Source organism: Mytilus galloprovincialis, chromosome 13 (genome assembly GCF_965363235.1).
Source record: "Mytilus galloprovincialis chromosome 13, xbMytGall1.hap1.1, whole genome shotgun sequence".
In the NCBI taxonomy this organism is placed as follows: domain Eukaryota; kingdom Metazoa; phylum Mollusca; class Bivalvia; order Mytilida; family Mytilidae; genus Mytilus; species Mytilus galloprovincialis.
In genome coordinates, this window is record NC_134850.1 from 68,933,400 (window position 1) to 69,077,578 (window position 144,179).

At 32.3% G+C, this 144,179-nt stretch overlaps 6 protein-coding genes and 1 long non-coding RNA gene across 9 annotated transcripts; all 7 read right to left on the bottom strand.

Moving 5' to 3' along the window:
• Positions 1-7,764: 7,764 nt before the first annotated feature.
• LOC143057697 (putative defense protein 3) lies at positions 7,765-12,464 on the bottom strand. The gene is made up of 6 exons (XM_076231063.1): positions 12,389-12,464; positions 11,691-11,716; positions 11,006-11,222; positions 10,422-10,549; positions 8,542-8,636; positions 7,765-8,147 (listed from the first exon to the last, which is right to left on the bottom strand). Exons 1-6 carry the CDS (start codon positions 12,447-12,449, stop codon positions 8,000-8,002), a joined length of 675 nt encoding a protein of 224 aa, XP_076087178.1. The 5' UTR covers positions 12,450-12,464; the 3' UTR covers positions 7,765-7,999.
• A 7,944-nt stretch (positions 12,465-20,408) lies between these two features.
• On the bottom strand, positions 20,409-25,248 carry LOC143057698 (putative ferric-chelate reductase 1). Its single transcript, XM_076231065.1, has 5 exons — positions 25,110-25,248; positions 23,421-23,643; positions 22,224-22,351; positions 21,777-21,871; positions 20,409-20,851 (listed from the first exon to the last, which is right to left on the bottom strand). Exons 2-5 carry the CDS (start codon positions 23,614-23,616, stop codon positions 20,692-20,694), a joined length of 579 nt encoding a protein of 192 aa, XP_076087180.1. The 5' UTR covers positions 23,617-23,643; positions 25,110-25,248; the 3' UTR covers positions 20,409-20,691.
• Positions 25,249-28,929: 3,681 nt separating this feature from the next.
• LOC143057715 (uncharacterized) lies at positions 28,930-34,463 on the bottom strand. The gene is made up of 4 exons (XR_012972799.1): positions 34,266-34,463; positions 33,235-33,362; positions 29,944-30,038; positions 28,930-29,211 (listed from the first exon to the last, which is right to left on the bottom strand). It is a non-coding gene; the product is annotated as an uncharacterized LOC143057715 (long non-coding RNA).
• Positions 34,464-48,625: 14,162 nt separating this feature from the next.
• On the bottom strand, positions 48,626-57,497 carry LOC143056073 (putative defense protein 3). 3 transcript variants are annotated; one of them, XM_076229152.1, is made up of 6 exons: positions 55,770-55,874; positions 55,446-55,479; positions 53,753-53,972; positions 52,113-52,240; positions 50,067-50,161; positions 48,626-49,445 (listed from the first exon to the last, which is right to left on the bottom strand). In XM_076229152.1, exons 3-6 carry the CDS (start codon positions 53,943-53,945, stop codon positions 49,304-49,306), a joined length of 558 nt encoding a protein of 185 aa, XP_076085267.1. In that variant the 5' UTR covers positions 53,946-53,972; positions 55,446-55,479; positions 55,770-55,874; the 3' UTR covers positions 48,626-49,303. The 3 variants fall into 3 exon arrangements, with proteins under 3 accessions (XP_076085267.1, XP_076085264.1, XP_076085266.1); XM_076229149.1 differs by lacking the exons at positions 55,446-55,479; positions 55,770-55,874 and adding an exon at positions 57,396-57,497; XM_076229151.1 differs by lacking the exon at positions 55,446-55,479 and having other exon boundaries at positions 55,770-55,922.
• Positions 57,498-61,823: 4,326 nt separating this feature from the next.
• Positions 61,824-68,060, bottom strand: LOC143056908 (G-protein coupled receptor 157-like). Its single transcript, XM_076230092.1, has 3 exons — positions 67,709-68,060; positions 65,659-65,864; positions 61,824-62,548 (listed from the first exon to the last, which is right to left on the bottom strand). Exons 1-3 carry the CDS (start codon positions 68,055-68,057, stop codon positions 62,075-62,077), a joined length of 1,029 nt encoding a protein of 342 aa, XP_076086207.1. The 5' UTR covers positions 68,058-68,060; the 3' UTR covers positions 61,824-62,074.
• Positions 68,061-111,052: 42,992 nt separating this feature from the next.
• Positions 111,053-116,189, bottom strand: LOC143056635 (G-protein coupled receptor 157-like). Its single transcript, XM_076229790.1, has 3 exons — positions 115,667-116,189; positions 113,079-113,290; positions 111,053-112,006 (listed from the first exon to the last, which is right to left on the bottom strand). The coding sequence occupies exons 1-3, from the start codon at positions 116,124-116,126 to the stop codon at positions 111,581-111,583; spliced, it is 1,098 nt and encodes a 365-aa protein (XP_076085905.1). The 5' UTR covers positions 116,127-116,189; the 3' UTR covers positions 111,053-111,580.
• An 11,263-nt stretch (positions 116,190-127,452) lies between these two features.
• LOC143057814 (atrial natriuretic peptide receptor 2-like) lies at positions 127,453-133,465 on the bottom strand. Its single transcript, XM_076231235.1, has 3 exons — positions 133,375-133,465; positions 128,415-128,506; positions 127,453-127,958 (listed from the first exon to the last, which is right to left on the bottom strand). Exons 1-3 carry the CDS (start codon positions 133,439-133,441, stop codon positions 127,872-127,874), a joined length of 246 nt encoding a protein of 81 aa, XP_076087350.1. The 5' UTR covers positions 133,442-133,465; the 3' UTR covers positions 127,453-127,871.
• Positions 133,466-144,179: the final 10,714 nt, after the last annotated feature.

The following is a 144,179-nucleotide window of genomic DNA, read 5'->3' on the forward strand; positions in this document are numbered from 1 at the left end:
TTCAAAATACATATTTTTAATTGTGACTATCTTTAGTTCCGAATCTTTCTATCATTCTATATAATTAATTTAGTTTAAATGAAAATAAGGAACTTGGAATTAAAACACTGTTGAAGAGAAACTACATATTCGGGTTAAATTCACCTCAGTTTGTTAATTCAAGTTTGACATCTAACATCTTAATCCGTAATCCACATTTACCTGACGACCTTAAATTGTTTATTGTTTTTTATCAATCGAATATCCTCACACAGGAGACTGAGACAAATATGTTATTTGTAATGGTATTTATCAAAACTAAAATGATGGAAAATATCTTTGTAGAAAATGAATTTGCCTAATAAGCGAATAATTATAATACATAGATTTCAACATCTTCAATAGAGAGATTACTGATAAGATGTCCAAAATATCATGTACATGTATATTGCGATTAGTGCTATATAGTATGTCAATGACATTGAATGCCGCTGAGTGTAAAATATTTGTCAGCTTAAAAAAATATTTTTGACACTGCTGGTTTTAATTTTCTGACTCAAGTATAAATTGATGGACAAAAACATGGAGGGTAGAGTGTAATATTTGAAACTGGTCGTTAAGCAACCATGAATCATTTAATCTATTCTTTATATTTTCATCTCTTTATTCTGTAATTTAAAGTGCTTATCCCATTATCATCTTTATTTCTGTAAACTCTATTTATTTACTTTCATAGCCTCATATATGTACATGTACATGGTATTTGTTACAGGAACAATTTTGACATAAAAAAAATTACAACAAAGTTAGTGTCCATATTTTCAGGACACGATAAATGACTTGAATTTAGCTAGAAGGTTTTTTTTCTAAGAAAATCCAGTTTTTAACACACTTATGCTTAATACTCACACTATCAGCCCACTTGTGAACTTTTGCACTTAACCGATTTGAGCTCATGTTATTTAATCTACACCACAAACGAATAATACTTTTCCACTGTTTATCAAAATTAGGTGGTATTCCTAAGTCTATAGTAACTGTAGCATTTGGTGCATATTTTTGTACTCCGAGAAAAAAATCTACAAGCCCTATAATGTATAGAGTTAATACAGGAATATGTTTTTTGACCCCATATACCTGCTCCATATTCTATTATAGGACAAACCAATCTTTCATACAATTTTACAAATACAACGAAACAAACACCACCTAAAACAATCGTTTTACAAAAATCATCAACTTCGAATTACAATGAAGTTTGACTAAAAACCAAAAAAAGTATCATAAAGTCAAAATAATTAACCTATAAAAAAATACACTAAAAAAAGAAAGAAATACAAAGTTTTGTTTTAAATCCTACAAAAACAAACAATTATATAACACGGCAAACAAAAAGGTGGAAGCCGTGTACTTGTTATGTTTCTTTATTTCTGCATGGGTCAGTGATTTTATTACCTTGTTAATTACTGGCACGTGTCGTCGGACAAAACCTTTAATGACAGAAAAAATCAAATTACGACTTAACTACAATTTCTAATGACTAAAAAAATCAGATACATTATCTTAAAAAAAACAGCGTCCGATGGTATCTTTTTTACATTCATAGCACCATCCCATCATGGGCTTAGTGCAGCTTCTTGAGCTTAGTGCACTAAGGCGGCCTAGGTGGTGTTTAGACGCTCCCTAATATACCGTCGTATTTTACAAAAAATGAGAATGGAAATGGGGAATGTGTAAAAGAGACAAAAACCTGACTATAGAGCAGACAAAAGAGGAAGGCCTATATTACGGGTCTTCAATGTAGCGAGAAACTCATGCGTATACATGTACATACATGCATTATTGTATGCACATGCTTGGACTTATAGATGCATATATATACTTGTACAAGTCCAAGATTGTGTTATAAAGTATTTCTTATAAAAATACAGGAACATTTTAATGCTAATCCAAACGCACAGGTGTCAATATCTGCAAATCTTCCGGTTGATACAAGTTGTCATTTAAAAAAAGTGAAATTATAGTGTATTTTATGGATGAATAGATAAATTTATTTTAAAGAATTACAATCCCTTAACAACGAGGCACCATCATATATACTTATAAAACAGCTCAAATTCAAATCACTGAAGAGACATGTATTTTCGAAATGCGCATCTGGTGCAAGAAAATTGGTACCGTTAATTTTATTCTATATTAACCAGTGACCCGTGTACTAATTTTTAGGAAAAGGGATAGAAAAAGTATGAAACAAAAATAACCGGAAACTATATTTTCAAAATGCACTGCATAATTTAAACCGCTTTAAGGTGTTTCATTTTATTTTATGTTTGTGCGTATACGAAAAAATGATAGCAAGTTAAACTTCAATGTTCATGACTTACAAGTATTATATTTCTTGTAAAATTGATAGATGAGCGTTTTTCACAAATACCGAACATAAGAATATAGCGTAAACGTCAATAAATGAACAAGCAACCCAACGAGAAAAATATAATTTCAGAGGCATCTACATGTACATGTATAACTAGTTTTGAGTTAGAGAAATCATTCAACATTTTCAATGCCATGCATACGATTTATTTCAGATTTGTGCGTTTTTTCGATTTACGAATAAGTCAATAAGATACAAAAAAGTAATTGAAGCAAAAAAAAAGATACATGAAATAACGAATTAACAAAAGTTTACAAATACATACCTAGGTGCTTTTAATAAAACAACATTTATTTTTTATGTTATTATAATTTTATGTTTATGTACCCGATATGGAGTTCTTCTGAAATTAAAAATCACTTGAATGGGTATTTCTGGTGTATATACATGTATAACACGTGATACCTACATGTACAATATACGGAAATGACACGGCTGGGTATTGTAAAGTTACTGAAGGTAGATTACTGGCAGCTGTATATCCCCGGGCGAAAAAATTACTGATTTGTGAAAACGGTTAGGTGTAATTTGTCATATTGTAAACGTTTGAATAGCGCTCATCTCTTCTGTTTTATAATATTAATTGCGCCAATAAATGGAACTTGAAACATTCCCCATTTCCATTCTCAATTTTATTAATTGTGTCATATTTACCTCGAAACTATTGCCCAAACTATTAACATATTTACACGTACATGTAACATTAGAATACTTACTTCAACTGTTAAATAACTTTATAATTACAAAAATTCGAAATTATATACTTCTCCTTCCGTATGCCATGTTTTTGTGTCAATTCTATCTTTCCATCAGGTCCATTGTGCACTTTTTTGTCAGTCTAAGTGCACTAAGGAGGCCCTTTCAGTTTGCGAATTCTGAACCTACATGTAAATACCAAAAAGGACCTCCTCAGTGCTCTAAGAAGAAACATTTGAAAACAAGTGTATAATATTTCAGTGTATGTAAAGTGCGGATCCTAAAATATCATTTTTACTGTATATGCCATAAATGTCTAATGTAGAATGATAAATAAACAGACAAACTTTTTTTAATTTTTGAAGAAAATGAGGAAAATTGGTTAAAATGTATATGTTCAGAAATACATAATACTAATTAAACAAAGTAAGAGATGCGAGCGGAGTTTTATCGCGCCTAAAGCCATCCAGCTGTGAAATATATACCAAAATAGGTGAATATTTAGGACATTTCACGAACAGATCGTGCAGGTGCTTTATAACTAACAGGTAAGATGTTGTTGCAGTAAAAAATATTCATTTTAATACAATTATTAAAGTTGTATAACGTAGAATATGCTTTGTCATTCAGTTTCTTCATATTTAACTAAATTCCACCATGATGATTTCGTAATGCTAGTCATGTTTACTGTCGAATAATGATACTATTCTTTCATTTTCACTGTGGAGCGAATCATTAGTATTGTATATGCGGTGCATTTTCACTGTATAATTTTTTTTATCTATTACAGCTCATTTCTTTAAGCATGTAGAGCAAGACTTTAGTTGATTTGCTTGCTTTTTTTATTGGATAATCATTATGATAACACCCAATTTAATTCAAATATTAAAAATACAGGTTAAACTATGCCTATTCATATTGTTTAAAAATGTCAATCTTATTTACGAAGTTTGTATAAACAATTATACAAACAAAGCAAGCAAGCCAACCAAAGTTTTGCTTTACATGCATTAGGAAATAAGCTGTAAAGCCTTAATTTAGCCGACTTGCTCAAACAATAGATAAAGTAAGAGAAAGATTTGATAAAATTTAACTTACGGAGGAAAGTTTGGTTTTAAAACACTCTAATAAATTCAATAGAAATAACATTTATTTCAAATGTATTCCATTTAGTTTCTTATAAAGCGTATAGGGATCTTTATCCTTATTTTTTTTATCCATTTCCATGACACTTCACCACTAATTACGTACATCTTGATATAGATTGCACCTTTGTTTTCCCGTTTAAAAGGTTTTACACTGGAGCCCTTTATAACTTGCTATTCGGTGTGAGCCAAGACTCCATGTTGAAGACAGTATTTTGACGTATAATGGTCTACTTTTATAAATTGTGAATCGGATGGAGAGTTGTTTCATTGTCACATACGACATCTATATATGGCTTAAAAACGAAACGAGACGGGATAAAAAGGGACACAAAAATCCACGCTACTTTTTTACTATATTTATAATGGGCGTAATATGAGTCAAAATAGAGTAAAAAACTAAAATAGTGGGTCGCATTTGGGTATAAGCGTCACGCCGGATTGCCGATTTTTTGCAAGCGTGACAGGTGAAAGTCAAATGATTGTGAAGTGAAAAACGGGAAATGAAGTCTAGCGGGACACGGATAATCACAAAAAAATAGAACTGCATAGTATAAGCGGGATACGGGAATCTGACAAAACAATAAGCGGAATACGGGAATCTGCCAAAACAGTAAGCGGGATCCGGGATCAGAACCCCCCAATGAGACCCCAGAATAAGATATTTTTGTATATTCATCCTATTGTTACAGTCATGCCTTCAATAAAAATGTATTCGATGCATGCATTTTTTTATATTTTTGATCCCTTTTTCAATTTTGTGGGGTCCAAATTTATAGACAAATGTCCTTTAATATAGATATTTGGAATTCGTTGACATGCTGAATCTAACCGTGTATCTAGTTTGGGGATTGTTTGCCTAGTTGCTGAAATAGCCCACATAGAGTTCCAAAGGGTCTATAATCAACAAAAATGAATTGAAGCATGCATTTCATGTACAATAACCCATATGTGTATGGTTTTACCTCTGCGGTAGTATCCATTCGCGGATCTAGAATTTTTCATTAGTAGGGGCCCACTGACTGCCTAAGAGGGCCCGCTGCTGTCACGCTCCAGTGATTCCCTATATAAGTTGAAACGTAATCTGAAGAATACAATATGACATTTTGAGAATCGCTTTTGTTACAAGTTTGAAAAGCTATATATTTGATGAAGAATGAATGAGGAGTTTGTATTTCAATTTGAAAATACATGTATCATAAATCCTAAAGTCATCAACTAAGTTTTTTTTCATTTGTTGCAAGTGCATTTATCACATAATTCTACAATAAAAATTCCTCGCATCTTTGAAAATTCTACATTAATAATGACTGCACTAACAGTGATAATTCATCGCATCTATAGTTAAAATGGATCGCTTTCAATAATCGATATGCTATATTATGATGCTTTTATAACACTTTTTTGAATTTTAATGCTATGTTTGTATATTATAAAGACATATCACAATGAAAATATGTTAAAACGTAACTTAAAATCCTTTAACTTGATATTTTCAAAACGTAAACAAATACAGTTTTCCCATGATCCTTTATTCTACAATAGACATACCCGCATATAACAGTAAAAATGAACTAGCTGGATTCGCACTTTATATACACTGATATTTGCACAATTAAATGATTGTTTTATCGGCGCAAATGAATGTTGCAGTTTTTATGATTAAGTGATACACAAAAAAAAAAAAATCGCGTAATTAACTTGTGGCGCAAATTAATTCTTTTTTAGCCAAACTGGATATCGGCCTTCAAAACATTGTGTATACACAAACAAAGCAATATTTATCTTTTACGCAGTCTAGCCGGAGAATAAAAGTTTTTGCAATTTGTGTAGGATTTTAATTTTAGAATGCAACGAACAAGTAAGAAGATCTTTATGCACGATGAAAGGGAAAAATTTGGTGCGTCGATAAAAATTTCATGGATGCACTTGATAATTGTAAAATTTCAAGTCTTTAAATAACATCCATTTGTAGAACTGATTATTTCGATCCTTCAAATATATGTAGAATAATAATAAAGAAATATATTATTAAGTCTCTTTCATATAAATACTGTAGATTTGTATTTGATCATCGATTGCAAACATAATGTTCAGTGAGAAATATTTCATGTATTCGTACAGAGAACAAATCAACTTCTTTCAGAATACAATTGATTGGTTATTGAAGTAAATGATTTGCGACAGAATAAGTGAAACTTGGCCAGCAGCTTACCTCTAAAATAAAGAAATATAAAAAAAGATAGAGTTAATTCTGTATTTTACTCATACTGCACTTAAGCACTTTTTACAGTCAATACCGAAAATATGAAATACATCGATTTAAATTATGTACACAATGAATAATTTCTGTGTAGTTTTCCGTGTCTACATTTACATACGAGTACAATATAGTAAACTGTATAATTTGTGTATGTATTTGATCCTATGAGCTGTATATTAATTTTCTTACGGAATAAAGAATTATTATAGTTAAAAAGAAAAAAGAGAAACGGTAAATATACAGGAATACATAAAGTTTTGTAAATAGTTGCAAAGGACCACACGTAACTTACATGCCACGAGTTTTCATAGAACTTGGCGATTTTTGAAACGCATGTTTATATGCGATAAAGATCTAGTGCATTTGAGCAAATTAAAATCATGTTATATAATTATCTATCCATTTTATTTTCAACAAATTCACAAGTTTTGCATTTTTAAACCGCGTGTGCATATATATTTTAATGTTTTTATTTTAATTCCTTATATATGAACATGTCACGTGTATTATTCGGGCGCCCTATTATTCATTCGCTTGTTTAAATTGTGAAACATGTGACTTTACTAAGACTGTACGCATTTAAAGTTTGAAACAAAAAACTGCAATTGGCGCAAATTGATTCTGCCCAAACGATAGATACATCGAGGTCGTTTCGCTTAAGTGATTTACCTGTAAAAAGTCCGGGTCTCATCCATGTTTAAAACGAATTAATGCATGTTTGAAATAGCTTAACAGGGGCGTGGCCTATTAGTTTGACGCAACTAACCACTAACTTGATTTCAATTGATCGACTGCAGAGAAATCTATTTGACTGGCGTTAAAATGAATTGATATGAATTGAAATGAATTAAATATAATTTTTAATTTTTGTCAATCTTTATCAAATAACGATCAATCTCATTTAAATAGCGTTAACACGTTTTTGTCCGATCAAGTTAAATTCGGGTTACTAGTGATTTATTCCTCGAGGGTATCACCAGCAAGAAACCACACTGCTCTGTTGACATGAATTATCATAAATATGGTCATCATTATAAATTAACATTAACTTACTATTACTAAGACTTTTCTACATCAGGAAAAGATTACCTTAGCTGGTATTTGGCAAAATTTGTAGTTTTTTTTTTACCTCAATGCTCTTCAACTTCGTATTTAATTTGAACTATAGATCTTTGATTATTCCAGCGTCACCGATGAGTCTTTTGTGGACGAATCGCGAGTCTGGACTATAAACAAAATTTTAATACTAGTATATAAGCTGAGTTTATTTCAAAAGTTCATTTTCATAACAAAAGCTCAAATTAGTATGTCAATCGACATTATTATATTTAAGCATCCTAATTAAATGATAATATGTCTAAAGGTAGTATAATATAGGAACGTTTAGTGCCTTTTTCTCAATAAACTATTATTACTGCCCTAATCTATGATTTTTTAAGTCACTGCTGCGCTAACAGCATTCAACACATTGCGTGAAATTTATTAATATTTAAAAAGATAGACGACAGCAAAAGTAACTGCAACTACATTTGGCAATATTGTAGGTGAAGCACCGGTACTCGCCATGTCAACGATTGTTTCCGAAGGAATCTTCACCCAGAAAATGTCTTTAGACTCCACAGCTGTTGCGCTGAAATCAGAGAAACAAATAAATATCAATAATCACATCTCTTAATATTTCCTCTGTACATTTTCTATGATGAATTACCGAAATGTTTGTTTTGATTTCAATGCATATGGTGAAATGATAAAATGATAAGAAACTTGAAATTTAAAGTTCTTCATTATGATACAAACGGTCATCAGAAAAAGCCACAACTACAAGAATTCTATAAAGTTGAAAATATTGCATACGATAAACATCACATCAAACATCTGACTATGATTATAAGACATGTGTTTTGTTGTCAATCGTACTGTGTTGACCCCTAAGAAGTGTTTACTGTAGTTATAATATGTTGATCGGAGTGTTTCGCATTGTATTAATCCTACAACTTATTATTTATATTCATGTTTACGCTTACAAGATTGTTATATTCCCTCTAGATGTGGCCGGTGCAGTGAAGATAAACGTAACGCTGTCTTTTCCCGAAGCTTCTGTGTGTGTAACGGCATCATTCTGAAAATATATAAATTAGGTTGTTTAATATCCGTTGGACATCACTCGGAACAAAAAAGTTGGACTAGACACAATACATCACTTTAGGGAAAGAATGCAGAATTGCCTGGTAGATTATGCCCTTATAATTCCTGCCGTTTTCTGAGCTTAAAAGAAAATATTATTATATATTTTTCTTGGGTATACTTTGAGACACTCAACAATTTCAATCCTTATTTAAATTGCAGCTTCAACATTGATAAAAAATGCTCTCATAATTCCTGCCGTTTTCTGAGCTTAAAAGAAAATATTATTATATATTTTTCTTTGGTATACTTTAAGACACTCAACAATTTCAATCCTTATTTAAATTGCAGCTTCAACATTGATAAAAACTTGCCTTAACATGTGAGTGAAAATATCAAATCAAATCCTAACTTATCTAAAATTTAATCAAAAGCATTAAATCGATCTATATTCAACTGTAAAATATTGAAATATCAGTGCAAGAATAGCAGTTGGAATTCCACTATATCATCATAAACATTTAGACATTGACCTGGAAAATTGACTAAAGAAATTTACATGTTAAAATAAACATGACTGCATAATTTCATTTAAGTGAAAGGAATTGGCCCATGTAATAAAAGAATATATATCAATTTTGAAAATAATAGATTTGGTATGATTGCCAACGAGACCACTATACACTTTAGTCTTAATTACGACGACGTTATAGACCATCGTATGGCATTGAATATATAGTAAGTAGAATACTGCTGTTTAAAAGTCCTCAATCGATAGAGAAAAAACAAATCCGAGTATCAAACTTAAACCTAGAGAAAAACATCACTATAAGAGGAAAATAACGATACAACAGAAACACTGAACTGCAACAAAAACAAACGACAACATACATAGCAACGGACTATTTCATAACAACTGCCATATTCCTGAGTTGGTACAGGATATTTTAAAAACGTTTGGTGGTTTTACCCTGGTTTTGTGAAATTGAAAAATCGCCAAAAAGAAATAATCCACAAGGCCTTTCAACACAAAAATGGTAGAATACACTATACACCAACTTATTCGATATTCAAGTGCTTGCAGCTTCTACTCAGACTTTGTAAAACTTCACCAGTGACTGAGTTGATGAACCAGGGATATGTGAAAGAACGTCTCGTCCTTTTTCTAAAAAAAGTTCTTCAGAAGGTACCACTACCTTGTTGATAAATATTCTGTATCAACTTCACAAATAATACATGATGGTCTTAGTACATGTATAGATTCTGCGTACTTATGTTTATTATCTTAATAAAGTTTTATAATGGTCTTTTATTAGTCTTTGTTCTGTTATTAATATTTCTTTTATTGTTTGGTCTGATTGTGGTGATTTTGACGTGGCTCGATACTTACGGATCCCGTCAATGTGTTGTTTGTATTATTTTTCATTTTTGCTAGTGATTTGTACGTGTGACTTCTTGTGTGTCCTTGGTACATATGACGTGGCTCTGTACTTTTAAACATCCCGCCATTGTGTTATTGTTTTATGATAATGCAATTTTGTTATTTTTCTATTATAATTTTGAAAATGCTTTAAACAACAAAATTATTTTATGTCTCTACCTGTGTGACATTTACATTCTGACGTCAATTACAAGATTCTAGACCAGATTTTACTTTTTATGGCTAACCACACCTCTTGCATATATGATAATGTTAAACAATATCACTAACACGACAACACTACGTGATAGAACTACAGTACAAACACATGCAATAACAATGAGGAAACACTTCACTTACTGGATTATCACACTGTAGGAATTTAGAATTCTGTATCAGTTCGAAACCTGGAATTTTTGTTCCATCCTGATTTCTGGCTTGAATTAAATATCCTTTGAACTGGTTTGTTGCGTTTTTCACTAGAGTTACTAAGAAAGAAGATACACTTTATTGATGAAACTTAACAATAAATGACTCTCTATGATTTACCATGCGAGTTCAATAAAATTTGGAAATTTTGATCTACCGCTATTTTATAACAAAAGAATTATCGTAGTGCATTATATATACTTTGTCTGAAACATTATACATTGATGTTGATGGTGGACTATTCATGCTATGTTTACCCATCATTTCATATTTTCAAAGTCGTCTTAATGTATTAGGCGAATACTAAACCGAAAAAACTGTGATATACCATATTAGTGTCTTTTGACTTTTCTAAAATATTTGGTATATTACGGTATTTGGTGTAATTTTATACTCCTACTTTCCAAGAGTTCGACGCCAATTATTCGACACAAATAGTCAGAGATATGTTAGATTGATGTTTTAAAAAGAAAGTTTTACCTGGCTAAATTAATATTTTTTTGTAGACCAAATACCTGCAACTACATCACTTCCATTGTAGCTAGTCTTGTCTAAAGTTATTTGGAATGGGAGTGTTCCAGTCTGAGGGATAGCCTGGTGTACTGGAACCATAGAATCACAGGCGTCTTTCAAAGCACCCTGTGATGTTCCATGTACAAAGTAGCAACATGACAACAATAGAAGTAGGTGTTGGATTAATACTTTCATTCTGCTAACACTGTTAAAAATGTTCTGTAAAAGAAAATGAATGCTTTTTAACTGTTTTGATATGAGCGTCACTGATGAGTCTTAAGTAAATGAAACGCGCGTCTGGCGTATTAAATTATAATCCTGGTACCTTTGATAACTATTTTATTGCAGTTAAGAATGAGTAGCATAGAAGGAAAAAGGAAGGAATTATTAATTGAGACATGAGACAGAATCAATGACGTCTTAACCTAATTCTAAGACGATACCAAAGTTTTCTAAAAAAAAATCACAAGCAGTTTTAGGTATTTTTTTGAAAAAATAAGAATATTTCCTAGGATATGGTAAAATCTCTGATTTCTATTATAACAGGCTGTTTAGATCACAAAAATTACCAGACGATAGTTTTGTCTTTAAATCTCTACTCCTTGTTCATTTATTTATACAAAATTTCAATATTGGTATATGTGATAGTTAGATGTAGTAAATACATGTACACAAAAGAGTACGTACCTGTTGTGCAGATATGTGTAAAAAACCTACATTTAAATAGACATTCTTTAGATATTGACGGATTACATTTCAGACATAGGATCGCATATTAATTCATGCATACAGAGATAGTATTTACTTGAATTAAAGCTAAGTAGTAATTGTTGTTGTAATGATTGTTACAAAAAGTATACACATCCCCTTAAAATGGAAAGGTACAAATACGTTGATTGTCGAAATGCGCAATTGGTGCATAAACATTGTTTTTCTACTGAACCATGATAAGACAAAACTCTAGAATGAAGACTCATTAAGCATTCGGTGGCGTACCCCACCAATATATATTATTTGTTAGTGTCATACTAATATACTCAGCTTTGTCCTAAGACCAACACGGAAAACAATATCTTTGAAATTCAAGCTTACAATCTAACAGTTCGGAAAAGACATGCTGGCCATCATTGGCGATGTATCCTGCCTTCAAGCCGCTGTGCATCGCGAAGAAGAAGGTAGAAAATCTATGCAAGATCGAATTCTATAGAATTGTGCTTGAACGGCCTGCTGAAGGTACACCCACTCGAGTCTAATTTTGTAATACTTACAATTGTTTTTAAATTCAGTTGGTTATGAAATTTTCATCGAACAAAAAAATAAGTCATGTGAATTTCTATCAAAAATGTTCTCCGTCAAAATCACTAACATTTAATTAAAGATCTTACCGTTCTCTTGGTTTTCACTAGAATAACATAGAAAGAATAGAGAATATATGAGTTGATGCATGTACAATGACTAGATACTTTTTTTATTACGTAATATGGAATTCTTCCGCATATATAAAACATTGTATAAACATGCAACATTGTAATTTAATAATTCGTCGTTTATTTTAGTGTCATCCTTCACAATAGACCGACTTTACACTCCGATATAATATTTCGAAATGTTACCTACGCTATTGTTGGACATTTTGGTAATCAGTCAAGTGAGATCATAAACAAAATCAAACAATTTGTGCAATTTCGGGGGGAAATAACATTCTCGTATGTTTTTTGTCGTGTATAGAAATCATACAACTGATGATACTGTTGAATAACAACATTATTAGGAATGAGTTGATAATATGTAGGATCAATTATCTATAAAGTCACAAAAAGACCATGAGTTTAAAGTTTTATTTTTTACTAATTTGAATATAACACTTCACCTGCTTCATATATTTGCTTAAAGCGTTTAACATTAGTATATCGTTTTGCTTTTAATTCCTAACAAATTAGAAGACCACAAACACTGCAAATATGATGGATAATTTTAATTCCGGAAGTTTAAAAACAATTCCTCAAATATATCCTATTGCCAGAATTTTACTTCAAATTTTCAAGAAACTCAAATGTTTTTGCTTGATTATAGAAATATATTTAATCTTGAACCTCTCAGAATCCGGCAGCACATTTTCCTGCCGCTATCTAGATTACTCTTATTTACAGTGGTATTCAACATTTACCGTCTATCTTACCGGTTGGTCGCCATCAAAGTTTTGGTTAACTTTTGAGGTGAATGCCGACATTTTTGTGCTTATTGTGTCAAAAATTGGATATGAAATACCTGAACGCATTAGATATCTGCATGTTGAATGACAACTACGAATGATGTCCTTGTACCGATGATGAAATTTAGTAAATGTTTTGACTAGTTTATGATATCGAATACCCTGGTGTTATATTTTGTTAGTAATGCAAGCAGAGCCTACCTATTGCATGTTTTGTTTATATTTTCTTCGTCTAAATATTTATTTACCTCTGGAGTATTATACTACGATATTTAGCCAGTCAAACTACAAAAGAAATTACATTTTTGTATGTACTATATAAATGCTATTTAAATAAAGGCAACAGTAGTATACCGCTGTTCAAAACTCATAAATCCATGGACAAAAAACAAAATCGGGGTAACAAACTAAAACTGAGGGAAATGTGGTAGCAACGAAATTCTCATCAAAATATTATAATATTACAATGTAACATATTCAAGGAAATGTTGAACATATTATGTATACACCTGATATTTGTATATACGTATAAACATAATGGTTTACGCCATGAAAGATTTACAGATTTCGATGTTACTGTTTGTGTGACTTTTTCTTTTCTTTTGTTTTATCGAAGACATTTTTTTAAGGGGGGCTCGCGGGTCTAAATCATTTTTTTAATTTGATATAAGATATCGCTATATTTTCCTATTAATGAACTTTATCTTATACTTAACAGAAAAATGAAATAAAAAAATGGGATCACCGTTCATTTACGCTCACAATCTGCCTTCGAAAGAAGCATCCTTTTTTGTTAATGTTCGTTTTTGCTTGATTATAGAAATATGTTTTACACATATCCTCAGTGATTGATATAATCTTGCATCCAGTTCATGTTAAGTTGTGGGCATAGAAAACTCTAGAGGAAAGAACCGAATACAAGATAATATCTTAACGTTTCAGAAACCAAAATGTGGACTACCATGCACAATGCAATGCAGAAGAGCTCACTGGATATAGTGCACAGTTGTTTTTCAGTTATTAAACTTCTCTGGAGCTCATAAAATGAAGCATTATATTCAACATTATTGTCATCCGAGATATATAATCTTATTTTTACCATTGTAATGAAAAAGCAAACACAAACATGCCAATACACTTGCCTTAATTGACCTTTCCCTTGAAAATCGATAAAGTGAAGGTTTGTTTTTTTCAACATGATCCCATGGTAATGCTTATGTTTTTCTAATATTGTCTCGTGCTCATCAACCCAAAATGCATACATGTAATACCAATATTGAAATATAAATATAAAAACATATCCACATTTTGGTACTTATGCGTGGGAGAGGGGGGAACTTATCAAGAACCTCATCAACCCAAACAGGCAATATGTATTGCCTGACCAAACATAGCCCTTAAACCAACCACCACTTGGATATTGAAAGAATGAGGATGTATCACATGTACTTCCACCAAAGATATCAACTAATGAGGTTATACACATATCCTCAGTGATTGATATAATCTTGCATCCAGTTTATGTTAAGTTATGGGCATAGAAAACTCTATAGTCCATACAGCATATTTGCAGGCCAATCTCAAAATACACCACTAGCAAGGCTTTCCCTTAAGGAATAGTATTCCCAATACTCAAAACAAATTCAACACTTTTATTAAATATTATTCCTTTTAAAATTACTTTAAAACACTTCTTAACATTTAAAGATACATGTAAACAGTTCTTTATAAATCGTTCATAATTCAATAAATTCTCATGAATTTGACCCCATACGGACTTTTAAAAGTTGAGTTAAGGCAATAACTCATATCAAAATGAACATTGTCGTTATTCTAATAACTTCTTCAGCATTCGGAAAGCTTGTAAGCAAAGGGACTTAACCTCCAAGTGTAAACTATGCTGGCTTGTCTCTTTCGTTACTGTTGTTGAATCAAACACACTCTTTACTTCTTAATCAGGAACATTGACAATTGTATTTCCACTCGATTCTTCACATGTCTGCTGAAAATATATTAACCAATAACAAATTGTTCATTTGTACTAAAGACAGCATTAGTCACACTTTGAAGAGGAAAATCCCTTTGCCTACAATCCACGTGGAAAACCCCTAGGGAATCAGTGTCCCTTGAACTGTAGACAAAGAAATTTAAATTAAAAAATTTAACCATACATAAAATTTAAGTATACATTTGTACTAGTATACAAAATCATTCAACATTATATTTATTTATTAATTTAGATAAAACAAAACAAAACAAAAATATTGCAACCATTATTTAATCTCCCATGATAAAAAGATTTTTGTGACATATTTCAACACATCAATGAAATTAAATACACTTCCAATAGAAAACATCATGAAATTACGGAAACATTATTAGCATTACTTTTAAATAGGTTCATTTGAACATTAAAGCTGCTTCCATCACAGATTTTTTTTTTTTAGTACCGTGCCATATTGGCATTTTCTGCCTTCCTCAACACAGACATACATAATTTAGTGTAGTATCAATATTTTCCCCATTCATTATTTTCCTATTGTCAGAAATCAAAACATTACTTCAATTGCAATTTGTTCTCACCATATTCTGATTAGAAAAAAACCCTTTCCTTTTAAAAAGGTTGTTCGAACTCATTGACATGAATCATCGTACAATGTCATATTACTTCTCCTTCATTCGTCACCCTTTCAAAGCTGTAGGTAACACCATCTGAAAACAAAAATATTCTATTCAATTCTATGTACAATCAAACAGACCGCTGAACGCGGACCTCGACGAAGACACCTTATAATTCAATACACATCACTCCGATAAAAACATGAATATCAAGTGACTGTCACACTAAATTATTCCACTTTCTCAATAATTTTATTCTTTTTAACAAAGTCTTTAAATAGCATTTCTATCAGTATGTACGATGTAAAAATAAATGAAAAGTCCACAACAGTCAAAAGCAACAAAAGAAACTATTTACCCTATAAACAATTATTATATCTTTCAACTACAATTTTCCAAAATAGCCAAAGCCCCCACTTCCACATATATTTTATCTAGCGATAGCACTTTGCCCTGCGTTTAACCGGCGCACGTCATAAAAAGTATCTGACCACCTGGGTTGATAATAACTACATAAGGTATAAATCCCAAAACATTTTGCCACCAAGGTCAAACATTACCATCTAGTTCTATCAAGAAGCCGCCAAGGCGAATATAAATGACCACCAAGGTCTTGACGCCCCCAAGGCTAGTATTTTTAATTCATTGTTGCCATCAAGGCAAATGTAAAAAATCATAAAAATGACCACCTAGGTCTATTGCCACCAAGGCATATAAAAATGACCACCTAGGTCTATTGCCACCAAGGCATATATAAATGACCACCTAGGTTTTTTGCCACCAAGGCATATATAAATGACCACCAAGGTCTTAAAGCCACCAAGGCTATATTGCCACCAAGGCAAATGTAAGTAAAAGTTAAAGAATATAGTTACTTTGCCGACAACACGTGGAGCACGACCTTCCCACAGCTTGGATATTGAAAGAATGAGGATGTATCACATGTACTTCCGCCAAAGATATCAACCAATGAGGTTAAATCTTGAACCTCTCAGAATCCGGCAGCACATTTTCCTGCCGCTATCTAGATTACTCTTATTTACAGTGGTATTTAACATTTACCGTCCATCTTACCTGTTAGTCGCCATCAAAGTTTTAGTTAACTTTTGAGGTGAATGCCGACATTTTTGTGCTTATTGTGTCAAAAATTTGATATGAAATACCTGAACGCATTAGATGTCTGCATGTTGAATGACAACTACGAATGATGTCTTTGTACCGATGATAAAATTTAGTAAATGTTTTGACTAGTTTGTGATATCGAATACCCTGGTGTTATATTTTGTTAGTAATGCAAGCAGAGCCTACCTATTGCATGTTTTGTTTATATTTTCTTCGTCTAAATATTTATGAATTAATTGTCACTGGCAACAATCAATTATCTATCGCATGCAAGATTAAACAACCAATGTAAATCTTTCATGGCGTAAACCATTATGTTTATACGTATACAGAAATATCATGTGACTACATCATATGTTCAACATTTCCTTGAACATGTTACATTGTAATATTATAATATTTTGATGCGAATTTCGTTGCTACCACGTTTCCCTCAGTTTTAGTTTGTTACCCTGATTTTTTTTTGTCCATGGATTTATGAGTTTTGAATAGCGGTATACTACTGTTGCCTTTATTTAAATAACATTTATATAGTACATACAAAAATGTATCTTCTTTTGTAGTTTGACTGGCTAAATATCGTAGTATAATACTCAAGAGGTTCGATTACTCTGTTGTGACTAAATTCAAACATAGATTGATATTCGATGTGACTGTTTATGTGACTTTTTCTCTTTTTTTTTTTTATCGAAGGCATTTTTTTAGGGGCTCGCGGGTTTAAATCATTTTTTAAATTTAATATAAGATTTCGCTATATTTTTCTATAAATGAACTTTATCTTATACTTAACAGAAAAATGAAATAAAAAAATGGGGTCACCGTTCATTTACGCTCACAATCTGCTATTGAAAGAAGCATCCTTTTTTGTTAATGTTCTTTTTTTTCTGTTGAACTAATAGGAGAAATAGCGGTAATATCGAATTACAAAAAGAACTAAATTACAGAAATCGCTTACATTTTACAATTATTTAGTTTATGTACAACTTATTCGAAAACAACAATAAAAATATAGGTCACCGATATGATAAAAAAGATATTTCAATTTTAATGCCAAAAAATGGCATTTTTGCACCAAAGGGAGATAATTTAGAGCCTTTTCAATGATATCTACATTTTATTACACAAGGAAGCTATTAAACCAAGAGTTTCAAATGGTGAAGTTGAAATCATCCCTTCGTTAATTTTACGGACGCCATCACGAGTTGGTTGACCGTTATGGAATAACCGTTTCACAAATGATATCGGATATGTTCCTTACGTCGTAACTATAATCCCCTTCCCTTTCATGAATGTGACCTACCGAATTAGACTATTTACCGGATTTGTAATCACATAAGCAACACGACGGGTGCCACATGTGGAGCAGGATCTGCTTACCCTTCCGGAGCACCTGAGATCACCCCTAGTTTTTGGTGGGGTTCGTGTTGTTTATTCTTTAGTTTTCTATGTTGTGTCATGTGTACTATTGTTTTTCTGTTTGTCTTTTTCATTTTTAGCCATGGCATTGTCAGTTTGTTTTAGATTTATGAGTTTGACTGTCCCTTTGGTATCTTTCGTCCCTCTTTTATAAGTCACCTGGGGCCAACACCAATTATTTTTTTGGAATGATTTTTGTACCATATGATAGATAAAGTAACAACTACTAAAGGTAATTAATAAAATGTGTTATGAAAAGTAAATGTTTAATTTTTTTCTGAAAATCTTATACCCGCGAGCCTCCTTAAGTCATAAAAGTGAGACTTTTTTCTTTCTGTATCTGTACAATTGTTGTTTTTATATTTCTTGTAGAATTCCTAATGTTTGTTAGTTGATACATCAAATACCGGTACCTTATCCCGGCCTCGTTAACCGTTAGTAGTATATAATAAATTTTGTTAGTATTTGTTAGTTTAATTTGTGTTTGAAACATACATTTTTTGATTAATAATATAATCTGACTGATTGTTAGTCAATTACAAATAGAAAAAAAATACAATATAAGCATATATAATTGCAAATCATTCACATGTGAAAAACTATCAATAAAACATGAGAACCATCCTATAAAAAAAAAAAAAAAATTCCTAATGTATCGTCATCTGCAGCCGTAAATCTAGAAAAACGATACTCTTACATTTCCCCAGCACAAGGTTGGCCTTTTGTGAAGGAGGTAAACTTAGAGGCGCTGTGATTGGATGTATGTAAGGGTGCAATGTTTTTTTTTTAATTTTCTATGAATAACGGTAGTGTCTATATTTACAATATAAATTTTGAAACCTTTTGAAATATTTACTACAGTCTTATTCGAAAAGATTTCCAAATTACATTCATTTGGTGTGAAATGACGATGAGCATGGATAAAATAAACAAGCTCCGTTGGAAGTTGGTCATGATTGTATTTGACTTTTATGATAAAAAGTGGTAAATTCAGATAATTAGTATTGTCGCCTATGGCAGAAAAAATAGTACCATTTCCCATCTAAGTGTTATCCTAGGTATATCAAAACCTAATTATATCATAGTAATAATCGGTCACCTAAGAATCAACTTTGACATCTCTTGTTTTTGAATATTTATTAATGTTGTGAGTTTTGGTTTGACATTATTGCATGTAGCATTAGTGTAAACTGTTAGACTGTCATTTGTACTCCAATTGATAATTTGATTGACGCCATTGGTATTGACTTAAAACGTTCTGTACCAAGTCAGAAATATGGCAGTTGTTATCCTATAGTTAGTTTCTGTGTGTGTTGCATTGTTGCAAGTATTTTATCATGTCTAACCGTTAACGGAACCAATAAATTGAAGGGAAAATATTAATACTTGAGATGAATTAATTGTCTATAGTCAATTAAAAAAAACCAATATCCATTTACGAGAGAGATCATCACACCGGCTTAAATTGTACACTGAACATAGAGTATAATTATACAACACAACTCGTCCTGCATTTCAAAAGATAATTTGATATTTTGCTAACTCTTATAACTCCCAAATGATTTTATATAAATTGTTAAATCATTTCATGTTTTGAATATGAAATATTTGATATCTACAGCAGTTGTGTGTAAAATATAGAATTTCAATCCTGGTATCTATGATGAGTTTATGTTCATAGTAAAAAAATATGTATAAACAACATGAAAAATGTGTCCCCAGTACATGGATGCCCCACTCGCACTATCATTTTCTATGTTCAGTGAAATTGGAGTAACAATCAAATTTGGCATTAAAATTAGAAAGATCATATCATAGGGAACATGTGTACTAAGTTCGAAGTTGATTGAACTTCAACATCATCAAACACTACATTGACCAAAAACTTTAACCTGAAGCGGGACAGACGGACGGACGAACGGACGGTACGACGGACGGATGGACGAACGAACGGACGGATGGACGAACGCTCGGACACACAGACCAGAAAACATAAAGCTCCTCTACTATCGTAGGTGAGGCATAAAAAAAGAATGTCATTGAGATCTATTCTGGTATTTATTGTAGAAAATTTAACATTGATGACGTATGATAATGTTATTTATGGGTCGATAATGAAATAAATGTTAAGTGTGTTTAAAGTTTAGAAGCGCTATACTTATGAGATTGTATTGTGGCTGCTACCTTATATTTCTTTGTCATTTTCAAATATTTCAAACTGTAATGACATTAAGACAATGCTAAAATTTATCCTTATTAATGATAGAATTACAGGGAAAAATTTCGGCGATTACTTCCTTAAAATAGTGAATGACATTTCTATTGTTGAAAAAGATATATGTAGAGTACAGTCACAGTAACTACAACAAAGTTTGGTAGGATCGTAGAGGAAGCTCCAGTCGGTGCCGGTGCAAGGTCAACAATTGTTTCCGAGGGAATCCTCACCCAGAAAGTGTTGAAAGACTCCACGGCTGTCGCTCTGAAAATAAATATACAAAACATTTGATTTTTTTTAGTTTAAAAATTAATAATTTTTGTTTAAGGCACACATGTAAAAAAACTAAATTGTTTAGAAACTGAATTGTTAACAGAAATTTCAGAGAGAAAAGATAATGATAAAAATAAGATTTGCAATTTTTTTAGTACATAGTACCAAAATTCATTTGAATTTAAGGTTATCAAAGCGGTTCGTGACACAAATGATCTTTCACATTGTAAGATTTACGTTTATCGCTATTTAGTGCTTTTTTGTGATATTTTTCATATAATTTACTCACTTTAGATGGAAAATTATCGCTAGAAACTAAACAGGCACGTGGCGTTGCTAATGAAATGGACACGTCGTCATAGGTAAAATAGCAATAAACAGATTATCATTTGTAATCTCATTACAACTCAATTGCTTTTCTCGCTTACGCTACCGGCTCAAGCGAGAAAATCAATCTCGTTGAGATAATCAAAGATAATCTATAATTTCCCAAAAAGCTGAAGTCATTTTTAAACAGAATAAGACCCAAATACTCAAACAATTTTATAGGTTAATACAAGGAGGTGCACATGTCAAAATAAGTGGCATCTGCTCCTAGGAGTACAAGTTTATTATTTTAATTCAATTTTATAGCAGCAATATATGATTGCTACTAGACAACCTAACAACCAAATCAAGTATTAATCATATTAGATATAAGATGTTGGCGTGTATAGATTTAATATATGTTATTTAAAAGTGGTAAAAAAATCAGCAACTTTGATGTACAGTGATGTAATGTCAAATATTAATTAAGTGAACACTTTGATGAGTTGACTATATATTCTCTTATTTTGTTTTGTTATGTGTTGATTGGATGTCAAATTAATATCATTGAACCAAAACTTTCTATCAACTTTATAAAGTGTATACTTACACAATTGTTATATTCCCTCTGGATGTGGTTGGTGCGGTAAACTGAAAAGTAACACTGTCTTTTGGAGAAGGTTCTGTATGTGTAACGGCATCATTCTGCAAATATAAAAAATGGTGGTTATTTCATATCATTTATGCATATGAATATTTTTTTACTGCTTGCGGAACAATCGAGTAAAACAAGTTGTCATCAATTTTTTTATGAATTTGTAGAAAATCATGACAGTATAAGAAAATATATATGACGCTTGAATCTTATATACTTGTATCTGTAATTAATTAACGGCTTATTCATTGGCCATCATACCACATCTCCTTATTATATAAAATAACTATCTATATTAAAATTTTATTTGTACATACCCGTAAATGATTTGGTTTGCAAAATGCTATATGAAATAGCCTATTCAGGATAAAGTTAATTCGATTTTAATATCTAGTAACTTACCGGAGTATCACACTGTAGGAATTTAGAGTTTTGTATCAGTGTAAAGCCTGGAATTTTAGTTCCGTCCTGATTTCTGGCTTGAATAAAAAATCCTTTGAACTGGTTTGTCGCGGTTCTGGATAAGTTTACTAAAAAACAAAATAAATGTCAGTCCATAAAACAACCCTAAAATTGATAGTTTCAAAAAAAAAAACATATATACACCTTTCAAATAAACCCACAATGCGTTAAAACTTTCTGAATATTGGCCGACCTATCACATTTCGAAACATGTTATAAGTTATTTCCAGATGTCATATTTCTATGGAACTTGTCCATATTTAATTTGTTTATAAACTGAATTTATGATATAGAAATTATTCTTTTTAATTATCAATTTTTGTCAACAAAACGCTAACTTTTTAAGTAATCCAGCATATAAGTTAAAAAAAATTTTGTACTGTTATAAATACAGTAACTGTAAATTTGGTTGTTGGTATGTACAAATCAAGCGTTTTAAAATCTGGCGTTTTGATAAGTTTATGGTGGAAATTACGGTATTTCACATATGACTCTTAAGGTTCACAATAAAATCACAGAAACAAATGGTAGGTCAGTTAACAGTTATGCTTTACCATTGGTGAATATACATGCACACATATATATATACGTAGGCCATATTTGCTTATCTACACTGCAGCAGAGAGTGTTAAGAAAAATTCTCAAGAATATATTCTCCGAAAGGGCCATTTTCAAAATGTTCTAGCTCTTCACAGTTCTAAATGCGTAAGCAGGTGCACTTCCTAATTCAAAGAACATCAAATAATAATCTACGAAAGATAGCTAAACACTGGTAATAAGGAAGATTTGGTTAACTTTATTTGTGACTATTCATAAACCATTTACCAATGTAATGCATCATTTATGTTTCTGGTAAATTTTCTGTACATTGCATATCTCAAAAGCATATAAAATGCTATTGTTTGTACTAAACCGACAGTGAAATTAAAAAAAAAATGGCCTTTTTTGTATGTTGCTCTTTGTGTCGACCCGAGACTGTGATAGTTCAAACCACATTATTCGACACTTTTTAAATAGTCCGAAACAAGAATAGGTATTACCTTCAATTAACTATTAACAATGTTATGTGTGTCTGCTGTTAATAAAACGATAGTTTCTTAACATGAATTATGTAAATTATAAAAGTCAATTAAATACCTGTTATAACATCACCTCCTTCGTACATTGTCTTATCTACCGTTATTTGGAATGGCGGTGCACTGGACTGAGGGCTGTTACCCGAATGTTGTGGAGTCATATCATTACATGCCCCTCTTAGTGCTCCTTGTGATGTTCCATCTACATACGAACACCATGACAATAACAAAAGAATACTCAGACATGATAATTCCATTGTGGTGCAACTTTGTTGAGAAAGTATCTGTAAAATAAAACTGTTGACATAATATTTAAACAATACTCTCCAACAGATTAGGTATAACGGGCTAGTTGTCAGTGGTTGTCGTTTGTTTATGTGTTACATATTTGTTTTTCGTTCATTTTTTTTTACATAAATAAGGCCGTGAGTTTTCTCGTTTGAATTGTTTTACATTGTCTTATCGGGGCCTAGTATAGCTGACTATGCGGTATGGGCTTTGCTCATTGTTGAAGGCCGTACGGTGACCTATAGTTGTTAATGTCTGTGTCATTTTGGTCTTTTGTGGATAGTTGTCTTATTGGCAATCATACCACATCTTCTTTTTTATTTTTTATAGCATCATTTGCTGTAATTGGCAAAACTTTAGGAATGTTTTGTCCTCAATGCTCTCCAACTCCGCCCTTTATTTGACCTTTGTAACTTGTTTTGATTCGGGTGTCACTGATGAGTCTTTTGTGGACGAAATGCGCGTTTGGCGCAAATACAAGTTGTCAATCCTTGTATCTATGATAAGTTTATTTCGATGTTTTACATTGCTACTTTAGAACTTTCCAAATGAAGAACGGGTCGCTATTTCTTGCTCTCAGATAATGAAATAAGATTAAGAAATATGTTATTTACATATAATGGTTAGGAATTAACCTTTTATTTATATTCTGTTCAACAAATAAGTTCACAATGATTATCATATTACAGGGATAGTCAATTTTGTCAGCTACCTTTACACGGTTAACTTAAGAATCTACAAGTGCCATCTTGGATTGTAAAAACAGAGAAACTAAGGTCCAGATTTTCAATTAAGTTAGCAAAATTTGATTATAACTTTTAAATATTACTATTGGCAAAAGTGAAGATAATTTTTACTTGATTTTTAATTTTTTGAAATTTGCATTTTAAGGGGAGGTAACACTAAAATAGTGCATTAATTTTTCTGAATAAATCTACAGGGAATTTTGCAATTTTGTATTCTTGCCAGAAAAAAACACCGTACGGTGACCCTGTCTTTTATTTTGATATGCTCAAAGCATTTAGCTATCTCTCATATTTTATTTTACAATTCTATCATTTAGATAAGCTTTTAATCACATACTGATGTTTTTTCCTGTATAATCCGAACAAAATGTGTCATTTTGTCAAAACCTGTAGCTTGAGAAAATGCGCGGTGACCTATCATTGTTATTATATTTTTGAACATAGATCAATAAAAACTACATGTTGGCAAAGTATGAACAATGTCTATCATTTTTAATTTAGACACCCATACCACCTTAAATTGAAATAAAATTAATCTTTATTTATTACATTAAACTATATTCTAAAACACAAACACATTTCACAGTTATTTTCATGATAAATGGATAGTAAATTTTGTGCATGACTTTTGGTAAAAAAAAAAAGATTACATAAGAATCTATACCTCCATCATTAGTTAATTTACATTTAAATTAAGAAAAAATGTCTGAACAAACCTTTATGAATCTGTATGTTAGTAGAAGTACCTCAAACACTAACTAAGCTTAAAGTGTTATTGATACACTTAACAGATTGTATGATTGGACATGTTCATAAGGATACACACATGATTATAAGATGATCAAAACGGAATTCAAACTTTAAATTATATCCCTACATATAAACGATTGTTTCCTACGTCAAAGATTAGTCTTAGTCATATACTTGAACATCCTAATTAACATGACCCTTGTGTCTTTATAAATGTAGTAAACAAGTTTTTAATTATTTGAAAACGAAAATTAATCAGTCGATTGTTCGAAAAGTTTGTAATATAAAAACAAGGCGACGTGATAAGTTAAACTAAGAGTCCAGATGACATAGATGTAAACAACTAAGCTATAAACAATCCTGACACAACAAAATAGGAACTTGTGCATGTTGTGTTTGTACCTGTCCCAAGTCAGAAACCTGGTGTTCAGTAATTGTCGTTTCTCGTTTTATTTTGTACATAAATTAGACCGTAACGCTTGGTTATCCTGTTTGAATGATTTTACAAAATGTAATGTTTGTGCCCTTTATGTTTAGCTTGTTGTTCGGTGTGAGCCAAAGTTGAAGGTCGTACGTTGACCTATAATGGTTTACTTTTACCAATTGTGAATTGAATGGAGAGTTTTTTTCATTTGCACTCATACCACATCTTCTTTTATCTATAATATCAGATTATTACATGGCATTTTTCATATCGCATGTATTATCAGCCCTAGGTTCAATATCAGCCCAAGAGCCGCATGGCTCGAGGGCTGATATTGACCGAGGGCTGATAATACATGCGATATGGAAAAATGACATGTTATGATCTTTTTATCATATGCTTCAACAATGGAGTAAAATAACAGATTCATATATTGATCCTTTTACGTGGTTCCCAAATAGAAGTTCAAAGATTGAAAAGTTCACGGACGTCGGACCCAAATTTAGTACATTCGATATCAAATCTTTCTGCAATATGCCTCAACAGAGGAGAAAACATTTTTGATATGAACACTGTTTGGAAAAGTCAACCTTTTCAAAGTAACTTTCTAAATTATGTTTGAAACTTATAAAGAATGCATTTGTTTAATAATTTGTTTGTTTGTTTATTTTTTTTTTTATTTTTTTGTTTGTTTGTTATTTTTTTACACAGTATACTTTTCAGTATCTAAATAATTGTTTTGTATACTATTTCGTAATGTTTTTCACTGAAAACGTAGCATTGAGGTGTATTTTCCGGAATTTGCCGAGTATCACCGGAATGCCATGTGATAACGTTACGGAAAGGCATGTGATAACAATCGAAGCATGTGATAAACTTTTCATATCAGCCCGCTAAGCACCAATTCGAAAAATATGGAATTTACGTTAATTTAATGCTATTATCATACAGTAAAAATCATATGTTATTTAGTCTAAGTATATGATAAACAATATTTATCAGTCGAATAAAAAAAAATTGCAATATAAAAAAAGGCGATGTGGTATTTTTACATATTCGACAACTATCTTTGTATACACTTTTGACTATTTTTTTCACGAAATGACGAGGATTTAAACAACTAGAGGTCACTGCATGGCCTTCAACAATGTGCATACCGTATATAGTTAATTATAAAAAGCCCGACATAACAAATATTAACTTTTAAAGGTCATGACTGGAGTATGTGTGAAATATTAATAGTGACTGCTAGACAGTAAACATTTGCAACTTTTTAGTCATATTAAACTTCTTAATTCTGATAACAAATTCCTTTTGGAACATGTGTAAATCTATTTCGATTATGATATTTCTAGCTTAATTGATTTTTGTAGCATGCACTTCGTAAATGTATATACTAAATTGATGTCAAAGTTTTTAACATTAGTGTACAGTAACTACAAATTCAGAAATTATTGCGTGCATTTATTATAATTACGATTTTTGAAAAATAGACATACATGTACATTTGTACATGCGAGATTATAATTAATGAGATTTCAGGCTTTAATAAGCTAAGCCTGTTGTTTACAGGATTTGGACTAAAAATTAAAAAGTTTTTGTTGTAAATGAATCCCGCTCCCCTTTCCAGGTGTTCAACCTACCTAACTAGTTACAGTTATCACCGGGCTTCGACATAAGCAACAAGACGGATGCCCAAGTAGATCAGTTTCTGCTTTCACTTCCGGGAGTACCAACCGTCCCAATTTTTGGTGGTGTTCGTGTTGCTCATTCTTTAGTTTTCTATGTTGTTTTTGTGTCTTTTGTTTTCTAGCCATGGCGTCGTTAGTTTATTTTTGACTTATTGATTGATTGGGTGTTGGTTGCTTGGTGTCAAGAGACAAGTATTTCATAAAATTAGTAAAACCAAAAGTTAAAAAAAGAAGGAATGACTATCGTATATAGAACACGATAAAACGATTTGAAAGGATTGTACATTGTTACTGTAGCTATTCTGCTGATAAGGGTTGTTGTAACATTCTCGTTGCGTTTTGTTGTTAATTTTGAGAATATAGATATGAGAGACATATTTAGCACAATAATACTTACGTGTTTGAAACACCTGCTGGAATGTCGTCACTAGGAATCAATTATTGTTTCACAGTACGATATTAATGTATATCGATTGTTTTTTATTACATGGATATATAGTTTTATAATATGATGCATAATTGATTTGAATTGAATATGATACATGTATAAAAAAAGCTCTTATTGCATCAAAGTACATTTTCAATTTCTTAAACTTATTACTTACTTGTTATGCTTGAAGTGACACATCAAGAATATCAGCTATATGTGTTTCAGACGCACATGCTTCTGTGATTCCCTATATAATCAACCAAATTTTACCCGTGACGAAATGGGAGGGGGGCAGTCCCCCCTGGATCCGCCTATGCTGTCATCAAAGTTAAGACCGAAAGATTATGATTGCATTATTACTAGATTGTAAAGAGATCTCCAGAGAAATGATTTAACGGGCTCGGTTCAGAAGAATAGGCCGAATAGGGTGATTTGTCTTCTTGCGGACTTTTCCTTTTTCATATGTGTACCAGTCAAACTATAATAATTTTTTTTTAACTCTAGTGAATATTTGTCTTATTAGAAACCATACCCAATCTCCTTATTTTTTATTTTTATAAAACACTTATAAATCTGTGTAGGCCTAGTCCAAAGAACCATGTCATGTACAGAGGAGGATAAACTCATCTCTAATAACATCTTCTTTAATGTATCTATTTAATCAATATAATTTACAGAAAATATTTTCACAAAATAACAACACAGTTACACTAAATATAATAGAAATTATAGTCCGGGAACACAGTTATCGTCCTTCGATTTTCGTTGACAAATATATAGTCCATTGTGTGGACAGTGTGTTACTTGTAATTTTTTATATCCTTTTCAAATTAATTTCTCATGTTTTATGCCTCAAAAAGAAAGCAGTGGGATGAAATTAAACTAAAAAATTGGGTTATGAATTTAAGTAAAGTAGTGTTTTTTTTTCTAGCTGAAAAAGGTTGAAAACTAGTATTTTGGAAGCTGTCAAAGGAGTTCAAGACCCCTTTGACAAGAGATTTTTCCATTTTTCGAGTTAGAGCTGATGAAGTTTTCTATAATTTTGATATAATCTGTACCAAAGTAGTACACCACATTGTAAAATGTTATTGAGAAAGCGAAGGATGGATTATTTTTAGATTTCATTTATTGTCTGAAAGAAATGAACTACGAAATAACTGTGGTCTCGGAACTTCTATAGCGTCTAAATGGGGGGAAAACTGGCTCCAAAATCTAATGTTAGATTAACATTGACCAACAATTATGCTTCATATACTCATTGTAAGTTAAGAGTTTTTAATTTTGGCTAAAAGAGTGTAAACTTTATTTTCTAGATCTAAGTATGAGGTAGATAATACATTTGATAAAATAAATTGAATTTTAACGTCTGTTTTCAATATACGTATGTCCATATGAACACAGCCGTAACGACAGCTAAAGTGTTTGGTAAGAATGTTGATGACGCTCCTGAGGTGACTCTGTCGATTATCAGCTCGGACTGTATCTTTACCCAGTAAGTCTCGAAATTATGTACCACAGTCGCACTGAAACAAATAAAAAGTATTCGTTGAATCTAAGACAGTTGGATAGTAGCATCTTCTTATTCATCTTCGATACATCTTCTTATATCTATCTAGTTGTTTACCTTTAAGATGTGATTTAAAAAAAAAAAAATAAAAAAAAAAATAACAGAGATATCGAACTCCGAATAAAACTCAAAATCAAAAGTCTCTTATCGAATGGCAAACTCAGAAGCCCAGATACATCACACGAATGTATAACAACTGTCATATTCCCGACTTGATACTTATTTACTTTTCTTATGTAGATATAGTTAGCTAAACCTCTTACTTGTAACGAGTTTATTGTTGCATATGCGTGCTTGGATTGAAATAATCTTTTTAATTTTTCTTGAAAGTTAAATATTTGTAATAATCTCTAATCGATATCTCAAGCGTGCCTATATAATAAATATTTGTAAGAGGCTGAAAAAAAGAAAGAAAGACAAATATATGCTTAACATTGTTCAGATCTGGTAGGTACTATTTATAGTCTTATTATATTTGATAATGACTACAATTGTCTCGCTGTGTTAAAGACCCATTGGTGGCCTTCTGCTGTTGTATGCTATTTGATTGGGTTGTTGTCTCTTTGACACATTCCCCATTGTCATTCCCAATTCTAATGTACCATATTATACAAATTAAACAATGAGCGTATAAGAAAACTGATCAGCGTCTGCCAAGAAAGAAAATAAAAGTAAATTATAAACTCACAAAATAGCTATATTTCCTTGTGACGTATTGGGTGCAATGAACTCCGCCATGTAACTTTGTTTTGCTGAGGCCTCTGTGTGGGTAACAGTATCATTCTGCCAAAACAAAGTTAAATCTAATTATAACATTGGTTGCAATGAATTACATTGATTTCACAGATAATTTCACATGTGAAATAAACATGGTTATTTCACTCTCTGACGTCATATGCATACAACAATAGGCGTTGTCAAACAAATTGTGAATGCGTAGAAAAAAGATATAGTCCCTTACGTGTTTTACACTAATTTCTATTAAAAAAAAGCCATTTGCCAATGTAATAACAAGAATAACTAATTAAAGAATTCAAATATCGAAAAATATTCAACTCGTGACCGAAGAACACTGATATTGGTGAATTAATGTGGTGTTCGGTCACTCGTTGAATATTTTTCTCTATTTGAATTATTCTATTAGTAACTATTATATTCTAAACAACAACCATAATATTATGATAATTATTCCATTTACCAACGTTCCTTACTCATGGTTGAACATTCATTTAGTACTACCGAAAGTTGACAAGGCAAACATTTAGAAGATTGTTGTTCAATGCGAGTCATACGCTTGCTATCAGCTTATAGTTAATTCAGTCACACCGACGGGCCTATGCAGACACAATTTTATAGAATTATGGCAATGTGGTAAATGTATGATTGCAAAATGAGACACTCGTATCCACTAGAATTCAAATGATATAGATGTACAGGCTTTCCATATGGTGAAAGACATGCTTCATGTAAGCACACGTAGCTCTTCAGTCATTAGTAAACTCGTACCATCTATGTGTTTCTATTTTGATTGATCGGTTGCTGTCTCTGTTTAGATTTTTAACCATTTGTTTAATGTTTTATTATCTATATTTCATATATGCCTTATTTCTCTTGTTTTTAATAATTTTTATATAATGCAATAAGCAAACGTGTCAAAAACAAATGAAATCAGCAAATAATTAGATACACATAAACGTTTCATGTCTTTTGGAGCTAGCGTTTATATATAATCAATAAACATTTTGGTAAGCGGGTTGCTGTATTTTGTTTTTCACATATAACCCCTAACAATTTGTATTCACTAGTATGTCAACACCGAGTTTGCTCTTTGTATTCACTAGTATGTCGACACTGAGTTTGCTCTTTGTATTCACTAGTATGTCAACACTGAGTTTGCTCTTTGTATTCACTAGTATGTCGACACTGAGTTTGCTATTTGTATTCACTAGTATGTCAACTCTGAGTTTGCTCTTTGTATTCACTAGTATGTCAACACTGAGTTTGCTATTTGTATTCACTAGTATGTCGACACTGAGTTTGCTCTTTGTATTCACTAGTATGTCAACACTGAGTTTGCTCTTTGTATTCACTAGTATGTCAACACTGTGTTTGCTCTTTGTATTCACTAGTATGTCAACACTGAGTTTGCTCTTTGTTTTCACTAGTATGTCAACACTGAGTTTGCTCTTTGTATTCACTAGTATGTCAACACTGAGTTTGCTCTTTGTATTCACTAGTATGTCAACACTGAGTTTGCTCTTTGTTTTCACTAGTATGTCAACACTGAGTTTGCTCTTTGTATTCACTAGTATGTCAACACTGAGTTTGCTCTTTGTATTCACTAGTATGGCAACACTGAGTTTGCTCTTTGTATTCACTAGTATATCAACACTGAGTTTGCTCTTTGTATTCACTAGTATGTCAACACTGAGTTTGCTCTTTGTATTCACTAGTATGTCAACACTGAGTTTGCTCTTTGTAATCACTAGTATGTCAACACTGAGTTTGCTCTTTGTATTCACTAGTATGTCAACACTGTGTTTGCTCTTTGTATTCACTAGTATGGCAACACTGAGTTTGCTCTTTGTATTCACTAGTATGTCAACACTGAGTTTGCTCTTTGTATTCACTAGTATGTCAACACTGTGTTTGCTCTTTGTATTCACTAGTATGTCAACACTGAGTTGCTCTTTGTAATCACTAGTATGTCAACACTGAGTTTGCTCTTTGTTTTCACTAGTATGTCAACACTGTGTTTGCTCTTTGTATTCACTAGTATGTCAACACTGTGTTTGCTCTTTGTATTCACTAGTATGTCAACACTGAGTTTGCTCTTTGTATTCACTAGTATGTCAACACTGAGTTTGCTCTTTGTATTCACTAGTATGTCAACACTGTGTTTGCTCTTTGTATTCACCAGTATGTCAACACTGAGTTGCTCTTTGTAATCACTAGTATGTCAACACTGAGTTTGCTCTTTGTATTCACTAGTATGTCAACACTGAGTTTGCTCTTTGTATTCACTAGTATGGCAACACTGCGTTTGCTCTTTGTATTCACTAGTATGTCAACACTGAGTTTGCTCTTTGTATTCACTAGTATGTCAACATTAAGTTTGCTCTTTGTATTCACTAGTATGGCAACATTGAGTTTGCTCTTTGTATTCACTAGTATGTCAACACTGAGTTTGCTCTTTGTATTCACTAGTATGTCAACACTGAGTTTGCTCTTTGTATTCACTAGTTTGTCAACACTGTGTTTGCTCTTTGTATTCACTAGTATGTCAACATTAAGTTTGCTCTTTGCATTCACTAGTATGTCAACACTGAGTTTGCTCTTTGTATTCACTAGTATGGCAACACTGAGTTTGCTCTTTGTATTCACTAGTATGTCAACACTGAGTTTGCTCTTTGTATTCACTAGTATGTCAACACTGTGTTTGCTCTTTGTATTCACTAGTATGTCAACACTGAGTTGCTCTTTGTAATCACTAGTATGTCAACACTGAGTTTGCTCTTTGTATTCACTAGTATGGCAACACTGAGTTTGCTCTTTGTATTCACTAGTTTGTCAACACTGTGTTTGCTCTTTGTATTCACTAGTATGTCAACACTGAGTTTGCTCTTTGTATTCACTAGTATGTCAACACTGTGTTTGCTCTTTGTATTCACTAGTATGGCAACACTGATTATGAATCTCCAAAGTGGCAGATGTACTCGACTCACTGAAACCTTTATTGACTATGATTGTCACTTTTCTTATTTTAGGTTTTTGGTTCTCTCTGTCACTCCGGCTTCCTCCACCAATATAAACTGACATCCAAAAAAATGTACAATAGTTAACCACCAATTAATCAATCAATCATCTTTGTTTTCAGATGTATGAACATGAAGTATTCCTGTTTACATGTACTTACTGCATCGAACAAATAATTTAAATCATACATTGTTCATATTAACAACAAATTTGTTTTACTTACTGGACTATCACACTGAAGAAATTTGGATTGAGCCGAAAGTCTGAAGCCTTCTATCTTTTTTCCAGCCTCGTTTCTAGCCTGGATTAAAAATCCTTTGAACGTTTTGTTTGATGTTTTTGACAATTTGACTAATAAATGAAAGAAAAATAACAAAGATTACGAAAATATTTCCAGTGTTGGTTAAACATTGATAAGCAAACACACTCTTGCTCACATAAGATAATTCGTATGTTTGGCAATTTTCTTTTTACCGCTAAAAAAATCAAACATATGATCGTAAGTTTGTAAATTTTGTAAGTTCTACCTGCAGACCGTATGCTAACAGTGGCGTTTTTTTATTGTAAAAAAGAGAGAGAACGTACGTGTTTTCGTGTCGAAATGTCCTATTGTAATGTTTATTTGTGTATTTCTCCTCCGTAATGTTTTTGCATTAATTTGAACTGTAGTCCTGTCATATAATGTTATCATTTAAGTGTTATATCTAATAAATGACATAAAAGCGGGAGGTTTGGCTAGCAGCGAAACCAGGTTCAACCCACTATTTTTTTTATTAAAATGTTCTGTACCAAGTCAGGAAAATGGCAGTTATTATCGTATAGTTCGTTTCTGTGGGTGTTGCATTGTCGTTTTTTGTTTGTTTGTTGCAGTTCAGTGTTTCGGTTGTTTCATTGATTTCCTCTTATAGTTAATGTGTGTACCTCAGTATAAGTTTGTTAGCCAGATTTGTCTTCTCTCAATTGATTTCCTCTTATAGTTAATGTGTGTACCTCAGTATAAGTTTATTAGCCGGATTTGTCTTTCTCAATCGATTTCCTCTTATAGTTAATGTGTGTACCTCAGTATAAGTTTGTAAACCGGATTTGTTTTCTCTCAATCGATTTATGACTTTCAAACACAGTCACAGGTATACTACTGTTGTCTTTTTTTCACTAATTTACAGGATCATGTCATATTTCAATGTTTCGTTATAGTTTTAACCGGCAAACAATATATAATAGACCCATTGCAGCTTCAATATTTTTACGATGTACCTATAATGGTTTCGTCTCCTCTGTACTCAGTTTTATCTACTGTTAAACGAAATGGTGCTGCTCCAGTTTGAGCCTTGACTCCATAATGATGTGGCGTCATGTTGTCACATGCTTTCGGTAATGCTCCTTGTGAAGTTCCGTATACATAGGAGAAACACACCACCAAGAAAACGCACTGAAGACATACCGGCGTCATTCCTATATAATAAAAAAAAAATTGTGGACACAAAATCATAAACCTTCAATTAACAAAAATAGCCACCGTGATAAAAAGCAAATAGTGGTCAACTATATATATAACATTTCAAAACTAGAGGCTCTAAAGAGCCTGTGTCGCTCACCTTGGTCTATGTGAATATTAAACAAAGGACACAGATAGATTCATGACAAAATTGTGTTTTGGTGATGGTGATGTGTTTGTAGATCTAACTTAACTCAACATTCTTGCTGTTTACAATTATCTCAATCTATAATGAACTTGGACTAGTAGTTTCAGTGGAAATTGTTAGTGAAAATCTACAAATTTTATGAAAATTGTTAAAAATTGACTATGAAGGGCAATAACTCCTTAGGGAGTCAATTGACCATTTTTTTCATGTTGACTTATTTTTAGGTCTTACTTTGCTGTACATTATTGCTGTTTACAGTTTATCTCTATCTATAATAATATTCGAAAGAATAAAAACTTATTGTCAGAAAAAAACTAAATTATTGTCCATAGTTTGATATTTAAAGCAAACGGAGTAAATCGGAGAACAAATTAAAAGGTCACAGTTCATCTTAATCACCTTCGACCTTCTTTCAAATTTCTTAATCACCATCGACCTTCTGTCAAATTTCTTAATCAATAAGCTGAAGTACAACAAAGGTTTTCATAATTTGGTTGAATATGAAATGATAAAAATGAAATGCATAATCTGGAAAAATATATTTGTTTGTGCTTTGTACACAAAACAGGCCGTTGGTTTTCCCTGTATTATGAGTATTTTACAGTTTTTCTTGTAGGAACCTTACATTACGGTATGTGTTTACTAACGGAGGCCGTTCAATGACCTACAGTTACTTATGTCTACATCATTTGGACTATGGTGAATGGATGTCTCATTGGCATGAATATCACATCTTATTTGTATATAGTAAATGAAACATTTCATCGTTTAACGACAAAAAGTAAACGAGCCAACATTTTTAATCTAACAAACACGCACTACCTATATAAAGTCTACAATGCTAACCTATAAACATCTCTATAATTTATTCAATATCAATTTTATAAATGGGTAGTAGAAAGATAAATATGCAATACAATTTAACAATCTGGTCATAACACCGCAATAAGGTGAAATGATCCGTGATTCGGTACATGAACTCGTGATGATAAATGCAGATTATTAACATATTATTTGTATGAATTTAATTTGAGAGTATAGTTGAATTGTATATTAAAGGACGAATGATTGAACTTCTTTGACACATTGAAATGTAAATTGTAAATTCTTTATTGCTCGGCTACACGATTAACACGAAACAGTTCTTTTCTCGTATACATGTATAAAATGAGAATTTATAATTGACAAAATCGTATTGAAGATATTTTATAGACGCATTATTTTTACCTCGAGTTTCTTGAAAGTCCCTTACGTGACTGCAGATTATAATTATTATGATCATGTGGTTGTCCTTCCAAATTACTACTATACAAAACTTTAAATATTGTTCGTATATATAACTATAAAAAAAGAAGATGTGGTATGATTGCACATGATTGGTACTGCATAGTCAGCTATAAAAGGCCCCGATATGACAATGTAGAACAATTCAAACGAGAAAACTAACAGCCTTATTTATAAAAAAAAATAGGTGACATATATTTTTGTATTACTCGAATAGAAAGGTCAATAGCGGAATCAACTTTACCAGGTCCGAAAGCGTACGACATTCAACAATTAGTAAAACCCATACCTTACAGTCGGCTATGAAAGCCACAACATGGCAACAAGCGAACCAAATTAAAACGAAAAAAACCCAACGACCTGTAATTAGTTTCACAAAATGATCTTACGACTAAAGTTGATCGTACATGTAGGTATACTGAATTGTTCATGACGACCAAATTAAGACGTAATTAAGATTATTTTGTCACATATATTTGACATTTTATAAACGAAAAAAAAAATATCAGTCATTAACATACAGCCATGACTGAATAACAGATTCCCGCCTTTAGACATAAGCAGAAGACATAAGCAGAAGGCATAAGCAGAAGTAATATTGCGGTTCTGAACCCGATTTTAACCAAGTACAGCGGTGTTGTAAAACACCTTACGAACAAACGAATAAATCAATGGCTTGCATTGGCCCGTTTAATAATTACCACGAAGTACAGAAAAAAAAAACCACTGCCTCTAAGAGTAGATATAAATGACACCAAGAGTCTATTAAAGAAACCTCACATTCACTAAGACCTAGCTCAAAGCAAAACGCAACTAATGAATATATCATGATTTCATTATAAGATTTGCTTTCAATACAGAATGTGTATACATGAAAAATTAAATGGCTTACATAAGATTATACATACTTTGAACTTTTTCTGTTTGCGTAGACCTAGTCTGCAGATACAGCTATATATATATATATATATATGTTATGAATCACAGTGAAATATAAAGCAGAAGAATACAACTTTTTAAATTGTATTCTAATGGTAGACGTACATGAAATTAAACGGGCTCCCTTGACAAGAATGTGGACAGAAATATTTGGCAAAGGTTAAACATCACTACTAAGTATTAATCAAATGTGCTGCTCTTGTAGTGAAATTTGAATTTGTAAAATTAAATCAAACTTTTAATTATTACATCCCCAGATATTAACGTCATTATATTCACTATTGGTCAACACAACAGCAGTAAAAGGGTAATAATACGGTGCTAACATGAGTGCAGACTACTTTATTTACAGTTACAAAATATTTATAGTAACATGTCGCATTAAATAAACATATGATATGTAAATAGCCATGTTAAAGGTATATTTCATCACATATATCTAGTTTTAAAACTGCATAATTTTTCACAAAAAGACATACTGCTTCTTTATACGCTAGTGATTTAACGTTTTCTTTTTAAAGCTCCATAAATAAATATAATTGGCTTTTTTCAATAGATCATGGAAAATCGAAAGGATCCAATTTGATATATTGATGCAATTTTTAAAAAGAAACCCGTTTTAATTTATGCGTTGAATCACAAGACCATTGATAAGCAAACTGTCTATATGGGAACAATTATTGTTCAAAAGAAGATTATAAGATATGATCTCTAAATATTGTCCTTCTTTTCAATGTCACATGGTTTTTTTTTTTTCTATTCCAAGCACAATATAATATTCTTCCGCGGTATTTTTATAAATTGCACATTGCCTGCTAAATGTTATGTGCGTCAAATCACTAGCATATACATATAATTACATTAGATGTAGGTTTCAATATAATACGTTATTCTGATTGGCTAACTGCACATCACGTGTTATTCCTTAAGCAATTGCATTACTCGATAAAACTTTTAACTTATTATAACACGAGGTCCCACAATAAAGTGCACAGGTGGATCAAATAAAAAATTGATAAAATTCGTGTTTTCATGATCCTATAGCTATTATAAAATGTAATTATAAGCATTGATTGCTTTTTTTTGTAATTTCATAGGTTTGTAAAAACGTCAACCGTGCGCACAGTTTTAGAAGGAAACGCTTGCGCGGCCTTGAGCGGCCCCCAGACCCCTTGCCAATTTTTTTTTTTTTTTTTTTTTTTTTTTTTTAACTGTATTCACGGTCATCCCAAGATGTCGGATGAAAAATTAGGTCAGTATTTGTATTGTCTGTTTAAGTGTTTCTATATCATTTTCTTTACAAAGCATACATTGGTACGATGTAAAGTTATAAAAGATTCACAAGGAAATCACAAATTACTACCAAGAAATGTGTATTAAACAGGAAATTGGATTTGAAAAAATCGCTAAGATGACCGGAAATCATAATCGAGATGACCGTAACAGGATCAGCAATTCATAACAAGGGTGACCGTAATTGGTTAAAAGATGACCGTAATTTGTAAAGGATGACCGTAACTTTTAAAGGATAACCGTCTATTCTAAGAAATATCCATATATTCATAGCTTTTTGATGAGTTTGTCTCAATAGGGGCTCGGTTAGCGGGTATAAATATAATTACTCAATTTCTTTTAACTATTTGCCGTATTTTGAGTTTATAACAATGATAGTAGATTGCATATTTCTCGTAAATAATTAAATATTTATTGATAACGACATTAAAATTTGAATACAAATTGACAGCGATACGACGAAAATTTGAAGAAATAAAAAACATATTTTAATAAAACATACAAGTGTGGACACAGATGAGTGTGGATAGTATGTATGGATGTTTGACAGTGTCTTATGACAAAATGAGTTCTATGTTTTTTCTATATGGTGTTATTAACTATGTTGCACGATGACAACCAATCTGAGCATTATGAGTGTTATTTATTAATTTTTTTATGCCCCCACCTACAATAGTAGATAGGCATTATGTTTTCTGGTCTGTGGGTCCGTTCGTTCGTTTGTCCCGCTTTAGGTTAAAGTTTTTGGTCAAGGTAGTTTTTGATGAAGCTGAAGTCCAATCAACTCGAAACTTAGTACACATGTTCATTATGATATGATCTTTCTAATTTTAAAGCCAAATTAGACTTTTGACCCCAATTTCACGGTCCATTGAACATAGAAAATGGAAGTGGGACTTTCAGGTTAAAGTTTTTGGTCAAAGTAGTTTTTGATGAAGCTGAATTCCAATCAACTTGAAACTTACTACACTTGTTGCATATGATATGATCTTTCTAATTTCTAAACTCATAACTGCTCCAAAAGTAATCTGATAATATTTCAAGCATTTTAAGCCAATATTATCAACATCTACTAATGAGTCTTAATATGTCTACTTATCTAAAAAGTCATAGTATTCAAAAGGTAATGCAAAATTATTCCTTTTCATTTTTTTTGTTATATGGATACACATTTGAGTGATACATGTACCAATACAATATATGTTGTGGTATGGAAGTGCAGTAATTAGCATTTACTGTAACTATGTTAATTCACACAAATTGAAAAATAAACAAATGAATGGACCAGATGCTCCGCAGAGCCCAGCTTTATACGACTGCAGAGGTCGAAGCCTGAACAGTTGGGGCTAGTATTGACACAACATTCAAGCTGGGCAGCTCTGAGTTTGAATTGTGATTAAATAGATGACACAGCTTAGGTTTCTGACACAGAATGAATGTGGTCTAATGAACTTAAATATTTGTTTTGCTTTTGTGTTAGGAGCAATTCACTATGCTGCTGAATATTAATCCTTTCAAACAAAAATATCTAAAGAAATTTTCTTTTTAATTTCTGAAATGAGAAACATTTAGAGGAGACAAACTTCAGTTAAGAGATCAGAAACTAAAAAAATGTATAATTTTTCCATTTGTAAAAGGGCATACCCTAGAAAGTGCTTGCAATCACTGAATGGTTATTAATGACTGCTTTAATTTATCAGTTGGTAATAAAGTGAATATTGCATTGTATATTGTATAATTGATTTAAGTTGACTGAACAAAGAAAGATAACTCCAATTTTCAAAGAAGATTTCATAAAGCATTGGTATTAGGTAATTCAAGAACCATTCTGGACAAACTCCAATTAAGGGTCTTGAATTTACAAAAATGTTTGTTTTTGGTCCGTAATTATTAGACTGTTTGTCCCATAACCCACACAATATATCCGAACCTTCTACTTATGGTATTAAACATTGTGGTACAATTTCAGAACAATTGAAATACTTATACACAACTTTTTAAACCGACACTAGATTAAAGCTTGTTTTGGGCACCTTTGTACCCCTTATTCCTAAACCTTAGGGACCATAACCCCCAAAATCAATCCCAAGCTTCCTTTTGTGGTTATAAACGTTGTGTTATAATTTTGTTGATTTCTGTTGACTTATAATAAAGTTATTATCCAGAAACCATCTTTCGGACAGGATACCAATTTACGACCCCAAATTTTTTGTGGTTGTATAAAAATGTTGAACATGTGCAATGAAGTATAGTTTTAGAAATCGATTAGGGAGCTACCATTTGATTTTTATGGGGGGGGGGGGGGCTAGGATGAAAAATTTTGTCCTGCCTTTTTTTTTAGTTGTAATCTCTGTCCTGCCTTTTTATTTTTCAGTCTATTCGGTCCTGCCTCTTTTTTTCTTAGCTTATCCTGACTTTTTTACAACAATTGTCATCCTGCCTTTTTTTTTTTGCCAAGTTACTCATCCTGCCTTTTTTTTTTACTCAAAATCCTGTCCTGCCTTTTTTTTCAAATTTCATCCTAGCTCCCCCCATAAAAATCAAATGGTAGCTCCCTTAGACTGGATAGGCCTTATAATTTTTTTCCCTCCTAATTGAAGGACCGTTTACACTCAGGGCCGAGTCATCAGCAGGCAATACAGATGTATTAAAACAACCTAGCATCATATTGCTTATTTTGTTAATAAGGAACAAAAGGGTAAAACATACTACACAGAGGAACAAGTGATCAGTATGCTGGAGTTTCTTATCGACAACATATTTGTTGAATTTGGAGGTAGACTTTTTCAACAAATTGTCGGCATTCCTATGGGAACGAACTGTGCACCTCTCCTTGCCGACCTCTTCTTATTTTCATATGAATCGGAGTTCCTTCAGACACTTGTCAAAAACAAGAAGATCAAAGAAGCCAGGTTATTTAATTTCACTTTCAGATATATTGATGATGTTCTGTCCATTAACAATCCGAACTTTTCTGATTGGATTCCATTAATATACCCACCAGAACTAGAAATTAAAGAGACCACAGACACGGCTTCCTCTGCCTCATTTTTAGACTTATACCTCGAATTTGACATACACAGTCATCTCAGTACCAAAATCTATGACAAAAGAGACGATTTTAATTTTGAAATTATCAATTTCCCCCACCTTAGTAGTAATATACCTACTTCACCTGCATATGGAATATACATTTCCCAACTTATTAGGTATTCAAGAGCTTGCAACTCCTATTCAGACTTTGTAAAACGTCACCAGTGTCTGAGCAGAAAATTGATGAACCAGGGGTATGTCAAAGAACGTCTCGTCCTTTTTCTAAAAAAGTTCATCGGAAGATACCCAGAACTTGTTGACAAATATTCCGTATCAACTTCACAAATAATACAAGATGGTCTTGAAGTATAGATTTTGCGTACTGACGTTTGTTATCATCTTAATTACGTATTATAGTATTCTTTTATATGTCTTTTTTAGATATTCATTTGAAGTGACTCTGTGGTTACGTAAAACCACATACTTTGAACGGCAAAATTATTTCATTTATTGATATTACTTTTACTTAAGGATCTTGACATACTATGAATGACTAAATTATTTCATTCAATAAGACTACTTTTTCTGTTTAGTCTGTTTTTTATGATATACATTTGACGTGAAACTGTACTTATGTATCCCGTCATACTTTGAACCACACCATTATTTTATTTATTATTATTACTTTTACTGTTAAATCTGGTTTTTGTTATATCTACTTTACGTGAGTCTGCATTTATGTATGCCGTCATACGACAAAATTATTTTTATGTCTACCTGTGCGAATTTCAAACGCGCAAGTTTACACCAGTAATGAAAACCTTCTATCATTTATGGGTAGACTTTACATAGATAAATTCAGCCGTATTTGACGTGAAACTGTACTTATGTGTCCCGTCATACTTTGAACCACACCATTATTTTATTTATTTTTTTTACTGTAAGTCTGTTTTTTGTTATATCTACTTTACGTGAGTCTGCATTTATGTATGCCGTCATACGACAAAATTATTTTTATGTCTACCTGTGCGAATTTCAAACGCGCAATTTTACACCAGTAATGAAAACCTTCTTTCATTTATGGGTAGACTTTACATAGATAAATTCAGCCGTATAAGAAAAGCAAAATGAGAATGTTAAATTTGATGTATGCCTTTTTGTGCTACTTTGTTACATTTGTTGTTTATGTAGTGATATTAAGATGATAACACAATATTGACTGTTGTACCCCTATTTTTGACATTTTTACTCTTTGAGTATGTTTGTTTTGTTCATGCATCGTTGACAATGTAATGGAATTTGATGCGACTGTCATACAAGTGAGAGGTTTAGCTAGCTATAAAACCAGGTTCAATCCACCATTTTCTACATTAGAAAATGCCTGTACCAAGTCAGGAATATGACAGTTGTTATCCATTCGTTTGATATGTTTGGACTTTTGATTTTGCCTTTTGATTTTTGATTTTCCTTTTTGAATTTTCCTCGGAGTTCAGTATTTTTGTGTTTTTACTTTTTGCTAGTAGTGGGAGTAGCATTGTCCGGTAAATTTGTTCCCACTTTTTTTTATAAAATGTATGGTTCAAATCAAAATAGAATGCTTTTATCGCCTGAATACTTACATTGTACATAGAGATGATACTACTTTGACAAATCCTTGTCCATTAGAGTTGTCTGTCAAATCTTAATTTCACAAAGAATGAATTGCATAACAATGAACTGAGCTCAAAGCAAAGTACTTTAATAATACACTTAGACAAAGAGCTAAATCCAGTGATATACTTTGTACTACAGGTCCTTCATGACCATCCATCCACCCAAACCATATCTCAATAACATTCCATACTACATGATTGGATTCAGAAGTCCTGAAAAAGACATGACTTTTTTTATCTTGTTTTAAGTATATATGCACAGGTTAAACCTTTATTGTGGATATAATCATTCAGTATCTAGCAACTATCAATTTGCTTCATGCACATATTGATATAGGTTGATTGCTCCTCTGTTGGAAATTAGAACACACCTCCATCTAATTTTAGTCAACTGACGAAGAAAAATTCGAAACTATATAAAATGTTATCTAAGACTTGTCAGTGTCTATTTCCTTTGCCACTGAATAAGATTCCATATTTACAACCAATGAAAATCAAATATCCCTCTAATAGACTTAGCATTGAAATCGTTTTCTAAAATGGTAGTTATGTGGAACCTAGAACTAAAAAAATTGAAACAATATATCTTAAATATTTCAAATGCATGTACATTTAATAATTCTCCAAAATTCACTTTATTTTTCCTTTTTTGGTTTTCTGTTGGAGACTGTATATTGACCTCTATGTAGCCTTTTCAACTTATAAAAGGGGGGATACATTTCCATAGAATTAAACTTTTCTGAAAGAATTGATTCCATTTATTTTCAATAAACAATAAATATTGAAGTCTATAACAGGCATCTAGGAACAGGCTCAACATTATTTCTAAACATGTATTAATATATACCAAAATGTGGACAAACCTACATTAAATATTCTACTTCAACGACTTTAATTAGTGGAGTAGATCAAATTAAAAAGTCACAATGGTTAAAAACTCCAATGGCAGTCTTTCCTGCTAAAATCTTGATGTGTAGAATGTGATATACCATTTTTGGGTCTATATACTGTCCTTTAAATTTAGGTCATTTTGACACGGCAAAATATGAAAAAAAATGTAAACTATGGTCTGGAAAGCACACAGTTTGTGATATTTTAAGGTATCTTTACTAAGAAAACCTGCAAATCTCAGTGGCAGATCCAGAACTTTTCAAAAAGGTGTTGGGGCTCTGATGGACCAGAGGGTTGCCCACTCCCATCAAGCTTCAATGATTTCTTACATATATGTCATAAGCTAAATTTCCCCCACCCCCTTGGTCTGTCTATGCATCTGTTTATCGTTCTGCGAAATAGTACTAATACTAATTTTTCCCCTCCCTTACCTGGCCCTAGACAGTTGCTTACCTTTGTAAACATTTTATAATTATAGTCAGGTATATATTGATTGAGAGTAACTTACATAGTAGTTAATGGGACTCTTTTTCACACGGTTCTGTGAAATATAATATGGCAAATATATACCCGTACATACTATCCGCATAACACAGAAATCTGATAGATTTTCACTCCTCTGGGAAAAATCAACCTGTGAAATGAAATACCATGCCTGGAAAAAAATTACCGGGACAAATTATCCTCAGGATAAAATATCACAGAGGACGAAATAAACCGTTACATTACATGAGAAGCCGGTTTGGTTACAAATAATTATGTCACGTGAAGGCGCACTGACATCACAATTTGCATTAATTTTGCAATACACTACAGTTCACTCATACAGAACCCATTATCATGCAAACATGCAACGTGAATGTGATTCGTTATCAAATAATACAGAATTTATGCACGTACAGTTAATATAGAAGAAATTAGTTCATCAAATGTGAGTTCGTGATCTTGTGGTTAAGACCGATGGCTACAGTGCTGAAAGTCCTGAGTTAGATTCTCACTTGGGGTGCTAAAAATATCAGTACATCAGAAGGGTAATTTTCACCCTCTCACACACATCTTTGTTAATGTTCCGGGATTGTTGAAAACTTGCATATTCATCAATATTTGATTTTGTGGTTTTAACAATCCAGACAGACAAATAGCAATAAGGTGTTTAGGAAAACATGACCTAAAACCTCCTTCATATATGACAAAAATACATGGAAACTCATATTGAATGGTCAAATGTGTTCAATATGAAAATTGAAATTAAGATGGTAAAATCAAATATTAGCCGTTACTGTAAATGGACTTAAAGTATGACTTTTCAGCAAATTTAAAGGGAAATGACACGGAAGGGGCCAAATAGTGTTCAAGGGGAGCAAATGCTATTTAAATTAGTATGCAGGTTTTAAATATAGAGGGAAGTTGAGTCATCTTTTTGGGTGAAGTTAAATACTGACTAGTGTGTGGTTCTCATTGGGTCTAAGCGTGACCAATATTGACAATTTTTCGCAAGCGTGAAACGTGAAAGTCAAATTATTGTGTCATGAAAACGGGAAATGAGGTCTGTCGTGAAAACGGGAAATGGGGTTCTGCAGGACCCCGGAAATGACAAAAAAATGAAAATTGCTCATGTACATAGTGTAAGCGGGATATGGGAATCTGACAAAACAGTAAGTGGGATCTGGGATCAGAACACGACCCCCCCCCCCCCAATGAGACCCCCTTATGTAGATTTACCTTCTAATTCTATATAAAAAAAACACAACTAAGAACTACGTTTAATTCACTTTGACTACTGATATGCAAACCTAGAAATATTTCATAAAATAGTGATTGAACGATTCATAACACTTTGAAAGGATAATTCAGACACGTGTTACGCGGGGAGCATGTTTTAAATTTGTTTACAAATAATAATGTCACGTGATCGCGCACTGACCTCAAGTTGCATCGCCCTTACAATTCACTAATACATGACCATTTTCATGCAAACATGCAACGTGAATGTGATTGGTTATCATATAATACAGAAATAATGCATGCACAGTTTAAGAAGAAATTAGTTCAATAAATCGATGCGATTTTCACTTTTGACACGAATAGGTCGGGTTGACATTACTGTCATCGGAGATAATATTGAGATAAATGGGATAAAACGGACCGTCAAAAAGGTCTAGAGGAGCACATCAGTAGAACCTTAACATTAATAAGTAATACTTACCAAAATTTCTCTAATTAAAGAACTATATAACTGAAATTTCACAAAGATAACGGTAAACATTTTGTTGATGGTGATGATGCTATTATCGATCCGTTGAATTCAGGGTCAACGGAATTTTTTGCGTTGCGTTTAAATCATTGAGGCCATCTATTTTTATTGCGGGTTCCACATATATAAATCGGAATTAAAGAAAAAATGGAATGTTGTTAGCAGAATCAAAACAGAAATGATGAACATTGCAACATTTTCAGCAAAATATAAATAGGATGGAGGATCTGTGTATTCACATTATTTGTAAAACTCTCCTTATTCATGTGAAGCGTGTGCTTTACATCGAGGCTTGCTATGCTTATCATTGACGCCACAGTACTTCAACCAATCAGACAGTGTTTATTTTGGGCATTTGACTTTTTTTAACTCAGATTTTGGAATATTTTAATCGAAATTATAGAAAAATGGAATGTTGTTAGTACATATAAAATAGAAAATGATGAATACTTTTAGCTAAAGATAATTTGGATGGGGGTTCTGTGTATTCACATTATTTGCACAACTCTCCTTACTGATGCCATATTTTGGAATTTCCGTGACCTAAATGGTTCGCGAAAATTAATATTTTTATATATAGTAATAGTAATGAATATCCAGTAATCGAATGGTATATGGTTCCAGAGGAGGCACAATAAAATCTTAACATCTGACAAAAAAAAATTAAACATTCCCTTGACTACACCGGATCCGATGGAACTGCAAAATTTATTCTGGATTCAGTTGGTTTTACTGGTATGTTTTCAGCTGATAGTCCTTTAGCTTTATAACCCTAAAAAATAACCCTCTTACCCTTGAACAGTTTCTTGATAGTAATCCAGAATGCCAGCGTTTCTGGAACATATCTTGTAGAGTATATTGTTGACTGGTAATAAAACCTTCCGACATCCAGTAACCAATGAAAAGCAACATGTTCAGTAAATATTCCATTAGATATGGATTTCAATACGGAAATGGTCTTCGTATCGCCCTATCTCTTTTTAGTTTTGCTTCAATATTTGGCAATAGTTCATAAATATGAAAAAAAAAAAAGATGTGGTATGATTGCCGATGAGACAACTCTCCACAAGAGACCAAAACGACACAGAAATTAACAACTATAGGTCACCGTACGGCCTTCAACAATGAGCAAAGTCCATACCGCACAGTCAGCTATAAAAGGCCCTAAATGTAAAACAATTCAAATGAGAAAACTAACTACCTAAATAAAGTTCATTTTTTAATTCCATTCGACACCCTTCTTCTACCGATGATAATCGCCACTGACTTTCAAATTTGAGGAGCATCTTTTGAATGATATAGTTTGTTCTCCTACATTTATATTTGGCGTATAACCGAAATGTCCAGACCGATATGCAGAATGACCAGTGTTATCATTCAAAACTTTCTTTCTAAAACTAAGTGTTTGTGGACAAACATGATTGTCTTTGGTGTATCAAAATGCTGTCTACATTAAATGACGTGAATTTGCAGGTAGTAATGATAAGACATGTACTTATCTCAAATAAAGAACACTTGCAATGGAATTTGAAACGATATATTGTCAATGGGTGTAAATGCTTTGGCATTTTTAAAAAGGTGTATTTATTACATGATATTAATAGGAATCCCAGAAATAAAAAAAAAAAATCTTTTGGCGTGTTCTTGGAGGCTACATATGGTGAACTATGTATTTTCTTCTACCTATAGGATAATGCAGTCTTATACGTACGTTTTATTCCAACACGATTTACTATTTGATTCAAAAAATGTAATACACATACGGATATTTCTTAGAATTGATGGTCTTGCTTTAAAAGAGAGACGAAAGATATCAAAGGGACAGTCAAACTCATAAATCGAAAACAAACTGACAACGCCATGGCTAAAAATGAAAAAGACAAACAGACAAACACTAGTACACATGACACAACATAGAAAACTAAAGAATAAACAACACGAACCCCACCAAAAACTAGGGGTGATCTCAGGTGCTCCGGAAGGGTAAGCAGATCCTGCTCCACATGTAGCATCCATCGTGTTTCTAATGCTCGACCATCCCTACAACCGAGATCTAGTCGAGATCAGGCTGATATCGAGTATAGTTGATTTGGTCTTGCTAGTCGAGTGAAGATCGTGTAGAGTTCGTGGATTGGTCGGAATTATCGACTATTTAATCAATTAGGGGTAGGGTTGGAGTCGTGATGGAGTCTTGAAGGGTCGAGTTAAGGTCATGTACATTCGGATAGCAGTCGGATATGAGTCGTAAACAGGCCCGATCAAAAATTTGGTTACGCTTGGTCGTGGAAATTTGAACAATCGGGATCATCGAGTTGATCTGATCGGCAGTATGAAATGGTGCGTCGTGTGTTTAGTGGAGAAGCAGCATGTTACAGTATTTGGTTTGATTCTGTCTGATTTCTAACCCACGATCTTCTCGTAACGAATACGCTACAATGAAGAGACCACAGAAAACAACAAGAACTAATTTTGTTTATTAACATTGGCTAGAATACCAATTCACTAGACTCTTTTTATGAATAAAAAAGTCAAAATTGTCTACCAAAATGCATATACTATTGGTTTCTATATACCGGTTTTGTATACTCAAACTCAGCATACCAAATAATTAAAACAATAATAACATAAATTTGAAGGATTTAATTTTCTCTATTAGTGTTATGATCGATGAAGAAACATAAACATAACATATTAATGTACATACATGATTGATTGATTATTGTTTGCTTTACGTTCAGTGGCAAACATGTCACACATTTTTGAACAATTCTGATACAAAAGATGGACTGAAAAATTGCTGAGTTTGTACAAGATTTTTTTAAATGTACTAACTATCTTTTTATGCAAATTAAATTTCAACATTATTTTTAGAAAGGGCAAGTATTTTAATAAAAAGCATTTGTGATACAAAAATAAATAATAAATAAAACCCCAACACACAATGAAAACAAATATGTGTGTCGATAAATAGGCAGAACAGTTTAAATTATCAAAGTCCAAATTTGATTCACATTATATCAATATATGTAATACGCTAATCATAATCACATTTTCATTCAGGTTTTGTGTGAAATCAACAATCCTTATTATATAAAAACTATTATTCTTTCTTTATGTAAAAATATTTTTTACAAAACTATCTTACAGCTGGAGATAACTCTAAAATGAAAATTTCTGTTGTAACAACCCTTCTTACGTAAGGATAGTATGATTCCAATTAAAATTATACTAAACGTCATTTCTCAGTCTTTGAAAAATTCCCTTCTGAACTTTTTCACTTTTTCTGCTGTCTTCAGTGTCGGTTCAGGTAAAACAACACAGAGCAACGATAACTAGAAGACAATTAGGAAGGAATCTTGATGAGGCACCAGTGGCTGCTGAGTCTATTATTGTATCCGACTTCATCATCACCCAGTACGTGTTGTAACTTTCAACGGCAGTTGTACTGAAATAAAAACCAAACAAATTCTGACATGTATTTTTATAACTCGTTTGATAATACGGATTGTTTTTATGAGCATCCCGATAATAAGAACATACACAAGTACATTTCTGTACATGTAGCAATAAAATGACGTGTCAGGTATACGCCATCACAATGTAACTATAAATACTGACGTGTGACTGTCAGATATACACCATTCAATGTAGCGATAAACACTGACGCGTCAGTTATACACCATTCAATGTAGCGATAAACACTGACGCGTCAGTTATACACCATACAATGTAACGATTAGCACTTATTACATGTATTATACGCCATTCTAATTAAAATGCAGTTTCATTATTTTTGACCTTGTACTTCGGTGAAAGAACAAAATAAATTATTTCAAAATGAAGATGATCGACTCTTACATTTTTATAGAAATGTGTTAATTACGTAATGTAGGCTTAATATAACGACTAGCTTGTAATACGAAATTTCTTAAGTGGAACATTCCATTAACGTGCATACGTGTGTTTTTTCGAACTATTTCAATGGCAGACTGTCAACAAGTCGCTATTCTGAACAGATGTTTTGATTAGTGTTGCACTATATGTATTCTTTAAAAAGTATACTTACAAGATTGTAATATTCCCCTGTGATGTTTGTGGGGCTGTAAATTGAAAAGTAACGCTGTCTTTATCCGAGGCTTCTGTGTGTGTAACGGCATCTTTCTGTTGATAGTAAGTATGTTATTCATGTTAATGGTGTGGTTTTAAATAATAAAGTAAAACATATTTAATAACAGGTTGTACAAAGTTTTCTGACTAAAGTACGAAATAATTCGTATGACTTTGATCAAAGACTGCGGAAAAGAGGACAGGATAACAAATATTGATACTTTCAAAGTTAGAAAATTAAACCATTTAAACTATAAACATGAAGAGTCATTAGTCAGTTTGGGCTATTTTCTGCTCTTTTGGATTGGTTGTTGTTCCGTTCGAAAATGTATATCGACTATGCAACACATCTGTGTGTGTGTTTTTTTTATCGCTTTTCATGTTTTGCCATGCCATTTGTCTTTTGCCATGGCATTATCAGTTTGTTCTGACTTAACGAGTTTGAATACCTCTTTGCATCTTGTGCCTCTCTTCACATGGCAAATGTAGATGTCTAAAATCAAACAAGGGTTGTATTTTGAAAAATAATAAGTGTTATCAACTCGTTGTTTTAAATTTCGGATTTTAACTTTTCAAATAGCATTACCGAAGATACTTTATTTGTTGGAATGCACCACTTTTGTTTTTTTACCACCACTAGTATCCTTGGGAACTTACAATTCACCAGTACATGTATCGACCTTGTGGTGGTAAAACAACAACATTTTCGCAAAAATGAAAACGTCGCACACATTTGTTGAATTTACAGTCTTTGTTTGCTCTTATTGTGTAAATTAATATATCCTTTACATGGTTTCTTGTTGACCGTTAAATCCATGGTATTGATATAATTGATAATCGTCAAACAAGATATACGGATACCAATGTAAACACGATGGCAAAAGTTTTGATATTGAGACTTTCCATTCTTGAGAAGTCAAATACCACTATAGTAATAGGCGATGACTTAAATGCTTTCATTTGGGGAGACATGTTTTATTGATTATTGGTTGATTGTTTGGTGCTTTGTGCCCAATGACAAATATTCCATGCATGTTCAGGACGAGAATATATATATATATAATGAATGCAATAGTTAGGACCTGTAATAGTGAAAGTCCGGGATGAAATTTTGACTACCATTGGTAAATGAAGATATATTGGATTTAGACAAACGTTTAAACATGCAACAGGCCATCGATATAGCTTTATATACTGACTCCTCTAATTCATTTACTTCCTGTCTATTTGGGTAGTAGTCCTGTCATGTAATGTTGTCATTTTTATGTTATATTCAACATTGCCATCAAAGCGGGGGGTTTGGCTAGGTTCAACCCACCATTGTTTCTGAAATGTCCTGTACCAAGTCAGGAAAATGGCCATTGTTATATAATAGTTCGATTCTGTGTGTGTTGCATTTTAGTGTAAAGTTGTGTTTCTGTTATGTCGTTGTTCTCCTCTTATATTTGATGTGTTTTCCTCAGTTTATTTTTGTAACCCGGAATTGTTTTTTTCTCAATCGATTTATGAACTTTGAAAAGCGGTTGCTTGTATTTATATTATAAAGATGCGGTTTTAAAGATTAAGATAGATGTGTAAGTAATAATAAACAAATATCTAAAAGGTGGACTGTCTCAAATTATCACGTTTCTCAAATTAAAAGTGCACATGATTGATCACGTGTTCATAGATCCGGGATGTAAAATATGTGTCATTAACTATTAGATAAAATTGAGAATGGAAATGGGGAATGTGTCAAAGAGACAACAACCCGATGTATGTTTTGAATTATGTGACAGGTGATGAAATCACACAGAAGTTGTTAACCTTAATCCTTGTCCTAGGTCTTTGATCTTAAGGGTGGTTAAAACATGCATATATCTCTTCATATAAACTAAAGGTTTCTTATACTTGTTGAATTAAGTGACCTAGGAACTTCAAATGACAATTAATATCTTCAGTTATTCATTTAGATACAATCAATACTATTATAACAATGAATAGTTACATCTATAAAGTAACTTACTGGGTTATCACACTGAAGATATTTGGAATTCGCTATAAGGTTAAAACCAGCTATTTTTTTCCCAGCTTGGTTCCTGGCCTGCATCAGATATCCCCTGAACTGATTTGAAGCAGTTTTTTGTAGTGTTACTTAAAAAAAAGAATACATACAATTGTTACATCAAGTAAGCTACATCATTTTTGTACATTGTAGATAATATGTTTTGTTTTCTTTTGTTTACCGATACAGCTGTAGGTTGTTTTTTTTTTATTTTGTTTGAAATTTTTCACATTTTGACACGACTGGACCTATACAGCTGACTGATAAAATTATCTAGAAAAAAATTATCTAGAAAAAAACTTTGTATAAAGTACGATGAACTTCAGTTGCTTTAAATCCATTTTATTTTGTGCTCTATGGATTTCTTTTCATTTTTGTCTCATTGCAATCATACCACAACATATTATGTCATAGCATAGCTAATGGCCCGAGAACAAAGTTAATTCGTAGTGCATTTTATTTAAAATATAAATTCAAATTAAAAAAAAGACACTTGCTCTATCTCAAAAAGATTTTAACAGTAAAGTGTACTACTATTGGGACAAATAATGTCAAAAATTTTAGAAAAGTCTACCAGCTCTAACTAGATATTGACAATTCTATGTTGAGGGGGGTCTAAATTTCAGTTTGACAGTTTCAAATTTAAACATACATTTTTGTACTTTTTTTTTACTTTTGTTTTTGACTAGACCAAATCACAACTTAACATAGAGATTTTGCACCAAACATTTTAAAACATGTAATTTCATCCCCTTACTTAATATTTCATGCATTAATTTTAGGAAAGTGTAAAAAAAAAAAAAGCAAGTTATATACTGTTTACATTAGGGAATAAATCACGTGGAGCATCTTAAAAGTTTTGCATTTGTTTTAAATCAATTTAATACAGTTCAATATATCGAGTTAGTAAGATAATTATTTATATACTACGCTGTTTTATACAAGCACTGTCCAGTTCGTGTTTTTAATATCAAGTTTGACTTCTCAGACTAAATGAATGATATATCGGAACTCGATGTAAATTATATGTACCCTAATTGATTTTTAATAGGATTTTTTTATTTAGCTAATAGTGTCCGATTGAAACAAATATCTTGCTATGCGGCATTGAGTTTGCTCATTGATGAAAGCTGTACGGTGACTTATGGTTAGTACGTCATTTTAACTCTTGTGGATAGGCAGATGTGTATGGAAGCCGGCCAGTGTCAGGGTGGAGTTTTACTTCTAAGTCGTTATAAAGACATAGCTAACTTGTTATAACGACTTAACTTACTTGTGAAAACGATTTAGCTAAGTTGTTATAACGATTAGCTAAGTTGTTATAACGAGTTAGATAAGTTAAGTCGTTTTAACGACTTAAAAATAAAAACTCCATCCTGACACTTACTGGCTTCCGAAGGTGTCTCATTGCCAATCATAATACATCTCCTAATTATCTATAATATTACAAATTCGATAAAACTAGTTTAAACTTCAAGTTACAATTAAGGATGATTTTTGAATAAGTGTGCTGTTGTACATTGTAAATATCATCCAAAGCTTATGTAAAGATTAGACTTTTAAAAATCCCTCTTTTCCAACATGTAAAACTTTGATTATACCTGAGATCGTGTCTCCTCCAGTATACTTGGTTTTGCTTACTACCACTCGGTAAGGCGCAGGACTAGTCTGTGCAGTACCTGTATGTCCTGGCGTCATATTGTCACATGATGATTGCAACGCTCCGGATTTTTTCCCATGTACATTAGAACAATACAGTAAAATAACAACACACTGTAGATAAATCATTCCCATTTTTGAATCTTTTTTTGAGGAAGGAATCTACAAGAAAAACGGTTTGAATAAAAATAGTGTCACTCAAAGGAGGAGCTGACACGATGTTCAGTAGCTCCTTTCCAAAATTCCGCTTTGTTTTGGGATTTTTTCCCCTTTTTTCATTTTTATTCCAGAATTCTAAACCCCCCCCCCCATTACCACATTTCACATATTCCCCCTACAAACAATAGCCCACATCTCATAAAGCGTGTCAAATGACATCAATGTATCACTAAACGTTCTTCATATATAATTTTTAAGTATAATATATCTATAAAATTATATAAAAAAACTTTATATAAAACAGCCACTGTTATTGTTAGTAAACGTTTTGGCATAAATAGAAATAAAATTAAAAGAAACAATGATACAATACCTATCTAAACATGCAAATAAGAACTACCCACCGAAATCAAATTATGAACACCATATATACCTAGATTTTTTTATTAATTTATTATTAAGATTTCATTGTAAATAAAAGTACTCCACCTTTAATTGTAAACACTTTCGTATCACACGCAATAACCATAAAATAATAAACAACTATAATTCAAATATCGTTCAAACATTTCAAAAATGTGTCACCCAAAACATATAATAGCTCTTCATTGTTTTCGATACATTCACAAACTTGGCTCTCAAAGATTTGGCTTTGAACATTACAGATGAAGAGTAATTTAACAGAGTGTGCTTACCCTTTCGGAGCACTGTGCTCACTCCCAGTTTGTAGTGAGGTTCGTGTTGCTTAGTCTTTGTTTTTCTATGTTGTGTTTGATGTACTGATCTTTGTCTGTTTGTGTTTTTCTTTTTCGTTGTTTATTTTTGACTTGCGAGGTTGAATGTCCCCGGCTCTAGTATCCTTCGCAGCTCTTGTAAAACATACATTTTGTACTTCGGATTCATAATATTTATAAGAAGTAGTTTTTTTGTTTTTAGCACAATACAATGTTTGTAGTTAGTATGTATTTGTGCAACTCACGAATTGTCATTAACGGTGTATTTTGGATAAAATAAGATAGCAATGCAAGGAGCCAGCACAAACAAAGGTCATAAAGACATCCGATAAAACCTTGGCCGAAAGAAAAAAACCACATCCATTTCAAATCAAATGCTGTTAATTCTTTTGCGGAAATCTATGGTGTGTATCTTTCACAACTTGTACTGTTTCTTGATGCATGATTGATTGAACCTTGGTGTTTAACGCCACCATCATGGCTATTGGCTATATCGAAAGAGTTAGTTACAATTTGTAATGGAGATGGAGACGGGAGTGTCTGGATATCACGACGGTCAGTTTCTATTGGGAGCGGAAGCTAGAATGACCAGAGAACAATCGATCTTCACTAGCTAAACTGATGATCCTTGACAATTAAGATTGGAGTTGAAAACACCTGACAGGATTTAACTTGCAACGTTCTTCAATAGTTATAGGTTATTTACTAGTATATACCAATGTAATGTAAACTAACTACTTACATCTCTCGTCACCGAGACCCCCTTTTCTAAAAATCTGAAAGGTAGTCTTTTAAATAAAAACTACGAATAGATCATGACTTAAGGGTTAAATATTCTCTAAGGAAATGAGAAGTGTCAATGCTTTTGAAATTGGTTTGCTAAAATTGATAGCCTGTTATCTCCCTTTACTCAGCTTTTAGTGTGCATAAACTTTAAAACAATGGACGAATCCGTAAAATAATTGACAATTTTGTCATACCTAAATAACGGTGCTAATCTATGTATTCAACTTCAACATTTTTCACACTGAAATCAACTTAAAATTGTGACTAATGAAAGACTCACCTAAAGTGCAAAAAGACAGTCACTCCAGAAAAATTAAACCTTGTTTATTGTCAAAATCCAGTAAAAATACTTGTACTATATGTAAACGGAACAAAATGTCAATTAAATATATTTAGTATTACAATATCAATGAAAAGATCAGTAGGTTGACGATGTTCGTGTACATAAAGACAAAATGACCGGAGGGAAGAAAATATGATCAGTATATCGTTAAATAACATCATTACTGATGTATACCGTTCTTTATGTGAGTGTACCATTGTACATGTATACCAATGTTTTAGGGCTTAGATTTGTTTAACATTTAAATTTTGTTATCAATTCAGCTGGGTTTTTCATTCCGTCAATGTGAATTTCTTTAGGTACGAGAATGCTCTGGTAAAACATGGATTTCATAACGTACTGCATAGATATAAGAAGATGTGGTATAAATGTCTATGAGAATACTCTCTACCCAAGTCATAATTTGTACATGCTTATAATTGTGTAAATTAACTAATTTAAAAAACGAAATTAGTCAGTCAATTCTGTTACTTTCTTATATATTGAAGGAGATGTGGTATAACTGACAATGATACAACCATTAACCAGCTGCAGAGATCAAATACAATAAATATAATTTGTTTGTAAAGGTGCTCACTAGAAAGAAGTTTAATTGACAGGATGACTGTCGACGGATAAGGGTAGGCATATATGGCCCGGACAGGCAAAATCTTCATTGTGCATTTAACAGTAAACAGTAAATTATGCATCGGTTTATGACTTTCTATGTTGTGTTTTGTATACACTGGTGTATGACTTTTTTTTGCCATGGCATTGTCACATTATCTTTGACATCTGAATGTTCTTTTGTTAACAATAGCAATTAAACGAATATGTTAATATCGGATATGTTCCTTACGTCGTAACTACAATGGACCAACTACAATCCCCTTCCCTTTCATGTTACCAATAGCAATTAAACGAAAAAGAAACCCACCAAATATGACAGAAACGAACCAACTCTCCAACTGAACTACAGGCTCCTGTGCGAAAGGTTGACCAGAAAGCTCAAAGGCGGAAACTACATGTATGCATCCTATATTACTTTTTTCTGAATAAGTTTACTTATTTACGCCACCACTATAATGGCCTTAGAACACATTATGGTATACGTTATCAACATTTAACGGATAAAGGTTAGTTTACTTTATTATACTTGACTAGATGTAATTTTGTACGTGTAATTATATTCATTTGACATAAGTTATTTTTTTTTAAATATCGCTGAAATTAAGATCAATTTACAGAAAAAATAAATGACAATAAAGAAATTCAATTACATGGGACAATATATACTAATATCATGAATACTTTTAGAGAAAGACAGTTAAAAGAGAGGGCGGTCAAGTTTTTTTCCCTTCTCATTCTTATACCGTGTAAGTATATTTTTCATGTTCAACAATTTAATGGCACAAACTTTCAATAAAAAAAATCTTTTTCCCTTCCATGACCAAATTCTTAATATCATTTTTTTTTTAGAAAGAAACAATAACCCATCTTGGTCAATGTTCAGTCTCTAATTTGAAATTATAATGTAAATATTATTTTTGAAATAATTTTAAAGGTTTATAGTATAATACTTACATTTCGTTGCATCGAAGCTAAATTATAATACATGTATGCTTTCACAAATCCCATGGGATAATTAGGATTTAGGTGTTTCACTGTTGGGAAAAAAACACATAATAAGTTGCAAGTAAAATTGTATAGTCACGAATTATATTGAATATGCTAATGTATAAAATAGGCGTTCTTTCTACTGTGGTAAATTAGGCGTGATTCACCTAGGTGATGGAATCTGAATCATATTATTTTTTAGTGTGAACTATTTTTAACATATTATAGTGTATTGATCATCAAAATAAACAGGTACACCTTTTTGTTTGTCATTTTCAAATAGGATACTATTTTACATTGTACATGTTACAATAAAAACAGAGACATAAGCTACACTCAACTTCTGATATCAACTTTTTAACAATGTTTTAAGAAGGAACACACTGTAAGACGTGTGACACAATCTATACAAATTTTCGACGGTAGTCTTAACTATTTGCTATCGTTTTCATGCTGGACCACTAAAACACGTCTCTAAATCATAAACAGAAACTGTTACAAAAAGTAACTAGATTTTTTTTGTATATAAATTAGGCCGTTAGTTTTCTCGTTCGAATTGTTTTATATTTGTCATTTCAGGGCCTTTTATAATTGACAATGTGGTATGGAACTTGCTCATTGTTGAAGGCCGTACAGTGACCTGTTTTTGTTACAATTTATGGGTCATTTGGTCTCTTGTGAAGAGTTGTCTCCTTGACAATTAATCCACATCTTCTTTTTTTTAATATATACACAACGTTTTCAAATCACACTTGATGAACTGTGTGACATTTTAAATTTGTGTCGCTGAGTGTAACTCGTACGAATGATAACTGAGATACATTATAGTTCAAAATGTTTTGCGTACGAAACGCACCAATACGTCAGGAAAATATCGCACGTAGCTGCAGCTGCTGGTTCAAAACTCCCACTAATTAAAAATTACACACTTGTATCCTCAATCTAATTAAAAAAAACAATCTCAAATCTCGATGAGTTTTTAATTAAATTGATGTACCCTTACAGGTTCAATGAAGTGTATAATATTATCGTAAGCTTAAATTGATTTGTACAGTATTTGAAAGAGAAGACTACGTTTTAGCTAAAGGTTGCACTTTGTAAATACAACTGCTTCTCAAACCACGCCCCTTTTGGAGAGATTTTGAATATTCGTAGCGTAGATAATTAATTTTATTTACATACTGGTTCTCAGTTCTGATTTGTAGGTTGTATCTCATAGAGACATAAGTTGAGAATGTAACCAGTAAATATACATGTGAATATTGTTTATATTGAAATCTATGGTAACCGTACAGTCGAGATAGGGTAGTTAAGAAATTTAGTGTTAGTTTATACTCTTAGAACATGTAGAAGTTTGGGGCATTTAAATGTTGAAAATATGCACAGCCCTATGTTTTGACCTTTGAAAAAAATAGTAGTGCATATGAACTTTATTGAGAACATGTCTTCTGGTTGTTGCGATATCCTAGACTCAGAGCTTGTGTTTTCTATCATGATTTCCTGAATAAAAGGTTGCAGCTTACAAGGAATCTTTTGGACGTCACGGAGTATTATCCGAGTGACCATGAATAATGTCTAATTGTCGTAATGACAATCATCTTGGCCTCGTTTCCTCGTTTCCTAAATTGTAACTTGAATTGGTTTTAGAGAAATTTACCGAATTTACACTAAGCATGAACTATATATAAAGGATGCCACATGTAGAGTAGTATACATTCCGATGCATCTGAGATTTATGACCCTTAGATTTTGATGAAGCTCGTGTAATAGCGGAAAAATAACGATGTTAGCATTTAGAAGCTGGATATTGAACAAATCACTCGTATGCATTATTGAAAGCCGATGAATTCCTTAGCAATGTCTCTCCATTGACTAATCTTTACATGTATACTTCTAGAGGATGATCATTTGTATGGCATCATTCCAGATAGTTAGTTGGCTGTTTACGCTCACTAATGATAGGGTTTATAAGTAGATTATTAATTAAACAGGACACCACAGCAATAGTTTAAACAAAATACGCAAAGAAATAAGCTTTATATGTTTTAAAGGCACGTGATGCAAATTTCAGGTCAGTCAGAATATGTAAGGTCCTGTTTTACAAGTCAATATTCGTAATGAATTAAAAAAGTTATTTGTCAACGCGTATTTATATATTAAGTGACATATTCTTATACACATGAGTTTGTATGCGTTTACTTGGTATTTTTCTATAAAATCAAATCTGTAAACAAATAATCAAACTAGATAACCATAAAAAATAATGACATTCTTATAATATATATTCTTTGGTATAATGAAGATAAACTTAAACAAACAATATTTCATGATATAATGTCCATGTTTCCACATCACGTATAACATTTCTGTCATTTTACTGTTCCAAAGGTGTCAACAGAAACAATCCCTGACGGCTCATGCCTCATTGTAAGAGAAGTTGATACCAATTAAAACTTCGCGTTCACTGAAGTAAAATATGTTAACATCATATTATAACGAAAGGCAGTACGGTGACATAGTTGTTTTAAATGTCAGTGTCATTTGGTCTCTATTGGAGAATTGTGTCGTTGACAATCAAACATAGGCTGTCAGTTTTCTCAATTGAATTGTTTCATATTTTTCATGTCGGAGCTTTTTATAGCCAATAATACGGATTGTTAGTTTTTCATTGTTTTAGGCCAAACGATAGCCTTTAATTGCTGACATCCACTTCATTTGAACTTGGTGAATAGCTGTCTCAGTGGCAATCGGACCATGTACTAGTAATCTCCTTTCGTACACCACATATTCTTATTTGTATTTGACTTATCTCCCCTTTTACCTATATAAAATATCGACGAATGGAAATGAATTCATGTCTCATACTTGACTGATTAGTAAAATGATTTCGCTACATTGTACTTCATTAAACAGTCCAAAGATTCAAATTCAAGTCAATCAATGTTTGCTTGGACAAAAGATTAAAAACAAATCAGAATAATCTATTATATATTTAGGCAGCACAAACAAAAATTGTTTCAACCACAATCAGACGACCTTCAATGAATGTCTTAAAGACAAGTTGAATCCTCAAGTTTATGAATGAATAAGTGTTATTTCTCAAATTGTTATGATTTTACTGTTACATGATTTTTACATTATAATTATTATCTAAAAAAATTCCTTAATTGCAATGTACACCTTTGATTAGTTTTTTGTGATCTATAGCTTCAACAAACTATTTTATAGATTTTTTATTTAAACCTGATCAGTAAAATTGTGTCGCTTCTTCATAAACAATTTCAAATCAGACATAGAAAGGCACCTGTTTAGGAGCTAATTCCATTAAAAAAGCCTACATGTTACTAACAAAAAATGAATTATGCGTTAAAGGCGTGTTTTTGTCCTGGTATTTCAACTTATACATAAAATAAACGAGGAATGTTACTGCCTTAAACTTTTAACGAATATTTATGATGATAAATTGTATCCCCTCCCCAAAAAAAAAAATTTCTAACAACACAATTGATGTTATTTCAAGCCTTGAAGTTATTTTTATTGTAACTAGTTAACGCCTGGGTATTTATTCAAAATAATGACATATCGTCCCAAAAGGACATAACTCCATATATTCATATAGGGTCTAGATAGATACAAGAGGAAGCGTATAACTGGGTTTATCCTCCACATTGTGTACAAAGTCGAGGAATCTGAATCATGTGTTGTTGTTTGTTTATATATCTATTCGGATGGGTTTGATATTGGTGATCGGTTGTTTTACCGTCCACCCCATTTTGTAATTTTTGATTTGTCAGTACAAATGTATTACATATGTCTTTTTTGACATTTTATTATATTTTGTTTATTTATATTGCCAATAACGTAACACTATTTGGATATCAAATGCTACAAAAAACGAGGGTATGTACAGTAAGATATATCGAATTTCTTAATTTGTCAGGACTATGACAGTTTTTATCCATTCTTTTGATGTGTATGAGCTTTTAATTTTGCCATTTGATTATGGACTTTCCGTTTTTAATTTCCTCGGAGTTCAGTATTTGGGTGATATTACTTTTTACAATAACTACCTTTTACTGTTCCATTATTATGATATATGTTATCATGCATTGCAATATAATAACTGGTGTAATATGCATTGTATTATTATTATTATTATTATTATTATTATTATCATTATCATTATCATCGTCATTATTATTATTATTATTATTATTATTATTATTATCATCATTATCATTATCATTATTATTTTTATTATTATTATTATTATTATCATTATTATTATTGAAGGGAAAGAAATAAAATAAAACGATAACATGTTTAAAAACAACTTCTTGTTAAATGTATTTAATACTGTTTCAATTTTATCCAGAGGTATGACAGCACACATATTTGTCAAAATTTATTAGAGGTATAATAGTTGACATAAAACAGACCTTGATATTTATTGTTATCTGTGTACAATGATTGGATAATTTTATTATCTGATAGTAAAGCGGAAGATAGATAAAAACGAACAGTACCCGTTTCACACGTGATATTTGTCAAGCTATAAAAAATAAAAATATATTATTCATATAATAAAAAGGTATAACGAAATATAACAAACTACTCGTCTTTAATCTATATACCATATAATAAATCTAGACAGAGGTTACTACGTTTTGGTGTGAATGAGCAACACTATGAGTAAGTTTCAGACTGCTATGTAACAGTGGTTGTGATTCATTGTTTTTCTGTAAAGTGGTATCTGGATTTTCCTCGGCATTGGAACGAATATCAGCAGTATCAGTAGATACTTGTTTTTGATTCGACAAGGAAATCCAATTATTTAAACTAAACGAACGTACAGTGTTATCACAAACACAAAATAAAATGAAATTCCAAAAAGCTTGAGCACTATCTCCATACGATTGAAGAAACAGTAATGCTACTTTAAATTTTTCAACATTCGAGTTCCTTAGATGGTTGCCATCCTCAATAATATCTATGACAAATCTTATCGTTCCCCATACCCTGAGACAATAAAGGATCAACCAAGTGAAACAAAACAGTTCGTCTTCTCTTCGCAGCCCGTTGCTGACTTGATTCCAAAGATAAGAATTGTGGCGTCCTCTCTGAAATGAAATGTAAAATAATCGTACGGAAATATAAATGTGATAGATTGTGGAATAGCATATTTAAAATCTCTCATGTTTTACATTTCTATTCAACAATTAGTTTTATATTCTACTCAATAGTATAATTTATATATCAAAGATGATTTTTGATGCACTGACCAGTTTCACAATAATACCTTTATTACAATGCTTCTATTACTATACTCTGATAAGCTCATTCTGAGAATGTTCGGAAGTTTCATAAACGAGATCTGAAAGTTATTGGTATTCTATAATAAAAATATAATTACAGCAGATTCCAACGAGTATGAAGCTACAGGTAGATTCCTTGGTTAGCTTCCTTGTTAGCTCAACCATGAAATGATTATTACCTCAAAATTGGGAGGAGCATAGCACCAATTCATCATCCAATTAAAACACTCATATCAATGATCATCAATGGCCTGTTTATAATATGTATGTTTCATACAAACAGGTTTCCCTAAATAACTTTGCAAATTGAATTTCATTTCTTATAATTTTTGATTGAATTAAAAAATTCTATGTATTACAATAAATTAGAAGCGGAGTTACGGTTTATGTTTTGTATTTTAAAGTTGAATCAATGCAGACAAGATCATTAACTAATGCTCATTAGCTAGTAGATACATTTGTATTTTAAAATATAACTGGCATATAACGATCGATCGTAATGGTGCTATGTGGATACATTTATCAGTTTTCAAGAGCAAAATTGGCAGAGCGTCATCCCTACAATGGCTTCCATTTCTACGACTGTGAGCATGAACTGGCGTAATGGGGAGATAATTTTGAAGAAGTAGAATCCTGACTGTATGAATAACATTTCTGTATATATACAAATTGACAGCGTTCCGCCTTGTGATACGCTTTTCGTACAATACTATTTTAAGGATCTACTTTGCTGGAGCTCACCTTCACTAGTTTATTCAAATGATATTTTCAAAATATTTCTGTTATTTTATTTGCACGACAAAATGAAAGACGATATAATATCAATGGGTGTACATGCAATTTTTTGGCATTTTTAAAAATGTGTATTTATTATATGTCATTAAAAGGAATCCCAGAAACAAAAACAAAATCTTTTGTCGAGCAGTTGAAGGCTGTGCACCGCATGTCTTTTGGCAAATTCATTTTAAAAATTGAACCCTCTACTGTAAAAAAGATACATATGGTAATATTTGCATTTGAAGCACGTCTTATTTTCTTCTACCTATAGGATAAACTTTCATATTAATATGTGTATACCAACACGATTAATCATTTGATACAAAAAGATAGTTATATAAATATGGATATTTCTTAGAATTGAGGGTCATCCTTTAAAAGTTACGGTCATCATTTACAAATTACGGTCATCTTAAAAGCAGTTACGGTCAGCCTTGTTATGAATCGCTAATTCTGTTACGGTCATCTCGATTGTGATTTACGGTCATCTTGGCGATTTTTTCAAATCGAATTTCCCGTTTCATGCACATTTCTCAGAAGTAATTAGTGATTTCCGATTGATTCTTTTATAAATTTACATCGTTTCAATGTATAATTTGTAAAGAAAATGATATAGAAACACTTTAACAGACAATACAGAAACTGACCTAATTTTTCACCCGACATCTTGGGATGACCGTGAATGCAGTTACGGTCATCAGCTTTACCCCAGTGAGTTTAGTACTTGATATATGGAGGATTTTTTGCAAGCAGTACTAGCAATGATTTCATTAAAACAAGTTTATAAATTTAGATATTGGTTTGAACAAATCTATATTTATGGACCAATTCAAGTACACCTTCTAGGGTGCGCTCGAATTTCGTGACTTCGGACAGTTTTTTTTCATTTACATTAACGGTTGTCTAGGACTTTTTGTAAACAATAAACGCTAGCACATCATAGAAAATCAAGTGTCTGAGTAATCTATGCTAAAAATTTTATAACAAAAATATCTGTGGATTTTCTTCAAAAATCTTGGTTTATTTGACACAAAATCCCGTTTAACTTTTAAATGCAATAAAACTACAAATAATAATGCTTGATCGAAGTTTCCTCATTGTAAATGTACAAAATGGTCCATCTCTATTATTCATTATCTTTGCTGTTTTTATATTATTGCAGTTTGAAACATTCGTAATTCAAAGGCTACAGAAGGGATCATTAACCTTATACATACACATAACTGGATTTATAAATGAACTGAGTAATTGATTGAAATAAAATTGACAAATCAAACACACCTACAACATGCGTGTGAATTAGCTTATAATTATCACTAAATTTTAAATTTAGATTGAACACTTATTTTTAAACTGACATGTAAAACTAGTTTTACACTATTTAATTATGTCACTAGTTCTGATTGGTTCTCTGCTTAACTATTAACTCCACCCAAATGATTGTTGTACCTTACCTTATAAGGTCTAATAATGATTTCATGGTTGAGCTAGCAAGGAAGCTAACCAAAGAATCTACCTATAGCTTCATACTCGTTGGAATCTGCTGTAATATATTTTGTTGCCTACTCTTTTTAAATATCTTTTTTGTTTAACCTTTTAAATATTTGTGTAATGTTTTATGAGCTTTCGTTTGCATTTCGTTTCGATTTTTGCTATGCTTGGAATGTCGCTGTATTAACATATCTGCAAGAGAAAGTTACAAAAAAATGAAAGATCCGCTTCGTTAATTGTTTGCTTTTTGCAATTCAGATGATATGGTTCCTTAACGTAACATCGTATTTTTAGAAGAAGACAAAACTGTCACCACGTTCACCGATGACCAAAAACTTATGATTGTCAAATATAGTAAACATAGAATTGATAGACCAATTGCTGTCGGAGATAATCAAAGCGTTAGCATGTTTATGAGTCGTAACTTTATAAATACTGCCTTAAGTTTCCATGTAGATTAATTGATTGATTGACTGTTCTTAAACGTCATGTTTTCTTCTGTACTGATATTTTGTGGCTGTCAGCTGGACGGAGTGCCCGTTAAGAACAACAAACCTTCCTACCTAGGAACAGGAGACAACAAATATTTCAGTAATGCAAATACTGAAATAATATTAGCTTACGGAAAGCATGAACTACTGACATACCTTTAAAAATGTTCTTATTTTTAGTGATATATAAAGCGAGGCTGTAATCAGGTAAGTAAGTATTTCCCAGCCTTTTCCTGTAAGTAACATCCAATGTAGGCCGTACTTGTCTGCAAATGTTTTATTAAGCCAACACCAAACTCCGTTTAAAGCAAAACCATTATTTCCGAGAACTCCATATGCTAATGCTACTAATGTTATAACTCCTGTAAATAAAATTGAGAATGAAAATAAGAAATAGGTCAAGGAGACAACAACCAGGCCAAAGAGCATGCGTTCATTTATAGAGATACATGTACTAAATGTCTTTTTATTTGCTATAATAATGCAAATGATAAGACTAAGAAAATAAACAAAATACAACTTCTGTATAAAAGATATTCAAGAATTCTTTAAACCTAAACTAATCGGTACTTCACTCGATAATTTTTGTTTTTCAAATTACCAAGTAAGTTACAACACAACTACAAGTTTGGTCACTACAATACAATTTCAAATTCTGACCGATGAAAGGATTTGTTTTGAAGTAGTGATGGGTTGAAACTTACGTAAATACTCCTTTTAGACTGATATATTGAGCAATCACAATACGAATTAATTTATAGAATTGTAGTTATTAATATCGTACTTTCTGTAAGAATGTACTTTGCTATATCTGAGATTTGGTATTATGGCATACAGTTGCAATGGATAGCTTTGAAAAAGGTCTATTGTCTAATAATCTCCCCATTGATACGATATTCCCGTGCTTGCATTTCCTATCATGATTTTCTTGAAAGAGGGTTGCTGCTCGCAAGGAAGCTATTAAACCAGAGTTCCAAATGGTGAAGTTGAAATCATCCCTTCGAAAATTTTACGGACGCCATCACGAGTTGGTTGACCGTTATGGAATAATCGATTCACATATGATATCGGATATGTTCCTTACGTCGTAACTACAATCCCCTTCCCTTTCATGATTGTGACCTACCGAATAAGACTATTTACCGGATTTGTTATCACATAAGCAACACGACGGGTGCCACATGTGGAGCTGGATCTGCTTACCCGTCCGGAGTACCTGAGATCACCCCTAGTTTTTTGGTGGGGTCGTGTTGCTTATTCTTTAGTTTTCTATTTTGTGTCATGTGTGCTGTTGTTTGTTTGTCTTTTCCATTGTTAGCCATGGCGTTGTCAGTTTGTTTTAGATTTATGAGTTTGACTGTCCATTTGGTATCTTTCGTCCCTCTTTTATAGTAAAGATTGTAATCACAAAAATACTGAACTCCGAGGAAAATTCAAAAAAGGAAAGACACTAACAAAATGACAAAACCTAAAGCTCAAAAACGTCAAACGCAGATAACGGTTGTCATATATCTGACTTTGTACCGTCATTTTCTTAGGTAATTAAAAGTAGTAGTTGTCACTAAACATGATGCCTTTTCCGTCAATCAAAGGTGCATTTATTTAGCACAAAAGCTATCTACAGTGTCTGATGTTATACAACATAAGATAGTAATCTTGCACACCTTGATTTTGTTATTGTATTAGTAGTATGATACACTTTGGTATATTCTTGGCTTTTACTTTTGTTTGTGTGTTTTGCCTATATTTCTTTTTGTGTTGCTTTGTTACAGATTTTTTTGTTGTTTTAGTGATTTAGATAATAACACATTGTTTACTGTTGTACTCCTATTTGACATTTTCACATATTCTGTCTGTTTGTTATGTTCACACATCGTTTGCAATACAATGGATTTTTACAAGTGAGAGATTTAGTTATCTATAAAACCAGGTTTGATCCACCATTTTCTACAGGATGTTTGTTTTCTCGTTTGAAATGCTTCATTTTATAACTGACTACGAGGTATCGGCCTTGTTCCTTGTAGGATAATCTATAACTGTTATTGTTTGTGTCATTTTGTCTCTTGTGCAGAGTTGTCTCACATCACATCTTATGATATTTTTGAAAAAAAAGAAACAAAAGATATTTTTTCCATTAAAACATTACTCTAGTTATTGGGGCAGATAATATGCTTGACAGTATTGTTCATAATAAGTAAAAATTTACCTGGAAGTCCCCATGCCAAACAGTGCAACCAGAGACGTTGAGATCCAGAAACATGTAGATCGGTCGAAAACCAAACACAATGGAATAGATAAAGTGCTATAAATGTTGTCCAAAAGAAAGATGACATACTTGAAAATGTTGTTAAAAAACTTTGAGCTTTGCAAAAAGTATCCGATGTGGTTGAGTTTTTCATACCAATGGTGTACCATCTTAAACTGGATATCTCATAACCTAACGCAGTCAACATGTCAGCAACAGTCAAAGCCACTAACATGGCACGAACTTGATTTTGTGTTGCAGGAATATATTGGTATGACAAAATTATAATTATGCCTCCTACAAGTGACATAGAAGAACTTACTGTAGTTATATGAGCCGATATTGCCAGAATAGATACATCAAAAGTTGTCTGATTCATTTTCTTGAAGATGTTTTATAGCCATAGAAACAATATTTTGTTTTATATTCCAAATATAACTGGCAGCGCAGGTATAAACCAACAAATTAAACTGATCTGCAACGAACCTTTTGACATTTAATCGAAATTAAAACAGATCAGATAATGTAATAATTTTATCAAATGTTTTTATTAATAGACATCAACACATACTTCATTTTTGTATCAACATAACTGTGTAGATCACCTATATATAAACAAGGGAACATTAGATAACACTAAGCACACTTCCTCATTTGATAACGTTTTGTTTGGACATATTTCATATGAATACAAAGACAGTAGGATTCACTATAGGAGTTATTAAATTCCGACAGTTTGTTAAAACGTTTTACACCAAAAAAGTCGATGTTTCTATCATTTATAAAGGATTTTAGGTTTTCGTTAAATCATAGCTTTTTATATTTTTGAGAATTTTTGTGTGTAAATCTGAGATATTTCTGGAATAAAACGTTATTTCGAGTCAAGGAGCGTTCATGTATTTCAGTGTTTATTAATGAAGATACATGAATGGTGTTGTCAGATATTCTTTCGTCTGTCATATAGCAATCTTATACGAAATATGTTCTCCTAGTTAGCTTTTGAAAACTACATTATTGGTGTAACTGTGAACGTGTGACTCTTTTGTCGTGTCCTTCATCTCGTTTTATTAAACATTTAGAAACATATAGGTCGGTTGTGGCAAACATAAAGCTTTGACATATCACATTTAATGATATTGCATTGATGTGCTTAAATATATAGTTTTAATCAACATATATGACTTTGATGTTTGATAATAATTGTTATGTGTGACATATTTTTAACTGTTCAATAGAGTAAAAGTTTAACATTTAACCTTAATGCGGACGATAGATAAATTTGAAAAGGATATTATTTCGACCATAACTATTGTGTGTACTATTTGTCGGTCGAGCATTACACATCAAATATAATTAAATCGCTAACAATTAAAAAGGATATACACGTAAAACGTTACAACTAAGACACCTCTATTATATGAAAATTTTCGATAACATTTTATTTATTTTTGTTCGTCGTACCATTGAAATTTATGTTTAAAGTGACTTATATACCCAAAGGGTCGGGTGTTCTAATTATTTTTTTTATATCTCACTGTATTATATAATATTTTGTGAAAAACACATGTCACTATAATAAATAATTTACTTACTTATAAGGATATTGTATTAAAAAGTATAATCACAAAAATACTGAACTCCGAGGAAAATTCAAAAAAGAAAATCAAATGGCAAAATCAAAAACTCAAACACATCAAACACATCAAACAATATGAAAACAACTGTTATTAATTCATTCTTCCTTTATCATTGTTTAATCTGTGTTTTTGCAAAGACAACTAATTGCAAACCTAATAAAATACGAGTTATATTGGGACGAAGTCCCCAATAACAGTAGAAAATTCAATGAAAAAAAATCCAAAAAAAATCGGGAAAATTTTCCCGAAATTTTCATTGTACTAATGAACTCAAAATCGTTCAATTTTTTTTTATGTCATGTTTTGAAATCCCGCATCTACGCAGAAATCTACAATGTACTTCCTTTTTCCGGTCACGTTTGCATGAAATTTTGAGTAAAATGTATATTTATCAGTCTTGTATAAAATAGCACAATCGTCTGAAGATTTAATAATTATAGCGAAAAAATGGGGGCAATAAAATATTTTTAGTAGTATTATATAGAATATTATTCTATATAATACTACTAAAAATATAAAGGTAGCGTTTCTTTGTTTACATTGCATATGACGTCATAACTTACATAACGTCACAACTAAAATCCCTAACAACAGAACCAAAATCGGAAACGTTACGGTATTTCCGTTTCTTTTTTTTTTAACAAAATAATATTTAAGTTACAAAAAAGTAATTCATACATACTTCGTCCCCATTTACAGGTAATGCCTGCCTCATATTATTCTTTAGACATTCCAAATACAACTACTAGGGACCATACGTAGTTTGGCGATTTTTTTTATCAAACATATTGAAATGAAACTAAATTGTAAGAAGTCAAATACGCCGAGGAAAATCCAAAACGGAAAGTCCATAATCAATTGGAAAAGTCAAGAGCTCAAAAACATCAAATGGGAAAGCTGAAACAAAACAACCAAATGGAAACAGCTATAATATTCCTCATTTCGTACAAGCATTCTTTATGTAGATCTTGCTTCTATAAAAATCTTGACTGGCATATTCAATACAGATCAATGAAATGAAATTTGAGCTTCAGTATAACCATAGATTCAAATATTGTGACGTTGAAATCCAGTACACAAAACGCGACACTCCTACATATATCGAAAATTAAGCTTATGGCCAGTGTGACAAACAACGACATATATTATATTACACGAACAATTAAATATAATATACATTTTTATTCAAGCGTCACTGATGAGTCTTTTGTATTTGGTGCAAATACAAAATTTAAATTCTGATGAGTATACCAATAAGTCGATGCCTCTGCTGTTTGATTTTTTATTTCCCAAGGGTATTATCAGCCACCCAGTAGTCAGCACTTCTAGGTTTACATGAATAAAAATTGATATGGTCATAGTTATAAATTAATTTTTGTTTGAAATACCAAGGATTTTCTACCTCAGGAATATATCACCTTAGCTGTACTTTCCTACAGTTTTAGGCATTTGTGGACCTCAATGCTCTTGAACTTCGTATTTCCGTCGGCTTTGTTACCCTTTTAAATTTAAACGCCACTGATGAGTTTATATACAACTTCAGCAAATATTCCATGTGCTTCTACTTCAAATCATTCCAGAAGATTTTGATATCCGAGCAGCATGTGAAAAAACCCCAAAAGACACTGTACTGTCTAATCAGAGTATGTGGCATATGAATAAACGATTTGATTGTACTCATGACTGCAGACTGTGATTAAACTCATTTTTTGTTTCTGTATGGTGATGATGTTCTAAACACTTCAACTTTCAGTTGAAATAAAGAACAAAAACAAGGAAAGATTACACAAAATGTTATAGACGTCAAAACAAATAAAAACAATCAGCACCCCTTTGTTTAACAATAGCATGTTTTAAGTCCAGACAAATCAATCATATATAATCCTATTCATTTTAGATTGTAATCACCACAATGCTTGATTTTTGCAATGACATTATATCCAATATGCTGGTCGCCATACATGAATAAAATATATCATCTTCGTTTATTCTTGTACTTTTTAGATATACACCCGACCAAAAAAAACATTATTAATTCAACTTAAAGGGATACAATACAGTGTTGATCCCACGTATTATTTTTGACAAAAGTTTGCATACAAATCTATACGATTCAAATATATAATAACAAATATACCTTCATGTACTACTTTTGGAGATAGATGGGGTCAAGATTTTAGGCATATACTGAAAATTTGGTTTAGATACACTTGATAAGCAAACTTTTGCTAAAACATATGAAATGACTTTGCTACAAAAGTGTATTTTGAGTTTTGTTTTGGGCACCAAAACTCACATGTAATCTTCACACATAAAAAAGAGGGTTTTATGAACTCATTATCAAGTTAAAGCAGTTGAACGATGAAAATTAGTCAAAATGCATCTATTCTCAAAATGTCATAGTTTTTCGTGGCGACGTCATTACCTCCCCTGTAACTGTATCGTATGTACTAGCTTTTTGGCAGGTTATCTATATACAGAAATTTATACATTCTTTACTAACTGATAAATAGAGAATAATACATGGCAAAATCTATTATATGTCGTATCATCCCGAGACACAATTATCAGCCCAAGGGCCTTTAGGCCCGCGGGATGATATTGGTCGAGGGTGATACGGCATGTGATACGGATTTTGCCATGTTTTCTACGCTTTATCATATGTTTTAACAGAAGAGTATTATATCATATAAACTGTTTTCTGATCCATAGAACTTGGTTACCCTCAGTTCTACTTTTGTCTTGTTTCAAAGGCTTAAAAAAGTACTGCTAAATTTCTCATCCGAAGCACCTGGGTTACCTTACAATTTGCGGTTGTTTTAAAATTATTTTGTTTATTTTTGTATTTTAATGTGTGTTTTGTATTTTTTATAGTTCCATTTTGTGTGCAAAAAAATATGAAAACTTGACGTTCGTGACGTCACATACCAAACAATGACGTCATTCAATAAATTTACTTTATGTAAAAAAAAAAGAAAAAAAAAGTAGGAGTGTGATAAAGGGTATGCGATAAAGGGTGCGCATCAAAGTTGCGCGATATAGATTAAACAGCAGGCTATTTATCACATATGCAAAACTACTATATCTACTACTAAACATATGATAAATAGATATACTAACTGATTGAATATTGATATGCCTTTAATAAACCCTGATCACGATGATATCTAAAAATTCTATATGGTATTAAGTAGAATCGTTACATAATGGCTAATTGAGGTCAACATGAACACTTTTAGATCAAACAAATAATCATTTGTCGGATAGTTCTCTTAATACGAACTTAACACAGGAATTTGATGCACAGTAGTTGTCGTTTGTTTATGTATTTTATACGTGTTTCTCAATTCTCGTTTTTTTATATATATAGATTAGACCGTTGGTTTCCTCGTTTGAATGGTTTTACACTAGTAATTGTGGGGCCCTTTACAGCTTTTTGTTCGGTGTGAGCCAAGGCTCCGTGTTGAAGTCCGTATATTGACCTATAATGGTTTACTTTTATAAATTATTATTTGGATGAAGATTTGTCTCATTGGCACTCACACCACATCTTCCTATATCTATTTAATGTAGAAGGCAGTTCCAATTTTCACACCAGCTGTTTAAAAGGGGATTTTCATAACACAATCTAACGTTTGACATCAATATAAACTAGGGATGTCAAAAGATCTGAAAATTAATACTCGGATACTCGGTCGTGATACTCGAGTACTCGCGAGTACTCGGATGAATCTTAAACGTCTATTTAAAAGTTTAGATTTTAGGTGTGATGCAGTGTTTTTGTTATTACCATTCATAAACATGTTAACGAAAGACAAATGTACCACAAAAAAGCTTGATCCTCTGGTTTTTGTATTAATTAAACAATGAATTACCGACCATTGTTTTTACTAGTAGCCTATCATAATAGCAATTATTTTTTGTGTACGTGTTCATGAACTAAATTCCAATAAAATCATAATATTTGTATATAAAGTCCGACATAGTAGACAATATATGAGCAGCGTCGGATAGAAATCGACCTTATGTAAGTGCATGTACACATATACATATCTAAAACTTTGATCGATGTTGGAATAACTAAGATATAAAAGCTGCATTTTGGTACTTTTAAAAGGGTTATCTTCTTATGAAAACCTACTTTGGAACAATTACAGACTTTCCGTAGAAATTATTTTAACCCAAAATAGGTTAACAGAGGTATTGATTTTCGTTTGCATACGGTCGATTTCTATCCGACGCAGCTCATATGTTGTCGGTTTATTTTCGACTTTTGGGTTTGAATTTCGCTCTCGTACTTTCGACTATCTTTAAATTGTAAATTAAACAATTATAGTTAATTTTCAAAAACAGAGTTATTACATTAATATAGATGTACATCTCATACCAATCACGTATAAGGAAATCTTGATTAACAAACAAAGGTAAGTTTTTACAGCTTGTGATGAGTTTATAATGACAATAATTAATCCATGAAAGTGTTGATCCGTGTACAAACACCGTTAAAAATGTCTCTAATCAGTTGCGTAGGGTTCACCGCAGGTCACTTTGAATTTCTTCTTTTTTAGAAAAATGATCTGGTCAACAATTTCAGACGAAAGACTGTCTGACTTTCTATTTTTTGTTACAAGAAGGGCATATGAAAACATTCCCTCGGAAGAAAAGGACGTTGCTAGTACTACTATAACAAATAGTCATGATCATCAGGATAAACATGTTTATGTTGTTAATTGGGTTTCTTTAGTATTACGAAGGGGACATTTCAACGGAAAAGGGAGTGGAAATGTGAAGAGAAATATCTCAAGATGTATAACAGGCAAACGAGTATCCGAGTACTAAAACTGTACTCGAGTACTCGGCTTTCCGAGCGAGTACCCGAGTACTCGAGTACTCGTTGCCATCCCTAATATAATCACACATACAATTCTATTCACAACATAATCGTTGACTGGTGTAAACGTATATTCTAACTGAAAAGAATCGATGAGTTTCAATGACTGCGAAGAGTAAATATAAGAACTTCTTAACAATTTAACTTACATATATGCAAATATTATAAAATAATTTGGTATTCGAATAGGACCTTAAGTAAAATATGAATACTGTAAACTGTGAATTAATGAGTTATCATGTCTAAGTCCCAGGATTTTATCAATCTTAAAGAAATATTTATAAAACTTCATACTTGAGTTAATTTCTTTAAAATATGTGAAACAAAGCAAATTTGGTTAAATTCTGAATGTTCTCTCTTTTCACCCTTTATAGGTTGCATTTCTGTAAATATTGACAATGCAATTCCCCATAGGCACTCCTTTTACGGCTAATACTGTACCACTTTTACTATGAAATTTTGAAAAATCTTATCCTAGAATTGAAAGTTCATATGCACTACAGTTTTTTACAAAGGTCAAAATATAGGGCTGTGCGGTATATTTTCAATGTTTATATGACCTGAACTTTTCAGAATTTAAACTAACACTAATTTTCTTAACTACCCCTACCTCGAATGAAGGGTTACCACAGATTGCAATGTAAACAATATGCACATGTATATTTACTGGTAACATTCTCAAGTTATGTCTCTATGAGATGGAACACAGCGAGCACAACTTGGAACCAGTATATAAACAAAATTAATTTTCTATGCATATTCAAGATCTCTTTAAAAGAGGCGTGGTTTGGGAAACAGCTGTATTTACAAAGTGCAACCTATATCTTATATCTAATGCGTTTCCCTCAGTTTTAGTTTGTAACCCGGATTTTTTTCTATCGACTTATGAGTTTCGAACAGCGGTGTACTACTGTTGTCTTTATTTTCCTCTCTGTTTTTTTCTAATTTCAGCTGAACGACTATCATATTTTGTCATTGAAGTATTTAGACCATGCCGAAATAAAACCTAGTGGTTTGATGACAGTATTATCGCAGTCTGTCATTACCAGCAAGAAAAAAAATCACTTATTTAGATGCTGCATGCTCGGAGCACACAGTTGGGAGGAATGTTCGCATACGAATCAAAGATCGAAATGCTTTGGCACTTTGTAAAGTTGAAGTACACACAACATTCGTTGAAAATGTTTATTCGAGTATGTTTGTCGTGAAATATTATATGTGTCATATTTTTCTGATAAAATTTAGAAGCTTTAAATTTTCGATAATCCTAAGATTCTTATGTTTATCTTTATACGCTTTAAATAGGTGATTTGTATCTGCGAGCTCATTCTCATGTGAAGTAAAATAGATGGTGTTCAAAATTCAACTCCAAATTGAATATACTAATAAAAAATTAAAAAATCAAAGAGGAGCAATATTGAGTTCATCGAGGGTCGATAGAGCATTCCCTGTCCATTCAATTAATGTCAAACTCAGTTTACATATAACGATACTACAATAACAGTCAAGTAGTATTGTATTATTTATGACTAAACATAGCATGGAAAGCGTAGAAATAAGTATATTAAATGTTATCAGGGAATTAAGTTGAACTAATAAAATAAAATAAATGTTAATTAAAATATCAAACAAGTCATTATTGTTTAATTAGTGCTAAATGATAACATGACGAATAAAATGATAAGATGTATTTATTTTAAATTGCAACCTTCCCTTACATCAGTGGATTTCAAGGTCACAGCTACGATGGACAGGACGAAGTTCTCTTGAGAGTAATAACCAACAGTGATATTCAGTGTACCTATATGTGTGCTTACAGGAATGACATGACTATCAAGCAGCTGACTTCAACAATGTCGTGGTAAATTCTGAAAGTAATGTGTTTCTCGTCAATAAACTTTGTTACTCTGTTAACTGATATGCTGCTACGATTATGTTGTCATTGTAACTAATATAAATTGTCAAAGATACCAGGGTTATAATTTAGTACGCTAGACGCGCGTTTCGTCTACATAAGACGCTCATATCAAAATAGTTATTAAGCCAAACACGTACAAACTTGAAGATCATCGAGGATCCAAAATTCCAAAAAGTGGGGCCAAATACGGCTAAGGTAATCTATGCCTGGGATTACACACTTTGCAATCTTTTGTTTTGAATCAAAAAACAACGGCAGACATTATCTGTTAACAAAACTCTGTTCGTTACCGGTTAATAAGTTAAATAAAATTTTGGAGGATTGCAACACAATTTCATATAGCAGTCCTAAGTATGAAATTGTTCAAATTATTATGGCATATTGTTATTCTAAATTATTTCCCAAAATTGATCGCCCTGAAGATCATAATAAACATTTTATTAAAATTAAGTATGTCAATAAAGGCTTTGATTTTGTAAATATTGCCGGTATATTTAACGACCATTCTGTTAAAGAACAAATTCCTGGATATTTTGACAATACTGAGCTACCTCTTATTTGTTATATTTACAAGAAATCTACCCGGAAATTTGTGTTTAATTATAGTCAATTGTGTAAAGATGTTAATATCAGTGAAAATACACCTACTTCATGTAATTGCAGTAATTCCGAATATATTTATGGACCCATTTCCCATGTTATAACAGGAGATCTTAACATCGTTCAAGACCGAGAGTTAAAATCATTCCTCAGTAAAGGACCTAAATATCGTCCCCCGTCAATTATTAATTGGAATGAGTGTCGTTATATAATCCACGACTCACTCCATACTTACTGTATGAAATGGATAAAACGGGAAAAAGCTGACAAAAAATCTTTGGACTCTTTTTTTAATTCAGTAATGAAGATAGTTGATATACGTATTCAACATTTTAAAGAACATTTTACTATAAACAATAACCACAATAAACCTATTTCTCGTATCAAACATAAACTAAAAGAACTAGCCAAGGAATTTGTTTTTGTCCCGGCAGATAAAGCTGCTAATAATATTATTATTGTTTGACGTAAATTTTACATTGAGGTTCTGAAAAAGGAAATCACCAATTCACCAACATTCCAACTGACTCCATTTTCAGAAAACGAAATCTGTAACAAACATAAACTTTTAGCCACCGCTTTACAAGCAGAGCCAAATACAATGAAAGTCCCAACTATGTATTGGCTTCCGAAGCTACACAAAACCCCTTACAAATATAGATTTATTTCGTCTTCAAGCCATTGTTCAACTACTAAATTGTCTATTCTTCTTACCAGCACACTTGGTACAATTAAAAACCTGATAATAAATTGTTCAAATAAGGCCTTCGAAAATAGTGGAATAAATTACTTTTGGAGTGTCAAGAACTCGTTGGAAGTACTTGATAAATTGCATGCTTATATTGGTGATTTTGAATCTGTTCAAAGTTTTGATTTTTCTACCCTGTATACCACATTGCCTCACATTCTCATTAAGAAAAAATTCACACACCTAATTAAATGGGCATTCAAAAAATCAGAATGTGAATATATATGTTCAAACTCTTTTAGGTCATTTTTAGTAGCAATAAACAAAAAAACTATGTTAATTGGACATGCTTTGATACTATATATGCCCTTGAATTTTTACTAGATAACATTTTTGTTCGCTTTGGAGATTCCGTATATCGTCAGATTATCGGAATTCCAATGGGGACTAACTGTGCACCACTTATTGCGGACCTGTTTTTGTATTGTTATGAGTTACAATTTATGACAAAAATAAGCAAAGACCCATCGAAACAACATCTGATAAACAAATTTAATAATACTTTTAGATATTTGGATGATATTTTGGCTCTCAATAATGACGACTTCAGTATGTATATTAATGACATTTATCCTGTTGAACTTACTTTAAATAAAGCTAATACTAACAATGACCACTGCCCTTTTCTCGATCTTGATATCTATATCACTAATGGAAAGCTGAATACTAAAATTTATGATAAAAGGGATGATTTTTCATTTCCTATCGTTAATTATCCGTTTTTAGATGGTGACGTTCCCTTGTCACCATCTTACGGTGTTTATATATCTCAACTTGTACGATTCGCTCGTGTATGTAACAATGTTTTCGATTTTAACGAGAGAAATTTATGTATTACTGAAAAATTATTACACCAGGGTTTTCGATATCACAAACTAGTCAAAACATTTACTAAATTTTATCATCGGTATAAAGACATCATTCGTAAATATAGCTCAACATGCAGACTTCTAATGCGTTCAGGTATTTCACATCCAATTTTTTATGGTAATATTCTTTATAAAGCACAAAGGTGTCAGTATTCACCTCAGAAACTTACAAAACCTTTGAATAGACTTATTAAGAAGGGATATAATTACGATACTGTTGTCAAGTCATTAAAGATTGCATATTTTGGCGTTAATATTGAGTCACTGATAAGGTCTTTGCATCGGAACTAAACACATTTATTCTAAAAACAGTTGTTGGCATGACACGGGTTATGTTCTTCTCATATATGTTATGATGGTATGATACTAAACCCCTAAAGGGAAGGATTGTGCTTGATGTTCATATGATGAAATCATAATCTTTCAGTCAGTTTAATTGAAGTCTGGAGCTGGCGTGTCAGTTAACTGCTAGTAGTCTGTTGTTATTTATGTATTATTGTCATTTTGTTTATTTTCTTTGGTTACATCTTCTGACATCAGACTCGGATTTCTCTTGAACTGAATTTTAATGTGCGTATTGTTATGCGTTTACTTTACTACATTGGTTAGAGGTATAGGGGGAGGGTTGAGATCTCACAAACATGTTTAACCCCGCCGCATTTTTGCGCCTGTCCCAAGTCAGGAGCCTCTGGCCTTTGTTAGTCTTGTATTATTTTAATTTTAGTTTCTTGTGTACAATTTGGAAATTAGTATGGCGTTCATTATCACTGGACTAGTATATATTTGTTTAGGGGCCAGCTGAAGGACGCCTCCGGGTGCGGGAATTTCTCGCTACATTGAAGACCTGTTGGTGACCCTCTGCTGTTGTTTTTTTTTTTGGTCGGGTTGTTGTCTCTTTGACACATTCCCCATTTCCATTCTCAATTTTATTTTTTACAGAGTTTGTCTTTAGTGCCGTGTGGAGGCAGTAGAGTGCCTCCCCGTGCTTCAGGTTTATGCTCTTATAATATACTAGACTATGGAGTGTGTGTCCGAGCGAGAACTGCTCTAATTCATTACTTTAGGAATATTTATCAAAAAGTAGTATTTCAATATTCAGCCCCATTCTACTATTTAATACTGATAGCGTTTGACATTTTTAGCCGAACAAATTCATCCATTTTATATAACTTCAATTATTGTATGCTGGTTCATATTCTGGACGCCAATCTTTGCTCCTTTATTATATAATTCACTAACAAAACAATTATGAAGCTTAGAAATGGAAAACTACTAAATACTAAACTTGTTCAAAGGGTATCCACACGTCTCAATCTCCAAAATCGGTTATCTAAAAATACTACCATCGCTAACATTTTTAACAATAAAAATCGTGGTTACCCTTCTATCGATAAGTGTCATGCCAAAAAATGACTTACATGTCCCCGTCTTTCCACCAACAATACGGTAAGGTCCACGTTTAATGGTCGCACATTTTCTTTAAATTTTGAAACTGATATAACTTGAAAAACAAACAGTATTATTTATCTACTCACATGAAACAAACCGGGGTGTGGTATTCAGTACGTAGGAGAAACTGGACGATATTTATCTAAACGCACTCAAGAACATCTGTATCGTTTTAAAAGACCCAATAAATTCAAAAGTATCATTTACCAACACCTTAAGAAGCACAACCATCCTTTTAAATATTTAGCAGTTCAACCTTTAGAAGTTGTAAATAAGCAGCCTGGTGAATCGCATTCAAAGTTTGTACGATCACGAAAAATAATTGAATTAAATTGGATTAAAAAATTACAGACAGTTTACCCTCTCGGTCTAAATGATAATATCATGGGAATTGGTAATATATCTAGAACCAATTCCGTTAACATTTTGGATATAGTTTCTAAAACTGTTCGAAAAAACGTTCTCACGGTCGTAGAACAAATCGCAATCAAAGAAAATTTCGGGCCAATCATACCAATATTTCGGACCTAATTTCTATTTCAAAAAACAACGGCAGACATTATCTGTTAACAAAACTCTGTTCGTTACCGGTTAATAAGTTAAATAAAATTTTGGAGGATTGCAACACAATTTCATATAGCAGTCCTAAGTATGAAATTGTTCAAATTATTATGGCATATTGTTATTCTAAATTATTTCCCAAAATTGATCGCCCTGAAGATCATAAAAAACATTTTATAAAAATTAAGTATGTCAATAAAGGCTTTGATTTTGTAAATATTGCCGGTATATTTAACGACCATTCTGTTAAAGAACAAATTCCTGGATATTTTGACAATACTGAGCTACCTCTTATTTGTTATATTTACAAGAAATCTACCCGGAAATTTGTGTTTAATTATAGTCAATTGTGTAAAGATGTTAATATCAGTGAAAATACACCTACTTCATGTAATTGCAGTAATTCCGAATATATTTATGGACCCATTTCCCATGTTATAACAGGAGATCTTAACATCGTTCAAGACCGAGAGTTAAAATCATTCCTCAGTAAAGGACCTAAATATCGTCCCCCGTCAATTATTAATTGGAATGAGTGTCGTAATATCATCCACGACTCACTCCATACTTACTGTATGAAATGGATAAAACGGGAAAAAGCTGACAAAAAATCTTTGGACTCTTTTTTTAATTCAGTAATGAAGATAGTTGATATACGTATTCAACATTTTAAAGAACATTTTACTATAAACAATAACCACAATAAACCTATTTCTCGTATCAAACATAAACTAAAAGAACTAGCCAAGGAATTTGTTTTTGTCCCGGCAGATAAAGCTGCTAATAATATTATTATTGTTTGACGTAAATTTTACATTGAGGTTCTGAAAAAGGAAATCACCAATTCACTAACATTCTAACTGACTCCATTTTCAGAAAACGAAATCTGTAACAAACATAAACTTTTAGCCACCGCTTTACAAGCAGAGCCAAATACAATGAAAGTCCCAACTATGTATTGGCTTCCGAAGCTACACAAAACCCCTTACAAATATAGATTTATTTCGTCTTCAAGCCATTGTTCAACTACTAAATTGTCTATTCTTCTTACCAGCACACTTGGTACAATTAAAAACCTGATAATAAATTGTTCAAATAAGGCCTTCGAAAATAGTGGAATAAATTACTTTTGGAGTGTCAAGAACTCGTTGGAAGTACTTGATAAATTGCATGCTTATATTGGTGATTTTGAATCTGTTCAAAGTTTTGATTTTTCTACCCTGTATACCACATTGCCTCACATTCTCATTAAGAAAAAATTCACACACCTAATTAAATGGGCATTCAAAATATCAGAATGTGAATATATATGCTCAAACTCTTTTAGGTCATTTTTTAGTAGCAATAAACAAAAAAACTATGTTAATTGGACATGCTTTGATACTATATATGCCCTTGAATTTTTACTAGATAACATTTTTGTTCGCTTTGGAGATTCCGTATATCGTCAGATTATCGGAATTCCAATGGGGACTAACTGTGCACCACTTATTGCGGACCTGTTTTTGTATTGTTATGAGTTACAATTTATGACAAAAATAAGCAAAGACCCATCGAAACAACATCTGATAAACAAATTTAATAATACTTTTAGATATTTGGATGATATTTTGGCTCTCAATAATGACGACTTCAGTATGTATATTAATGAAATTTATCCTGTTGAACTTACTTTAAATAAAGCTAATACTAACAATGACCACTGCCCTTTTCTCGATCTTGATATCTATATCACTAATGGAAAGCTGAATACTAAAATGTATGATAAAAGGGATGATTTTTCATTTCCTATCGTTAATTATCCGTTTTTAGATGGTGACGTTCCCTTGTCACCATCTTACGGTGTTTATATATCTCAACTTGTACGATTCGCTCGTGTATGTAACAATGTTTTCGATTTTAACGAGAGAAATTTATGTATTACTGAAAAATTATTACACCAGGGTTTTCGATATCACAAACTAGTCAAAACATTTACTAAATTTTATCATCGGTATAAAGACATCATTCGTAAATATAGCTCAACATGCAGACTTCTAATACGTTCAGGTATTTCACATCCAATTTTTTATGGTAATATTCTTTATAAAGCACAAAGGTGTCAGTATTCACCTCAGAAACTTACAAAACCTTTGAATAGACTTATTAAGAAGGGATATAATTACGATACTGTTGTCAAGTCATTAAAGATTGCATATTTTGGCGTTAATATTGAGTCACTGATAAGGTCTTTGCATCGGAACTAAACACATTTATTCTAAAAACAGTTGTTGGCATGACACGGGTTATGTTCTTCTCATATATGTTATGATGGTATGATACTAAACCCCTAAAGGGAAGGATTGTGCCTGATGTTCATATGATGAAATCATAATCTTTCAGTCAGTTTAATTGAAGTCTGGAGCTGGCATGTCAGTTAACTGCTAGTAGTCTGTTGTTATTTATGTATTATTGTCATTTTGTTTATTTTCTTTGGTTACATCTTCTGACATCAGACTCGGATTTCTCTTGAACTGAATTTTAATGTGCGTATTGTTATGCGTTTACTTTACTACATTGGTTAGAGGTATAGGGGGAGGGTTGAGATCTCACAAACATGTTTAACCCCGCCGCATTTTTGCGCCTGTCCCAAGTCAGGAGCCTCTGGCCTTTGTTAGTCTTGTATTATTTTAATTTTAGTTTCTTGTGTACAATTTGGAAATTAGTATGGCGTTCATTATCACTGGACTAGTATATATTTGTTTAGGGGCCAGCTGAAGGACGCCTCCGGGTGCGGGAATTTCTCGCTACATTGAAGACCTGTTGGTGACCCTCTGCTGTTGTTTTTTTTTGGTCGGGTTGTTGTCTCTTTGACACATTCCCCATTTCCATTCTCAATTTTATTTTTTACAGAGTTTGTCTTTAGTGCCGTGTGGAGGCAGTAGAGTGCCTCCCCGTGCTTCAGGTTTATGCTCTTATAATATACTAGACTATGGAGTGTGTGTCCGAGCGAGAACTGCTCTAATTCATTACTTTAGGAATATTTATCAAAAAGTAGTATTTCAATATTCAGCCCCATTCTACTATTTAATACTGATAGCGTTTGACATTTTTAGCCGAACAAATTCATCCATTTTATATAACTTCAATTATTGTATGCTGGTTCATATTCTGGACGCCAATCTTTGCTCCTTTATTATATAATTCACTAACAAAACAATTATGAAGCTTAGAAATGGAAAACTACTAAATACTAAACTTGTTCAAAGGGTATCCACACGTCTCAATCTCCAAAATCGGTTATCTAAAAATACTACCATCGCTAACATTTTTAACAATAAAAATCGTGGTTACCCTTCTATCGATAAGTGTCATGCCAAAAAATGACTTACATGTCCCCGTCTTTCCACCAACAATACGGTAAGGTCCACGTTTAATGGTCGCACATTTTCTTTAAATTTTGAAACTGATATAACTTGAAAAACAAACAGTATTATTTATCTACTCACATGAAACAAACCGGGGTGTGGTATTCAGTACGTAGGAGAAACTGGACGATATTTATCTAAACGCACTCAAGAACATCTGTATCGTTTTAAAAGACCCAATAAATTCAAAAGTATCATTTACCAACACCTTAAGAAGCACAACCATCCTTTTAAATATTTAGCAGTTCAACCTTTAGAAGTTGTAAATAAGCAGCCTGGTGAATCGCATTCAAAGTTTGTACGATCACGAAAAATAATTGAATTAAATTGGATTAAAAAATTACAGACAGTTTACCCTCTCGGTCTAAATGATAATATCATGGGAATTGGTAATATATCTAGAACCAATTCCGTTAACATTTTGGATATAGTTTCTAAAACTGTTCGTAAAAAACGTTCTCACGGTCGTAGAACAAATCGCAATCAAAGAAAATTTCGGGCCAATCATACCAATATTTCGGACCTAATTTCTATTTCAAAAAACAACGGCAGACATTATCTGTTAACAAAACTCTGTTCGTTACCGGTTAATAAGTTAAATAAAATTTTGGAGGATTGCAACACAATTTCATATAGCAGTCCTAAGTATGAAATTGTTCAAATTATTATGGCATATTGTTATTCTAAATTATTTCCCAAAATTGATCGGCCTGAAGATCATAAAAAACATTTTATTAAAATTAAGTATGTCAATAAAGGCTTTGATTTTGTAAATATTGCCGGTATATTTAACGACCATTCTGTTAAAGAACAAATTCCTGGATATTTTGACAATACTGAGCTACCTCTTATTTGTTATATTTACAAGAAATCTACCCGGAAATTTGTGTTTAATTATAGTCAATTGTGTAAAGATGTTAATATCAGTGAAAATACACCTACTTCATGTAATTGCAGTAATTCCGAATATATTTATGGACCCATTTCCCATGTTATAACAGGAGATCTTAACATCGTTCAAGACCGAGAGTTAAAATCATTCCTCAGTAAAGGACCTAAATATCGTCCCCCGTCAATTATTAATTGGAATGAGTGTCGTAATATCATCCACGACTCACTCCATACTTACTGTATGAAATGGATAAAACGGGAAAAAGCTGACAAAAAATCTTTGGACTCTTTTAATTCAGTAATGAAGATAGTTGATATACGTATTCAACATTTTAAAGATCATTTTACTATAAACAATAACCACAATAAACCTATTTCTCGTATCAAACATAAACTAAAAGAACTAGCCAAGGAATTTGTTTTTGTCCCGGCAGATAAAGCTGCTAATAATATTATTATTGTTTGACGTAAATTTTACATTGAGGTTCTGAAAAAGGAAATCACCAATTCACCAACATTCCAACTGACTCCATTTTCAGAAAACGAAATCTGTAACAAACATAAACTTTTAGCCACCGCTTTACAAGCAGAGCCAAATACAATGAAAGTCCCAACTATGTATTCGCTTCCGAAGCTACACAAAACCCCTTACAAATATAGATTTATTTCGTCTTCAAGCCATTGTTCAACTACTAAATTGTCTATTCTTCTTACCAGCACACTTGGTACAATTAAAAACCTGATAATAAATTGTTCACATAAGGCCTTCGAAAATAGTGGAATAAATTACTTTTGGAGTGTCAAGAACTCGTTGGAAGTACTTGATAAATTGCATGCTTTTATTGGTGATTTTGAATCTGTTCAAAGTTTTGATTTTTCTACCCTGTATACCACATTGCCTCACATTCTCATTAAGAAAAAATTCACACACCTAATTAAATGGGCATTCAAAAAATCAGAATGTGAATATATATGTTCAAACTCTTTTTGGTCATTTTTTAGTAGCAATTAACAAAAAAACTATGTTAATTGGACATGCTTTGATACTATATATGCCTTTGAATATTTCTTGTTTGATCAATTAGAATAGTTTTTAAAAGAAAAATTATTTAAAATGTAAGATACCAAACATACCGGATTCAAAGGGAAATTCAAATTGGTAAAAAAACCTCATCAAGTGGCAAATCCAAATCTCAAACACATCAAAAGAATAGAATATAACTGTCTTATTCCTCACTTTATCGATCAAATGCGATAGTTTTTTTTTTACTTAAAAAACCATGACATAAAAACAAAAGAACGAAAGATCAACAATTTACTAGAGAAAGATTTGTTGTGCTGTTGACACACATCGTTTTGTTGATATAGCCTTTTTGTGCTAATGCGGCGTAAAGCAACCAACAATCAATCAATCAAATGATACATCAGTCCAACAGAACAGATTAGAAATGTTGTCTTTAAAAACTGTGAAACATTATCACTTTATAAATCATCAGCATATGTCATTTTTTGTTGAGTAAACAAACATAATTGCTTTAATGAAGGAGTAAATTATGGTTCTCCAAAAAGAGAGATTTGTAACTGTTTGACGGAAGAAAACCCGTGAACTTTAACATAACTCTAGCCTCGTTTTCCTTTTTATGTGAATTTGCCATTGACCGTTGCCTCAATTAATTAGCAATGACACCAACTTTTAAGTTCATGAAAATGATAATCTAAGGAAATATAATGCTTAATGTCAATGAAGCAATATTTTGATAAAATTTATCATACTAGACTACATATTTATTTTATTTCAAATTCAATATAAGATACCATAAAAGATAACAAATTGGGAGGAAATAGATACGTAATTTTATATTGTATATACATGTGATATATATAGAGATAAATAGATGTACCAACTGATCGAATTTTGATATGCCTTTAATAATATTTTATTAAAATAAAATATAAATTTACGATATGTTGTCTATTCGAATACTAGTAGCTAAAATTGGACAATTCGACAATGAGCAAAGCACGTACCGCATAGTCAGCTATAAAGGGCCCTAAAATGACAATGTAAAACAAATTAACAGAGAAAACTAACAGCCTAATATACGTACAAAAAAAGGAAAACAAATATGTAACACAAAAACAAACGACAACCACTGAACTACAGGCTCCTGACTTGGGACAGGAACATGCATAGACAATGTGGTGGGGTTAAAAAGGGGATTTACATGATATGCACACATTTTCGAAATCGAAATGTAAAAACATTAAAGAGAATAAAAAACCAACTACCTCAGATAAATTCAAAATAACAAAAAAAAAAAAAAAAAAACTGACCTCAGAGAAAAAGTCGAGACGAAAGTCCCTAGAAAAAATACAAAATTAAAAGCTCAAACACATCCATCGAATGGTTAACAAGATACCAAAGGTACCAGAATTATAATTTTTTACGCCAGACTCGCGTTTTGTCTACATAAGACTCATCAGTGACGCTCATATCAAAATTGTTATAAAGCCACACAAGTACTAAGTTGAAGAGCAATGAGGACCCAAAGTTGCAAAAAGTTGTGCCAAATACGGCTAAGGTAATCTATTCCTGGGATAAGAAAATCCTTAGTTTGTTTTTGAAAATACAATGTTTTATAAAAGGAAATTTATAAAAATGACCATATAATTGATATTCATGTCAACACCGAATTGCTGAATACTGAACTGGTGATACCCTAGGGGACGAAACGTCCATCAGCAGTGGCATCGACCCAGTGGTGAAAATAGTTATCAAAGGTACCAAGATTATAATTTATTACGTTAGACATACGTTTCGTCTACATAAGACTCATCAGTGACGCTCAGTTCAAAATAGTTATTAAGCCAAACAAGTGCAAAGTTGAAGAGCATTTTGGACCCAAAATTGCAAAATGTTGTGCCAAATACGGCTAAGGTAATCTATTCATTGGATAAGAAAATCCTTAGTTTTTTTCGAAAAATTCAATGTTTTGTTACAGGAAAATATTCATGTTAACACCGAAGTGCTACTACTGGGGTAACAACTGTCATACTCCTGACTTGGTAAAAGCATTTTTTTTTTTATCGTTTATGTATTCTTACGCAGTACGAATTGTTACACAAAGGGTGCGTGATATTTAAAAAATCTCGTATATGATTCTTGTAAAACAAAAGAAATTGGAAGTTAATAAAAAAATACCGTAACTGTTAACAGACATTTGAACCAAATATATTGTAAAGTTATTGATAGCAGTGGATGTAATGGAACGTGTTGTACAATCATTTTAGTTTTTATTGATTGCCACTTGAACGATACAAGAGAGATAAGTCAAGGTTTGATCAAATTATCTTTAAAATACTTTTTAAACCTTTTTAGTCATTTTACTAAGGCCGTCTTAACATTGACCTAAACTCGGTGTTGAGTTAGTGTAACTCACACATACACTAAACATAATTACGTTCCCATTGATAATACTGAATGTTTACATGTAGTTTAAATCATGTTTTGTCTACATGCAGTCGATAGTCACTGTAGGCCTTGTGTAGGTTACGTGTACACAAAACTAGGCATTCAGAACTTTAATTTTGTCATGTATATTTAAAAAAGAAAGGATTTTAATACAAAATTGTACTTATAACACTTATTGATAAAATTCTTTACAGAAATATTTGTCTAAACTGGATCTTCCATCACTGTATTGGATACATAAACTACATAAGTGTACTTACAAACAACGGTATATTGCTGGGTCTTCCAGGTACTCAACGAAACCTCTTTCTAAATTATTAACATCCATTTTATCATCCATGACAGACGGGCTTCAAAGTTATTGTGAAACTGCCTATTCTAGAGGGGCGTGAATCAGATGTGGATACTTAAAAATTCCAAAGATCTTTTAGAGTACATACAATCTAACTCTCTTTCATCTTGTAACAGTATTAAAACATTTGACTTTTCTATTCTTTACACAAGTATTCCACATTCCAAACTAAGAGACAAATTGAAGGGTTGGTATTGCTTTGCTTTATAAAAAGAATGGCCAACGTAGATACAAGTATCGTGTCTGAGGGAGGGATAAATCCTACTTTTTAAAGGATCACTCTGATTCAAACAAAAAATTCTCTGAAACTGATATTATCAAGATGCTTGATTTCTTGATTGACAACATATTTGTAACGTTCGGAGAACGTGTTTTTCAACAGACTGTCGGCATTCCAATGTGAACAAACTGTGCCTCTCTACTTGCCGACTTGTTTCTTTATTATTATGAGACTGATTTCATGTAGGAACTTCTTAGGAAGAAAGATAAGAAGTAAGCAATATCCTTTATCTCTACTTTCCGCTATATAGATGATGTTCTTTCACTAAAAAATTCAAAATTTGGTGACTATGTGGAACGCATCTATCCCATCGAGCTAGAGATAAAGGATACCACAGATACAGTTAAGTCGGCCTCATATCTTGACTTACATCTAGAAATTGACAATGAGGGTCGGTTGAAAACAAAACTTTACAACAAAAGAGATGATTTCAGCTTTCCAATTATGAACTTTCCATTTCTTAGTAGCAACATTCCAATAGCACCTGTATACGGGGTATATATCTCCCAATTGATACGATATTCCCGTGCTTGCATTTGCTATCATGATTTTCTTGATACAGGGTTGCTGCTCACAAGGCAGCTATTAAACCAAGAGTTCCAAATGGTGAAATTGAAATCATCCCTTCGTAAATTTTACGGACGCCATCACGAGTTGGTTGACCGTTATGGAATAACCGTTTCACAAATGATATCGGATATGTTCCTTACGTCGTAACTACAATCCCCTTCCCTTTCATGAATGTGACCGACCAAATTAGACTATTTACCGGATTTGTTATCACATAAGCAACACGACGGGTGTCACATGTGGAGCAGGATCTGCTTACCCTTCCGCAGCACCTGAGATCACCCCTAGTTTTTTGGGGGGTTCGTGTTGTTTATTCTTTAGTTTTCTATGTTGTGTCATGTGTGCTGTTTTTTGTTTTTGTTTTTTTCATTTTTAGCCATGGCGTTGTCAGTTTGTTTTAGATTTATGAGTTTGACTGTCCCTTTTGTATCTTTCGTCCCGAACACATAATTCATTTGAAAACGTCTTCCCGAATCGACTGGACGTACACACTGACAGAAATACTTGCCACTGGTCTTTACTCAAATAACGATTCACTCGAAAATGCATTACTGAAAAAAGGTGAGGTTAATTATTTGTTTATGTAGTATCTCAGATCCGTTAAAATACAATTAGAAATAAAAAAAAACATTACCTCTCCCTTTGCCAAATACTCCTTGGAGAAAAAATACCATTTGAAACAAACAGGTAAGATAGAAATGCAGTGATCCTTAACATCGCAATTCTTTTTCTTCGTCTGTTAGCACGCTGAAGCAGCCTACGTTTTTAATGGGTAATCGAGACATCTTTAAACTACTACAAATCATCCAAAATGACTTTCTTAAAGGAGCAACCACTTTACTTAAAAAAAAAGGGGGGGGGGTTCTGAGTTAGATTTTTTTCTCGCGCGAATGTTTATATTTAGTTTTTTTTTTCGATGGTACCAATTCAATAATCAACACTATAATGTATGGGGAAACTTTGAATTTGGAATATTTGTTCATTCTAATCATCTGCATGTATGCCTCGATTTTTTTTTATCAAATTGTGGAAAAATCCATCCCCCCATTGGTCGTTCCCTAACTGCTACAAAAGTTGTTCAAAAATTTTAATTCGGTACTACATAATGAACATTTAAATGACATATAGTTTACAAGTGTGAACAAATCTTATGTACAGGTAGCTAAACAAGGTGTATAGATGTGAACAAATTAGATGTGAAACTAGTGTACATTACATTAAACCAAATGTAAACATGCTAACTGTACACGGCGTTTGGTGTGAACACGGCCTAAGGTTCTTAAGTGATAGTATATTTGATATGTTGACATTCGTTATTTATATGTGTATTTTACAGTTTGATTAAAAAAAATTGTATTGTTTCCTTACTCATTGCATGTTATACATCATCTGTCGGAAAGGGATGATTCGCTAACGTTTGGCATACATATAATGTTAGACTAAAAGCATTTCACCAGACTCCGTACACTTTCAATATTTAAACAAAGAGCTCCAAATGGTGAAGTTGAAATCATCTCTTCGTTAATTTTACAGACGCCATCATAAGTTGGTTGACCGTTATGGAAAAACCGTTTCACAAATAATATCGTATATGTTCCTTGCGTAGTAACTACAATCCCCTTTTTTCGTGAATGTGACTTACCGAATTAGACTATTTACATGATCTGTTATAATATAAGCAACACGACTGGTTCAACATGTGGAGCAGGATCTGCTCATCCTTCCGGAGCACCTGAGGACATTTTTTTTGTGGTGGGGTTCGTGGTGTTTATTCTTTAGTTTTCTATGTTGTGTCATGTGTTCTATAATTTGTCTGTTTGCCTTTTTCATTTCTAGCCATGGCGTTGTTAGTTTATTTTTGATTTATGAGTTTGACTGTCTCTCTGGTATCTTTCGTCTCTCTTTTCAACCCGTAACGAAAATCCAATATACCATACAATATAAGCCAGAACATCTACACCTTAAACTTCCCATGATTTCCCTTTCCTCTTGCTAATTGATTCTTACTCGAATAACACCATTTAAAATATTCCAGAATGTAATTCTTTCTGAGTAATAATTTTGTTTCATTTTTTTAAAAAACGAATTTGAAAGTAAAATAAAAAATAGTGATCTGCGAGAAACAATCGGGTTGACAGTATCGACAAAACAACGTGTATTGGACACAGTTCGAAATGACAACACCACGTGACAAAAATACCTTACAAACAAACACAAGACTGATCATCACTAGGTAACGCACAATTAAACCATATAAAAGTGGTTACGACATGTAAAAAGAATAAAAAACAAACATCTTCCATTAACGACAGACAGCACAGGACATCACAAATGTGACATACTTAAGTACATAATTCTAATTACAAACTATAAGACATAACACGTTATCCGACCGAAACCACAAAAGAATCCTTATAAATAAAAACCTGTTGGCTGTATGAAAAAACCGAACACGTCGTATACCAATACAAATTTATACTCCACAAACCGTCATTTATCGGAAAAAAGGTCACATTCTGTACTAAGCACACCGACAAAACAGATTGTATACCACAATATAGGACGAGGTAAAATGTGCATTCTTAGTTTAGACACAAACACTTGGTATAGATCAACTAATTTGCGAAATTGTCCATAAAATTTACGGAGTGTCATTTTGAATCTTTCCTCTTTATAACTCTGTTTGAGCGGTTTCTAAAAAAGGAGGACACTCCTGTATATAAAGTCCGTATAATGTGTACATGTAAGAGTATAACGTACCATTAAAGATATGTCACCACTATACGATTGAGCACATGGTATGTTAGTGCTGAGAAATTACAAATTGATATTAAGAAGTCAAAATCGTCCTTTTTATAATAGATTTTATCGTGAAGTCTCCAGATGTGCACATACTGATTATTCAATCATTGTATGAAGCAGTCGTTCTAGTATCAGTCGTCTTTTTAAATTCAAGCTCACTGGAATGTATGAGATGCAAGTACTGTACTATGTGTACTATTGTTTTTCTGTTTGTCCTTAACATTTTAGCCATGGCGTTGTCAGTTTATTTTTGATTTATGAGTTTGACTGTCTCTCTGGTATCTTTCGTCCCTCTTTTACTGACTAAAATATTGGTATTTGTACCGATGTTTGGTCGATCAATTTGAATTTTTGTTACTAGGACGTATTCAGTGACAATTTATCACAGACGATCACTTGACCCTAGTTTAAACTATTTTTTGAATGATAAGGAAGTGTATCAAATAAGGATAGGAGGTGATATTTGCCCTGTTGTGCAGATCAGAAGTTATAGATGTTTTACTATCAAACTTTTGGAAACAAATATGCTTGAATACGCAATTTCGGAGGTGTTGATTTTTTTCTGCACTAGTTAGGATAAGGTATGAAATGACTGCCACTTTATATTGCGAAAAAACAACCACTTATGCTTGAAATGGAAGATGTAAATATAAAAAGACGAATAAATGTATTCATATCTTTTAGGTTTATCATGTTAATGTTGATGCATAAGTATATAAAATCGACATTTTTAAACCAAATATGTCTTTTAGATACTTAATATATATTCAAACAAAGTCGCACAAAACCTGATAACGCTTTGCCAAAAAAGAAAAGACCAACAAATAAAAGTCCACAAAACAACATAGAACAGTTGCATAGTATTATGTATAGATTACCTTAGACGTATTTGGCATAACTTTTTGGAATTTTGGATCCTCAATGCTCTTCAACTTTGTACTTGTTTGGCTTATAAATATTTTGATATGAGCGTCACTGATGAGTCTTATGTAGACGAAACGCGCGTCTGGCGTACTAAATTACAATCCTGGTACCTTTGATAACTATAAGTATGTAGTATTATGCAGACCGTTAGCTATTATTTTATTATTGTGTCATCAATTCCCGAAAAAATATACCGCGTTTATCTAGCTATCACCGATGCAGTTTCAATAATACAATATGTTCTCAGAATGACAGTACTTTACTTCCATTTATAACCTTGACATATTTAATCTCAAATAAAAGCATATAAGAATGAGAGACAAATGAAAATGAAATAAGAATATTATAAAAAAATATTTTTTTCTGACTTTGAACGGGTTGATGCATTATTTTCAAAGAAACGAATAAATCGTTGATATCATTCAAATAGTAACGAGTTTAAAAATTCTCCTTAAAACGAACTAGTATTACATTATGAAGGATTTCCAATCTATCATCTAATCCATGATGTATTGTCTACGCCTTAGATTTCAAACGCTATTGCAATTTAGAATAAAACTGAGATATAATTTTCACGTACCAATATCTCGTAATTTCTAGTTTATGTTAACATATGCACGAGTATCGGATAAAAATCTTTTGAAAGGTAAAACACGTTAATAATTCATATTGTTTTGCTCTTTTGCTGCATGACAATGTAGTTTCGGAAAACCTTGGATTTGTTAATATTGGTCTTTTGTCGTCATCTTTATGTTGAATTTCCGGTTTTCTACTGGATTCATGTGTGTTGCTTGTTGTCGATATGTATCTAGATATAAATGTGTTGCCACAGAAATTTAGATAACGACTTAATCTATTTGAACGAACAGTTTGATCACGAACACAAAATAAAACAAAGTTCCAAAAAGCCTGCACACTATCACAATATGGCTGTAAGACCAGTTATACAAATTCTGTTGTGTCAAGTAAAAGTAAAAAAAAAAACCAAAAACATATATAATATTAAATCTTGATATGGAATGAGTGTATATATGATATAAGTACCTGTCTCGGTACAAAAAAAAATTGATTACCACTATGTTCGAATATCTTTGAAATTTCGAATTAATGAAGATTTTCTATATTGAGAATATATTACCGTACATATTTTTGGTAAAACCTTTCGGAAGTGTGGGTCCTGAATTCTCTTCAACTTTGTACATAATTTGGCATTCGTGATGTTGTTATTCTAGTGTGACTTCGATGCTGAGTCTTCTGTAGAAAAATCGCGCGGCCGGTGAACAAAATGTTTATCCTGATATCAATGATGACTTTACTAAACACAACTAGGTTTGTATTATTCAACTTGGTCAGATATTGTGTTGATAAATAAATTGCTTTAAGGTGAACGTTTTTGATTTTTGTAAGATATACATTGCAAAGGATATATCGGTAGATTATGAGTGCCTTACATTAATAGTTTTATTATCGGTGACTTTTGCATAATACGGGTAGCACCTTATTGCCCTTCTATGTCTTTAATGTTGATTTTCCAAAGAACCAATAGAAATCAAAATAATACAAATGGGCGTGTCTTATGAAGGAATGAAAATTATAGCAATCCTTTGATTTAGTTTAAACTAATAAAATGAATAGAGATGAGTTCATAAGACACAATGTATATCCAACGTTACAAAACATGTCACTGATGCCATTTGCATGGATATGTGTCATCATTTTAATTGCTGAATGTGGTATTGAATTTTTTTTATCTGTTAATTTTATCTTTGGTTTCTGGATTTCTATATTCACCTACTTTTTGACAATAACAAATGTTTGTTTTACATTTCAATTAAAAGAGGGACGAAAGATACCAAAGGAACAGTCAAACTCATAAATCTCTATGTCATATTCTTTAGCAGTTCATTGATATCTAAAGCTATTGTTATTTAAAGCACCTGCATACGGGGTATATATCTCCCAATTGATACGATATTCTCGTGCTTTCATTTCCTATCATGATTTTCTTGATAGAGGGTTGCTGCTCACAAGGAAGCTATTTAACCAAGAGTTCCAAATGGTGAAGTTGAAATCATCCCTTCGTAAATTTTACGGACGCCATCACGAGTTGGTTGACCGTTATGGAATAACCGTTTCACAAATGATATCGGATATGTTCCTAACGTCGTAACTACAATCCCCCTCCCTTTCATGAATGTGACCTACCGAATTAGACTATTTACCGGATTTGTTATCCCATATTAAGCAACACGACGGGTGCCACATGTGGAGCAGGATCTGCTTATCCTTCCGGAGCACATGAGGACACCCTTTTTGTGGTGGGGTTCGTGTTGTTTATACTTTAGTTTTCTATGTTGTGGCATGTGTACTATTGTTGTCTGTTTGTCTTTTTCATTTTTAGCTATGGCGTTGTCAGTTTATTTTCCATTTATGAGTTTGACTTTCATAAATAATAAATAAAAACAATATTCATAGAGAACATTATATAATAACAAAAAATACTCTAAGCGCTTCACATTTAAAAATATATAGAAAACAAAACTACATAAAACACAGATTACAAAGCTCTATCATAAAAAAATCAAACAAGCATATACAAAATTATAAGGTACTTAAAAAAGAAAATTGTTCCAGAGTGTAGGTGCAGCCTTGTCAAAACGCCTCTCACCGTAGTTTTTCGTTCGAACGTCATTTGGAGGATGTAGGAGCATACTATTTTCCGACCTGAGGGATCTACTTGGCTTGTATTGCGTAATCAAATTTTGAAGGTAACTAGGAGCCTTGCCATGCTGTGTTTTGTACACATATAAAAGAAGTTTATATTGGCAACATTAATGTATGGGTAACCAGTGTAACGATATTAAAACAGGCGTAATTTCGTGTTATCAAACGTGCTGCCGTGTTGTGGACCCGCGACAATTTATTAATAATGTTGGTGTAAGTACCGTACAACAATGCATTGCCATAGTTCAGCCTTCATGTCACAAGGGAGCACACTAGTGTTATACAGGCTTCAACTGAAATCAAAGATCGAATTCGACCAATATTCTGAATTTGGTAAAAACAAGCCTTGGCTTGATGTTCCATGCTGATGATTTTATCAAAGTACATTCCCAGATTTTTCACACAAGAAATTTCGCTTATCTCTGTTCCGTCAAATGTCAGACAAAATCTGACATATGCTTCAATTGATGTTTTGATGCAAATATTATTAATTCTGTCTTGTATTCATTAAGTTTCAGAATGTTGGCACTCATTCAATCACCAATATCAGATAAACATTTCCATTGCGTTTGGACAGATCGCACCAGTCTCCTTTCGGTCTTATGATTTGATAAACCTGAGTATCGTCTGCGTACGAATGGTATGACATTCCGTGGCACCTACAAATTTTGCCTACTGGTTTTGCAAAAATACAATAAAGTTTCGGCCCTAAGACCAAGCCCTACGGTACACCAAAATCGAATTTGATATCGTCAGATTGTACTGATCCTATAACAACACAGTGAGTCCTGTTCATAAGATACGATTGTAACCATAACAAAGCATCTCCGGTAACGCAAAAATAATATTCTAAACGATCAAAAAGAATCTGATGGTCGATGGTATCAAAAGCGGTTGATAGATCGAGCATGAGCAAAACGGCACAACAGTTATTATCTAATACATAGGCAATATCGTGATGAACGCGTACGAGACCAGTTTCCGTGGAATGACATGTACGGTAGGCTGACTGAACACTATCATGTAGAGAATGTGAACTCATGTGATTTTCCAGTCGAATGTTGACAACCTTTTACAGTGTCTTTGAAATGAAAGGTAAGTTGGAGACTGGTCGGTATTTTTTTCGCACATCTTTATCTAGACTTGGTTTCTTAAGTTATGGTCTCACAACAGCTTGTTTGAACGACAGTGGTACACATTGCTCTGATAGCGACCTGTTGACTATATCTGTGATTGACGGCAACAAATCATCCACACAAGGCTTAAGAAGTTTTGTTGGTAATAGTCCGGCCGATTGGTGCAGATATAGAGCAGAATTGTTCACTTGATGAGGAAAGCACGAAACTTTGCATAGTAGTTCTTGGTTATATACCCTTTGATTTCAGCTATGGACCCACTCTGAAAAATCCAATATGGCTGCCATTTTCAAGATGGCGGAAAAAACGGTATAAAAATCAAGATTGTCCTAAAGGTATTCTATATAATTTCGGAAATTAAAGTTATGATTCTTCAAAAATGGACTTCATGTTCTTGAATTTGTTATCAATTAATTTTAAAATATAAAAAAAAAAATTGGTTATTTCTATTACACATACATTTGCAAATATGGCTGCACATACAAAAATAAATAGTGAAATTCAAAATGTTAATCAATATGTTACATGTTATTCTTTAAACGCTTTCAGTTTTAATGGTTGGAATGAAATAGGTTGAAACGAGTCGATTGAACGTTAATATAGGTCGGTTAAATGTGGTGGAATAGTAGATAACTCATCTGAACTTTGAGGCAGTGCCGAGGGCACCCTGTCTCGTGTCTCTTCAATGTAACGTCTTACGTCACTTATCGCGTTTTCATCTGCAGTACGCACTACATCGTCAAATTGTTCTATGGAATCAATAGGTGTACCTTTCTTCAGGCGGAATAGGCGATTCCCATCATCTAAAATGGTTAAGGGGCTACTATTTCCCTTTCCAACGACGTGCGAAACCAATTCGCAACTATTCAGCGAGCATGGTCCTAAAATGCACTCCTGATCAGCACTTTTATTAGTTTTAATGGTAACAGATATTTCTGAGTTTGGTGGAACTGTGATGGTTCGTTTTATGCAAACTTGCTGAGTTGAAATCTCGTTTCCACCGTTAACAAATGCTGCATTTATCACTTTATTGTTGATGGTAATTGTGGGAGTACTCAGGTTTATCACTGCGCTCAGTATGTCCAAAATATCTAGCCTAAGTATAACATCGTCTGTTTACTCTATTAATGTCGAGAGTCGTTCTTTATAGTCTTCCCAATAACAAGCTGTTAACACAAACCACGTAGCGTTACGTTCTCAATATCTCCATTTTCTGCCGGAATTAATTTCTCATTTACTAATGTTATCATTGCAGCAGTGTCCACAATCATGCTCACATTCTGGTCATGTATAGTACCTCGTTCTGCTAAGCTCTTTCAAATGGTTCGTCTGATGACAATATCGGACGAGGCCGTGGGCCTCTGTTCGATTTTGTGATGAGGTGATGTTTCATGGCCAATGGACTTTGGAATCGTGCGTTGGCCTACTGGCCCGACCCTTTGCTGTTTAAAGACTCCATTGTTGGAGTAGCACTTTGATTTGTTCCGTATCCTTGTGAAGGTGATCGTTGTCTGAAATAACCGGGATTTCTGGAGTTTGCCCGTGGAGATGCTAACCGTTGTCTTTGGGGATTATATGATCTCTACCTTAGTGGGTGTGTTGCTGATCGATAGGCATTAAGCTTGGTGTAATCTATCAGGCGATCTACCGCGAATGTATTGCTCAGGAGATCCTCCATGTGTAGATTGATCAGGTGATCTTCCATGATTATTTGATCAGAAGATCCGAGGTTATACTGATCGGTCAATTCACGGCTATGCTGATTAGTTGAAAGCATAATATCAGCTAGTTTTGTGACAATTTGTGCGAGGTTATGCCCCTCATTATCCAAAGGTCTGCTCATATTTCCTTTATCGGTCGGTGATACTGCGCCATCAACAAAGTAGATTTGTCGATGGTTATAATTGGCACTTTTTGATTCATATATCGCCATCTGGTTTGCTATTGAGGTTTTTAGTTGATTCAAGGCCTCGTTGAAATTTTCTGGGTTCCTCTTTATTACATGCCTTAAAGAATCTTTATCTTTACATTCTCGATGGAATGCTTCGGTTCCAATCAGGTTTGGTCGTCTTTCTTGCTGAAGCGCTGCTCCAAATGAATGCTTTATTAAGGCATTGGAATCATCATCTGTGCGAGCGTACTCAAAGCCAACATCGGCCTGCAATATGGGGCCTACACACATTTTTCTGTTTTCCCATTGTCATCTACCGGCAAATCGTTCAAATTGGCAAATGAACGCCCCCCAAGTCATGGATCCTCTCCAATTGAGTTTTTTGAATTTTTGGGAGCTGTGGGCTTCGTCTCCGGTCCCTTGCACCAAGATTTTCTTGCCATCGGGTATATTCTCTCTCCAATGAGGAGTCTGAAGAAGAGGTGTTGCCACACTCTTTTGGTTTCTTCTGCCCTTTCCTGGACCGGCCAGTGGAGTCAGCTTGCTGTTATGGGAAGCCTGTTAGAGTTCCAGGAGCTGACGAGGTTGTCATAATTGGAGTAATAAATGTGGGATTTGCCATTGACTCGACGGGGATGATACCGAAAGTAGGAACTGCATTCAGCATTGGAGAAACTTGATAGAATCCTCTTGCAGCCAATTGTTTCTGTAATGGTCTGCTGCTATGAACCAAATATTTTTGACTCATAGTAGATGGTTAGTGTGCGTAAGACGACACATAAGCCTGTTGCTGGTATCCTTGATAAGTACTAGAGGGTTTTAGTATGTTCTTAATTGGAGATTGTTGTTGAATAATTTGAACTGTTTCATGCAGGGCCAAAAACCCTGACATAGGACTTTTGACTTAAGGTGAAGACACCTTCAACAGAGTTGGCGCGGTTGCTGGTTCATGCGAACTATAATTGGGGAAAGACCCAAGGCATGGATTTTGTTGTGCACTTTTGGTAAACTTGCGTTGTACTGGCTAAGGTCAAATTTTGACTTAGATGATGTGTCCATTGCAGGAATTTAAGTTTCTTTATTTCGATTGTCCACTAATTCATTTACAACAGATGCCAGTTGTTGGAAGGTACCCTGCTGTTCAAATGCACTTTTAAATTGAAATGTGTCTACTTCCTCAGGTGTTGTCAGCTTGTCCATTCGTCTCACAACAGCATTGAATATCTTATTGGTCTGACCATCAATTCCGCCAAGCAATTATTGTGGTCTATCCTGTCTTCAGACTGCTGAAGTCGCTGAGATATTGCTCTCATATGTTCGTTATTAATATGCATTGCCTCTTTCTGTTCAGCTTGAAACGTAATGAGACCAACACATGTTTTATCAATTCGCGATGATTCGCCCTGTTTTATATTGCGGTAATCTCAGCTGTTCTTTGGGCATTAAATTTACTACCTGCTAAAAATTCTTGGTACAATTGTTTAATAGTCATTTCTGAGCTGTCCTCTGTAAAAGCGTCCGAGTTCAGCTGTGGGTTTCTCCATATCCCCAAGTGATTAATTTTCTGCCATTTCAATGTGCTTGTCTTTGTTGTCCCCAATTCCTGCCATTTCACTGATATGTGTTTAAATGAATCTCAATTCACAGTTTGATATCTCAAATCACAGCTTTTATGTGTGACCCAAGACAACAAATAGTGCAGCTTTTAATGAAAGCTACTACTGCAGATTTTTATGAAGGCTACTACTTTGTGTATGAAATGACAAGCAAGGCAAAATCAAAAAGGACAGATACTAATTGACACTATATATCAATAAAATGCTTATATTCAGGTCAATAATGAATATTTGCTCCTTTTTAAGACGGCCATTTTGAAAATAGCCGCCATTTTGTATTTCAAAGATAGATCAAAACAAATATTGGTGAGTACACCAAGTCATTCAAATATGTTGATTTTTGTGCTTCCAGCATCAACTCCACTGTGGTTTGTGTAATACTGGAAAATATTTCAGAACGTACGGCAGCCATCTTGAAATAAGCCGCCATATTGAATTTTGAGGGTGGGTCCATAGCTAATATTGCTCAGTACACAAAAATGTACCATCATGCAAAAACTGGTGCTTTCCTCATTATTTGAGCAATTTTTTCACCGATCGGCCGGACTATAAAGGATAAAGTTCACAAGACTTTGTTGGAGCAGCCCAGATAATTTTACGAAGTTCGTCATTTGAAACTGGCGATAACAATCTTAGTGGTTCACCTTCGAATTTTATATTAGCTCCCATTGTAGCACGGTTGTAACTTGATGCATCATTCTTAGCCGTGAGATTGTCACGAATGACACTTATTTAACAAAAAATTCACAAAATTTGTCAGCCAGAACTTTTTCATCATTATGCGACAGTAGTATGATTTCTCGCCTATTTCCAATTAAGTCATTTGTAAAACAATGCAATTGCTTTTGATTATGTTCTATCTCGAACATTTTTGTTAAAAAATTGACCTTCTTGGATTTAAGGAGAAGCTAGCTTGCTTTCAGACAGGTATCTTAAAATATTTGACGATGAACTGTCAAATTTGATTTCAGCATTCGTCGTTCTGCTTTTCGACGGTCTCACTTAGCTAAGCGAATTGCGTCTGTATACCACTCAGTGTTAGGACACATTATGGTGTTCCTCGATTTTAATGATGCATGACTAGCGATGATTGAACTAAGCTCAGTGTTATACAGGTTTACTATATTTTCAATCGACCGTTCACGATTTTTAACTATTTTAGTGGTGCTCAGATCTTGTATGAAGTAAGTTGTTTTGATGTCACTAAATTTGCAATAAGACACGGTATGTCGTTGCTTCTTGGGCTTTGAGATCTTCAATGATATAAACAAAGCAAGGTGATCACCAGAAAGATTACCATTCTAATCGAATAGACATGGGTCCTTAATGGATGGAGATGTTTTCATAAGTATGATTTTGTTTCTTGTTATAACGACATCAAGTTTGTGACCCTTATTGTGTGTTGGTTCTTGGACATGTTGTATCAGTCCATGGTCGAGAAGAGTTAATTTCAATATTTGATTTGTGTATTACGGTTACACCACCACATGTCTTTCCTTTTCTCGAAATTTTGTGAATACTGTATCCATTTGGAGTAATTTCGGAGATAACTTGTTTGTCAATAGCCAGGTTTCAGTCGGTGCTAGTATATCTGCATCATTTGAAAGCATAAAATCACAGAACGAATTCGATTTGTTCTTTACGAATCTTGCGTTTAGTGAAACGAGAGAAATTATATCAATTATTTGACTGATAGCTGATATGATGTATCACGGGCGAACGTTTTATGAGTGTCCTCGTCTCATCGATGTCGAATGTCTTGATCGGATGTGTATCGATACTATTAACAGTTAAGATAGATGAAAATTGTGGTGTTATATGTATCAAATGATTGTGGGAAATAGTTCCTCTGAAGAAATGATAAGCACAAGGAACGCTGTTTGATGTCACAACAGTGCGGATTGGTCGGGAAAAATTACTTCCGACTTTTGTCCCCCGTCTCGTCATTTCTGTCCCTTTGCTATCTTTCGTCCCTCTTTTATGCTTTTGAATTTATTAAAGTATGACAATAAAATCAGTAGTTGCGACGACACGTGTTCTCAGTATCACTTGAGAATTTACAAAACAAAACTTTATAAAGTTTTATAATATATCACATATGATCAATCCAAATTTTAGGATTAAATATTTGATTCTACTAACGTTTGCGTACACGCCTACTTCTAAGATATGGCTGTCATGTCATGATTAAAACCTATGTTTATATACACATCTAATCGCCGCAATGTGTCATTCTATAAATGCTTATACCCTCTGTAACAAATATTTCTGTTTGGGAAAACTTGTTCTCCTTTTTTTTAGCGTTAAGGTGGCTCGGGAATATTCGACTGCGCATAATTTCACGCATGAATTACAAAAATATTTGTCGTAAATTCCATATATTCTTTTTAAATATTTTGATTGATTAGAAATGTTGAATCATTGTAGTTATGTGACTAATAGAATATTTTCGTTATTATCCGTATATGTTACAGGGTCAAAATGACATTTCACCCATTTTCACCATTTTCCCGCCAAAATTTGGGTTTTAAGGCAAAATAATTTTTTTTGCTTATCGGTGACCTATGTTTTTTATTTGCTCATTCTTTGAAGCTATATTTCAGCTTTTTATATTACAGTTTTGGACCAAGTGTCATAGAACGTTTTTTTGATATTCCGATAAAAATATGTCAACACCTCGATTTTCCCTATCATTTCATTGAAAAATTGTCCTTTTTACAAACCTGTTTAAAAGTAAAATTTTGAGCTTAAATGGTCCGTGACCCCCCATTTTTTTTTACCAATTTGATTCACTTTCTGTAAAGAATAAAATAACAAAAAATATGGCAATTCTGATAGAAACTTCGAAAAGGCCCGAGCCACCTTAAGTTTATTTATAAATATTTTGTCATGAAAGTTTAATCCCGGCCGGGGTCAAATGTAGACGACATGCACGAATCGCATAATATAATAACTGTAAATGTAAAAGTACTTTCGATACCATTAATAAAGCATCCGGTAAATGAGAGCCTACACATTTGATTTGAGTATTTTATTCATTACGAATACATGAACAAGTTCTTACATATTTGTTTAGGGGCCAGCTGAAGGACGCCTCTGGGTGCGGGAGTTTCTCACTGCATTGAAACCCATTGTTGTCCTTCGGCTTTTGTCTACTCTATGGTCAGTTGGTTGTCTCTTTGACACATTCCCCATTTCCATTCTCAATTTTATCTTCTTTCTAGCAAAATAAATAAGAATATATTATATTATACTATATCTATACATAGTTTAGAAGTTTTTATCGAGCGTGCACGTGACGTCGATGCTGATTATTGGCGTCCAAAATGTGTATCCTGGTATCAATGTTGACTCTATTTACTAAACATATTTTTTTTGTATCATTTAAGTAAGATAATAAAATGATCAATAAATCACATTAAGGTGAACGTTTGTGATTTTTATGAGATCTAAATGATATATCGAAAGATGATATGTGCCTTACATTAATAATTCGAGTATCGATGACTTTTGCATTATACGTGTAGCGCTCATTACCCTTCCATGTCTTCAAAATTAATTTTCAAAAGAACCAATGGGCAACAAACTTAAACAAAGAGGCGTGTTTAACGAAGAAATTATCACTATAGCAATCCTTTGATTTATTTCAAACTACTAAAATGAACAAAATGAGTATATAAGACACAATGTAAAATCAATGTTACAAAACCCGTCACTGATGGAGATTGCGTGGATATGTGTCATCATTTTAATTGCTGAATGTGGTATTGTAGTTTACTCTTATCTGTTAATGTTGCATTTGGTTTCTATATTTCCATATGTATTGACATGTTTTATGTAATAAGAAATGTTTGTTTTACATTATATTACATGTTCTTTATCAGTTAAATGATATTTAAAGCTAATGTTGTTGTAGTTGTCAAACAACGTTTATTGGTTATTATGTCTCAGACCAGTTAGAACATAGAGACCAAGTTGGGATACAATGTTTGTCTTTAATAATATATTAAAATATCACATGATCGTCATTAATTAATTTTAAATCAGTGCTTTGAATAACAAACAACACAAAAGTCTTCGTTCTAGTTTCAACTTTGCTAGCTGTTTTACATTAATTTGTTTTTCCATCAATATTTAAAGCTACATTTGACGTTGCAAAATATAAACAAACAAAGCAATCAACGAATTACGACGCAACAAGGAGACATTCTTCTAATGCAGTAGATAGTAATTATGAACAGAATCTAGGGTCTTCATGGGATTATTGTTCACATTCAAATGTTGGAGATGAACCTTTATGGTGGGCAGTGGATATTGGTGCAATTTATGACATAAGTAACGTTGTTATCTTTGGTAGAACTGACTGCTGTTGTAAGTTGTACTTGTCACTTGTCTCATTTCGGGGCCTTTTATAGCTGACTATTCGACGTTGTTCATTGTTGTTGAAGGCCGTACGGATACCTATAGTTGTTAATTTTTGTGTCATGTAGTCTCTTGTGGACAGTTGTCTCATTGGCAATCTTACCACATCTTCTTTTTATATCAGCCAAACCAAATATAGGTATATCATACAGATCATTTAGTGATAGGTATAGAACAACTAATTCGGATGAGGTCAGAAAGAATATTGAAGAAAACAGTACATATTTTAAACACAAATGTCATATGCATAGTTTAATCTTTATCAATAAGTTCAATTTTTATTAAGCTTTGGTTTAAAATAATAATTCGTGGTTAGAGGACCACTGTATAACCCTTAATGAAGGTTTCTTTCAAATAACGAAACATATATATAATATCATACCAAAGGGCACATTTGCCCTGTTGTTTAGATCAGAAGTTCCTTGTTCGTACATGTACTATCATACTGACGGGAACCAGTGCTCACTAACATGCAATGAACGGTATGTTGAAAAAGTTTCAGCACACATCAGGATAATGTATAGTTATATTTATACTGTCAATAAAAAGTCAAATGTAAGCAATGGATTATAGTATCCCATTGGACACGTTTTCTCAATTTCGAAATGCAGTTGGAATGTTGCTACATAAAATGAGGAATTTGGAAAAGTTGATTTCATATTTTTTTCATAACGTTAGTTTCCCAACTGTCTTTGATTGTCATATATCCAGATGTAAGGCAAGGTAAAACAAAGAATTCCTTTTTGTTTGTTTAATCGTATATAAGACGTTGTATGGGATCGGTTTGGTTATTTAAGTTCAAATAAACTAGGATAAGAGCAAATTTCTATTTTGCACAACGTTCAGTTTATGTGATATTTTTTATTCGTTTTTGTGAGTAGCTCCTGAATGAAATCTGACTGAAAGCACAAAATAACAAACATACAAGTTTAGTTTTTTGTTATAATTTTATAATGAGTTAATTGATTTCAATTATTCAAATCATGTGTCGTTCAATCTCATTTTATGGAGATTTGATATATATATACAACTCGTCTAAACATCAACCCAACAATGTTAGATCTGTAAATTTGCTTTCGCAAATTTTTGGTTCTTCCCTCGTCGGGATTCGAACCCATGCTACTGTGATATCGTGACACCAAATCGCCTGTACTGCAGCCGTCCCGCTAGACCACACGACCACCTGGGCTCTCAAAAAAAGAGCTTTCGCTGGCCGTGTGTTACCTTTCCTCGTCAGTTTTAATCTAGCGGCGTACTACAGTACAGGATATATAAGGCATGAAGATGTTATTGTTACAGATCAGCTAAATTATCTATAGTAAAGGATCCTACAAATTAATGTAATATACAGTCACAGAAAATATTTACATTTATAAGTACGTCTGAGTCAGTGACAACTCTACAACAGATGTATCCATCGGATCGCCATCAATGATGGTGATACATGGTTGTGTACATAATGTATATACAACTCGTCTAAACATCAACCCAACAATGTTAGATCTGTAAATTTGCTTTCGCAAATTTTTGGTTCTTCCCTCGCCGGGATTCGAACCCATGCTACTGTGATATATATATTCGTTTTATGATCATATTATCGGAAATCGTCTATAAACCGTAAGTTTCTAATAATCATTTCCAATGCATAAACTATAATAGATTTTTAAATGTATCTCTTTCTCTTCATATCATTATTTTGTTAATAATTGTACACTTTATTTAAATAGATCAAAGCCATAAAGTTTTATTGTTTTTCCCGTATAAATGAGGTGTTTGAGTTTGTAACCCGGATTTTTTAGTCAATTGCATCGAACGAATTAATAAAAACAGTAATATTTTTGTATTGGTACAGGCATTTTCCTTTGTTGAAAATGAAGGATTACACATGGTTTTAAAACTAGCTGAACATTTCATTTATTGTCTCCATGGTTACGGTTACACATTTGAATTAAACCGAGATTGATTTGTTTCTTTCCAACACTACATATCGTACAACAGGAGGGTTCTGGTGACTGTGTTATTTACCCTTTTGGGGTCTTTTCTTTTAATTTCAGCTGAATGGCTATCGAATTTTGTCATTGAAGTATTTAGACCATGCCGAAATAACACGTCCTGGTTTGATGATAGTAGTGTCACTCTATGCCATCACCAGAAGGAGAAAATCACTTATTTAAACGCTACATGCACGGAACAGACAGTGGGGAAGTATGTTCGAATACGACTTGAAGATAGAAATTATTTAGCACTCTGTGAAGTTGAAGTACACGGAACATTCGTTGAAAATGTTTATTCTGGTATGTAATTCATGGAATATCATATTTGTCATGTTTTTGTGACAATATTTGTGACCATAAAAATTTTAATTGTCCTACGGTCGTTAGCTTTGTCTTTCTCCGTTTGAACAGTGGAGGTCAATCTGCAGCCGTTTTTGCATATGAAGTTATATCAATGGTGTTAAAATGCCATTTTCAAATTGAATATTCTAATAAAAAATTCAAAAGTTGAAGAAATCATATGAACATCACAAAAGAGCAAGATTGAATCCAATGGTCGACTTTAATGCATTCCATTCTAAGCACGACACCTTGCCATATAAAGTCAAACTAAGGTTAAACGTTACAACACTATCATTAAAGGCTAGTATTCTGATATGACTACACATAGCTTGAAAAGCATAGCTTTATAGTATTAAATGGCAATTTACAAGTGCTAAACCGATCTCTGTATTCAAGCTTTACAAGACTGCTTACCATTCCAAAAGTGCAGACGAAGACGTACGGTAAACGATTTGATAAGGCAGCAGCATCTCTTCGGAACAATTTCCCGAATTAAAAACTCTCAGCTAAAAACTCTTTTTTATCGCATTGCTTTTCAATCAGACTTTTAGTTTTCTATTTTACGGGTTTTTGTTTGTAGAAACTTTAAATGCATTTTTTTTGTGTAATTTTTTACGGTTTTTTGCATTTTTGCATGCTTTTAACCTAGATTGTTAATTTTTCTTGATTTGTTTCAATTACCATGCTGAATGTTAAGCGCCTTAGAGTAATTCTTTTTTTATATAAATAGGACACTTTATAAATTTTCGTTATTAATAATATTATTATTATTATTATTATTATTATTATTATTATTATTATTATTATTATTATTATTATTAAAGGGAAAAAAATATATAATCCGGGGAAAAAAGTTGACCATCAAATTGAATTCGCTTCTAAATTGATGTGGTTAAAAAAAAAAGTCATTATTTCCAGTTCTTAAGGATAAAAGGTGTTTTTACAGAAGACGAAAAGTGCAAGTATATTTTTATGATTATATATTTTTACATGACTTATAAAATGACATTATTTGTTTTATTTCAATAGTCACTTTTCCTTACATCTGTGGATTTCAAGGTCACAGCTACGATAGACAGGGGGAAATTCTTTGGAGCGCAATAGTCAACAGTGAAATTCAGTGTACATATATATGTGCTTACACGAATAACTATTACGCAGCAGATTTCAACAAGAAGACTTCAACTTGTTCTTTGGTGATAAGAGTAAACGGATTTAACGTCGAGGTCAATTCTGACCATACCGTCTTTCTGGTCAATTAAACACTGTTATCACATGGTTATTATTTCTCTGTAATCTTTTCGTTTGCTACGAGAATGTTGTCTATGTAACATATATAAAAACTCAATAAATCTGGATTTGTGATATATATTTGATATTTCGTATTTGATCAATCATAATCTCTTAACGATCTTTGACGTTTTAACATTAGTATGTTATGTCTCAAATAATTTAAAATGAGTGTCACTGATGAGTCTTATGTAGATGAAACGCGCGTCTGACGTACTAATCTATTATCCTGGTACCTTTGATAATTATTCATTATTCAAAAAGTAAAACAACAAAAGTACCTACCTACTAGAATTATCATCACAATCTTTTTAAATAAGAATTCCGTTATCAAATGTCAAAATCAAAAGCTGAAACATATCAAACGAACTGTCATATTCCTCACTTTATCGGTCAAAAGCGATATTTTGAAAAAAAGACATAGAAAACCATTACATACATTTTTCTATAAAAACAAATTAGTAATCATAGTTGCATCCATGGTTGAAATTAGGTCTTTGTAACAAAAAGAATTGTATTATAAAAGACTCTTTAGAAATATTTACGTGATTTACAATTGAAAGTTGCCTCAATAAAGAAGCCATGGCATTGAAAATAATAAACATGATGATTTAAGGTGGATGGGATGTCAGAATTATATACCACTTTTCATACACCTATTCACATGGGCATTTAAAAAGTCAGAGTATGAATACATATGTTTAAAGTCTTTAAGGTTATTTTAAGTAGCAACAAACAAAAGAACTATGTCAATTGGACATGCTTTGATACTATAACAGCCCTTGAATGTTTACCAGATATCATTACGTTTGTTCTTCTGAATATTCTGTATATTGTCAAGTTATCGGAATTCCTATGTGACCTAACTGTGCACCAGTCATTGCTGACCTGGTTTTGTATTGTTATGAGTTACAATTTATGATAAAGCTGATCAAAGACCAATCAAAATAATATCTGATACAAACATTTAACAACATTTATAGTCATTTGGATGATATGTTGGTTGTCATTAATGGCAACCACTGTATGTACACTAAAGAAATTCATCATCTTGAACTTACTTTCAATAAAGATGACACTAACAATTAAAACTACTCTTTTCCTGGATCTTGAATATGAATCATCAACGGGAAGCTTAATACCAAAAGAAGAGATTATTATTTCTTATTATAAATTATCCATTTTAAATGTTGAAGGTCCCGCGTGACCACCTCGAGATGTTTATATATTTCAACTTGTTCGATTCGCTCGAGGGTGTAAGAACGTATTATGTTTTAATGAAATCAATCTATGTCGTACTTCAAAAGTTTTCATTAGGGTTTCCAATATCACATCAATTTCTATTAATTATAATTATCAAAATTACACTTAATATATGTTATGCGTTGAAAGCATTTTTCTTGATTAATATTCCTTTTAAATTTCGATCCCTAACATTTACAAGCAAAGGAGATTAACATACGTCGAAGCTTTAGGAGCATTATGCTATAAAAAGTAAAATCACCAAAAAGCAAAACTCCGAGAAAAATTAAAAACTGCGAGTCCCTATATAAATGGCAAAATCAATATAGCACTTCAAATGTAACAAAAGGTAAAATCACAAAAATACTGAACTCTGAGAAAAATCCAATTGGAAAATCCATAATCAGATGGCAAAATCAAATGACAAAACACATAAAAAACGAATGGACAAGAACTGTCATATTCCTGACCTGATAAAGGCATTTTCAGATGTAGAAAATGGTGGATTAATTCTGGTATTATAGCGCTTAACCTCTCACTTTGTTGACAGTCTCATCAAACTCCGTCATATTTAAAATGATGCGTGAACTAAACAGACACAATAAGTAATATAATCAAAATATGAGTACAGCAGTCATCATCGTGTAACAATTTTAAAAGGAACAATTTAACAGAACACAGGTATTTTCAAATTTAGAAAATGCTTGATTGAACATAGTTTTATAACGCTAGACGTCTTACATGTATGACAGACAAATCAAATTCCATTACATTTACAATGATGCATGAACAAAACAGAAATAACAAGTAAAGGTGTCAAAATAGGAGTAGAGCAGTCATCAATGTGTCACAATGTATAACTAATTGATATATCACCGATGCAGTTTCCAATAATAAATATAAAATAAAAAAATATGTTTACAGAATGACAGTACATTACTTCCATTAAAAATTTGACCTATATAATCTCAAATTAAAGCAAATTGGAATGAGAGACAAATGAAAATGAAAGAAATAACATAACATACACGTTTTCTTAATAGGTTTTATATACCTATTCATCACAAGGATCCCATTGAAAATTTAGATACAATTTGTCCAATGCACTGACGGTCTCTTGAGACATATGTTTCAGTTGAATAATTAGAGGTGTCAAGTTGTAGACTGGTGTAAGTCTTTTGATCTTTTGTCGTTTTTGGTCATCACATTCTCAGTAAGTTCGACTAATGAGTTTGAATATTTATAAGTTGTATTATAGATTTGGAAACGCAAAAAAGAAATGTTTAAAAATTTAATCAACAAATTGAAATGCTTTTTTTTAATTTAACTCTGACATGATGCATATATGTGTAGCATTATTACACATACATTTATATATGGTAAAAGAACACATTCTTTAAAAAAAAACGAGATTGAGTCATGAAATTGTCTAAGAATATGATGAAAAATTATCTTTTTTCTTACTTTGAAAATAAAAGAAGATCTTCCTTGAAGGGAGGTATGCATCAAACGAAAAAAATCGTTGATATCATTCAAATAGCCATGAATTTCAAAATTATCCTTAAAACGAACTAGTATTACATGTTACATTATGAATGATTTCTAATATATCATCTAATCCATGATTTATTGTCTACAGCTTAAATTTCAAACGTTATTGCAATTTAGAATAACACTGAGATATAATTTTCACGTTGCGATAGCTCGTAGTTTCTCGTTTATGTTTACAGATGCATGAGTATCGGATTAAAATATCTTTCGAAAGGTAGAACACGTCAAAAATTCATACTGTTTTTGCTCTTTTGCTACTTGACAATGTCGTTTCGGAAAACCTTGTTTTTTTTTAATATTGGTCGTTTTTCGTCATCTTTATGTTGTACATCTGGTCTTTCAATGGATTCTTCAGTGTTATCCTGGTTGCTACTTGATATAGATGAGTTGCCACAGCCATTTGAATAATAACGGCTCAATATATAAGAACGAACAGTTTTATCACAAACACAAAATAAAATAAAGTTCCAAAAAGCTTGTGCACTATCACCATATGACTGTAAGATCAGTAATACAAATTCCGTTGTGTCATCATTAAATTTTGCAATGTCTAGTAAGAATCTCAAAGTACCCCACATTCTAAGACAATACAGAATCAACCAGGTAAAACAGAATAATTCGTCCTCTCTGCGAAGTCCTGCACTGATTTGATTCCAAAGAAATTGACCCCTTCTTTTTTTCTGGAAGTATAAATTAATATTTTAATTGTCATCAATGATAAAACTTAGTCAGAGTTTAAATTTGCAATGCAAGTACAAAAAAGAAAAGTATAAACTAAACTCTAAATAAAATCCGATAAAAATTCAAACGGAAATTCTCTAAAAAAATTGCAAATGAAAAGCTCAAAAAAATAACACGAACGGATTACAATTGTCATACTCCTGACTGTGTACAGCCAGTTTCTTATGTGGAAAATGGTGAATTAAACCTGGTGTTAAAGCTAGCTAAAGCTCTCACTTGTATGACAGTCGGATACAATTCAAATGCAGACATAATATCCAATTACTTTTCGTGAGGGAAATAAATCCTTAGTTTCTGAATACTGGATAAATTAATCAACTGACGATTCCAACAAGTCTTCTTCTTATTTATGTCAGTACCAAAGTATAGAACTGGTGATATCCTACAGGACTTATAGTTAACGAGCAGCAACTATATTCTGTAAATAATAAAACAACAATTTTTTGACAAATTTACTACTTCCAAAGAACGGATTATTGTTACGCTTCAGACTTTTTCTTAGGTTGATGTTTTTCCTTTAGTTCCGGAACATTCGTGTATTTGAGCTTTTGATTTTGCAATTTGCTAAGGGACTTGAGGTTTAGAATTTGCTTCGGAGTTCTGTATATGTTGTAATTTTACCTTTTTGTTAAGTTCCAGAAAACGATGACACAATGATAAAAACGAAACCTTAACAGATTTTATAATAGTTCAAATCACAATTTCGATTGTCTAGGCAGCCATATTTCCAATTTAGACATCCGACCTGAATGAACCTGTTTATTAACATTGTATGATGGTATAGATTTCTTTGCAGGTCATTATGATCCTATTTTTCATAACCTGGAAATGTCCTAATTGATGAGAATAGTTAATTAAATATCCGTAGTTTCTCGAAATTAGCTTTCATTGTGAAAAAAAAAAATGCTGGAAGTTTTGGCATTTTTCACAGTACTGCTTGGCTAAATTGAAAAAAAAACACAATTATTTTGCATTTTTAACATATTTATTGTTTATTCATACAGTACTTACGTTACAAAATCCTTTCCCTTTTAACAGGATGTAAAGAGTGGCAGTTATCAGGTATGTTAGTATTTCCCATCCTTTTCCCGCCAAAAGCATCCACAAAATTCTGTTTTGATCTTTTGACGTTACCGATAGCCAGCACCACACGCCATTTATTCCCTGTACTGATTCATTCCTTCCTAAAACGTCCTTGTTATACGCTATCGTTGTAATGCTTCCTTTACCATGTTTTTATAACAAGAATATAGAATGAAGTTTTTTTTTTAATTTTCTTGTAACTTAATATTAAATCTTAGAGAATATAATGAAAAAAAAAACACATAGAAAGTGGATTAGGGATTTGTATGTTAATGAATATGTTTCCTTTTTCAGATTTCAGTAGTTTTATATACAGTTAAATAAAAAAAAATACCGACAATGCATATGGCAGTTAATCGACAGTTCTACATTTATGTAGATTCATTTATTTTCGTGGATACAAATTTTCCTGGATTTAGGAAAACTTGCATTTTCGTGGATATTTTTTTGTTTGCGGTTTTCACTGTTAAACAGGCTCATAAACGTAATAAATGATTCATTTGGTGTTCAATAAAATAAAAAAAAAAGCATTGACACCGGTGCTCACGAATTAATATTTTGTAAAGGATCACTCTGATTCAATAAAAAAATCTGACATTATCAAGATGCCTGATTTCTTGATTGACAACATATTTTTTACGTTCGCAGAGCGTGTTTTCAACAGACTGTCGTGGCATTCCAATAGGAACCAATTGTGCCCCTCTTCTTGCCGACTTGTTTCTTTATTATTATGAGGCTGACTTCTCAGGAACTTCTTAGGAAGAAAGTTAAAAGTTAGTTTGGTAACTATATTAAACACATCTATCTAATCGAACTAGATATAAAGGATACATCAGACACAGTTAAGTCAGCCTCATATTTTCTTACATCTCGAAATTGACAATGAGGGTCGGTTGAAAACAAAACTTTACGACAAAAGAGATGAATTCAGCTTTCAATTTCTAAGTAGCAACATTCCAGCAGCACCTACATACGGGTATATATCTCCCAATTGATACGATATTCCCGTGCTTGTATTTCATATCATGATTTTCTTATTTGAGGGTTGCTGCTCACATGGAAGCTATTAAACCAAGAGTTCCAAATGGTGAAGTTGAAATCATCCCTTCGTAAATTTTACGGACGTCATCACGAGTTGGTTGACCGTTATGGAATAACCTTTTAATAGATGATGTCGGATACATTCCTTACATCGTAAAACAATCTCCTTCCCTTTCATGAATGTGAGCTACCGAATTAAATTATTTACCGGATTTGTAATAACATGAGCAACACGGCGGGTGCAATATGTGGAGCAGGATCTTCTCACCCTTCCGGAGCACCTGAGATCCCCCCAGTTTTTGGTGGAAGTTGTGTTGCTTATTCTTTAGTTTTATATGTTGGTTTGTCTGTTTGTCTTTTTCATTTTTAGCCATGTCGTTGTCAGTTTATTTTCGATTTATGAGTTTGACTGTCCCTCTGGTATCTTTCGTCCCCCTTTTTTTTATCTTTTATACGAAATCTGCTATCAATGTAAACATTGGTTCATTATCAATCAAATACAAATCATCTATACAACAATACATATAGGTGTATCTATAAGAGAATGAACATTATAAAAGTATTTGACATGCCCTTTAATGTGTTGTAAAGTGACATTCAAATACAATACTACATGGAACATTGATCAAACAGATACCACCATCATCATACCCAGTTGCTTATATAAGTGATTTTAAAGTTTATACAAACAAACTTCACACCTGAGGGAATATTTCAACATAAGAAGTAGCTTCCCAAAACAGAATTCGAAAAATGAAAAAATAGTGGAGACAAAAACGAAAAACAAGAAATAATTATGAACCACATATACAGACGACAACCACTGAACATCAGTTTCCTGAATTAGGACAGGTGCAAAAATTGCAGCATGATGAAATGTTTTAATGGTACTAAACCATCTCCCTTTTCTGAAACAGTACACAGTAAAATATAACATAGAAAGGACACAATTTAAAATATCTATTTGAATGACTTAACGTAATCAAAAAACAAAGTAACACAAATTAACACATGCATAGTAATTAACTCTTGATGAAAATGTTGATTGTGAAATTGTAGACTTTTTATTATAATATTTTTTTCTATTTAAATTTAAATTAGTTAATTTTGGATGTAACGCGTCTTCTGATTGGTTGACGTTATTTTGTTATGAGCCCATAGACATAATTTAGTCATGTGACCGTGACGTCATCAACGTTTTTTCATGGCTTTCTACGTTTTAAAATGGAATTTAGAATTAAATTATAAGAAATGATTATAATACTTTTTCTGTCTATTCGAAATAACATAAAAGAAATGTGGTGCACACTGTTAAATAACCCGCTACGAGCGTTATTCAGTGTGCACCAATTTTTTTTATGTTATTTCTTCATAGACAGAAAACATATTACAGTGATTCCTTAAAAGAGAAAAAAATACTGAAACAATTTCATTAACATTCGAGACAATAGTTAACAAGTTAATAACATACATACCTGGTATACCCCATGCTACCACATGCACAAATATAAACTTAACTCCAGATAAATCTACAACTCGAGAAAACCAAACGCAGATAAATAAATAAATTGCAATAAATGAGGTCCACAGAAATGAAGCAATACTTAAACACGTCGTTATAAAACTTTGAGCTTTACAGAAGTCATCCGATTTAGAAACACTAGTGCTGTCATTCTGTATGCCCATCGAATACCATCTGACAGTCGCCATTAAGTAGCCTAATGCAGTAAATATATCTGCTAATGTTAAAGCTATTAACAGCAAACGAACAGTATTACGTGTAGACGGCACAACATAATATGACCAAATTAATACTAATCCTCCAAGTATTGACAACAAGGAACTTATGGTTGTTATAGCTGATGATACGATGAGTTCCCCCGTATTAAATTTAGTGATGTTAGTGATGTTAGTGGAATTGTGTAAGATCTCCATTTAAACTCTTTTATGCTATCTAAATAAAATTGTACATCAAATGTCACAACACGCACCACTCACCTGATTAATGACATTGTATTTTTATCTAATCAGACGAGATACCCAACAAAACGATTACATTCTAAAATAACATCAGTACATACGTAGTAGTATTTATTTGTTTATACTGGACATTTGCTAATGTGAAAATTCAAGTGTTGACCTTTTCTTAAAACAGATAATAGTAAAACTGAAACATGATTAAACAACAAATCAACTATACAATATTTTCATTATTGCGTATATGAAAGAATGTGATTTCAAAATATTGATATCAAACATAATTCGTTTTTGTCTGTTTTGAATTGTATATATTATATATTTTGATAATATTCGATAAATTAAGGATTTTCTACCTATATGACTCAGGAATAGATTACTTTAATTGTACATGTATTTTACAAAACCTTTAGACATGTTTGGGTCCACAGTGCTCTTCGACATTATTTGGTATTTTCCCTTTTTGTTCAAGCGTCACGAATGAGTCTTTTGTAAAAAAAAGTGACTCTGTTGTACAATTATTCTTATCCTGGCCAGTTTATAATATTTTATAGAATCACTGTCTTCAATGTTTGAATACCTATCATACAAAATAAGTACGTTTTGAATGTGTAAAACTTACACAAATTGTTAAAAAAACTCGTGTGCTTGCAAGTTCCCTTAACTGATTGGACACGTCATGTTCTAAAACTGATTCTTCTGTTTAAAAATCCGAAAAATTACAAATGAAGAGCAACATATACCAATATGATAATTTAAATCTAAAACGAAGTGAAAATGCCATGTCACAAGTTACTAAACCAAATAGAATAGAACAGTATACAAAGTACAAACCTGCTTGAGAGACCGCCCGTATTCAGCAAAATCCTGTGTTAAAAGATCACGAATTTTAGATCACTCTGTAGTACATTTAAAACTAATTAAACCTTATCAAAAGACCACATGTCTTAAGGGATATTTGTTTTGCTCTCCCTTAAGTTGTCATATAAATCATATAAAACAGGTGTTACTGTATATACTTCAAATTTTAATTAAGATTACAGTATTCATATTAAATGTTATTAAGCTTGACAAAGCGGGCTAACAAAAGGTTTGTACAAATCTACAAAAAAAAAGTTAAAAAAAAACCAAAAAAAAAACCCCCAAATATCTAATATCAAGTTATATAACTTAATCAGGTATTATATTGATAATAAGGCGAAGTTTCTGATTTTTTATAAGACATAAAGTATATATGTGTGTCTTACATTAATGATTATCGATGATTTTTGCATAATACGTGCAGCATTATCCTTCCATGTCTTCAAAACTACATTTTGTTCAAATTTTCCAAAGAACCAATGTGAATCAAAATAAATCAAATAGGCGTGTCTTATGAGGAAATATCATTATAGCAATCCTTTGTTTTCAAACTAATGAAATGAACAGAGATAAGAACATAAGACACACTGTAAATCCAACGTTTTAAAAACATGTCACTAATTGAGATTGCATGGATATATGTCATCATTTTAATTGCTGAATGTGGTATTGTATTTTTTCCTTATCTGTTAATTTTACATTTGGTTTCTATATTTCCAGATATATTGTTGACCTGTTTTATATAATAGAAATGTGTGTTTAACATTTTGATTAAAATTCTATTGCAATCTTTATCAGGAAAATGGCCATTGTTATATTATAGTTCGTTTCTAGTATGTTACATTTTACTGTTGTGTTTCTGTTGTGTCGTATATCTCTCATATTTGAAGTGTTTCCCTCTGTTTTCGTTTGTAACCCGGATTGTTTTTTCTCAATCGATTTATGAAATTCGAACAGCGGTATACCAGTGTTGCCTTTATATATCAGTTAATTGGTATACAAAGTTATCACTAGTTAAAATCTAAGTTTGACATCAGTAGTTGCGACGACGTGTGTTCTCGGTATCGTTTGGGAATTTGAAAAACAAAACTTATAACAAATGATATATGATCAATCCGAATTTGAAATGACGGCGTTACAACCCTTCATTATAATTAATTGATTACTTAAAGTATTTTAACAAGAGGTTTAAATATAGATATTGTTTTGTGCGTACAAACGGTTCTAATCGTTTTTGATGTGTTTGATTTTTGTGTGCTATATATCTTCTTTACGATATCATTGTCGAAACAGTTCTTAAATCGTTTTTTGTGGATATTTGGTTCTACAAACGTTTGCGTACAATCCGACTTCTCAAATATGGCTGTCATTTCCTGATTCAAAGTTATGTTAACCTTCACATCTATTGGCTACGATGTATAATTCTCTGAATGAGTATACCCTCTATAGCAACTATTTCCGTTAGGAAAAACTTGTTTTAATCTTTCTTAGCGTTTACTCTGTTTACAAATTAATTGTTACGAATGGTCATTTGAAGACGACATACACAAACCTCATAAAAGAGGGACAAAACATATCAGAGGGACAGTCAAACTCATAAATCGAAAATGAACTGACAACATCATGGCTAAAACTGAAAAAGACAAACAGACGAACAATAGTACACACAACATAGAAAACTAAAGAATAAGCAAGACGAACCCCACTAAAAACTACAGGTGATCTCCGGTGCACTGGGAGGGTAAGCAGATCCTGCTCCACATGTGGCACCCGTCGAGTTGCGAGAAAATAGTCTTATTCGATAGGTCACATTCAGAAGGGAAGAGGATTGCATTTACGACGTAAGGAACATATACGATATCATTTGTGAAACGGTTATTCCTTAACGGTCAACCAACTCGTGATGGCGTCCGTAAAATTTACAAAGGGATGATTTCAACTTCACCATTTGGAACTTTTGGTTCAATAGAATAATAACTGTAAATGTAAAGATACTTTCAATACCATAACGGCAGCGTATGCTTTATAAGGCATCTGGTCTATGTGAGACAATAATTTATTTCTTGTTAAATATATCATAAATGTTTTACTAGTTGAAAGCAATTTATTGTATATATTTAATTTGTATTTGTATAATCCTTCTTATGCTGTACTGTTTTACCACTGTCCCAGGTTAGCGGGAGGGTTCAGATCCCGCTAACATGTCCCGCCACATTATGTATGTTTGTGCTTTTTTCCAAGTCAGGAGGCTGTAATTCAGTGGTTGTCGTTTGTTTATGTGTTACATATTTGTTTTTCGTTCATTCTTTTTTTTATATAAATAGGCCGTTAGTTTTATTTTTTATTTGTTTTACTTTGTCATTTTGGGGCCTTTAATAGCTAACTATGCGGTATGGGCTTTGCTCATTGTTGAAGGACGTACGGTTACTTAAACCAAGAGTTATTAAACCAAGAGTTCCAAATGGTGAAGTTTAAATCATCCCTTCTTAAATTTTACGGACGCCATCACGAGTTGGTTGACCGTTATGGAATAATCGTTTCACAAATGATATCGGATATGTTCCTTACGTCGTAACTACAATCCCTTTCCCTTTCATGAATGTGACCCACTGAATTAGACTATTTACCAGATTTGTTATCATATAAGCAGCACGACGGGTGCCACATGTGGAGCAGGATCTGCTTACCCTTCCGGAGCACCTGAGATCACCCCTAGTTTTTGGTGGGGTTCGTGTTGTTTATTCTTTAGTTTTCTATGTTGTGTCATGTGTACTATTGTTTGTCTGTTTGTCTTTTTCATTTTTAGCGAAGGCTTTGTCAGTTTATTTTTGATTTATGAGTTTGATTGTTCCTTTAATATCTTTCGTCCCTCTTTTACCTAAAATTGTTAATTTCTGTGTCATGTTGGTCTCTTGTTGAGAGTTGTCTCATTGGCAATCACCCCACATTCTTTTTTTATATGAACACAATACATGTAACTTGTCTTCCAATGTAATTTTGTAGAACATTGTTACAACTTTTGATATGCCTTAGAAATTAAGTCTTCTACTTCAATTCAAATCTTGTTTTAATTTTATCGTTTTGTTTTTTAACACACCAAACAGCTGTGGTATTTGTCAAACAACGTTTATTAGTAATTTTGTCACAGACCAGATAGAACGTAGAGACCACCTTGGGATAACACTTTTATAAATCAGTTCCTCAAATAGCAAACAACAATAAAGTGTTATTTCTTGTGAAACATTTCGATTTTGTTAGCTGTTTAACGTTAATTTGTTTTTCATGAATATTTGTAGCTACATTGGAAGTTGCTAAGCACAAACAAACAAAGCAATCAACGAATGAACACACAGGAAGACTTTCTTCTAGTGCTGTAGATGGCAATTATGACCAGCGTATAACTGATTCACATGAAGCTTGTTCACATACAGACGTTGGAGATGAACCGTCATGGTGGGCTGTGGATCTTGGTGCTATCTATGACATAAGTAACGTTGTTGTCTTTGGACGAACTGACTGCTGCAGTAAATTTTAATTGTCACTAGTCTCATTTTAGGTCTTGTATAGCTGTCTATGTGGTATAGGTTTTCAGGAGCCTGTAATTCGGTGTTTGTCGTTTGTCTAGTGTTACATATTTGTTTTTCGTTTATTTTTTGTACATACATAAAACCGTTAGTTTTTCCGTTTGAATTGTTTTACATTGTCATTTCGGGCCTTTTATAGATGACTGTGCGGTATGGGCTTTGCTCATTGTTGAAGACTGTACAATGACCAGGAGTTGTTTTAAAATGTCTGCGTCATGTTGGTCTCTTGTCGAGAGTTATTGCATCTTCTTTTTTTTATATTTGCTAGTTGTTGCAATGCGTGTAGCGACATAGTTGTTATTTCTGTGTCACTTGGTCTCTTGTGGAGAGTTTGTTCATTTTAAATTATAATATACCCCATCTTCCTTTTTAAATTAGCCAATCTAAATATAGATTCATACGGATCAATTCCTAATATGTATAGAACCACACAGCCCGATCGGGAATAACATTCAAGAACGTAGTACATATTTTAAACAACACAAGAACGCACGCGCAAAATTGGGGGCATTTAGCGTGTGGTTGAAAGTATATCAGCTGTTGTAGAAGGAAGTTATGAAAACGATTTAATGCTTGGAGAATATCCGGAAAGATATCTCAGGATACTTAAATAGAGTCAGAACACTTAATTTTAGCCCTCCCTCTTTTTTCTTTAAAAAAGAACGTTGTGTTTTATATCTTTAAATAACAAAAACACTTCATGTCAAAGAGTCACAGGTACTTTATTTGGGTCAGAACATTTTATTTCAGCAATCCCCCCATTTGTTTTTTTATATATAAATCAGTAAATAAAAATACACTTCATGTATGATATATAAATCATCACAGTACATACAGAGAATTGTCCTGTCTAAAACTACTTAGAATGAAATTCAAAACAGTGTGGCTGTGGCCATTGATTGACACATTAAATTTATCCATTGACTGGGACAATTTAGGTGAACGTTTGTATGTAACAACCATTGCTCACTGTGTACTTTTTAAAGACACTTAAACTATGGGGTCACCAAAGGTTCTCAACACCTGAATAAAGTAATTCGAAAAAATTAATCAGAAATAACACGATGTTTTGATTTATATCAATTATATAAATCAAAACATAAAGGTTATTTCTGATTAATTTTTCGAATTATTTTATAAAAAAAAGAAACCTTGGTGACCCCACAGTTTAAATGTCTATCGTAGGTACGTCGTGAACAGTGGTCGTTACAGACAAACGTTCACGTAAATTGTCCCAGTCAATGGATGAATTTAATGTGTCAATCAATGGCCACAGCCACACTGTTTTGAATTTCATTCTATGAAAACTATGCGTTATTTAACCACATTTCTAAACGGGAGTTTTGTGTATCACAAAACAGGACACAAAATGAAAAGTCCCTAACTAAATCAAAAGCCAAACGCATCAAACGAATCGACAACAACTGTCGCATCAAACGAATGAGAAACAACTGTCATATGCTCCACCAGGTACAGTCATTTTCACATGTCGAAAATCTAAGAATAAACATAGTTTTAAAGCTAGCTAAATCTCTTATATTGTCTCCAATTTGACGGTAACACATTTGTCTTTTATTACCTAGCTAGATTTGATTCTTTTAAAAAAAAATATTGTACAACAGAAGGGTTGGTTGTTTCGGTTTGTTTTGGTGACTGTTATATTTATCAGTTAGTTTTGTTTTATTATTTCAGCTGAACGACTGTCAAATTTTGTAATTGAAGTATTTAGACCATGCCGAAATAAAACTTCCTGGTTTGATGATAGTATTGTCACTAAATGCCATCACCAGAAGGAGCAAATCACTCATTTAAACGCTACATGCCCGGAACAGACAGTGGGGAAGTATGTTCGCATACGACTTAAAGATAGAAATTATTTAGCACTCTGTGAAATTGAAGTACACGGAACATTCGTTGAAAATGTTTATTCTGGTATGTTATTCATGTAATATCATATATGTCAAGTTTTTGTGGTAATTTGTAACACTTATATGTTGTAAAAAAATATGAAAACTAAACGTTTATTAATGTAGTGCGTCCAAAGCGCTTTTCTGGATTTAACTTCATCAGGAACGCCAAAAGCCAAACAATTGAAATCAGAACATGTACAAGTAAAACATTTTAAAAGTCATACTTATTTGTTTTGTTACGCTTTGAAAATGGGATTTCAATCGGTGACCTTGTTTACATATGAAATTATATAGATGGTGTTCAAAATTGTTTTTCAAGTTTTTTAAAATTCGAATGAATCGAAAAACTCCAAAAAAGAACAAAATTTAGTTCAACGACGGACTGTAAATTTCATTCTAATCATGAATCCTCATCATACAGTGTTAAACTCAGTTAAACATAATAATACTAAGATATGAGCGAAAGTTATCAGAGGGACAAGCTAAGGTAAAACGTTTCAATGCTAGCATAAAAGACTGGTATTTTGATTTTATAAGACTAAACACTACATGGAAACCATAGCAATATGGTATTAATAAGGAAATAAGTATAAATATTGAATAAAAATGACAAATTCAATGACATTCGCGTCCAAATTGACGTGGGTTAAAACATAACAAAATTGTTCCTAGATAATAACAGGGTCTTGGACAGAAGTCAAGAAGCACAAATATATTTCTTGCTTAAGATGACTAATACAATGACATGATGTTTTTATTTCAAAAGCCACTTTTCCTCACACTTGTGGATTTCCAGGTCACAGTTACGATGGAAACGGAAAAGCTCTTTTGAACGCAATAGTCAACAGTGAAGTGCAGTGTACATTTATGTGTGCAATCACGAACATCTGTCATGCAGCAAACTTCAATATGAAGACCTCCATTTGTAGTCTAATGGAAAGAGTAATTGGAGCTAACGTCGTTGTCAAATCTGACCAAACTGTCTTTCTGGTCAATTAAACACTGCTATCATATGGTTATTATTTCTCTGTAATCTTTTCGTTTGCTACAATAATGGTGTCTATTTTACTTATATAAACACGCAATAAATCTTGTTTTGTGATATATATTTGATATTTCGTAATTTGATTCAATCATAATAGCTTAACGATACTTGACGTTTGAACATCGGTATGCTATGTCGCAAATAATTCATGACTCGAAAAGAAAATCAATAACATTAACGAGCTACACGGATAGGCAACACAATCACTTTAAATTGGAAAATCAATTATCAAATGTCAAAATCAAAACATCAAACACATCAAACGAACTGTCCTATTCCTCACTTGATCGGGCAAAAGCGATAGTTTGAAGAAAGACAGCGAAAACCATTACATAATTATCGAAGAACAAAAGATCAACAATAACAAAGAAAAAAAAATGACGAAAGAGTCGTTCTCAATGTTTTTACAATAAAAATCTTAGTTCCATCCAATGTTGAAATTTGGTCTTTGTAAGGAAAAGAATTATATGATAATATACTTTCTAGTATTATTTCCGTGATTTACCATTGATAATTTGTCAAAATGTAGTTTTGATCACACTTGATCAATTGCATGCTTATATTGGTAATTTTGAATCTGTACAACTAATTAAATAGGCATTAAAAATGTCAGAATTGGAATATATCTGTTCAAATACTTTTAGGTTATATTTAAGTAACAAAAAATAAAAATGACTATGTCAATTGAACCTGCTTTGATACTATAACTGCTCTTGAAAGTCTACTACATACATTTTTTTTTGTTCGCTTTGAAAATACCGTATATCGTCAAGTTATCGGAATTTCATTAAATATTTAACTGTGCCCAACTTATTGCAGACCTGCTTATGTATTGTTATGAGTTACAATATATGACAAAAATAAGCAAAGGTTCATCGATAGAACATCTGATACAAAAATAAAACGAAACCGTTAGATAAAAGAATGATATATTGACTCAGCATGTACATAAAGAGAATTATCCTGTTAAACTTATCTGAAATAAAGATGATAACAACAAGGAATACTGCTCTTTTCTAGATTTTTATATCTAAATCATTAACGGGAAGCTTTATACAAAAATGTATGATCAAAGAGATGAACTTTAATTTCATATTCAATTTGTTAATATCAATTTTTAGATATTGACGATCACTTGTTACCATCTTATGGTGTTTATTGTTGTTTATATTTCTCAACTTGTTCGATCTGCTCGTGTATGTAACAAGAAGTAAAATCACCAAAATACTGAACTCCAAGGAAATCAAAAGCTCACACACATCAAACGAACGGTTAACAACTGTCATATTCCTGACTTTATACAGGTATTTTCTTATGTAGAAAATAGTGGATTGAACCTGATTTTATAGCTAGCGAAAACTAGCTCTCACTTATATGACAGTTCCTTCAATTCGATTATATTGACAACGATGCGTGAACAAAACAAACAGACATAATAGAAAAAAATGTCAAAAATACAGCAGTCAACAATGTGCTATAATCATAATCATTAAAAAAAAACATACAAAGATGTAACAAAGTACAAAACGGCATACAGATCAAGCATACAAGAAAAGAATTAAGACTAGAATACACAATGTTATCATAGTATAATAACACAAACGGGATGTACAAAGCCACGTCATATATATTACAAAGAAACATAAAAAGGCATATCGACAAAGCAGATAGCAAAAATGAAAGACAAGCAACAAACAAGTTAAATAAAACAATGTATTACATTTTAACGAAAGAAATCTATGTATTACTGAAAAATTATTACACCTTGGTTTTCGATATCACACCATTTTTTTTTATTATAAAGTATTATGAAAATTATGCTTAATAAAAATTATGCATTTAAAGCACTTTTCTTTATTTATCTTCCTTTTGAATTTAAAACCCTAACATTTACAAAACAAAAAAGTAAAATCAAATGAGGTATAAATAATGTAGAAGTGTTATGAGCATTTGAAATGGAATACAACTGTCATAAATCCTGACTGATTTTCTTATGTTGAAAATGGTGGAATAAACCTGGTTTTTATCGCTAGCTAAGCCTCTCAATTGTATACAGTTACACCCAATTCCATTATATTTATAACGATGTGGGATCAATCAAACAGACATAACAGGCAAAAAGGTCAAAAACAGGAGCACAGCAGTTAACTTTGCGTTACAATCTCAATCACTTCAATGTTGACAATAGTTGAATTTGTCTATTTTCCACAGGTCTTTTTTGGTCATAATTCTGCTAACGCTTCTACGTATTTATACATCATTTTTTTTGTAAATATCAGGGTTTAAAATTCAAAAGGATAATAAATCAAGAAAAATGCTGTGCATGTATAACATGTATTAAGTGTAATTTTCATAACTGTATATAATAAAAATCTGTTGAGATATGATTTTCAAAGAGACAGCTATTCACATAAGAACAATTGACACAGAAATGTATAACTATAAGTCAAAGTATGACTTTACCACATACTCAGCATGACATGGCTATACCACAACGCTATACATAACGCCTATATACAGGTAGGCCGATTAAAACAATATCAAACACAAATATAATCATGTCAGTACCTTATCAAAGTAAAAAAGCACGAAAGACATAGGACACAAATATACAGTTATCTTTCACATGTTTCATGTTCCGATATTTTGAGTGATTCTCAACGTGGGAGAATGTATTAGAGCAGTTTCTATTTTAAAATTTCGTATTATTTATAAAGTTAGAAATTTTACTTTAATAAGAGGTAATACTGCTTGTTTGATTTTTTTTCATGTTTTGTATCCTTGATGTCTCACATTGTTCTGGGGCCATGAACATCATGGAAATGGTTGTTTATCTCTTTAGATAAAAGAGGGACGAAAGATACCAAAGGGACAGTCAAACTCATAAATCTGAAATAAACTGACAACGCCATGGCTAAAAATGAAAAAGAGAAACAGACAAACAATAGTACACATGACACAACATAGAAAACTAAAGAATAAACAACACGAACCCCACTAAAAACTAGGGGTGATCTCATGTGGTCCGGAAGGGTAAGCAGATCCTGCTCCACATGTGGCACCTGTTGTGTAGCTTATGTAATAACAAATCCGGTAAATAGTCTAATTCGGTAGGTCACATTCATGAAAGGGAAGGGGATTGTAGTTACGACGTAAGGAACATATGCGATATAATTTGTGAAACGGTTATTCCATAAAGGTCAACCAACTCGTGATGGCGTCCGTAAAATTTAGATAACATATGTGTATTTAAAGAATTTCAACGTTTTATCAGAGTTTTATATGTTTTGTCATTGTTTTATATATTGTACGGATTAAAATACAATAAGGTTTTGGGTGCATCGACATACATTTCTGGTTAATTTGCTCTTCCTGATGAATTATATCAATGAGGTAAACAATACCATTTGTGATCCAATTAAACAAACTAATACATATAATACTTCATAAATGTTCGTCGATTCTCGTTTTTATATAAATTATACCATTGATTTTCCCGTTTAAATGGTTTTACATTTGGGTGGCTTTTATAGCTTGCTGTTCGGTGTGAGGCAAGGCTCCGTGTTGAAGACCGTACGTTGACTTTATCATAAGGTTTACATTTACAAATTATGACTTGGATAAAGAGTTGTCTCATTAACAGTCATACCACATCGTCTTATATCTATAAACATTTTCCGTATAAATAGGAGATTTGTTATAACCTGACTATATTTGCCAGCTAGTCGTTTTTAAAGTTTGTGATGGGTTTGGTGAATAGAGCATAATTTTATAATTTATGTGTTTATATATAAATGTTCTTTTGTACTGTGACTATTGTGTTACAATTGAAACCCTGTAATCGCTCTTCTGTGTCAATAGGTGCTTTATCTAGTGATCAATCATTGTGGCATGGAAAAGCTCTATATTGTACACATGAATGTGTCCTGAATATATATCCCGTTTGAAATAATTTTGGAGTTGAAACTATGTAAACAATGTTGTATCATAAAGTGTTTTAGTCATTGAGGAATCCCAATGGCATTTAAACTCAGTACTCAATATTGTATCATTAAATGCTGTTTTTCCGTGATAAATGACTGAAGCATTGACACTGAGTTCCTCATAATGTGTCTTTAATTCCGTGAAGAATGACTGTGGTGCTGACACTCTGCTTCCTATAGTCTGTTTTGAAGTGCTGTATTCCATGATGAATAATCGAGGTATTAAAACTGTTTACACACTACTTTGTCGTCCTGAAGTGTTTTATTCCGTGAGGAATAACTGTGGGTTTGAAACTCTGTATTACTGTGTCCTGAACATATTATTCCGTTAGGAATAAATGAGGCGTGGAAACTCTGTAGCCATTATTATGTCCTATCAGCCAGAAAGTCTTCATTTGACCCTTTCCCTGTAAACATTAAACTGTTTGCATAAAATACATGTTTGTGGGCTTGTAATGCTAAGTTTTTTTTTAATGTAGGCAGTTATCTTTTCGGCAGTTTTTTATCTATGATTTTCTAGGTAAATATTCGACAGATTACATTTCATTTTTCCTGGGTTTCCTCTGTCTCTTTGTTGAAATCTGTCTTTTTGGTGGATGTCCAAAACACATGGTCCGAATGTAGTAAACATTAAATCAAAGAGAAGTCACAAAAACTTACAACAAACAGTTATTTCATAAGATGAATACATATATCTGTTTTTAATTTCAATATACATTTTTGCATACAGTGGATACCGGTATGAAAAAGGTCACTAATTCAACGAATGTGGCACGTCTTAATGCGATATAAAAGTCAATATATATAGGAAACTAATAATCTATGTAATTTATTGTAATTTGACTGTAACCAACAGGTTATACCTTTATTGTCATGTCACCTCTTTCTCTAATGAGAAATTCCGGGTAAGCTTCTAAAGCTTTTTTTGTTGCAGACGATATCTGAATCATACCAGCTGAAACATAACCAAGTTCATTGATGTTTGTGATAATTAAAACAGTAATGAAGATATAGGGAAATTATAGTAACTTGATATGTTCTGATAATGTTACTGTTGTTTTGCTGTCTCTGTGTTTTGTTTGACGATGGCCACTGACTTTCTGTTTATTACAAATGAAACCACGCAAAGATGGCATTTTCTATATTTTGTGTATAGTAATTGAGCTATTTTATAACTTGTCGTGTATTTTTTCATAGATTTATATTTCACAACTTTTTGTCTGGGAAAATTACGTTTCTTACACACGTTGAAATACGTACTTATACATGTAGTTATGAAAGGTACCAGGCTGAGAACTCAATAAACAAGACGCGCTTTTTGTCTACATAAAACTCACCAGTGACGCTTAGATGAAAAAAGTTATCAAGGCATAAGATTTTAAAATTAAAGAGCATTGAGGACCCAAAATTCCAAAATGTTTTCTAAAATACAATGTACGACTAAGGAAACAATTTATGTCTGGGATAAGAAAATCCTTAGTATTTTGAAAAAATCATGATTTTGTTAACAGAAAATTTATAGATAATGACCACGTTATTGATATTCATGTCAACACCAAAGTATTGACTACTTGGCTGGTGATACCATCGGAGACGAACCGTCCACCAGCAGTGGCATCGACCCAGTGGTGTAAACATTTATGAAAGCTACCAGGCCTATAATTTTATACGCCAGACGCGCGTTTCGTCTACATAAGAATCGCCAGTAACGCGTAAAAAACTAACTCTTTGTTTCAAGGAAACATTTTCATGCAAACAACACAAAGTACTCCTCATTTTTCTGTAGATTAACATAAGTTACATTTATGATAACTGGAAAACCTGAGGCAGTTGAACAAGTTTGTTAATATTAAACGCTTGTGTTCGGACATAATTACTGCACATTCGTCTTTACTAGTTATACTAGTAACACCTGTTTTTGTATTTTTATGAGTTACAATTTATGACTAAAATTAGGTAAGACCCATCGAAACAACATTTGATACAAAAATTTAACAATACTTTTAGATATTTGGATGATATATTGGCTCTCAATAATGACGACTTCAGTATGTATACTAAATAAAGGCAACAGTAGTATACCGCTGTTCAAAACTCATAAATTCATGGACAAAAAACAAAATCGGGGTAACAAACTAAAACTGAGGGAAACGCATTAACTATAAGAGGAGTACAACGACACAACATTAAAAACGTAACACACACAGAAACGGACTAAGCATTAGACAAAATCCTAGAGGAATAACAAATATAACATCAAAACCAAATACATGATTTGGGATAGATAAGTACCGTGACACGTCTTATAGTAATGTGAATTCACACTAGAAAATAAGAGAAAACAAACGACACAACGGAAACACAACGTTAACATGTAAAACACACAGAAACGAACTATAATATAACAATGGACATATTCCTGACTTGGTACAGGACATCCGAATAAGTTTAAACCTCAACGCCAAGTGACGTTATATTTGAAATTGTAAATAATGTCAAAAAATTACGTCACATTTGAATTTGTAAAACAGATCATCAAAAAATGAAACATGACGTCACATTTGAATGAATAAGATAGAATAAGGATTGATTTAAGATTATATTTGAACTAAATACTGATATTACACTTAATAACAATGCACATTTCAATATTTATTAATAGCAAACTAAGGTAACAATTAACTATAAGAACTTTATCCTGTTGAACTTACTTTAAATATAGCTTATACTAACAACGACCACTGCCCTTTCCTTGATCTTGATATCTATATCATTAACGGGAAGCTTAATACTTAAATTTATGAAAAAAGAGATAATTTTCATTTCCTATCGTTAATTATCCATCTTCAGATGCTGACGTTCCCTTGTTGCCATCTTATGGTGTTTATATGTCTCAACTTGGACGATTCGCTCGTGTATGTTGCAACGTATTAGATTTTAGCGAGAGAAATGTATGTATTACTGAACTAACTGTGCACCACTTATTGCGGACCTGTTTTTGTATTGTTATGAGTTACAATTTATGACTAAAATTAGCAAAGACCCATCAAAACAACATTTGATACAAAAATTTAACAATATTTTTAGATATTTGGATGATATATTGGCTCTAAATAATGACGACTTCAGTATGTATACTAAAGAAATTTATCCTGTAGAACTTACTTTAAATAAAGCTAATGATAACAATGACCACTGCCCTTTCCTCGATCTTGATATCTATATCATAAACGGGAAGCTTAATACAAAAATTTATGATAAAAGAGATGAATTTTCATTTCCTATTGTTAATTATCCATTTTTAGATGGTGACGTTCCCTTGTCACCATCTTATGGTGTTTATATATCTCAACTTGTACGATTCGCTCGTGTATGTAACAATGTATTAGATTTTAGCGAGAGAAATTTATGTATTACTGAAAAATTATTACACCAGGGTTTTCGATATCACAAACTGGTCAAAACATTTACTAAATTTTATCACCGGTATAAGGAAATAATTCGTAAATATAACTCAACATGCAGACATCTTATACGTTCAGGTATTTCACATCCAAAATTTTATGGAAATATTCTTTATAAAGCACAAAAATGTCAGTATTCTCCTCAGAAACTAACAAAACCTTTAAATAGACTTATTAAAAGGGGATATAGTTACGATACTGTTGTCAGGTCATTAAAGATTGCATATTTTGGCTTTAACATTGATTCACTGATAGGGTCTTTGCATCGGAACTAAACACATTTACTTCTAAAAAAACAGTTGTTGGCATGACACGGGTTATGTTCTTCTCATATATTTTATGATAGTATGATACTAAACCCCTAACGGGAGGGATTGTACCTGATATTCATATGATGAAGACATAATCTTTCAATCAGTTTAATTGAGGTCTGGAGCTGGCATGTCAGTTAACTGCTAGTAGTCTGTTGTTATTTATGTATTATTGTCATTTTATTTATTTTCTTTTGTTACATCTTTTGACATCAGACTCGGACTTCTCTTGAACTGAATTTTAATGTGCGTATTGTTATTCTTTTACTTTTCTACATTGGCTAGAGGTATAGGGGGAGGGTTGAGATCTCATAAACATGTTTAACCCCGCCGCAATTTTGCGCCTGTCCCAAGTCAGGAGCCTCTGGCCTTTGTTAGTCTTGTATGATTTTAAATTTTAGTTTCTTGTGTATAATTCGGAGTTTAGTATGACGTCCATTATCACTGTACTATTATGCATATTTTAGGGGCCAGCTGAAGGACACCTACGGGTGCGGGAATTCTCGCTACATTGAAGACCCATTGGTTGCCTTCGGCTGTTGTTTGCTCTATGGTCGGGTGGTTGTCGCTTTGACATATTCACCATTTCCTTTCTCAATTTTACATTTATTAAAAACAACAGTTGTTGGCATGACACGGGTTATGTTCTTCTCATATATTTTATGATAGTATGATAATAAAACCTTAACGGGAGGGATTGTGCCTGATATTCATATGATGAAGGCACAATCTTTCAATCAATTAACTGTTAGTAGTCTGTTGTCATTTATATATTATTGTCATTTTATTTATTTTCTTTTGTTACATCTCCTGACATCGGACTCGGACTTCTCTTGAACTGAATTTTAATGTGCGTATTGTTATGTGTTTACTTTCCTATATTGGCTAGAGGTATAGGGGGAGGGTTGAGATCTCATAAACATGTTTAACCCCACCGTAATTTTGCGCCTGTCCCCAGTCAGGAGCATCAGGCCTTTGTTAGTCTTGTATGATTTTTTATTTTTAGTTTCTTGTGTATAATTCGGATATTAGTATGACGTCCATTATCACTGTTCTAGTATACATATTTATAAGGGGCCAGCTGAAGGACACCTACGGGTGCGGGTTTTTCTCGCTACATTGAAGACCCATTTGTGGTCCTTCGGTTGTTGTCTGCTCTATGGTCGGGTTGTTGTCGCGTTAACACATTCCCCATTTCCTTTCTCAATTTTAACAAACAAATACATTTCTGCCAATGACGGCGCAGTTATAAGAGGAAAAAATAACATTACAATGTTCTTATAAAATTCAAAAGTAGAATACAGATGGGTAAATAAGGTAAAACAGTAGAGATTTGATTTACATGCTGAACATATATTACTGAAGTAAATGTAAAAAGTAATAAGTACTAACAAAAATATACAATATGAATCATTGTGTTCTATAAATATCATTATCAATTAATGCAATCTAAGGAATAACTGTCTAACTTGTTTTTGCAAACTTTACCTTTTAATTTGAATTTTCATATAGTATTGTCCAATATAGTATAGAATTTGTATGATCTTGTGATTTCTAGTTTGCTCTTGTTTGGTATTGTTTTTCATTGTCACAAGAGGTTTGAGAGCGCACGCAAACAATAAACCATCCACATTATTTATGTCCTAACATGGAGCCTGTAAATCAGCGGTTATCGTTTGTGACTGTTAGTTGTATACTTTTTTCGTGTAATGCTCTATTTTGAATCAAGCCGTCGTTTTTTCACGTTTGATTTGATTCACATTTTGTCCTCACTGTTTCTTTTAAAGCTTTTTATACGGTATTTATTTTGCTAATGGTGGCTAAGCCATAATCGCTTAAATGCATGTTATGTTTACTAGTTGTATGGTATTCACATTGTCAATCATACAACGTCTCCTACTATTTTATATCATTGCAGTTGTAATTTTGATATCTAATCACATACATGTTTTGACTTATTGATACTATTGATAACTTCGTTTAAGTTATTAAAATATTACTATGCTTCGATCAAGGCAAACCATTTCGTTAAATATCGTTATGCTCACGTTTTCCAGACGATTCCATTCTTGATGCTACATTGACAGTGTCACCAAACAAACAGTAACGAGGCATCTTAGTACCTACTACCCCAGCTACAACTGGACCTATAGACCAAAAAATCTATATAAGAAAATATGGCACGTGTGGTAATGAAAATATTTTCGGGATTGGAGTTTTCATTTTTATTTCCTTAGACCATTATTCATGTGTTATTATCATTGCTTTATCAGTTTTCAATTATACTCTGATATCCATTTTTTTAACACTCCATTATTCTCCTTTATCATGTAAACACTATCAAAACCCGTGGTAATTATGTCAACTGTATCTTAAGTGAAAGTTTACCAGACACTTGTACATGTGTCCACGTTTTGGAAAATAAAATTGAGAATGGAATGGGGAATGTGTCAAAGAGACAACAATCCGACTAAAGAGCATAAAACAGTCGAAGGCCACCAGTGGGTCTTCAACATATATATATTTATATTTTTCATCAAATGTAAATTATAACTCTCAACTGTGTGATTTATTTGTTTCCATTGGTTTTTATTATTATTGTTATTAATATCATTTTCATTAGGGAGCCTCGTTAACCGATTTTCTTAGTTATATTCTTAACTACTGTATCATGAGCCAGTGAACACTGAGTTTGTGAGTTCGAAACTTGCACTGGGCAGATGCACTCGACACCAATATTAGTAAACTAGGATTGTCAAATGGTTTTCTCCGGGCACTCTTGCTTCCTACATCAACCTTTAATGGAACTCCCTGATATAGGATAATAGGGGTGATAGTGGCTTTAAACACCAATCCATCAATCAGTTTTGATATTTATTTCATTATTATTATTATTATTATTATTATTATTATTATTATTATTATTATTATTATTATTACTTTTATTATTATCATATACTTAGACTAAATAACATATGATTTTTACTGTATGATAATAACATTAAATTAACGTAAATTCCATATTTTTCGAAATGGTTCTTAGCGGGCTGATATGAAAAGTTTATCACATGCTTCGATTGTTATCACATGTCTTTCCGTAACGTATCGCATGGCATTCCGGTGATACTCGGTAAATTCCGGAAAATACACATCAATGCTACGTTTTCAGTTAAAAAACATTACAAAATAGTGTACAAAACAATTATTTAGATACTGAAAAGTATATTGTGTAAAATAATAATAAAAAATAAAAAACAAAAACAATCAAATTATTAAATAAATGAATTTTTTATAAGTTTCAAACATTATTATTTAAAAGTTATTTTGAAAAGGTTGACTTTCCTAACAGTCTTCATAATGTATATTGTTGAATTTTGTTTGTTGATTCGTCCATATTAAGAAGAAACTGATTATCTGTTGGTAGAAAGATTTCATATCGAATGTACTAAATTTGGGGTCCGACGTCCGTGAACTTTTCACTCTTTGAACTTCTATTTGGGAACCACGTAAAAGGATCAATATATGAATCTGTTATTTGTCTCGATTGTTGAAGCATATGATAAAAAGATCATAACATGTCATTTTTCATATCGCATGTACTATCAGCCCTCAGTCAATATCAGCCCTCGAGCCATGTGGCTCTGGGGCTGATATTGAACCTAGGGCTGATAATACATGCGATAGGAAAAATGCCATGTAATAATCTGATATCATTATTATTATTATCATCATGATTATTATAATTATTAATATTATTATTATCATGATTATTTTTACCTGAATTGATACCTATTCTCACTTTCCATTTTTCCTGTGGTAAATGAGGAACTGTAGCTTCACTGACTGTACTCATGATCTCTAAAGACATTGATGCCACTTCTGTTGCATGTCTTGTTCTGTTCTTTGCAGCTACTGGTAGGCCCGAGGCAACCATGTAGGCATCGCCTGGAACAAATAAGCTGTACTAGACATATGACTAAAACTAATCTGGAAATAATTTAATAAGACAACTTCAAGATATTTCATGCCTTACATCGGCTCTAAAAGAGGGACGAAAGATACCAGAGGGACAGTCAAACTCATAAATCGAAAATAAACTGACAACTCTAAATCATCCTTAGGCACATTTTCAATTTTCAAAGACTTCAACTAATTAAGCACAAGGACAAACTCTGTAATAAACACACATACTCGTGAACATATCAACATAGACAAAAAATAAAACCAGATAAACTATATTGTTTTAATGCAATTAGTTTAATTAGAACACAATGAATTTCCTAAATAGTAATAAGTAAACTGATAGACATAGACCTAGCAATTGGCCGCCTTAGTATATGTGCACAACAAAGCGGAGAGAGCGTCTTAATTGAACTTGATAGACTGCATGTTTATCTATTTAACACACACAAAACGGTGCCCCTTTGAAAAATGAATTTAACGTCTGAATGGAAATTCAGTCATGAACCCTCGGCAACAGGGTCTCATTTGGTTCCTTTGATAATGTCGCATATGAACGAACTATATGTTCCACTAGATGTTGATAAACAAACACTTTTTCGTTTGAATTGTTTTACATTGTCTTATCGGGGCCTATTATAGCTGACTATGCGGTATGGGTTTTGCTCATTGTTGAAGGCCGTACGCTGACCTATAGTTGTTAATGTCTGTGTCACTTTGGTCTTTTGTGGATAGTTGTCTCATTGGCAATCATACCATATCTTCTTTTTTATACTTATTTAATATGTATGGATTGATTTACTTATTTGGTCATGTGAAGTATACAGTGTTTTCCTCTGATGTCTGAAAATTCATATCTGAAAACATTTTTAATAACTACAAATTAAGTTAAGGCAATTGGACACTATCGGTGTCATTGTGTGTGGCAATTTAAAGTTATAAATTCCTCAATTTACGCAGTTTTATAAATGTATTTCATTTAACATGTTTGTGTATACATACCTATAGTTTCCACTTTATAGACATCGAAGGCCTCAAGTTTGGCGTCTATCATAATATATAATATGTTTAACATATAGATAACCTGCATTGGAGAACTTTTTGAACATATGTCAGTGAAACCAACAATATCTGAAAAAAATACTGACACAGAATCATAATGCTCCGGAATTATTGCCATCTTTTTCATCATTCTCCTGGCTATTGATATAGGAAGCAGCTGATACAACAATTGTTCCGAGCGTCTACGTTCCTTCTCAAGGTCATACGTTTTGTTCCTTAGTGAATTCGCGAATTGTTGAAGTTTGTTCGTGAGTCTGTATACGAGGATCACGGTAATCGGAAACAATAATATCGCACAAACCATTTTTATCACATTTATGATCAAATTTGTTTTTAATGACGTGACGTAGTCTTCCAGCATTTCTATTATTTCCTGAAATAAAAAAAAAACATTGTATGTAAGCCTCGAATGTAACTCCACGATTAAGTCTTATCATCGGCTTTGTTGTTACATTTGTAACTTAACGGTGGGCACAGATGCAGCAGGATATTCTTACCCATCCGGACAAACATAGTTTTCTCCATGTTTCAGGGGCTTGTTCTACCAGTCTTTTGTGTTGTTTATTGTGTTTAATATACCGCTGTTTGTCTTTTGATCATTTTTTTTCAGTGTTTTCAATGCAATTGTCAGGTGTTTTTTTTTCGACTAACGATTTGTATTTTCATTAGGTATATATCTTTCTTCTCTTTTTTAATAAAAATTAAGGAAAATCTCTGAAAATACATGTAAATAAATGCTTAAAGTCTTTATGGTTAGTTCCCCCTTTCATGATTTTTTTTCTTTAAAAGTAATGTCTTTCATTAATACGACACATAAAAACTCTGTCTTTCCATAATATTATCTACCTGCGATAAGATATCTTGTATTTCTTTCAGCAAATCTATATAACTAGTGATGTTATTGAACCATGAGATACTGGTGTCAACAGATCCATGAGTAGAATTATTAGCCAATATGTCTGACCTCATGATGTTAATAACTGATTCTAGTTCACTTGAGGTATAACGACTATTTATTTGTTGTTGTACTGTGGTAGAATATTGCATACTTCTTGCTAAATAGCTTGCACCAAGTGTTGATTTTTCTTTGTACCACAAAAGTTCTGGTAATGCAACACTACCTGCAAATATTTTTTTTTCAGTTAGTTATGATTTATTTACATTCTATTCAATTTAACTTAAGGGTATCATATACCGTCGGGTAATTTTAAAAGAAGTTTATTTTTAGATGCATACATCCTGATCATTCAGTGATCACATGACATTGTATCGTACTGATTCCATAACAAAACTTCATATGTGTAAATAGGGACGAATCTGAGATACCAATTAAGGTTAAATGTAAGAAAGATCATTTGTCAATATATTATATATAACAAGTGTTTCGCGGTTGATGCACTGTCCTATTGTATCCATTATAAGTCTTATGAAAACGTAATGTATTATATGTCATTATCGCAATCTGTGATTCAAACGTCAAAGAAGCGTGCAAAGATATTTTTGTACATATGTTAAGGTAAATTGAAAACCGTGAATACGTAAGCATATTCATGAACAATGTGCAACATCAGCTAAACACGTTAACCTTGCTTTAAAAGGTCTTCAGCTACGATGAGATAAAAACTATGTTGAACATACTTTTGAATTCAAAATACTAGTAGACCTAGAAAAATGCAATTGGACGTAAATTCCTTCTGTTCAGATTTTCATTTATGTTAATATCGGGTTATATGACCATTGACAGTCTTTAGACACGCAATGTGGATGCACAGTCTAAGATGCGTGCAGATATGTTTTTGTACATATGTTCATGCGATGTGAATTGTTTTTTTTTTAATTTTGTTATTTTGATTTAGAACTTTGAATATCCCTCTGGTACCTTTTTGCTAATTTATGTCAACTTTGATGCTGGGAGTTCGAAATGTGCATATGGCTGGTGGCTTTGACTCCGACATTGATTGGCGAAGATTAGATTTTTTCATTCCATGTCGGAATGGGACTCCTGCTCTCGTCATAGAATACAATAATACAATCAAGATTCATGAAAAGGAAGTCAAACAACAACTACCAATCAGTCTTATCTTACCATAGGGACCGTTCAGGTTTTATTTATTTTGAGGTTTGAGGATCACGGATATTTTTGTTATAGAGATCGGTGCTATGAATTTTATTCATATAATGAGGACAGTTTGACATATATTTTACAATGTCTTTATTTTTTTATTAACACATCTATCAAAACACTTCAACTGCTATTTTATACGACTTTACTATCAGTATTTGCTATACCAAGAAATCAACTATTTTGATTGATATACTAACATGACCTGATTATGAATATAATGAGCTTTTATTTGACATTAGCTAATGATTTTTCTGATTTTTACCAGAGATAATGTATCGTTGAAATCTGATTATTTTTTTCAATTAAGGTAGATAGGGTGTCTTCCTCCATCTTGTATTATGAAATACCAGAAAACAAGGTCTAGAACTTTAACAAAATGACGTGCAAATTTTGAGATTTGTAGGTAATTCATGTGCAAGAATTTTCATTATGATATAGAAAATGCCATGTTTTATTTTATTTATGGTTGTATTTTTCAAAAAAACGAATACTTTTGTTTGATTAAATTTTTTTCCAACTTTGCCAAATAAGGGGAGTCAACTCAAATGCAAGGGCAGATAATTCAGATAGTGTTACTTTTACAATAGAATGTGTTAGGAATTTACCAATTTTACTATGTAGCAAGAAAACGAGTCCGGTGACCCCATTTTTTCTTTTTCTTATCTGAAAGCATAATATTGGAGCTATCTTTTCATATTTTATCTCAAAATTCTATGGTGTAGTTTTTGTTTTATGGCGCAAAAATGGGTTTTCCATGCATAATCTATACAAAATCTCACAATTTTGCACAACCTGTAGTGTGAAAATAAGTTCGGTTACCCATTCTTTTTATCTATATTTTTAAACAAGCAGGATATAAACTACATTTTGGCAAATTATTAAAAAAATCTATGGATTATAATTTAGACACCCCATCTACCTTAAGGCCAGGAAGGCGTGCCTTACATTTCAAGAGTAAAATCATTTGATAGAAAAACTATATTTTTTTACTAGACTGCCTCAGCATAAAAAGAACTGTAAACGAATGTTGGCTGTATTTTGTTTTTTAATATTTTGGAATTTGTTAAATACAATTTTAATTTTAATTTTGTTTTTTGTCTTTTATTATTTTTTACTTAAATAAACCTGCTGCTAACTTGAGATGGCTATCCAGTATGGGCTATTTCAATTATGTAATATAAAATAAAATAATGTTGCATGATTTGCAATATGACGACTATCTTACAGAGAACGTTGACGTTAGTAACTATCAGTCACCGTCAACCCATTTACAATGAGATACACCCAGTAATTATAGCAAGTCATGAAAGACCCCGACTACGCAACATGTCATGCGAATAAATGGAGAAGGTCAACTGCCTGATTTATTTCAGCTATATAGCAAGTTAAGGAACGTTAAATATCAAAGTACCTTCCTACTAAAAATGAATTACACTTGTATACTAACAGTACCCCGTTTGTAAAGTAATTGAATCTCGTTCTACAACTACATTTGTTCTTAGATATAAGAAGATGTGGTACCAGTGCCAATGAGACAACTTTCCATCTAAGTCAAAACATTTCTCTCTCTCTTAGCAATACTGTCATTCCTGCTCCTATCTTCATACCACAACTACTACCACCCCATCTTCTTCTATTGGTTAAACTGAACAATTTTTGTTTAATTCGGTCAAATAATTGTTATTTACAAAGTCTTTTGATGATTTATTTCACCTTGAACTTTTTCAAAGATTGGAATGATTTTGTCAAGTAAAGTGAAATGATCTTTGATGTTGACTTATACATCATGGGTTTTGGTTATTTATCTTTCCAAGATCAATACTGGAGTGTTTATCTCTTTTGTAATATAATTGAATGTGCGATCCATGACTGGTTTGCGTGATTTAAGGGCAGCACCAACAGTTATGTTTTCATAATATAAGATAAGTTAAAATGAAAAGAAATAATTTATCACATGCATCTGCGTATGTTCGTTTTCCATGGAATCAAATTGGAATTAGCTGAGAAATTGTTATATATGTTTCACAATTCTTAACTGTTTTTATTTTATCGTTTTGGATAAATCCGTCTACCACAAGTTATCAATAAAATGATCTAAATCGTCTGGGATTGTTAATTTCAATGCAAACCAACATCACTTAAATAAATATAACTATAAAAATAGTAAAACAGACACATGATGACCTAGCAGTTATGTAATATAAGTAAGTGCTACAGGCTAATTGTTTAAATAAATCTTTAACCTTTAGATTGCAAACTTTGGATGAAACAAATATATGATGTGCTTCAACAAAATAAGAAACTTCGTTTGTGATATTCATCGAGTTTTATTTTCCTAAGAAGAATGCATGTGAACTGCTTGCTTCAATATGTTATAACGCATAACACAAAGATGTTTGAAAGATATTCATAAAATGTTATAGATGGTATCGGCTACTTGTTGGTAAACAAATTCATATTTCCGATTGTCAGATGATTGTAAAACATCAACTGTATGACTACACCTGTTTAATTTGATACATTTCCGTAAAAGTATTTCTTTTAATGCAGTTTGAAAAACCTACTACAATTATATAATTCCTTTCAGACACAAACATAGATCCATATAATTATAACATTTGTGATATTACTTAAAATTGTGATCACGTCTGCTTTTAATACTTCAGCAATGTATTCATTTTCAAATTTGGTCAAATGTCAGATTGTATAATGATGGAAAGTAAACACGCACGAGCAATATACATCAATTAGTAACAGTAAATTACGGACCGATTCTATAACGTGACATGTCAATAATAAGTATTGCCATGCTAACGATAATCTAAAATATTAAAGTCTAATTCAACGAAAAATACCAGTGTTTAACAATATTTTGAGAAAGTAAAGAAAGGGAAGAAACACATGGACTTAAAGAGTAAAATAACAAAATACAGAACTGAAAAAAAAATGGGAAAATCATCACATCAAACGAATAGAAAAAATCTGTCATATTCCTGACATGGTGCAGGCAAAAGATACAAGAACAGTTTAACATCTTTAAATACTTATAAATGATTATAAAATCATTATAAAATATTAATATTGAATTTCAAAAAGAGTATGTTGCGTAAAATCGCCATGGACAACAGGCAGTTCCTTGTGGAACATCATTTAGACATATATCAGACTCATATAACTTTTATTTTAATGATATAAGTTATGTATCCCTGTTAAGGAAATTATAACATATTTTTTTTGACATGCGTTTCGTAAACACAAGACATATCTTTAATGTTCGAAACAAAACAGTATAATAGCAAAATAGAAACAGGCGAAAGAGCATTGCTAATGCAGAATGTCGTATAATATTTAAAATTATACTGTTTTGCAATATAAAAGAGGTTTGAACTGCAATCACTATCCATATCGCATTTCATTCTTCTCGATAATATCTTAAGGATGTTTGCTTGTCATGTTTTGGAATTTTTGTCAGATTTTCGAAATCCTCTGGTTTTATCCATTTGAATGCCTTAAAAAAATTTGCCCACAGACCCCCAATTTTCTTTTTATAAATCTTATACATGCATAATTATAAGGCATTTGTTAAAGTCTTAAAATTACATTAGATGTATGTTTCATTATAATACGTTATTCTGATTGGCTAACTGCACATCACGTGTTATTCCTTAATCAGTTGCATCTCACAATAAAATATATCATTCATGATGACACGAGACCCCAAAATAAAGTGCACAGGTGAATTAAAAAAAAACTTGATAAAATCGTGCTTTCATGATCCTAGCTAATAAATGTAATTATAAGTATTGAATACTTCTTTTTGTAACTTTATAGGGTTGTAAATGCGTTGACCGTGCACACATTTTTAGAATGAAGCGCTTCCGCGCTTCATACAAAATGTACTTCGGTCAACGCTTTTACACCCCAATAAATCTACAAAAAGAAGCATTCAATTCTTAAATACAATCTTATTTATTTTTTAATAGTTTTTGAGAACTTTAACTGGTCAATGATAAAGCTATGAAAAATCAAGAGAGAACATTTTCCCGCCAAAATTCCAATGGCTAATATCTCGAAAACAAGCACATTGACCCCTATATTTTTTTTTTGCTTTTTTGATTCCTCAATTAATCCCCTATCAATACATACTAGTTTTATGGAAAGTTATTGATTTTGAAACTGAGCAGCAATCATCCGTAATTGCTAAGATCTACATGTACGTCGTTTTCGTCTTTGATTTATAATTCTCTCATTGTAAATCATACAACATCTTTCTCTTATACTAATATTATGATATGTTGTATGACATATCAATCAAATAAAGCAACAACTAATTATCTCCGTACTTGAGATAGGTAAAACCAGTATATGCTAAAGTTAAAAAGAAGGTGTAAGCGCTAAAATCCCTTACAAACCGTATTATTATGCACATCATAATAATATACTAAAACTTGGTGGTTTCTATGAGAGCCTTACAACGCATGAGCGTATATGGCTAAACTGCCAGCCTAATGTATAGAATTTACAAACCCTTATTTCTAAGATTCTTGGAATATTAATATCTTTTGATCATGCTTACCAATGGTTAAGGGGGCTCGCGGGTCTAAATCGATTTGTTTTCTTAATACAGGATTTCGCTATATTTTTCAATAAATGAACTTTCTCTTATACCAAATAGAAAAATAAAATAAAAAAATGGGGTCACCGTTCATTTACGCCCAAAATCTGCCTTCGAAAGAAGCATACATTAATCTTAATGTCCTTTTTTTCTGTTGAACTAAGAGGAGAAATAAAGGTAATATCGAAATAAAAAAAAAAACTAAATTAGCATTATCGCTTAAATTTTACAATTATTTAGTTTCTTTACAGCTTATTTAAAAACAACAATAAAAAATATAAGTCACCGGTGAGTTAAGAAAGATATTTCAATTTTTAATTGCATTTTTGCAGCAAATGGAGATAATTTGGAGCTTTGTCAATGATACAGACATTTTAAAAGGTCATCTGGGGCCCAAATGAATTAATATTTTTGAATAATTTTTGTAGCATATGATAAAGTAACAACTAATAAAGTAATAAATAAAATTTGTAACGAAAAAAAATGTTTAATTTTTACTGAAATGTTTATACCCGCGAGCCTCCTTAATTAACAAAATTAGTTTAGGACACGGCAATACCACAATGATACTTGTCATAAATATGGTTAAGGTTTTATCTTTAACGCAGTTATATCAACTCAATACTGGATGAAACGTTAATTGATTTGACATTTCTATAATGGTCCGCATTATATACAACTTAACGCTGGATCAGTCACTCTTAGACTACTGGTTGACATGCGTTTATCTAAGCATTTCAATTCTTATAGATTGTCCGGTTTAATTGAGATGCATTATATACTTGTACTTTTGAAAAAAGATTACAGCAGGATACATGAATTAGATGTACTGTAAAAAGTATATGGTTGATTACCACAGGTTAATTATCATGCAAATCTGTTATTTTACAACAAAGCCATTTAAATTAGCTTAAAACCGTATGTACATATTTAATGCAATAATTCATACAACATGCGTTTTAATAACTGCTCAGTTAATTGAACTTGATTTCAAATTTCAATCATCTAATAACAACATGGAATTTGCCTCTAATTCAGTTGTTATGCATGTTTAATTGACATATACTTTGATGTAATGTATTTCATATGAA

What these genes read in the sequence shown, in the direction of transcription:
- LOC143057697 (XM_076231063.1), bottom strand. Translation starts at nt 12,449, where the DNA reads ATGCATCAACTCATATATTCTCTATTCTTTCTATGTTATTCTAGTGAA. An exon ending in TAGTGAAAACCAAGAGAACG is followed by an intron (nt 11,717 to 12,388) that starts GTAAGATCTTTA and finishes ATTTAAATGTAG; the next exon opens with GTTTTTTACACATATCTGCA. An exon ending in TGGAAGTGATGTAGTTGCAG is followed by an intron (nt 10,550 to 11,005) that starts GTATTTGGTCTA and finishes CTTCTTTCTTAG; the next exon opens with TAACTCTAGTGAAAAACGCA.
- LOC143057698 (XM_076231065.1), bottom strand. Translation starts at nt 23,616, where the DNA reads ATGGAATTATCATGTCTGAGTATTCTTTTGTTATTGTCATGGTGTTCG. An exon ending in TCCTACAGTGTGATACTCCG is followed by an intron (nt 21,872 to 22,223) that starts GTAAGTTACTAG and finishes TTATATTTGCAG; the next exon opens with AATGATGCCGTTACACATAC. An exon ending in AGAGGGAATATAACAATTGT is followed by an intron (nt 20,852 to 21,776) that starts GTAAGTATACAC and finishes ATTTATTTTCAG; the next exon opens with AGCGACAGCCGTGGAGTCTT.
- LOC143056073 (XM_076229149.1), bottom strand. Translation starts at nt 57,449, where the DNA reads ATGGGATTTGTGAAAGCATACATGTATTATAATTTAGCTTCGATGCAA. An exon ending in TGGAGGAGACACGATCTCAG is followed by an intron (nt 52,241 to 53,752) that starts GTATAATCAAAG and finishes CTTTTTTTTAAG; the next exon opens with TAACACTACAAAAAACTGCT. An exon ending in ATCTTCAGTGTGATAACCCA is followed by an intron (nt 50,162 to 52,112) that starts GTAAGTTACTTT and finishes TACTATCAACAG; the next exon opens with AAAGATGCCGTTACACACAC.
- LOC143056908 (XM_076230092.1), bottom strand. Translation starts at nt 68,057, where the DNA reads ATGTCACTTGTAGGAGGCATAATTATAATTTTGTCATACCAATATATT. An exon ending in TTTGGCATGGGGACTTCCAG is followed by an intron (nt 65,865 to 67,708) that starts GTAAATTTTTAC and finishes TTTTATTTACAG; the next exon opens with GAGTTATAACATTAGTAGCA. An exon ending in AAATAAGAACATTTTTAAAG is followed by an intron (nt 62,549 to 65,658) that starts GTATGTCAGTAG and finishes ATTTCATTTCAG; the next exon opens with AGAGGACGCCACAATTCTTA.
- LOC143056635 (XM_076229790.1), bottom strand. Translation starts at nt 116,126, where the DNA reads ATGGAGATCTTACACAATTCCACTAACATCACTAACATCACTAAATTT. An exon ending in GGTAGCATGGGGTATACCAG is followed by an intron (nt 113,291 to 115,666) that starts GTATGTATGTTA and finishes AACATGGTAAAG; the next exon opens with GAAGCATTACAACGATAGCG. An exon ending in AAGGGAAAGGATTTTGTAAC is followed by an intron (nt 112,007 to 113,078) that starts GTAAGTACTGTA and finishes TTATACTTCCAG; the next exon opens with AAAAAAAGAAGGGGTCAATT.
- LOC143057814 (XM_076231235.1), bottom strand. Translation starts at nt 133,441, where the DNA reads ATGCCTCGTTACTGTTTGTTTGGTGACACTGTCAATGTAGCATCAAGA. An exon ending in AATGGAATCGTCTGGAAAAC is followed by an intron (nt 128,507 to 133,374) that starts GTGAGCATAACG and finishes GTTATGTTTCAG; the next exon opens with CTGGTATGATTCAGATATCG. An exon ending in GAGGTGACATGACAATAAAG is followed by an intron (nt 127,959 to 128,414) that starts GTATAACCTGTT and finishes TAATGTTTACAG; the next exon opens with GGAAAGGGTCAAATGAAGAC.